The 109,609-nt window shown below is 37.6% G+C and overlaps 1 protein-coding gene across 2 annotated transcripts; it reads right to left on the bottom strand.

Annotated features, from left to right (window-relative positions):
• Positions 1 to 963: 963 nt before the first annotated feature.
• On the bottom strand, positions 964 to 97,046 carry KDM5A (lysine demethylase 5A). Of its 2 annotated transcripts, XM_045774505.2 has the most exons (28): positions 96,414 to 97,046; positions 93,812 to 93,889; positions 92,382 to 92,504; positions 84,308 to 84,478; positions 82,191 to 82,325; positions 76,726 to 76,831; positions 75,448 to 75,539; positions 74,680 to 74,838; positions 73,460 to 73,579; positions 72,607 to 72,765; positions 64,623 to 64,804; positions 62,982 to 63,144; positions 61,206 to 61,325; positions 57,218 to 57,412; positions 44,611 to 44,792; positions 44,118 to 44,242; positions 43,488 to 43,638; positions 42,080 to 42,194; positions 39,430 to 39,785; positions 35,499 to 35,637; positions 32,226 to 32,405; positions 31,483 to 31,644; positions 29,207 to 29,758; positions 28,690 to 28,833; positions 16,024 to 16,183; positions 14,707 to 14,927; positions 11,937 to 12,347; positions 964 to 5,501 (listed from the first exon to the last, which is right to left on the bottom strand). In XM_045774505.2, the coding sequence occupies exons 1-28, from the start codon at positions 96,576 to 96,578 to the stop codon at positions 5,295 to 5,297; spliced, it is 5,073 nt and encodes a 1,690-aa protein (XP_045630461.2). In that variant the 5' UTR covers positions 96,579 to 97,046; the 3' UTR covers positions 964 to 5,294. The 2 variants fall into 2 exon arrangements, with proteins under 2 accessions (XP_045630461.2, XP_087711657.1); XM_087855531.1 differs by lacking the exons at positions 964 to 5,501; positions 11,937 to 12,347; positions 14,707 to 14,927; positions 16,024 to 16,183 and adding an exon at positions 18,135 to 18,413.
• Between the last annotated feature and the right edge of the window lie 12,563 nt (positions 97,047 to 109,609).

Here is a 109,609-nt window from a genome sequence, read left to right as displayed (position 1 = left end):
CACAATGCCAAAGCCCCCTGAAATATTTGCTAAACTGGGAGGATCCCACATAATTTTTAAACAAAATTTATCACTGTATGGAATTTCAGTAGTCTTTTTTGGTTGGTAAGAAAAATATTTTCCAATTCAAGAGATAATCAGATTTTCTCTCTCCTCTTCCCACCAATTTTCCTCACCAACACACACACACACACACACACAGTCACATATTTCCTATTTGAGGCCAATTTCACTGAAAGCAGAAACTTAACATGTTCAGCAATGCCTGCATGACCTGGTAATGCTGGCAATGAGTAAAAAATGCTATCTCTGGGGGCGCCTGGGCAGCGCAGTCGTTAAGCGTCTGCCTTCGGCTCAGGGCGTGATCCCGGTGTTCCAGGATCGAGCCCCGCATCGGGCTCCTCCGCTGGGAGCCTGCTTCTTCCTCTCCCACTCCCCCTGCTTGTGTTCCCTCTCTCGCTGGCTGTCTCTCTGTCAAATAAATAAGATCTTTAAAAAATAAAATGCTATCTCTGAAGTAAGGTGCAGTTTGAACTAGTTTAGAGCATTAGGAGGCCAAAATAAAGTATTTCCTCGTTTTCCCTGCTATTACTGGTTTGCTGCAAGGAACAAATTGCTCAAGAATCAAAGGTGGGGAAATGTCTGTTGGTCATCGCTGGATTCTTGATGAAAAGAGAGGACAGGTGAAACCTTCGGGAATCACTTCTGCCACTTCACACTTTCTGAAAACACTATTCTCAGGAATAGGCTAAACATACCACTGATCAAATTATTTGAGGCCAGTATTTTATTTTATAGAGAGCAATTGCAATATTAGAAACTGCTTTGGCACAGGTTAAAAGTGGCTCTCATATACTTGCCAGTTTCCCCAGGATCATCAATACTCATTACCAAAATTGACCTTTACTTGGTTACCATTTAGAGTTGCCACCAATGTAAATGACAGAGTGGGGGGAACCTGAGCACACACACAAAACTTTTTTTATTTTTCAGATGTAATGCAAATAACCATATCTAATATTCTTTCAGAAAACAAAAGAAATGGAAAACATGCTCAAAAAACAAGAAAATCAAGTTATACTTTTCATAAGGCACCACCAAATACCCTGGTAAATTAGAGTCCATATTATATTTAAGTGTCTCACTAACAGGTAAATAAATATGTAAGAGAATAATCAATAGAGGGTCTTGAGGTTTACAAAAGACATTCCTGTTCAGACATCTTGGAGTATTGCAAAGGTAAGAGTAAAAGCAGGCTACGTCTGACCCCGGCACCTCCTCTCCCAGTGCACGTCGTTCGTTGCACAGCGGTGACTGGATATGATCCAGGCCAAGAGAAGACCGCAATTCCAAAATATACTCACACCCCGTTCTTTCCTTCTGTTGTGAATATCACTTGGCACATCCATATCCAAAGAAGTAATGATACGCTTTAATTTAAAAAGGGGGGGGCAGTTCAAAAGGTAAAAGACAAATCCGTTGCCTGCTTTTTAAAATTTATACTTAATAGACCTAATGCAAAAGCAACTTTCTACACACATATGAAGCTAGTTCCATATGTAAACCTTTATTGAACCTGGTTATATGTGGGACTTTAACAGCTTAATTCTTCCACAATTTACAATTTTAAAATCCCACTCCAAATTGTCACTTTCTCCTTTAAAAAGTAGATAGTCCCACCATTTGAAAGAAAGCATTTCTCAATTTCTCCTTTCATCCTCCTATTTTTAAGTACTGGCTGATACTCACACAAACGTACTACAGAATTAAAATATTGACAAGCAGGGAATTTCTTTTACGTGCACTGAACTGCATCCAGAATCTTAAAATTAAGAAAAACAAATAAACTGACATGTTTTGGACACCAAAGACAAAAGCAGAGAAGAACAGAAGTGAAGCACAGGTAAAATTATTCTCACAGGTCTGCTAGCCTTTGCTCAGAATTTGATTATTAAATAAGTACATGGTAGGCAACCACAGATTTAATGCTTGTCTTTTCAATTATTCCAAGTATGACATACAGTAATTTGTAATTTTACTGAGGCACAAATTTGAATCATGCAGTGCAAAGGTGGTTTGCAGCAACTCAGGAAGGGAGCCTTAGCATCTAAATCTCAACATGGCTTTGTTGCAATAACTATCAGTAAGTAAAATAAACATTTGTGGGAAGAAAATGTCCCCTCTTCTGCCAACAAGCAAGCAAACTACTAATGCTACAGCTGTACACTTGGGGGTTTGCATAGTTCCAATGACCTACGCCCTTTGAGAATATTAAAGACCTGCATAGCATTTTTTCGTTTTTCTTTCTGTAACCTTCCCCAACATAGTTATAATGAAGGTAGTAAGAAATACCTTTGATAGAATTAACATAGAAGTTAAAATACCAATGGTGAAAAATTTGCAACTTTGGAGAGAAGGGTAAAGGAACATTTTAAATTGGGTCTTACTATGAAATGTTACAACACAGAAGAACAGAGTAAGTTGTAAGTAATTTCCTCTAACTGAAAACAATGTTTTATATTACATTAGGACACCAGCATGTCTTAAAATAGATTCATTAATTCCAAAATTAGAGACTTGTGTATGTTCATTTTTCTTCCTCTCGCTCTCCCTTTTTTAATTTTTTTAAACTAATTTCTCTTATCTGTTCTTCTCAGCCTTGGTCTAAATCTATGGTCAAGTTAGACCAAATCCTCTGTGACTTTCAAATAAATACAGAAAAGCTCACAGTATCAACTAAGTGATATATTTACGTTTCAAAATACCAGAAGGTAAACAGGGACTACTCATGGCTGCAGACTGCCCTGCATCTCTCTCTCACGTCTCTAGTAGGTAAACACCATAGTAAGGACATCATTATTCCCTAAGCAGCCACCTATATCCATCCACCATACTCCAGGACGCAGAACACTTTAGCCACTTTCTCAGCATCTCCATGCCTTTCCACTGATGGCTGAGTAAAGTTAACAGGTGACTAGGAAGAATAATTAAATATTTTAAAATGTATTCCACCCAGGCAGCCATCACTTAAAATTGCATTCAATTTTACTCACAAGTATTTGAAGATCTTTACAGAGAAGATGAAAAGGCAAAAAAATATTGTGCTTTCTTTTATAACATCAACCAGATGAAATTTTTAAGTAATGTCTTTATATAGATTGGCAAAATGAAAACTTACGAAATTGGTTAACAGTTACCTTGCAACATCCACTGAAATCTTAAATTATATACACACTTAAGATGAGATCATGCACAGTGATGCTTAAGAACCTCTTAACAGGTCAAAACACTAGAAATGTTATATAATATTAAGGGAAGAATGACTAAAAATTAGGTAGTATGAACCATAGAGAATGCATTTACAGAAACTGGGTTTTACAGGAAAGCTTTTGCTTTTTGTAGTAAGATGCCTTTTGAGTTAAATCTCATACCCACTCAAACTGTAACTGGACAGTACATTTCACTTCTAGTTACTAGAAGACATTTCTTTAAAAGAGATTGGGGCCAAGAGGAAAAAGCTGTTCTCTAGGCCCATCCTGCTCCTCCCTTTTAAAAAGAAAACTGATGAATTAAGTCAAACCACAGATTTTTAACCAAAACAAAGGGACACAGGATAGTGTAGACCAAACACTACTTTTAGGGTTTTTTTGGTTGTTTTTTTGTTTTGTTTTGTTCTTTAAAAAAAAAAAAAAGAGTCCCCTTCTAATAAACGTTTCCATACAGCTTACCTAACATCTTAACAAGAACAGAGAACACAACAGGAGGAAAGAGGACACAGCACCATAGTTTCAAACAGTCACATACAAAAACAAAACAAAACAGCCACCACAGAAATAGTAAGACCAAGTTTCCCAACAGATAGGGACAAGTTCCAACACACAAAGGAAATGTAATTATCTATTTGAACAAAAACAACATGGAAAATCTGGTCAGGCTAGGATGGAGAAGGAAGTGCTAACTCCTTGTACTACAAGGAAGGAATGGGGTTTCTTTATTAAAAAGCAAAAAAGAGAAAGCAAGCCCCCAAATGGATTTTTGATGCTGAAACTCTGTCATATGCTGCTGGTAACAGTAAATATATATATTTATATATTCATATATGTATATTAAAAAAGGAAAAATAATCTATTTATAGAACAGTCAGTAGTCAGAGACATTTAGAAAAAAGTAAAAACAAGTCCTTTTTTCTTTTTTTAAAAATGGATTTACTAAAACAACTTTATCACCCAGAGGTGCTACAACCCCCCATTCTCTGATGAAGCCATGGTGTCATTCAACAGCATCTGCTGTGGGCCACAATCAGAAATTGCCAGTGTTGGAAACAGCAGACATTGGGGTCAGGGCTGCAAGGCAAAAAGCTGTTATTTGCTGGTCTTGCTCATGGCCATGCCTGAAGCCTGGTGGTATCTGGTATACTTGTGAATGAAGGTTTCCCCAAAAAGCATGCATCACTGTGTCTCAATAAAACATTCTGACTTGTCTTCTCTTCTTTTGCAGGAGCCTGGATCCATGTATCTGCTTGTCTCTAAAATGCAGACCCAAGACAGCAAGACTTCTTAAAGCCAAAAAAAAAAAAAAAAAAAAAGGCTCCTTGACTTGAAGTAAGAAAGGCTCTTCTTCCCAGAATCCAATCTAGTCAGACTTCTGAACTAGAGGACATACTCCTCTCCTTAGGAAGATAAGGTGATCTGCCTCTCACTTGGGGTTTTCTTCTTGGTACAAACACACACAAGTAGCTGGGATCTAGACTCTGGCTACTATCCCATGACTAACAGGCGTAACTTTGGCCCTGCTGCTCCCGTTGTTGTATCGGTAGGGCATTATATGCCAGGTAACAGTAGGAGGAGAGCGGTATTCTCACTCCTCTCCAACTGTCCTAAGGAGAGCCAAGTCATCAGCACCTCCAGATGGTGCTGCCCCTAGGCTGTACACCACTAACTAATATCAACTGGCCATAAGCCACATCCTACACGCCTTGCTAGCATACCAATGCATTAATGCCAACCAGCAATCTAGAGCTCAATCACATGTCTGGCCGTAAAGTAACAAACCATACTCAGAGGAGACATAAATTGAAATATTGGCTGCTATACCAAAGACACCCTCTGCATAGATGTGTTGAAGAGAATGTAGGTCACACAGTCCATGCAAAGAGGAAGTCAGCTAAGAGGACTTTCTCTCAAGGCCATTCGTCTTTGGAAGCAACATTCTGAGTGGATCTAAACCACTCTATTTGATGACTAGGTCTCAACGTGGTCCATTTCTCCCCATGTCCCACACTAACCCACCAACTGCTAACTGGTCTCCTTAAGATCCTCCATTGGTAGTTTGTAGCTCATTATGAAGGAAGGAGGCGGTGCTTGACCTGGGCTATCTGGCCCTTGCTTCTTTGCACAGTTTATACAGATGTAATCTTCATTTTCAGCCATTTCTGGAGATACACCCACACAAACTTGATGAAACCACTCATCACAGCCACCATCACATTGTACCCAGTCTACCTGTAGGAGACAAGATTGGGGAATGTTTAGGTTACATAAACATTAAGCCTAGGAAAAAAAAAACAAACCAAAGAGACTTCTTGGCTTAAATGATAGCAAATAACTGGGATGTCCAGAGATAGACAATGACTTCTTACGGGGCTACTTTTTAAAGACAGAAATTGGGAAGTTAATATCCCCAAATTCTATTTTTACCATAATATATCCACAAAATTGGGCCTCTTAGGTACTCCATTACCTCATAATTACCCAGGGCTCCTTTTGAGGCAGAAACATGTTTGAGAAAAACTTGACAAAAAAGGAACTTCTAATAGAGCAGCCAAGTAGTTTTAGCTAATATTAACAATTTCTAGGCTCTAAGACAATGCAATTATCGATCAAAAAAGGAAGAGTACAACAATGTGAAGGCAATCCTGTGTATTAGCTTTATTTCAAAGAGATAAGCCAAAGTACTAAGAGCATTAAATACCTTTTTAGAAAAGCAGTCACATAGGCCACTTTTAAAACTAATATTTTTTATTCTTCTCTTCTTCCGTTACAAATACAACTCCCTATAAAAAGTTAGCAAATATCAGAGGTCAAATCTTACAAATTAACCAATTAAAACAGTCAAAGTCACAGGTCAATAGATCACTCTGGGGTTTCAAACTGAAGTCTGTATAACTGACAGGTCAGTGGCAGATACTAGGCAAACTTTGACCCTCCAGAGAATACTGTGATTATAGGAGGCTAGAAAGTGACTGTAGTTTGGTGACTTTCAGCCTTGCTTGGGCCTAGAGTTAACAATAAGGTGATTTGGAGCTTTTGTATTTGCAGGGTGACTGTGGTAGTTTTTATAGCTGATGCCATGGCAGACGAGAACCCTTAAGATTAAAAGAGCTACTCTTCCTCTCCCCGGTACAAAGTGGATCATCTCACTGGCAACTTACAAAGCCACTTACAACACTGACTCCGCCAGTTTTCAGAGCCAAGAGCCATGAAAGGATCAAATAGGTACCTCAGTGCAGATTAGGAGAAAGAACAGAGGAAGGAGCTTTTGGCTAGGTAAATGAGTTTCAGGGAAAGGGAGCAGTTTCCAAAATTAGTTTCCAAATACTATAGGAATTATCAAAATGATGATATTCATGTCAGTGGTTTTATGGTTGTGATACAGTGTGGGAAAAATCATTTGTCAAAATCATCTTTCTGCTCCCACTGCTCCTATTCTAGAGTTCTAGAACTGAAGAGATAATGTGCAAAATGAAGACTACTGAATTCAGTCACAAGTTCTAAGTTCTGATATGTATCATTTGAGGCCAGTAATTTAATCTCATTAAGGCTCAATTTCTTCATCTGTAAAATGGAGATAACATCTTGTTTACAGGATTATTTAGAGGAACTCATGAAATAATGTATGGCAAAACAGCTAGTTCACTGCCTAGGATACTGGAGGCATTTTTTAAGATCAGTTTCATGGCTCTACTCATTATCCTACCTTACACAAAAATCATTTTGCACCTTGAAACAATGGCCTGCAGCAGTGTTTCTCAAAATGTGTAAACCACTTACACAGAATTACCTGTTGGGTTTGTTAAAAGTGTAGCTGAGACCCATCCCAAACCTACAGCCTCAGAATATCTTGGGGCTACAAACCAGAAGCCTACATTTTCAGTGAGATTCTAGGCAATTCTTATATATTCTAAATCTGATCATCCCTGACACTGTGTGATACTGCTTGCTAGTAAATTCAGAGCAATTCAACAATTCGTTCCTAAAACAAGTTCTGTTTTTGTTCTGTAATTGTTTATGTAATATTTAGCTCCTGCGTTCTGTGTAGTAAAGAATATTGATCAAAATGTTCCTATTGCAGCAAACTAGTACATGAAAGACAGACAGGGGAGATAAATGACTTCTGGGCAACAAACTAAAAATATAGGTACTGCAGCTATGAAGATTTACAAAGTGCCAATCTGATGGTAAGCGCTTGGGCTATTTGGAGCTGGTGAAGAGAACTGGGAAGATGATCTCTTTCTTTGAGCTGCCCAAATTTGAGATATTACCCTCTTTATGATGCCACCCTGGTTTGAACCAAGAGACAATTCTACTCCTACCTCCAACCCTCTTAATCCAGCCCAGTCCTCAGTCATGCTAATCCACAGGTTAAGAAAGTTCCTAATTTATTAGTATTTGCTGCCCAGAAAAGTAGTTTCATGTTTCTTAAAATCTAATTTTGCACTACACTCACTGGCCTCCAGGTTTCCTCAAATTACATCAATCAATCTCTCTCAAGTAAGGAAGACATGTTCTCTTTTGTGATTTTGGCTAGAGGTCCATTCCTAGGCCTAGCTCTCCCACCATTCCAAAAAAGTATAAACTTCTCTTGAGATATTCATCAGTATGCAGATTCTATCCCAGCCTACAGATTATATAACAATTCACCCCAATAATCTAGCAGGGGGAAAAAAAACAGTCCTTCCCTTACTAGTATCTTTTTACCACATTTACGTACTAACAATCCAGCTCAACTGCTGCTTTTGTTTGAAAAGGCCACTGGATCATAAAGCAAACTGAAGTTTGCAATGTCAACTGAAACCACTGATGATTCTGACAAAGGGGCAACAGACTATATTAGTGCCTGAAGACTCGAGAACACAGAATGTGGTTAACTGCATATTAAGTTCTAATAGTCACTCCCCCTTTCATTATTTTCAAGAGATCTACTTATCAAATCACAAAAACAATTATTAAAAAACCTCACAGGTATGAGCTGTTCAAATATCAATGGATAAGAGATTCAGAAGTATAGTACAAATAAGTTACCAATTAGATTTGGGGAAATTTTGAAAGAGAAATATGTTAAATACAAGAAATAATGTTAATTTGGTATTTCATGTTTTGCTATATGGTTTCATATTTACACTTAAAAATATCTGGCATAGTTCATCTTGTTCACTTCACAGAGCATATTACTGCACTAGGGAAAAAAAGAAAGCCTGGAGATTTAGTGATATTCTTAGCTTAGTTCCCCCCCTGAGCTTTTGTTATTTTGGCATTCAACCTCTACTGCACCAAGGTTCCTTGCAAAAACCAGATATGAAAAATTAAAACAATTTACACAATGAAGTACGATATAACAATGTTCAGAATCCTTATGTGTATTTTTTTGATGCTCTCAACATTAAGTGACCAATCTTCCTAGCCAGTCCAAGATTGGTATTTCCCAAGACACAGGAATTTCAGTGCTAAAATTAGGAAAGTCCAGGCAAATCGGAACAGTTGGTTAGCCTATCTCCACATCACCATAATTTGTGTGTGTGTGTTACACACTCATTCAGGGTAATCCAACCTTTGATTATCTGTGCTTTTAAAAAGAGATATGAACTAATAACACAAATACTGTGGCCAAGACATCACCATGAAAATCTTTTAAAATTAGAATGACTAACAATAGAAGTGAGAGATATTGGTTTATAAACTTAATCTCTATTTACCATCCCAAACTTCTTATGTAAATAGTAATGGGTAAGGAAAAGGCCCACAGGAAGAGGGTAAAGAAAAGGTGGGAAAAAGTCTATTTTCCTAAATAAGATGATTAGGTATTTATTCCAATACAGAAAAAAATTTTACTTAAATGTTAGCTTGAAAGAATTTGCTCCTTCAAGTTAACTTGTTTGACTCTTGGTAACAGTAAGATTGAAAGGGGCAGACCTCAGGGAGAAAAAGATTCTGAACCTTAAAACTCATTTTTTTGAAAATAGTTCTTATTATTTTTTCTTCATTATTGTTTTTTAAATTAATTTCACCTTGAAGTTAATTTGATAATGATGGAAGAGACAGTTTTGTTTTTTTTTAAACCCTTTATGACACTATTCTGATAATATTTTTCTTTCCTCTTTCTAAAACATCTTGAAACTGAGCCTCGGTATGTTTATGTAGCCCTTCAAAGTTTTCTCAATCTGCATGTTTTGGGGAAAAAGTAATAGTAATTACTGGTTAGAAAAATGGTAAATGTATATTTACCTAAATATGAATGAACCCTAGAAGTTATTTTTTGCTGCATGAGCAAAAAATATTATATTTAAACATAATAAAGTCTATATTTAAAGAACATAGACTTCTCTAAAACATTCTTTTATCATCATTTTGTTCTGAAGACGTGTGTCATGCATCAATTGGTTTTCTTAGAGAAATACTATACTTCAAATTGAGAAAGTTGTAAAATCCTTTTACAAAAGCAGTTAAAGAAATATACCTTTTATTTAGTAAAATTAGTGCTGAAAACAAACTTGGAGAACCATTAAATATTGTGAAACAGCAATGATGGGCAAAATGTTTACAATCTGGAATAATTTGTTTAAAATTAAATACATCACAGAAATACAACATTTACTAAGTTTCTTTTATGTAGGATGATGACAGGTTAAGGCATACTTTACTCACTTTTGTATGTGTTTTAACAGTTTGAAACATTTTCTCTGAATGTTCAGCTAAGTCTCCCTTTGTTCTATTAAAACAACTTTGCAAGTTTTAAAAAAATACTTTTAATGTTAGGAGCAAATCTTACGGCTCACTTAAAAATAACCATCACATTTTAACACTGAATTTTGTTAGCAAGTGCTTCCATATAGACTATCTCCTCTTATTCTCATAACCCCAGAGTAGGCAGGGCATGTGTTAATTTAACAATTTTATAGCAGATGAGAAAAAAAAACTGCCTGTAGTGTTTATATGCTCCAGGAAGATAACAGATGACCTGACCGATATTTAAAACGCTGAGTAGAGGAGAGGAGAAAGATAACTAAGTGAAAAAGTGAAAAAAGAAAAAGCAAAAGGTTCATGATGGATATAAACATTGTAGAAAGAATGACAGGAAAGCCTGAAAAAGAAATACCACTTCTTGCTGCCAGTCTGAAACCACCATAAAATCAGTTAAAAGAGAAACAAAGGGAGAAAGTTTTGCCAACACTAAGTTGCCAATATTTCAGTACCCAAAGAGAAACAGTTAACCTTTCATCAGCCTCTTTAATGAACAAATTATGATGAGAATAAATTCAAAATGAAAGAAACACACACACACATATAATGTAGCTACTAAAATACTTTAAAATGTTTATAAAATAGAAACATAGTTATGTAATCAATAAAGATACAAAAGTGAGTAGATAGTATGGCATGATATAAAATCAACTATATGGAAAAGGACTAGAAGGAAACACACTAAAATACGTATAGGTATTATCCTTGGAAGGTTAGACTATGGGGATACGTGTCTTACCAAAATATATTCATTTTTCAAAAATGAGTGGAAAACATTAAATAAGTATAATTTAAATATAAGTGTCATTTAGTTTTGGAATGTGTTTTTGTGCTTACATCTTAATTATCCATGGAGTGGGGATATTAGTGGAGAAAACCTGGTCTGGGAGCCAGGAAACCATGGTTTTACTTTTGGCTTTGCACGACTTAGCACTGTGACTTTGGTCACATCATTTATCTTCACTGAGTCCTGGTTTCATCATTTGTAAAATGAAGAGCCTGGACAAGGTGACTTCTTCAAGCTCTAACAAGTATTTGACTGAGGAGGGAAGTAAGGGAATAATGATGCAGTTATATTTATTCTGTTCATATATTCAAATTGAGGAGGTATTAAAATTTTAAATATCAAGTGGTATAGTGAGAATAAAATTAAAACTATGAATTTACTAATAATCTTGATGGGAACCATAACAGATGTCTCCAGTCACTGAATGAACTGGTATTTTTCATAAAGTCTATCCATCTGTTTCAGAAGTTCATAACATCAGTATTACCTAAAGAATGGCCATCATGTAATTACTATACTTAAAGTTAGGGCTGAAACTTTTAAAATAATATCTTTAAAGGTCTTAATTATTTTTTGCAAGTTATTTGATAAAAATCTTATTCCGTTTAGAAGAGTGCACATAGGCCTGAGTGTGGGTAAGACACAGACCAAAAGGGAAGATTTAACCCCTTAGTTTTAGGTCTTGAGAACAAAAATCATAATGCAATTTGCCAGAGCTCTTAAAATACTGGCTCAGAACATTTTGAGGCCACTGTGACTAACTGACAAGGTATTTAGTTCTCTGAGTCACCCTACAGAGAAGGCAAAAGGACTAAAAAGAACTACACTGAAGCCAGCTATGCCAACCGCATGTGAAATGCACGTCTACCCAAGGTTATCACATAGCTTCTCTCTGCTCTGGTCTCATTACGTTCACCAAGTACATGATTTTTAAAGCACAACATTTCTTCCATTAAGCACACTGAACTAAGAGCCTCATAATTCAAAACAGTTTATAGAAACTGCAGAAAACATATTCTGCTGGGACCCCAAATGCTGCAATCAAAACCAGATTCTCATTACATCAGGCTTCTGTCTCGAGACTTCTGCTCCTTGGCCTCTCTCACAGGGGGGTGTATACAGTTAGAGCTCACCTTGTCCTTGCAGGGCCGCTGGCAGTTCTGTGCTGCACACACAGCATTTTCATCATCGGACTCCTCCGCTCCGGACCAGTCATACTTTGAGGGGATGTCCAGCACCTTTTTCTCTCTCTTCTTTTCAGTAGTCTCTTTCACAAGGTCAACTTTGGCTGCAGCAGCCTTCTCTTTCTTTTTCTTTCTCTCTTCTTCTTTTGCCAGTTTCTTGGCCAGTTTATTCAGCTCCTTTGATTTTTCTGCACTTAGTTTTAATTTCTTCTTTTTAGGTTTATCCATTTTCTTTAACTCCTTGGACTTCTGTTTTCCTTCTCCAAAAAGCTGTTCTACTTTTTCTAGCTTCCGTTTCCGTTTCTTCTCTGAAGAGTCTTTTCCTTTTATTTTTAATGGTTTCTCTTCCATGCTGTCATCCTTCAACAATACAAAATTAGAATTTTAAAGCAAGACATTTAAGAAAGGTTTTATTCTCTTGTGGGAGGTACCCTGAATAGACAATGTCATAGAAACAGAAAGGAGAACAGAGTTTACCGGGGGCTCAGGGAAGGAGAAAATGGGACTCATTGTTAAGTGGGTACAGAGGTGCTGTTTGGGATGATTCAAAAGTTCTAGAAATGGACAGTGGCAATAGTTGTGTAACACTAGAAATGCCATTAATACAAGTGAATTGTATACTTAAAATGGATTAAAATGGTAAATTCTATGTTGGGTACATTATACCGCAATAAATGTTCTAAAGATATTTAAAAGACATTTTAAGAAAGCAAATATAATATTCAATGAAAACAAAAAATAATGGCAAGCCTGTAGAAAACATCTGACTTGAGGTTACTAAGGAAAAAACACCACTGTCAGCATATATTAATATAGTGTGTAGCACTTCTAACTGAGATAAAACATACATATAAAGCTAAAAGTACTAACTGTGCACGGAATTACATAACAGTTTTGGTCTTCATTTACCACTGCTACAGTTCTTGATTAACTCACAATTAATAAATTCCCGATGGCTAAGAAGTTATTAAAATTGTTGGCAAAACAAAAATTGTATCCATGATCTCATTACAAAAGACATGCAGTGACTTTGGCATGGGCTAGAGAATAGGTGATGTGGCAAAAAAAACCCTTACTTTTCAATTTTCTTTTCTTTTTTTTTTTTTTTAAAGATTTTATTTATTTATTTGACAGAGATAGAGACAGCCAGCGAGAGAGGGAACACAAGCAGGGGGAGTGGGAGAGGAAGAAGCAGGCTCATAGTGGAGGAGCCTGATGTGGGGCTCGATCCCGGAACGCCGGGATCACGCCCTGAGCCGAAGGCAGGCGCTTAACCGCTGTGACACCCAGGCGCCCCTTATTTTTCAATTTTCTAATGTTGTTCCAATTTCTACTATGTGACAATGTAATAAACATTAAAAATTTTTTTTAATTTTTAAAAAGACTTTATTTATTTGAGAGAGAGAGAGAGAGAGAGAGAGAGAGAGAGAGAGGGAGTGCATGCAAATGGGGAGAGGGGCAGAGGAAGTGAATCCCAAGCAGACTTCCTGCTGAGCACAGAGCCCAGCGCGATGCTCGACCCCACAGCCCTGAGATCACAACCTGAGCTGAAAACAACAGTCGGGCCACTTAACCGACTGAGCCACCCAGGTGACCCAGCATTAAAAATTTTTAAAGGTAAAAGTATGTTTAGCAACAGAAAGAACAAGGAGGAGGTAGAAAAAGAAATACTAAAAAACATAAGCTTGATAATTACTTAAGAAATACCACTTGAGAATTCATTTTGTGACATATTTGAGACTAAAAAATCTTTGACAGGAACCTAAGAAACTGCAGAACGCAGAACGCTGCATTGTAAACATCTTAAGTCTATCACATCTCGAACTATATATTTACCCTCTCAATAGTTTGTGTTTGCTTATGTGTAAAATAAAGAAGATCAGGTGAGATAATGGATGTGAAGAAAACCCTCTGTATTTTGGAAAACACTATCTAAATCAGCCTACCTTTGATCTGAATTTCAAACCAAAAGCTAACTGTCATCTGCCAAGTGTATCTGTATCAACTGTCGGTGACACTGTATCACTCCGTCAAAGTAAGTGATGGAAAAGAATAATGAAGAGAATACTAGGAGTCAAATGCCAGAGTTGGAATCCAGGTCTCACTGTTTTTACTAAATGTGTGACCTAGGCAAGTTTCCACCTCTCTGACGCTTAATTTCTTCATATGTAGAAATAGGTCTATCCTTTCCTCTCTCCCACATTCAGGATTATTTATGCTGAGGATCGAATGAGATCATGGATATAAAAATACACTGTATAAACTACAAACTGCTATTTAAGTAGTAACACACGAACACGTAGACTCTCCCACCCCACTCTGCTTTCTACTTAACCCTTCCCTCTTGTCCCCCCTCCATTTAATCCTTCCTTTGCTTCTTTTTTTTAACCACTGTATTTTATTCTGCCTTCTCTTTTGGGCCTTTCAACAGTGGGAGTATGCGCTAAGGAAGCTGTTCCTTCCTTAGGAGAAAAACTGGGAGTTTTCAGTACCCTCCTTTCTTTTTAGTAGAAATGGCGTTTGGTATTTTTCCCCAAAATACTACATAAAATCGCAAAAAGACCATAAAGCAGAACTACATTTGGCTTAACGGAAAAGGAGGGTAGCCACAGTACTACCCACTCAGCCATCCCAATCCTGGCATTTGTGGCACCTCCGAAGAACCAAGGCATTCTAAAAAATTTTAAAACCACTGTTTTAGTAAGCTTTAAATCCTTGCCTCCATGATATGCAGGAATCTGTCTTCAGAGGGTGGGTGTGTGGCCTGCAAAATCCGCCATATGTGCTGAGTCTCATCCAGAGATACTTCTAGGAGATCGCCAACCATCATAAGTTCTTCCAGCTGGGCTTTAGCTCCAGGTGACAACTCTAACACTGGCGGTTCCAAACTTCGGGGCACCAAAGGGCTCTTCCGAGGTTGTTTCCTTGGGGTGCTAGAACCTTTCCAATAAAATATAGGACAAAACAAAACAAAAACTATGGAAAAAATGTAATGTTTCCAAAGTAAATATTTAAGGGAATGGTCCCTCCTCCTCCAATACTTACTTTAGGTATCTGAATTCATTGTATCCATTTGAAAGTGAAAACGAAATCTTCAAAAAATATAAAACAAAAAGATCTAGAATTCTAATGCCCATTCTAAAAAACTGGTTAAGAGTAAAAAACTGGTTCCTTATTGATTATTTATTCTGACTGAACAGGGGAAGGAGAATGGGAAAGAATCTCTTAATCCATTCTCTATTTCAGAGGGGACCAAAAGATTAAGCACATGAGCTGCCCTATAAAAGTAAGTTGCTATCCTCCTAATAAACCAACAGTAACATGCTACTCCATAAGATCCCGAATTTTACTATGAAAAGAGAAACACCCTTTACTTGCCAGACGTGTGACCTAAAGCAGTGTGATGTATTTTCACTGGGGGAAAGCAAAGTAGACACATGAGGGCCATTATCTACCAAAGAAAGGAAGGACTTTGCTAACACTTAGAACTTTCCAAAACAAGAATGAATATTCTCAAAAAGCGGCAAGTTCCTCGACAACTGGTAATGAACAAAGAGAGGCCTATCAGAGATTTTATATAAAGAAAGATGGGACCAGAGGGTCTCTAAAGCTCTTCTTATTAGGATTCAATAATTCCACGTAAGTTTTTTTAGGTTACCACCTAGTAACATAAAATGCATATAAAGACTTAGCTTTTCAAAATTGTATTTTCAGGTTTTACTAGCATTTCATGGTCAGGATGTACATGTAAGAGGAATTCATAGTCTGGGGCGCCTGGGTGGCACAGCTGGTTAAGCATCTGACTCTTGGTTTTGGCTCAGGTCACGATCTCAGGGTCGTGAGATCGAGCCTCGAGTCAGGCTCTGCCCTCAGCATGAGCTCTCTCTCTGGCCCCTCCTGCTCTCTCTCTCATTTTAAAATAATCCTTAAAAAAAATAAAAATGAATTTTAAAAAGAGGGATTCAGAGCCTTGATTAATATGATGTTTTTTCTCACTGGCTTCAGGTGTATCTTCTTCTGTTTTAAAGGGTAATACCTTGAGAACAACTCTTAGAAGCAGAAGAGTAAGCATGTTCTGCACAGAATGAAGGCGCTGTCCACATGTGAGTGACCACCTCTTCAGACTTGATGGGAATTTCTTCATCACAAAAAAGATTGGGCTCCAGACTACTGGAGGACTTCACACTGGCTGTGTCCTGAAGAAGAAACCAAGAGGGGTATTCAGAATTAGAGCTTGTAATATACTAAAAATAGGACCTTAATGGAATACTACTCAGCTATCAAAAAAAATTGAAATCTTTCCATTTGCAAAGACATGGATAGAACTAGAGGGTATTATGCTAAGCGATATAAGGTCAATTAGAGAAAGATAATTATCATATGCTATCACTCATATGTGGAATTTAAGAAACAAAACAGAGGATCATAGGGGAAGAGAAGAAAAAATAAAACATGACAAAATCAGAGAGGGAGACAAACCATAAGAGACTCATAAGAGGGTAGCTGGAGGAGAGGGGGGTTGGGGAATGGGGTCAGTGGGTGATGGACATTAAGGAGGGCACGTGATGGAATGAGCACTGGGTATTATGTAAGACTGATGAATCACTGAACTCCACCTCTGAAACCAATAATACATTATATGTTAAGTAACTGAATTTAAATAATAAAATTTAAAAAAATAAATAAAAATACGACCTTAAAATTAAATGTACAGTATTAAATAAGACAGAAAATGCCCATGGTGATGGGGGGCGGGGAACACAGTAATGACTACAGTTTTAAGCCAAAAGGGAAAGAGTAAACCTCAAAGACAATCTACAGAGATAATAAACCTACAAGAAAATTACTATTAAATAATCTACCTTCTACAGTCTACAACTCATAAAAACTTCTACACCCACAAGAGAACCTTGACACTTAAAATGGACTTAGGAAGGGAAGAAAGGTTTAGATATGACATCTTAAGGACATCTTAATTATTAAAATCACCTAATCCTCTCCAAAGGTTTTCAAACCTAGAAGCTTATCAATTGCTCTTACTTACGGATTGTTCTTACTTAATACAATGAAATGCCTTAATACAATGAATACAATATTTAAATTATACACTTTTTTTTTTTAAGATTATTTATTTATTTATTCGACAGAGACAGCCAGCGAGAGAGGGAACACAAGCAGGGGGAGTAGGAGAGGAAGAAGCAGGCTCATAGCGGAGGAGCCTGATGTGGGGCTCGATCCCACAACGCCGGGATCACGCCCTGAGCCGAAGGCAATCGCTTAACTGCTGTGCCACCCAGGCGCCCCTAAATTATACACTTCTGACAGCTCTAATTAGTTCTCAGATGATTCTCCCCTGCAGGTAGTTTCCAGAAGCTCACATATACAGCTTTAATGGTACAGTGCAATCAGGAAGACAGAAATCACAGGTATTTCAACAAGGATAATTTAATAAAGTGAACTGGTTAGATGTATATTAAAGGCTTGAAAAGACAAAATGGAAACACCGAGCTAACACCAAGAAAGAGCTGTGAACCCTACAGTTTGAGGTTAACAAAAGGAAGAAGTGGGGTTATTAGAACCTGTAAGCTCAGAGGTGGGAGCCAGACGTCTGAGAAGGAAGTGCTGCTGGCCACTTAGTTCTGCTCTCTAACGGAACGTGAGGTGGCTGGTGTCAGAGATGTGAAAAAACAACTACAAACTGCACCCCGTCCCCACTGCCACAGTAAAAAAAAGAAAACAAACAAAAAAGCATGCAGTTCAGATAATGACACAAATGGAGAATGAAGCAAGGGAAAGATCATGTCCCTTCTCACCGTTCAGGCCTTTTAATATTTTCTAACGTCCTCTATTGGCAGAAGGCAGGCAGCAGGCAGAAAACAAATGTGAAGAGCAGGAGCTGGTTCGCATACTGCAACCCAGCTGGCAGCTCATTTTTTGTATGGAGTATGAGGTAACAATAATCTGCTTTTAAAGACTTGGGGGGGGGGGGAAGAATATGCACTAGGGACCATATGTGGCTTACAAAACCTAAAATATTTACTAAGCTTTGTGTGTTTGTGTGTGTGTGTGTGAATACACATGCACATACATATATACTATTAATATATATTATTGCATATTAATGTGTATTGCCATATATACATTACTTTACGGAAAAAGTTTACCAGCCCCTGGTGTAGAGCCCCGGTCCCAGCATCACAAAGCAGAGTACAAAAGCATGAGTAGGAGAGGAGCCAACAGCTTCATGACTCACGAGACACCTGATTCTCTTGCTGCGGTGCACGAGAAGATCTACTGTTATCATGAGCTGATCCTTAATTAAATAGGATACTTAGAAGGTTTTATAAGAGTATTCTGGAAGACAATGCCACTCACTGAGAATTTAGGAATAGCAGTTCATAGTCTTCCCTATTTAAGAATTTAGTCCTAAAAAGAAAGAGATGAAAGAGTACTTTAGTTCTCTCCTACTTTCGTTCCTGTATGCTTTTTCTCATGGACTAGAATTGTCTTTTCTAACTCTGACTCTACTCATTTTATTATTACTCATATAGGGAATTTTCTGTTAATTCCAAAACGGAAAGGACAGTGATCAGAAATAATAATGGAAAATAATGATAGCTAAAAAGCTATTTTGCAAAAAAAAAAAAAAAAATTACTTCCCCCATGGTGATGCATGAAAAGTGAACATGTAAAATACTGACTTTGGGAAGTTAAAGACACATTGTTAACCCAGGAGCAATCACTGAAAACACATAAACAAACAAAAAGAGGTATAAGGCAAGAAGGTAATAAAGGAAATGAAATCAAACATTAAAAAATTTTTTCAATTAACCCAAAGAAGGCAGGAAAAGAGCAACAAAGGAACAAAAAACAAGAGATTAATAATAAATAAATAGCAAGATGATCAACTTAAACACAACCATGTCAACAACTACATTAAATGAAAATGGACTGAACACCCACAATTAAAAGACAGAGATTATAATATTACTTAAAAAATAAAACACAAAAAACAAGACTCAATAGTATTTTATAAATATATACGAGATACAGATTTACAGTCCAGAAAGGACCCTACTATATATGCTATGTTCAAGAGACACATTTTAAATATAAAGAAATAGATAGGCTGAAAGTAAAAGAACTGACAAACAAGCTTAAACAAATTACTCTCCCTAAGGAGGAAAATTATAATTCAGTCCCATTAACGGCAAACATACAGGAAAGGCAGACTGTCCTCTTGGTGAGAAATGTGTTTTATATACAGATCTGTCACTCTATCTTATCTGATATTATGCTGGACTAAACTCTCAGATAAAACTGACTCTATTTCCACCAAAGCTCAAGCCATCTAAACCATTAAAAAGGGTGGAGAGGAAAACCTAAAAGAATCTAGGTGTTTTACTTGACTTTCTCATTTTTAAAATAAGCAATTACGGGGTTGCAAAAAAGAACTTCCCGGGAGGTAACAGCTACTACAGTTGTATATCCTCCTTTCTGATGTGCAATTCTGCACATATGTACATTTGCAAAATATAAACTGTGATATGGATGGGCAGTTTCAGTAAAAGGAAACAATATGCCTTAAAAGGAAATGATCATATGTGTATGTGAAAGGTTATGCCAGACACACATGCAAAAGAGCCATGACAAACTTTGCTTCATTAAACATACATTTTCCTAAGTAATGATTTTCCTGAATTGCTGCTCAATGATTCAGTGGTGATTACAAGATATTACATGCAAATGAACTAATCCAACTATGCAAAGCACAAATTAAATGCTATGATAACTAAGATCAAGTGATTGATTTTATTTTTCTATGTAATTACCTACTCTTCTTCCTAAAAAGTAAGGGGCTCTCTCTCAAGCCAAGATACTGAATTCAAACTATTTTAAAGATGAATTCATGGGCACAATCAGGGAACATCATATAAAGGGAAAAATCAATGAACTGATTGTAACTAAATCAGTAAATAAAATTTTAATTATGCAATAAGTGCTTGCTCTATGGGAAAATACTTAAGAGTTTAATTTTTTTTTTAATATTTTTAACCTACATCAAGGTAAATGTGACCTTGAATTACCCTTTTTCTCAATTTAAATTCAAATAGCCAACATATAGTACATCATCAGTTTCAGATGCAGAGTTCAATAATTCATCAGTTGCCTATAACACGGGGTGCTCATCACGTCACATGCCCTCCTCAATGCCCATCACTAAACTACCCCAATCCCAACCCTTTTCCCCTCCAGCAACCCTCAGTTTGTTTCCTACAGTTAACAGTCCCTCATGGTTTTTCTCCCTTTCTGATGACTTCTCAGTTTTCCCTCCCTTCCCCTATGATCTTCTGTGCTGTTTCTTATATTCCACTTATGAGTGAAACCACAGGATAATTGTCTTTCTCTGATTGACTTATTTCGCTCAGCATAATACCCTCCAGTTCCATCCACATAGATGTAAATGCTAAGTATTCACTTTGTCCGATGACCAAATAATATTCCATTGTATATACCACATCTTCTTTATCCATTCATCTGTCAATGGACATATCAGCTCTTTCCACAGTTTGGCTATTACGGACATTGCTGCTATAAACATTGGGGTGCAGGTGCCCCTTTGGGTCACTACATTTGTATCTCTGGGGTAAATACCTAGTAGTGCAATTGCTGGGTCGTAGAGTAGCTCTATTTTTAACTTCTTGAGGAACGTCCATACTGTTTTCCAGAGTGGCTGCACCAGCCTGCATTCCCACGAATAGTGTAAGAGGATCCCCCTTTCTCCAAATCCTCATCAACATTTGTTGTTTCCTGACTTGTCAAGAATTACCCTAAGTCTTGCACCTACCATTCTTCTATTCTTCTAAGGTGTCAAATATATCGCTAACACTATTCATATTATAATTCATATTATAAAGTCCCTCCTACCAAAGGAGAGCCCATAAGCTAACACTGCTATATAAGTTTTATAAAAAAAAAAAAAAAAAGACTACTCTATACAACCACATCAAACCACAGTTTTGATCCCTAGACCTAAAATCATGTAATACTTGTGATGTTTTGTTTTCATAGGTTTCCAAAATGCTTCCAAACAAACTCCATTCTGTTTAGCAATTCTAGAGTACTGGTTGATACTTAATGTGCTAGGAAGAGAACAACCCAGGTATCAAAGGCCTGTAAGCATAGTAAACTGGCAATTCTAGTATTAGCTAACTAACTTATATGTGGTATGGGCTGCATTCCCGTTCAGCTGCTCCTTTAGAACTTTACCTTAATAGGCTAATTCAGGTTTCAACTTTGCTCAACGCTTTAATTCATAAACTAAAAATTCCCTCATTAAAACATTCCCAAGATCCATTTTTACCTTGAGAAAAATACTTTACAGCAGATAATTTATAAGCATCTATGATGGATGGTTTTAATTTTATACCTGGCAAGTTTTAATGCTGATGATATATTCATGCTCTAAGGATGAGCTTACCTACCTGATTAGCACACTGAAAGTACGAAGAAAAGATAGTTAACGAGGAGGGGGAAAATGCACCCTCACTTTTTCACTCATCAGAGTATGAACTCCCTGGTTACAGACACAAATTCTAAACAGTTCAACAAAGACTAATATAAAACAGATCAATGCTATCGGAGTTAAGATGGTGGAGGAGTAGGGGTCCCCTTTTTCAGCTGGTCCCCTGAGTTGAGCTGGATAGGTACCAGACCATCCTGAACACCCACGAAATCAGCCTAAGATGCAGGAAGATAAATCTGGATCTCTACAAACGAACATCTCCAGCACTGAGTATTGAGGTACGAAGCAGGGAGCCGTGAATCCACGCACAGATATCGGAAGAGAAACGGAAGGTGGAGGGAGCATCTGCGCTCGGGTGCCAGGAAGCGGTAGCCACCTGCACTGGGGAGCGGGCTGACTCGAGGACCGGCACCACGAGAGAGCAGATTGAGACCGTGAGCCGGGGAACGCACGCGACCAGACTGAACACCAGAGCTCAGGAGTGGGTGGGAACCACACTGAAACGGAGCTCCAGAGTGCGCGGGGGTGGCTAGTGGCTGGCGGTGTTAGAAACACAAAGGACAGAGACCTGCCGGCCCGGGAAGTGAGGGCTGGGACGCCGGGTGTGGGGTGCACATCCCGGGATGCTGTAGGGTTTAGCAGCACCAACAGAAGCAGGGTTAGAATGGCCAGAGGAGCTCAGTGGAGAGCGGACTGCGATCCCTCTGTTCTATGACAGAGGCTGGGATTCGGCTACTGCTGCTCTCTCAGAAGAGGCACAGCAAACTGCCAGGGAAAGCCACCAGAGAACAAAAGCCTGGGAATAACGGCTCACAGTGTGCCCATCCCCATCTCCCCTCGCAGGGGACAGGGAGACTCTACCCAAACGGGGTTGCCTGAGTATCGGCGCGGCAGGCCCCTCCCCCAGAAGGCAGGCTGAAAAATCAAGAAGCCCACATCCCTAAGATCCCTATAAAACAAGTACACACTGCATGGGTCCTGGGCAATAATCTGGGCTCTGGACAACCCCGCAACCTCTCCTCATCAGAATGACGAGAAGGAGAAATCCCCCCAGCAAAGAAAAGACAATGAGTCTGTGGCCTCTGCCACAGAACTAATGGATATGGATATAACCAAATTATCAGAAATGGAGTTCAGAGTAACAATGGTCAAGATGATGTGTAGATTGAAAAAAGTATTAATGAAAATATTAACGAGAATATAGAATCTCTAAGGGCGGAAATGAGAGCGTATCTGGCAGAAATTAAAAATACTATGAATCAGGGGGCGCCTGGGTAGCACAGTCGTTAAGCGTCTGCCTTCGGCTCAGGGCGTGATCCTGGTGTTGTGGGATCGAGCCCCACATCAGGCTCCTCTGCTGGAAGCCTGCTTCTTCTTCTCCCACTCCCCCTGCTTGTGTTCCCTCTCTCCCTGGCTGTCTCTGTCAAATAAATAAAATCTTTAAAAAAAAAATACTATGAATCAAATGCAGTCAAAACTAGATGCTCTGACGGCCAGGGTAAATGAGGCAGAAGAACAAATCGGCGAATTGGAGGATGGCTTAGTAGAAGAGAAAGCTAAAACAGAAACTTGGCTCAAAAAATCCAATCTCAAGAATGTAGGTTATGGGAGATTACGGACTCCATGAAACATTCCAATGTCAGACTCATGGGAATCCCCGAGGGGGTGGAGAAAAACAGAGGTCTAGAAGAGATATTTGAACAAATTGTAGCTGAAAACTTCCCTAATCTAGCAAAGGACATAAGCATTCCTGTCCAAGAGGCAGAGAGGACCCCTCCCAAGCTCAACCACGACAAACCTACGCCATGTCACATCATAGTGAAATTCGCAAATATTAGATCCAAGGATACAGTATTGAAAGCAGCCAGGGCAAAGAAATTTCTCACGTACCAAGGCAAAGGTATCAGAATTACGTCAGAACTGTCTACACAGACCTGAAATGAGAGAAAGGGTTGGGGGGCATTTTTAAAGCTCTTTCCAAGAAAAACATGCAGCCAAGGATCCTTTATCCAGCAAGGCTGTCATTCAGAATTGATGGAGAGATAAAGACCTTCCAGAATCGCCAGTCACTGACCAATTTCGTAACCATGAAACCAGCCCTATAGGGGATATTAAGGGGGGTTCTATAAAAGTAAAAGGGCCCCAAGAGTGATACAGAACAGAAAGTCACAATCTATAGAAACAAAGACTTTACTGGCACCATGGCATCATTAAAATCATCTCTCTCAATAATCGGTCTCAATGTGAATGGCCTAAATGGTCCCATAAAACGCCACAGGGTTGCAGACTGGATAAAAAGACATGACCCATCCATTTACTGTCTACAAGAGGCCCATTTTGAACCTAAAGATACATCCAGACTGAAAGTAAAGGGATGGAATACTATCTTTCACGCCAATGGACTTCAAAAGAAAGCTGGGGTTGCAATTCTCATATCAGACAGATTGGATTTTAAACTAAAGACTATAGTTAGAGATACAGAAGGGCACTATATTATTCTTAAAGGATGTATCCAACAAGTGGATATGACAATTATAAATATGTATGCCCCCAACAGGGGAGCAGCAAGATACACAAGCCAACTCTTAACCAGAATAAAGAGACATATAGATAAAAATACGTTAATAGTAGGGGACCTCAACACTCCACTATCAGCAATAGATAGATCACCTAAGCAGAAAATCAACAAAGAAACAAGAGCTTTGAATGCCATACTAGACAAGTTGGACCTCATAGATATATATAGAACACTACACCCCAAAACAAAAGAATACTCATTCTATTCTAATGCACATGGAACATTCTCAAGAATAGACCATGCTCTGGGTCACAAAACAGGTCTCAACCGATACCAAAAGACTGAAATTATTCCCTGCATATTCTCAGACCACAACGCCTTGAAATGGGAACTCAACCACAAGGAAAAATTTGGAAGAAACTCAAACACTTGGTGACTAAGAACCATCCTGCTCAAGAATGATTCGATAAACCAGGAAATCAAAAATCAATTTAAACAATTTATGGAGACCAATGAGAATGAAAACTCAATGGTCCAAGACCTATGGGACACTGCAAAGGCAGTCCTAAGGGGAAAATACATAGCCATCCAAGCCTCACTCAAAAGAATAGAAAAATCTAAAATGCAGTTTTATATTTCTCACCTCAAGAAGCTGGAACAGCAACAGAACAGGCCTAATCCACGCACGAGAAAGCAATTGATCAAGATTAGAGCAGAGATCAATGAATTAGAAACCAGAAGCACAGTAGAGCAGATCAACAGAACTAGAAGCTGGTTCTTTGAAAGAATAAATAAAATAGACAAGCCACTGGCAAGACTTATCCAAAAGAATACAGAAAGGACCCAAATTAATAAAATTATGAATGAAAAGGGAGAGGTCACAACCAGCACCAATGAAATAGGAAGGATCATTAGAAACTTTTATCAACAGCTTTATGCCAATAAACTAAGCAACCTGGGAGAGATGGAGGCCTTCCTGGAAACCTATAAACTACCAAGACTGAAACAGGAAGAAATTGATTTTTTAAACAGACCAATTAATTATGAAGAGATTGAAACAGTGATTAAAAACCTTCCAAAAAACAAAACTCCAGGGCCTGATGGATTCCCCGGGGAATTCTACCAAACATTCAAAGAAGAAATAATACCTATTCTCCTAAGGCTATTTCAAAAAATAGAAACAGAAGGAAAACTACCAAACCCATTCTATGAGGCCAATATTACCTTGATCTCCAAACCAGGTAGAGACCCCATCAAAAAGGAGAATTACAGACCGATTTCCCTGATGAATATGGACGCCAAAATTCTCAACAAGATCCTAGCTAACAGGATCCAACAGTACATTAAAAGGATTATCCATCACGATCAAGTGGGATTCATCCCTGGGATGCAAGGGTGGTTCAACACTCGCAAATCTATCAGTGTGATAGATTGTATCAACAAGAAAAAAGCCAAGAATCATATGATCCTCTCAATAGATGCAGAAAAAGCATTTGACAAAATACAGCATCCTTTCCTCATTAAAGCCCTTCAGAGTGTAGGGATAGAGGGTACATTCCTCAATCTCATAAAAACCATCTATGAAAAGCCTACAGCAAATATCATTCTCAATGGGGAAAAGCTGGAAGCCTTTCCCTTAAGATCAGGAACACGACAAGGATGCCCACTCTCGCCATTATTATTCAACATAATACTAGAAGTCCTTGCAACAGCAATCAGACAACAAAAAGGGATAAAAGGTATCCAAATCGGCAAAGAAGTCAAACTGTCTCTCTTCGCAGATGACATGATACTCTATATGGAAAATCCAAAAGAATCCACCCCCAAACTACTAAAAGTTTTGGAGCAATTCAGTAATGTGGCAGGATACAAAATCAATGCTCAGAAATCAGTTGCATGTCTATACACGAACAATGAGACTGAAGAAAGAGAAATTATGGAATCCATCCCATTTACAATAGCATCAAAAATCATACGTTATCTCGGAATTAACTTAACCAGAGACGTAAAGGATCTATATTCTAGAAACTACAAATCACTCTTGAAAGACATTGAAGAAGACACAAAAAGATGGAAAAATATTCCATGCTCATGGACTGGAAGAATTAACATAGTTAAAATGTCCATGCTACCCAGAGCAATCTACACTTTCAATGCTATCCCGATCAAAATACCGAGGACATTTTTCAAAGAACTGGAACAAACAGCCCTTAAATTTGTGTGGAACCAGAAAAGGCCATGAATCGCCAAGGAAGTGTTGAAAAGGAAAAACAAAGCTAGGGGCATCACAATGCCGGATTTCAAGCTGCCCTACAAAGCTGTGATCACAAAGACAGCATGGTACTGGCACAAAAACAGACACATAGACCAATGGAACAGAATACAGAACCCAGAAATGGACCCTCGGCTCTTTGGGCAACTAATCTTTGATAAAGCAGGAAAAAGCATCCAGTGGGAAAAAGACAGTCTCTTCAATAAATGGTGCTGGGAAAATTGGACAGCTACATGCAAAAGAATGAAATTTGACCACTCTCTCACACCATACACAAAGATAAACTCCAAATGGATGAAAGACCTCAATGTGAGACAGGAATCCATCAAAATCCTAGAGGAGAGCATAGGCAGCAACCTCTACGACATCGGACACAGCAACCTTTTTCATGACACATATCCAAAGGCAAGAGAAACAAAAGATAAAATGAACTCATGGGACTTCATCAAGATAAAAAGCTTCTGCACAGCCAAGGAAACAGTCAAAAAAACTAAGAGGCAGCCCACGGAAAAGGAGAATATATTTGCAAATGACAGTAGATAAAAGACTGGTATCCAAGATCTACAAAGAACTTCTCAAACTCAATACACGAGAAACAAATAAACAAATCATAAAATGGGCAGAAGATATGAATAGACACTTGTATGTATGAAAACATACAAATGGCTAACAGACACATGAAAAAATGTTCAAAATCATTAGCCATCATTTGAAATTCAAATCAAAACCACACTAGATAGCACCTTACGTCAGTTAGAATGGCAAAAATTGACAAGGCAAGAAACAACAATTGTTGGAGAGGATGTGGAGAAAGGGGATCCCTCCTACATTGTTGGTGGGAATGCAAGCTGGTACAGCCACTCTGGAAAACAGTGTGGAGGTCCCTTACAAAGTTAAAAATTGAGCTACCCTATGATCTAGCAACTGCACTACTAGGTATTTACCCCAAAGACACAGACGTAGTGAAGAGAAGGGCCATATGCACCCCAATGTTCATAGCAACATTGTCCACAATAGCTAAATCGTGGAAGGAGCCGAGATGCCCTTCAAAAGATGACTGGATTAAGAAGATATGGTCCATATATACGATGGAATATTACTCAGCTATCAGAAAGAACGATTTCTCAACATTTGCTGCAACATGGACAGCACTGGAGGAGATAAGGCTAAGTGAAATAAGTCAAGCAGAGAAAGACAATTATCATATGGTTTCTCTCATCTATGGAACATAAGAACTAGGAAGATCGGTAGAAGAAAGGGATAAAGAAAGGGGGGGTAATCAGAAAGGGGAAAGAAGCATAAGAGACTACGGACTCTGAGAGACAAACTGAGGGCTTCAGAGGGGACGGGGGTGGGGGAATGGGATAGGCTGGTGATGGGTAGTACGGAGGGCACGTATTGCATGGTGCACTGGGTATTATACGCAACTAATGAATCATCGAACTTTACATCAAAAACCAGGGATGTACTGTATGGTGACTAACATAATATAATAAAAAAATATTATTACAATTAAAAAAAAAAAACAGATCAATGGATTAACTGTAACCTGGCAGAGTTTCTGCCTAGATCATGATGTTATAACTAGGTAAAAGACAAAGGGCTTGGGCCTGACACAAAATAATAAAAGGCCAATAGGATCCAACACAAAACAAACTTGCCAAAACCAGTGTGGTGTCATTATCAAAAGAATCACATTGAAGTTAAATAATTTGCTCTAGCTGCAGCTGTAGCTCTGCAAATTTGAACCATGGGCCCAAGTATAACTCATCTCTGAATAGAACGTTCTATCTAGCACCATCTAGATGAGAGATCAGAGCAAAAGACTCAAAGCACAGCTAGAATACGATTCTTAAAACATAACTATACAGAATGAACAACTCAAAGGAAACAAAATACTGAAGTCATGAAAGCTTTCAGTAAATACATAATTTTTCTAGTCCCTTTAGGCCATAAGGAGTCACAAGGTGAAGAAAATAAACACATTTTTTAAAAAATTCCATCCTTGGGGCGCCTGGGTGGCTCAGTCGTTAAGCGTCTGCCTTTGGCGCAGCGCGTGATCCCGGCGTTCTGGGATCAAGCCCCACATCAGGCTCCTCCGCTGGGAACCTGCTTCTTCCTCTCCCACTCCCCCTGCTTGTGTTCCCTCTCTCACCAGCTGTCCCTCTCTCCGTCAAATAAATAAATAAAATCTTAAAAAAAAAAAAATTCCATCCTTTAAAAAAAATTGTTTCATCAATCTCTATTTTGGGGGCTTAGAAAAAAATGCTATCACCATAAACCCAGGATAAATAGACTAGCTTTCTCTTCTACTTTCAGGGTTCAAATACCAGTGTTCAATAGTTTTAACAAGCCCAGTGATCAGGTATGCCTGTCCATTAATTACCTTCATGTCATAGCCATATGTCTCCCGGATATCTTCATCAGAATCTGTTTCTTCATCATCATAGTCCATTGTTTGTCGAGGGGAAGAAGACACACTGCTCACCACTCGGTTAAAAGCAGACTGCTGGAAACTAGGTAAGTGTCCCTAAACAACAAACAATTCCAAGATGAACAGAGGGACATACTAAATAAACAAGGATAATTAATGTGCGCTTAAGACCACCTAAATGTAATGAACTTCAAAGTGGCCAAAAGAATTCAACAGTTAGTACAGATCAAATTATTTGATTATGATGCCCAGGTCCATCTCAATGGTATTTCCAGGTAATGGTTCACTACAATGACCTCGGTATATACCCAAGGAAAATCCTATAGGTGTATACAGAAAGACGTTATGGATAACATAGCTGCTGGAAACTTACTGTTGTTTTTCCTTATCAGCTGGTAAGATAGATTTGATTTACTATTTACACATATAATCCCATGAAATAAAAAAAGAAAGAAAACCCTAAACTTGCCTGTAAGTCTGGATTAGCAGCTGCTTTTTGGAGTTCTGCACTGATGATCTTTTCAGTCTTTTCTCGAGCTGCCTGCTCCACCATGCGCTGGCTCAACACAGACAGTTTGGCCAGGGCAGAGGACAGTTCATCTGTGGCTAGGGCCTGCCGTGCTCTATCTTGCCAACTCATAGCTCGTTCTGTCAAACACTGCAGGGCCTCTCCTTCAGGCAAACGCACAGGCAACTTCTGAAGGGATACCAGGAGTGAGAGAATAGTCTCTAACCTTGGCCTTCGAGACCGCATACAAAGAGGGCAAAGGAATTTTACTTCTTTAGCTTGCCAGCTAGACCCTTTTTTTTGGGAACCCGATTTAGGAAGGGGAACACAGCTGTTATGGAACCAGTCTTTGCAGAGTTCACACTGTAGCATAAACCCACTGGCTGTCTTGCGGCAAATGCAAAATTTTACTTCTTCTATGCGGTCCACCATTGTCATCTTGGCTAGGTTGGCTGCTCTGAGGGAATGCATGGCTTCAATCTCTTTTTGCTCCCGTTCTTTGAAAACCGCCACCTATATACAACAAACATTTAATTAAAAAGAGTCACTGCAAAATATTCCAAAAATGCCGAATCCTCAGAGCTGAGGGATCATCTCCATGTTGTACCCTCATTGTGACAAGCACTGTCCTTGAAAAGCAAACAAACAAACATCTGTCAATCATTTCCTATAATGTGGGTGCAAACATTCTTCATCTGTGAAATGGGCAAAGTGCTACCATATTTGACAATTTGTATCAGTAGAGTACTTTGAACTCTTCTGTCGGGTGCAGTAGAAAGATAATATGCCTTGGAGTCAAGCAACCTGAGCACAAAGCCTGGCTCTTGTACTTATAGATGGCTAATCTGGGGCACAAGTTTTCTGAATTTTAGTTTTCTGAAAAATGAGGATACCAACCAACCTCATTTTGTTGTTCTGAGGATTTAGATAAGATAACACATGAAAGTGCCTAACTTGGTGTCTCACACAAGGTAAACACCCAATAAATATTACTTCCCTAATCCCCTTGTAATTCCTTCCCTGGGGGTGACTTCTATACAAATCGATTTTTATATTTTTCTAAAACAGCCTCTCCAACTCATGTAGAAGTAGAATAACAAAGTCTGATGGCCAATTATAACAAGGCTTTATATAACTCATTTCAAAAAATAAAAGTAAATAAACTTTAATTATCATTGCAGTGCATTTTCTTTTTTAAACTGTGGTAGCTTTGAAACAATTATGAAATAATTTCCAGTTCTATTAATTTGGCCTGACTGACTTGTTAGGAAGGCTTGCTAATAAATCATTTCCACTGGCCTCAAAACAGGATCATTTGTGGGTGCCTGGGTGGCTAAGTCAGTGCACCATCTGGCCTTGGTTTCAGCTCAGGCTGTGGTCTTGGGGTCATGGGATTGAACCCCGCATCAGGTTCCCTGCTATGTGGGGAGTCTGTTTCCCTCCACTCTCTCCCTCTGTCCCTCCCCCCACTCATGTGCTCGCTCTCTCTCTCAAATAAATACATCTTTAAAAAACAACAACAACCACAACCCAGGATCATTTGTAGGGAGAAACATCCATATCATGTGACTTAATGTATGTAATTCCCTACTGTTACATATAGCCCAAATTCCTTTTTTATTTCTCTTTACATACTCAGGCGCCTAGTCACCTTCACACATTCTTCCTCCTCTCCAGAAACACCTATCATTCCAAGTATTTTTTTGAGGACTCACTATACTGCGAATGAGACTAAGAGAAGGGAGGTATTTTAAATAGCAGCTGGTATCATTAAACAGATATAATTCCTTTTAAAAGCAGAGTATTAAATGTTACAAATGCTATTAAATTCTAACCCAGTAATCACATTCTTAAAAGTAAAGGAAAATAATTTGAAAAAAGAAAAAAATTTTATAAAGAAGTTCACTTTACATTATCCCTAATAGCAAACACTTAGTAATAATCAAAATATTTGATGTGTCAGAAAATGTTCAACAAATTATGGACAATTTGATGGAATATTAGACAACTATTAAAACAATAATAAAGAACATAGATTTGGAAAGACAAACAATTTTAGGGAGAGAGCATAATAAACTTTGATTACAAATATAAAAAAATGAAATATTCTACTATAAAGCCAAAGATTATACAAAAATAAAAAATAGTTAAGAACATAAAACCAGTGAATCTGCTAATATCGTCATAGAATTCTGTATTCAGAAAGCAGGCTCAAAATGCATTTCATAATTTCTTACCACCATAGCTGTATCTCTGGTTTCCTCCAATCCTTCCTCCAGATCACTCAAAGGCTCAAGGTCCAGATCTTTTTCTTTTTCTTTTTCTATTAGTTCTTTTACTTTTTTCCTTCTGTTTTTACCACTCCCGTATATACCAATGTCAGTCCGGGGACTTAGCACCTACAAAAATAAAGCCAAACACTGAATTCTAGTTTTTAAAAAAATCTTAAAACTAAAAATAATAAAAAGGAACCATTTACTGACCATTCATCTTGTCCTAGGCACTTTCTTACGTACCTTCTACAGACACCTAACTCAACCCTCATAACGACCCTCTGTAGTAGGTGTATCACCTGTATTTTACAAACGGGGGAAACTAAGGCTCAGAAAGGAAACAACTTGCCCAAGGACACAGGCTTAACAATTAGTGAGCCAGTGCTCGACCTGAAAGTACGTTACTCCAAAGCCTATGCTCTTTAACTACTAGGATGTTCAACTGCTCAAGATGAAAAGGGTAACGAGTATAAGATATTTCAAGAACAGAATCCATTAGTAACAGAGATAAGATCCAGGCTAATTGCTTTTTCTGGACAGAGTACGAGATGAACTGGAGATAAGTCAGCCTAAGACTCCAGATTTCCAGTAGACATCTGATATCACTTAATAGGAATCACTTATATAACCATGACCAGATAAACTGAAAACAACCCTCACCAATGAAACTCCTACCTACAGGTATTAAATTACCAACTGTTCTTTACCTGCAACAAGGTATGGCTAGAATTCTTCTTAAGAAAGGTCCGCCCAGTCCGTTCTCTCCATGCCCGTGCAGCTGCTACTTGTGATTCTACCTGGGGCAGCGCGTCCAGACGCACAGGGATAGGTCGCCCTTTGGCAGATAAGCTCTCCAGCTGCTCCAAATAAGCATAGTTGCTGCCACTCTGAAAAACAAAAGTGCATTCTCACCCAACTTGTACTTTCTTATGGAGTCTAGTAATATTGGTTGGAAGATCTTACAAAGAGTTAAGTGTTAAGTTTTTTGTTAAATGTTATTCTTTAAAGCTAATTTTATCTCTTGAACTAATAGAGCTTCCAATGTCCTTTTTATAATGTCTATAAATTCATGCTGTCAAGGATTTTTATTAATTAATGAGGGAACTAGTTAAGATGTAAAAATCAGTTCAAAAGGTAATCTAAAGGACAGACATATATGGGGCACCTGGGTGGCTGTCGGTCGAGCATCCAACCGATGCTCTTGATTTCAGCTCAGGTCATGATCTCCTGGTTAGGAAATCAAGCCCCGCGTGATTTCAGTGGGGAGTCTGCTTCCCCCCGCCTTCTCCCCTGCCCCTCCCCCGTTCACAAACACACTCTAAAATAAATAATCTTTAAAAAAAAAAAAAAGAACAGAATATATAAATACAATCAGGAATGAGACAAGAAATTTGCTAATAGATGGAAACAGATATTTAATATCATACGGGACAATTTAATCATCTTTTCTACCATGAGGGAATCAATTGTTCCATTATAGATAAATTTAGTTGTCTTTCTATGGACATAATTCATTTGTATTACTACCATTTTTTAATAATTGACAGAGTTGTAAATAGCCTGGTCAAAGAAAATCTACAGCACGCACTCTCAGAATGAGATAATCTTGGAGAGTTCACTAGACGACATCCAGTACTCCAGTAAAAGGACACCTGGGGGGAGTCTGGGTGGCGTAGTCGTTAAGCCTCTGCCTTCGGCTCAGGGCGTGATCCCAGCGTTCTGGGATCGAGCCCCACGTCAGGCTCCTCTGCTGGGAGCCTGCTTCTTCCTCTCCCACTCCCCCTGCTTGTGTTCCCTCTCTCTCGCTGGCTGTCTCTGTCTCTGTCAAATAAATAAATAAAATCTTTAAAAATAAAAAATAAAAAAAGTAAAAGAACACCCAGTAATTTCTTTTGCCTATTTTCAAAGTCTTTCAAACTTTTCCAACAACTACAGAGTAGTATTTTAGTTCTGATAACCACCTCCATTTTATGTTACATAAATACAGATGAGAACAGATATTTGCCATGGTCACAATGGTTCAGTATTTCCAATGTAATGAAGTCATTATTGTTTTTAGAACTGTTACTGCTGTAAATTTACTAACTAAATCATTATAAGAGGTGAGAGAGTTAACAAGTAATCCATTCCAGGAATTTATCAAGAACATCTGAAGTGGGCTGGGAGCCAACAGGCAGTAATTCAGAGCGATGCCTTAGATTGGCTGAATCTCCAGGCAGACAGAACACATAACCATTCCTATAAGAAAACTGTATATATGCCCTTAACAGTCATTGTTATTCAGAAGCCCTGAATGAGGGAAAGGCATAGTTACATGCTATAAATAGACATTTGAATAAAAGGTTATTTCCTATGTTAAATGACACATTTGCCTATAAATTCACTTTGAAAGTTACACTGAAATGTGGAAAAATAAAGAGGTAAAAAACTTAAGTGACTTTTTTTTTTTTAAAGTAGGCTCCACATCCAACGTGGGGCTTGAACTCACAGCCCCGAGATCAAGAGCCACACGCTCCACCGACTGAGCCATCCAGGTGCCCCAACTTAAGTAAATTTTTAATAATAATAATGGGAAGGTTTTAGCCCTAAGAGATATTATAATGGTATAATTAAATCACTGTGGTACTACGATTAAAGAATAGATAGCAAAATGGAAGAGAAAAGAAAGCTCAAGTACAGATACAGCTGAGAAATACTATGTTTACTGCTACTCCTTCTTGTACCCAACTATAGCTGTTTGACCACGGAAGACCTTCTGGCTAAGGCTTGACTTAGCCTGCTCCCAAGCTCTGTATCTTAAAGAAGAGTCTGCCTGTCAAGAGAAGTTGTCCACTTAGAACCTACGAGTCAGTCTCCCCACTGCAGGGAGGGCTAGGCGGAGGACAAGTCCTTCAAAATTACAAAGGAAACACAAGACAGCCATTTATACTTGCAAACTTGGTCCCGTAGTCATAAATTAACAGCCAACTAAGGGTCATCAAACATTCGAGGACAACCAAACTCCTGAAATAGGTTAAAGATGAAACAGAGGACCTGTCCTGATGAAAACAGATAATTTTTCTTCCAAGATTTTATTTAAATTCAAGTTAGTTAACATATAGTGTAGTACTGGTTTCAGGAACAGAATTTAGTGATTCATCCTCACACAGAACACCCAGTGTTCATCAACATGTGCCCTCCTTAATGCCCATCATCCATTCAGCCTATCCCCTCACCCAACCATCTCCCCTCCAGAAATCCTCAGTTTAGAAAACAGAGATAATTTTAAAAATAGCATAGAAAAAGTGCAGCTAAGAAGCTCCCAGAAAAAGTTAACTGAAAACAAACTAAAACAAAAGTCATTAGAACCTGACACCTAGGATATGTTTTCTTGGGATAGCAGTTTAGTACAAGAGAATTCGTTTCCTTTTCTTCGGATATAGTTCTACAATAAAGAGTATGTACATCCTCAATACTGAAAATGCTGCAAGGTTTTTATAATTCAGGAGGAATATTATATATTGTTTTAAATTAAAATATATAACACAGGTCTTTCCAACTAGAGAATATGCTATTTTGAGGGCCAGGGTACTATCTTTACACCCTTCCCTCACATTTCTACTCCCAAACAACTAGAATAATACTTACCATGAGCGTGACGGTGTTCAGTAAATATTAATTTCATCTTCTTTTTTCTCTTATTTTAAAATTTATTTGCACACATGGTGAAGATTCAAAGAATACAGCAGGGAATAAGCTCCCTATTGCTCAGAGTTAAATAAATAGCTAATTCCATCATCTTTCATAGCAGGGAGTCAACAGAAACAAGTAACATTTAAATAGGTAATATATATTTTGAATGACAGAATTAGATGGAACAACGAAATTTTAAGTACTAATATTTTATTATGGTTACTCTATTCTAAATAATTAAAGGCTTAAAGAATTCATCTGTGAGACAACATTACCCAAATGGTAGGATAATTCAAGAGGCTCCTTACCTGAATAGCTTCCACTTTAGCTGTCCATTCTCGAGCCTTTTGTAATGCTTCTTTCAGGGACAACACATTGGGCAGAAAGGCTGGAATGTTCTTGGCTTCATTCACTATGCTTTCTAAACTTGCCACACTGTGCCGTGGTCTAAAAAACCCACAAAGATAGGGTAGATGCATGAGGAAAAGTCAAACTGCTACTAACATTTAAATAACATTTTAGAATGTGCAGAGAAATTTCATATACATGATTTCATTTAGTTCTTACCACAACCCTATAAGGGAGGCAAAGCAGCTATTACCTTTATTTCCAATTTACAAATAAGAAAACCTTAACTCAAAAATCAATTATTTTCCCTAAAGTCATTTAATACAGTGAATGGCACAGCTAAAATACCAATTGAGAATGAGTCTCAGATCCCTTGCTCTTTTCACTACACTAAACTGCATCTATTTTAGTTCTCCACAATATCTGAAATTGTCAGAGATGCGTTATCAGATAGCAGTGTGGAAAGCAATAGTCTAGAAGTCCAGTAATGCTGACCGTGTACATTTAATTCAACTACATTCAATACCACCTAGTTAAAAGATGAATAAAATAGACCTTATCCTCAATGAATCAGAATACAAGATAAGAATTAAACGTGTACTGGGGACGAAGAGCAAATCACTATAGGCTCAACACTATGGGAAGCTGTGATTAATTCTGCTTAGAGGAGTTGAGACAGGCTTTGAGCTGAAGCTTAAAGAAGTAGTGTGATTTTCTCAAGGTTAAAGGAAAAAAAACCCAGGAATATAATGAACGAAGACATGAAGGAACATTTAAACGTAAGTTAAGAGGTCCAGGTGCACCTGGCTGGTTCAGTGGGTAGAGCGTGCAGCTCTTGATCTCAGGGTCATGAGTTCCAGCCCCATGTTGGGGGTAGAGATTATTTTTTTTTATTTAAAAACTAAAATCTTAAAAAAAAATAAGTTAGTAGTCTAGTTTAAGATGGGAGCTGGTGTGAGGATGACGGTGATGTAGGAGTAGAGTTAAGAGCAAATAGGGGAATCTGATAGAAAAGAAAGATGCAAACAGATTTAAGAGGTCTTAAGAGCCATGAACTTCGCCATGGAAGCAACAGGAAGCTACTGAGGATAGGAACAGTTTCTTTATCCATGAATCCTTCTATGTGCTAGGCACTGTGCTAGGTCCTGGAGATTATTAATACACAGGAGTGATAGAGCCTTTGCCTAATGAAACGTTTTAATCTTGTGGTGGTAGAGGGGGATTATTCATACCACTGTAAGATGCTATCAAAATATACAGCAGGAGGACCTAAACTGACCTGGTAGGTGACGGAAGGATTCCCAGAAATGACTTCTAAGCTTTCTTATCCTTTTTGAATAGGAGTGAGTCAGGAAAGCTGGAACCAGAGGCTGGGTAGGGGTATGCCACAGGGGATGGGCAGAAGGGAAGAGCGTTCCAGAGCAAAATAAAATGAGCACACGCAAAGGTCCAGAGACAAGAAAGAACATGGCATATCTGAGGAAAGCAGGGGGATCACTACGCTTGGAACATAAAATGCAAAGAAGAATGGCAAGGGATGAGGCTAGATCCTTAAGCAAGGGGCTAGATTACAGATGGCTTTATGAATCAGATGAAGGGACTCTAAATGTCATCCCCAGGGGAATAGGAAACAGTGAAGGGCTCTAAGCAAGAGAGTGAAAAAGCCACACCTGTATTTTAGGAAAATACTAGCTGCAGTGTAGAGAATGGGTGAGAGCAGGGTGAGGTCACAGAGTCTATGGCTATGATTTAGGCCAGCTATGACAGCACCGCAAAGAAGAATGAAAGTGAGAAATATCAAGGAAATATAATCAACATGACTTAGTAGTTATCTGAGGCTGAGGGTATGGAAATGGAAAGGAAAGGCCAAAGTTAATTTCCAAAGCTTGTTTAGAAGAGAAAAAAAATGGTATAACTCAAAGAAAAAAGGAGCAAAGGAAGAGATGATGGGGAAGACTTAATGAATTCAATTTTGGATATGGGGACTTTGAGGTATCAACAGGACATCCAATAGATTTACCTAATAGGCAGATGGTATCTATGAAAAATATCTACGTGATAGATGAGAATTTGAATCAGTATAAAGATGGCCAATGGAGCCACAAAATAAGACGAAATTTTCAGGAAGATGTACAGAGTGAAAAAAGAAGTGATCTAGGCCAGAATCTTGAGGAAAGGCATTATTTAAGAGGCAGGGAGAGAAGGCCAAAAGCAAAGAAGGAGGATATTGAGAAAATAGTGGTCAGGAGTTAACCAATGCTAAGGGGCCAAGAACACTGTAGATGTGTTTCAGAAAGCTAACTTTGACAGGAGTTAGAAAACAAAAGATTCTACTTCCCACTATCCCCAACAAACCCCATCACCCTCTATTTCCTTACGAATTTTATTTTCTTTGTGACACTAATTATCTGAAATTTATTCATCCATTCACTCACTTATTCACCTGTCTCTCCCTACTAGAATGTTGGCTCTATTTTAGAGCAGGGACTTTGTGGGTCTTTTCCCCTACTATCTCTATAGCACTTAGAAATAGAGCCTGGCATGAATGTAGTAGGTACCCCATAAATACTTACTGAATTGCAAAGATTAAGGGAAAATACAAGAGCACCATAACTAGGGTCAGTGACAATGGAGTTGAAGAAGACAGATATGAAAGACATTTTTGGAGGAAAACACATTAAAACCTAGTGACTGATTAAATGTGGAAAAATAAGAGAAAAAAAGTTTTCAAATATTACTACCAACAAAATCTCATTCTGTAGACTACAGTAAGTTGCATCAGGTATATCAAATCATGGTTTTGCATTCTAAAGTTATTTAGCTTTTCCCATTTAATATGCTCCTGGAACTGTCATGAATCTGAAGACACAGAGTAATTTGAAGGTTTCAAACAGAAAAAGGTACGGATACATTTTAGTATGTATTCTCCATGCCAACTAGAGAGCAAAATATCCAGGAAAAATATATGTGGACTTTTCTTGGTTAAACAGAACTGTGTTCACTGAATCACCTAAGGCTTTTCCTATCAACTGCAACCAAAGTAAGTGGCTGGCAAAATAGTTAAGTACACGAAGACTTTGGAATGAAGTGGAAAATGCTTTAAATCTGAGCTGGGTTATTTAATAACTATGGGCTCTAAGTATGCCAGGTTCCTCATCCTCACAAGAGAAATTACAGATCTTAATTTTAGCTGAAGAAATACTTTCCTAAAGAACATTACAGGCTAATTAGTCGATATACAGTCAAGTATGGTGAATGCGTTACTGAAATCTCACAAATCCAATGGGGGTGCCAATGCTAATGCAACTCCATAATGTTCTCCTATCTTTCTTGCTTCTTCTTTCCCACTACTTTCCTACATAAATCCTCCACTCCAGTAAAGCCCATTTGACTTTTGTCACCTAAACACACCCTATATATTCCTTAAACTTAGCTTGATCTTTCTTTTACTCCCCTTCTACTTCAATCCCACACACACTTCAAAACTCTACCTAAGTTCTTTCTTTTCTCTCAAGCTTCTTTTTTGATCACCAAAGCTAACAATGACCTCTCCTCCTCTGAAGTGCTACAGCATTTTTCTGTACCTCTCAGTTAACCATACCATATTGCAGTAAGCTTTACGTTTCTTAGCTCTGAACTACAGTATAGGTAAGGGGAAAGTTCTAAACAAAATAGTACTGTTGCATTTAAAGTACCTAGCAAAGTACTCTGTACTAGCACACACACAATCTTTGAAACTGTTTATATGCAGACCTATTTGATAATTTAGTGGTTGGTCAGGAAAGGCATAAAACATCTAATTAAATATTTAATGAAACAGAGCCTTATGTTCCTCCTTCGGTTCTACCCTTAATTATTAAAGAGGCAACAGTCACCAATATATGTGTTCACCTTGCCTGTAGGCAGACCTTAGCCTTTTCTTCCCATCGCTCAGAGACTGTAAGGAGCTCCTGTAGTTCAGCCATTGCCTTCTCCACAGCATGGTGGGGTGCCAACCCCACCCCAGAGTCTATCAGTTTCTTCATGACATCCAAAGTGACCTGTTGTGGATCTGACAGGGTCAGTCTTACTTCATCCAACCATCGAGCCTGCTGTAGCTCTTGCTTCAGTCGGGCTAATTCAGGTAGCTCCACATAGAGACTAGAGCCCATGTCTATCAACATCTGGAGTTTGGAAGAATCTGGGGTTTCATCCATCATGGCCTCTTGGGCACGTTCATGAAATTCTTCCACATCATCCAGGAGATTCTGAAAAAGTCAAAAGAATAAAAATAAAAAACAAATTTAAAAGATACAAAATAAGTATGGAATAGACATAGTTCAGGCAAACAATCAAATTCTAGACTAATAATCTCACCATTATAGCACCAGATATGATAGTTAAGAACCTATTTATGCTTCTCTGTAATTACCTACAGACTTACTTTTAAGACTCATTCAAACAATATTTAATGACTGTGGACTTCAACGCAGCCACTGTTCTAAGCACACAGCACTAAAACACACAAAGTCCTTGTCTTCAAGGAACGTATTTTAATATAAATAGTCAGACACTGGATATATGAATAAAATGTTTCAGTTAGTTTTAAGTGCTGTGAAAATAAAACAGGGCAACACAATAGAGAATGACCAGGGCACTTGGGTGGCTCAGTCAGTTAAGCGACTGCCTTCGGCTCAGGTCATGATCCCAGGGTCCTGGGATCAAGCCTACCACATCAGACTCCCTGCTTGGTGGGGAGCCTACTTCTCTTGCTCCCTCTGCCCCTTCCTGATGTTCTCTCACTCACTCTCTCTCAAATAAATAAATAAAATTGGAAAAAAAAAAGAGAGAGCGAGAAAGAATGACCAGAGGGGACAGGCATATTACTTTGCAATGGTGGACACAGAAAATAGATGAACTGAAACTAAAATGAGGAGCTAGAGGTAGGAACTATATGAAAATTTGGAGGAAGAGCAGTTCAGGCAGGGTGGATAATAACTGCAAAAGCTTTTATAGAGAAATGTCTTGCTCTAAAGTGGATGATGGAGAGCAAAGTGGAGAAATGTGGTTTAAAATAAGCAGAGCTCAGATTATGTAGTGCCATGTAGATTAGGAGCTTAGATTTCATTTTAATGGCTTTGGGGAAGCACTGGAGAATTTTAACCACAGAGAAGTGATATGATTTGATTTATATTTTACATGATTACACTGGCTACCGAATGAAAAATAAACTGTCAGGGACAAAAGAAGAAGGGAGACAAGTTAAGAGGCTACTACAGTAATCTCAGAGGCAGAATCTAGAGGTTCAGAGCACAGTTTAGCAATGGAGATGATGGCAAATGGTTCACTTTGCGAAACATTCTGAAGATAATAGTAGCCCTTGTTTAGAAACTGGATGTGGGGTAAAAGGGAAATAAAGGAATCAAGGATTCCGATTCATTAAAAGGCTTTTAAGATGCCTTTTAGTCTGCCATGGAATACGCAGAGTATGCAACTGGATGTATAAGCCTGTAGGAAAGAACAAAAGCATTGAGAGCTGGTAATCTGGGATCAACCAGATAGAGGTGATACTTACTGTCACTAAACAAATAAGATGTCAGGACCTAAAGAAAGAGCTGAGACTCCTAATACACTCCAACACTTAGAAGTTAAGCCAAGGAGAAAACAAACAGCAAAGAACACCAAAGAAAAGGAACTGTGAATGAGCAAAGAAAACCAGAGCATGTGATGTCACAGATGTTCAGAGAAGAAAGTCAGGAAGGAAAGAGTGGTCAACTTACCAAAATGCTCCTATGACACGGAATAACAGCAGAAACACAACTGATACTAGATTTCACAAGCTGATAACTTTTATTTTTTTAAAGATTTTATTTATTTGACAGAGAGAGAGAGTGTACAAGCAGGGGGAGTGGCAGGTGGAGACAGAGGGAGAAACAAGCTCCCCACTGAGCAAGGAGCCTGATGTAGGGCTTGATCCCAGAACTCTGAGATTACGACCTGAGCCAAAGGCAGACACTTAACCGACTGAGCCACCCAGGCTCCCCTCAAGCTGATGACCTCAATAATAACCATTTTAGATAACCTGCACATGGCCAAATCACAAAACACACCACAAACCTATCAGAGGATTACTAACTATGCTGATTAATATATTTGATATACACTTTTTGAGACTGTACATATTCAAGAAACCATCAGGGCCCTAAGAATTTCAGAGCTCACATATTTAAAAGCTCGTGAACTAATAACTTACTGATACATTCAGGTTCTTTTACCTATTTTCTTGCATTTCAATTACATCTATGCTAAATGGGGATTCTGATCTAAAATTAATGTAGAAAAAAATTCTAAACTAACTACCCTTCCATAATTTTAAAAGGAGAATTAAAAGCTATGAACGAAACCAGGGGATTCTTACCGCCCACCAAAAAACTTCAAACAGCAGTACTTATGTGACAAACAAAGAGAACAAAAAGCTAGTCTAGACACACTATTTTGTTTACCCGAAACAGAAACCCATACTACAAAGGATATTACCCAAGAAAAGAATGTAATACTCCACCTTTACTTGTCGAGCTTGGCTGATGACACATGGAAGACTAAAAAGTTGTTGGACAAAGGCCTTCAATTCTTCCACTGTCAGTTTGGTCCGAGTCCTCCCACTATCTGGGCTCTGCCTGATGTGAAATAATATCGAGATGTAAGTAAGAAAAATCCATAGTCATCTGGTATCAAAGGGGTTTCCAGTCTCTCTAGAATTCTAACCCAAGCAATCCCAGAAGATGAGAGGTTCCACTTTTTACCTCATTAGTTAAAGACTCAAAGATTCAACTCTCCAGGTTATAGTTCCTCCAATCTTATAAGTATTGAGCATTTTAAATAGTCAATAAATTCCTCAGAGTAAAATACTATGTTCATTAATAAAACTAAATCTTCTACCTCAAAAAGCTTAAAACGTGAACAAAGGGCCTTTAACTTGGCTAGGGGACAACAAACCCCTCTGAAACAAATTCAGAATTGTTATGTGAATGTGCATTTTTCTAAGAAAAGGGCCCCTACACTTTTGCCAGACTCTCCAAGGGGATTAAAGTGACCCAATGACAGGTGAAAATTCCCTGATCAATGCTTCAAAGAAAGGCTCTCTAATCAAATGGTAAACAAAAAATGTACAAAGTAATTTAAAACCCAATGTGAAGGGCCATAGCAAAAGCTGGTCAGATACCAGGAAAAGTGTTGGCATGAATATGAAATACCACAGAAAATTTAACACATATGAATTCCATTAAATCAAGAGTGCATACTTCTACATTTCTTAATAATATAGCCTCTCCAGCATCCATCAAGGTTACTCTTTGCTGCCATCTGCCTTCAGCGTGTAGTATCATTTATTTACTTACAAATATTTATTAAACATCCAGTATGCACCGGACATTGTTCTAAGCCCAAGAAAAAGAGCAATGAAAAAAGGATAAAAAATCTCCAACATTCTAGTCTAGCAGGTGTCTAGTGGGATTGGGAAAGGAAGGAGAAGATAATAAATAAATTAGTATGTCAAGAAGTGACAGGACTAGGAGAAAAACAGAGCAGGAAAGAAGAATAAAAAGGTTGCAATTTTATAAAGGGTTGTCACAGAAGGCCTCTTCAAGAACATGTCAGCTATCTGAAAGAAGTGAGGGAACAAGCCACCTGGAAGAGCGAAGAAGGGCAAAGGCCCTAAGCAGAAACGTGCCTGGTGTGTCTGAAAAAGCACGAAGGGGAAGAGGACTGCAGGGTGGAGCAAGAAAGAAGGGAGAGTAGTAGGAAAGAAGATCGGGACATGACTGGAGAGAGGGAGGGGAAGGGCCATGACAAGAGGTCAAAGATAATACAGGGAGGGGCCGGTTAAATTTTGGCTTTTACTCTGAAAGAAAAGCAAACAAACAAAACCAAAAACCCACAGGAAAGCACCGGAGAACTCTTCTCAGTCTTACCTGTGCTTCTGCTTTTTGCTCAGAAGCAGCTGAGCCACAGAAGCACAAGTCTCAGCCTCTTTCACAGCATCTCTGAGTTTTCTAAAGAGATCATTCTCTGGGTACTTCCGATCCTCAGCATCTTCCAGCATTACTCGTAATTCAATCAAATCTGTAAAAACAAAGCTATATACTATGACAGACATAAAAAGCCATTTAAAAATACTCACCAACCTCTCTCAAGTTAGTCATCAATCTATTAGTGGAAACACTGCAGCTGTGAAAATCTCACCAATGCAATAAAAGCTTAAGAGCAGGTGCTCATTCCTAATCCTTACGGACAATTTCTCTCCAGGAAGATAATTCCTCTTTCTTAATTAACCTGTAGTGGCAGTCCACTGGTAACAATGGCTCCCCAAAATACGTATCTAACTGCAAGTTAGCTATCGTCCCATTTTATAGTAACTTTTTATATAAAAGAAAATTCTCAAATAGAAAACAAAATCTACAGTCAACCAACCCATTAGTCACAAATCTCATTATGAAACCTATAATTTTTCCTTAATGGAGGAAAAGCACATAGAACAAAACAAGGCCTCTTTCAATGTGACAATAATTTCAGTGTATGCATAAAAAAGGAGGAAACTTAACCTTTCTTGTGGTTGAAGTTGGCAGATAATGCTTCTGTAACACGGCTGACCCAAGTGTCATAGGACTGTGCCCTGACCTTCACACCATATAGCAGAGAAGGGAGGTCCTCTAATGGGTAGCGGTATCTAAACACAAAGAAAAACAAAACAAATAAACAAAAAACACAGAAATTAAAAACTTTGCAGAAACCAACAACTTGAAAATAAATTTTAAGTACAATCAGCTTAATACAATGACCAAGGGAATGGGGTCTTAAATCAAAGCCACCCACAGAGTTTTAATGCAGGGAAAGACAAGGAAGACATGAAATCAACTGATAAAAAAACTAACATTAGTTGCCAAGTGTAGGGCCAACTTTAAAGTACTGGTCCTCAGCAGGGAAGCAGAGAGACAACGGAAAGTTACCAGTGCACACAGGGGAAAGGGGAACTACAAAGAACAGTGCACTTAGTTTTAAAAGAAGTAACAAGGTTTATAAGAAACTTGAGGATACCTAAGACATTTCTTCTGCATGGGGCAGGGGCACAGATCGGTTGGATGGTAGAGACACACAAGGCGCTCAGGATTACAGGAGCACGTGAGAGCAGAGAGAAAACACGTGGTTCTGCACGCTGAACACTGCCGCTCATCATCAGGAACAAGTTCAAACACTTCTTCTTCTGACATGAGGACACCCTGAAATACAATTCATGTCACCACATCAAGTCTTTCTAGGCTCTCTTACATCGAAAACCGGGGATGTACTGTATGGTGACTAACATAATATAATAAAAAATCATTATTAATAAAAAAAAAAAAAGTCTTTCTAGGCTCTCAAGCATTAAAGAACTTAGTTATTACGTTTTTTTCTACAGGTAAACCTGACTTAAGATATAAACACGGGAGGTACAATGGCACATCATCAAAATACTTTCTAAAATTAATCATTCTTAATTTTTTTTAAATGGGAAAGACTAAACCTTGATGTGTAAGAATACACATCTGACTGATACAATTATTTTTCAAATGCAAGGAACTTATGACTACAAAGGTCATAGCAGTCATTGTGAGGGGAGGGAGGGAAGTCGTAATTGGGAGGTACTTTAGGGGTGGCTAACAAAGTTCTATTTCTTGACCAGAACTGTGATGACAACAAAGTTTACTATGTAACAATTCATGAAGCTATATATTTTGTTTCATATGATTTTGTCTTCTCCTTAGAACAAGAAAAAAATTAATTAAAAAAATTTTTTTGCCCTGAATACAGATATATTAGTAATCAATGATCCAAAAATAACACTAATACAAGCATACACAAAGATAAAGCAGTAAAAATTACTTAAACTATGCAAATCAAAATATAATCTACTTCAGCAAGACATCAAAAAGAAAGTTAATTAAATTCAGTGTGCCAGCTTAAGAAAATAAGAACATCTGAAGTGCATTTTATAAAGACTTCCATTCAATACACAAGGGTTCTCTTTAGAGTTACTACTTGCTTGAGCAAGGTACTTAAAAACCTAATTCCACTACGAAAGCAAACTTTTCACTTACCGATGGTAAAAACCCAATAATTTATTCACTGGCAGACACAATTCAGCTCTTGCAACACGGATCTTGTTTTCGATATTAGTTTTAATCTGTATGTCTCTTAACTATACTCTCATATCGTCCCATTTCTCATATTAGCATTTAATATTTGCTTTAAAAATTATTTCATGTAAAAATGGTTCCAAAATGCACTGCAGGTATTTCTTAGTTTACAAGAATTCACACAGCTTCAGAACAACTGGCAAACAGGACATTAATACATCAAGAAATCTGGGGCACCTGGGTGGCTCAGTCGGTTAAGTCAGCTTGGGATTCTCCCTCTCTCTGACCCTCCCTCCATACAGTCGCTTTCCTTCTCTCTCTCTCACTCTCACTCTCTCTCTCTCCCTGTCTCAAATAAATTTTACACCATATCTTAAAGTATGCTCCAGGAACCCCTAGCCCTAGAAGATACTCTGCAAAAAAACTAAATAAATTGTCTACAGGGTAAATGCTATGTATTACTATATCCCTCCCAATTTAAGACATTAACAATGAACACCAGCATATCATAGAAGTTTTACAGTAAGGAATCATTTATTATTTCTTTATCGCCAATTAATTTTTTCTTAATCTACCACCTCCCAAGCTTTTCTATCACAGAACAATTTTTCCTTGTAATGCTCTCTAATATTATATAGTTCAGAAAATTATAAATTATTAGCAGGGAATAGAGAGAAGAAAAAAGAAATACAAACTAAAAGCTATTTGAAATAAGCAAGCTGTGGGACGCCTGGGTGGCTCAGTCGTTAAGCGTCTGCCTTCGGCTCAGGGAGTGATCCCGGCGTTCTGGGATCGAGCCCCACATCAGGCTCCTCTGCTGGGAGCCTGCTTCTTCCTCTCCCACTCCCCTTGCTTGTGTTCCCTCTCTCGCTGGCTGTCTCTATCTCTGTCAAATAAATAAATAAAATCTTAAAAAAATAAGCAAGGTGAGAAAATTAAGGAATGGAACTGAATGATAGCAGTAAAGGAAAAAAGGGGGGAGTAGAAGTGATGAGAAACATTGCCATAATAAACAAACAAATAAAAACTTCAAGCCAGAGAGCAGATGACTATGAAAGAGACAGACGAGTCAAGGATCACATTAAGTTTTTAAATAATGATCCTGATACTGGCAATAAGTAAAGTGGTTTGTGAAAGGGTAGATGGAGAGGAGATGATATTCTATCTCAGATGCTCAAAGTGAGATGAAAAAAGCTAAAGAGAAACATACGGCAATCCCAAGGAGACCTGGATTACAAACGGGTGACTGGACATGACACCTCTTTCAGAGTGACAATAATTCCTGTGTTTGCACAGACTAGGAGGAAACATCAAGACCTGAGAAATGAAACCACAAGGTAATAGCTGAAAGAGAGGTAAAATCCTAAGAAAGGCTAAGAATTCCTCGAAAGGTAGCACAAAAGGAAAAAAATAGAAAATAAAGGCTGCACCCTGCAAACACTAGCAATTGAAGAAGATGAGGAAAATAATTAAAAGTGACTGGCAAGGGGCGCCTGGGTGGCTCAGCTGGTTGAGAGGCTGACTCTTGGTTTCAACTCAGGTCACGATCTCAGGGTCCTGGGATGGAGCCCCAAGTCGGGCTCCATGCTCAGCAGGGAGTCTGCTTGTGGATTCTCTCTCTCCCTTTCCCTGTCCCTCCCCCAGCTCACTTTCTTTCTGTCTCTCTCTCTCTAACATCAATCAAACTTTTTTTAAAAAGTGACTGGGAAATGTTACCAGATGCTGAAGGAACAGTAGAGTGAGTGTTAGGGAAAGGAACAAAGAAACAAAATATAGTGCAACAAAGAGGTCATGGGGATAAAAGACAAAAAACAATTAGACTTGGCAATAAAGTCACTAGCAAATTCTGAGAGTTTCAAAATGACAGTGACAATGAAGGGATAAAAAGGAAATGAGGGCACTGTTCACAGAAAAACCACTCAAGAAGTTTTTTGGAAGGAAAAAAATGAAAACTTTCTTCAAGATAGGAAAGACAAGTGTACAATATGCAAAGAAAGGGTAGAGATTAGCGTCTCAAGGGCACAGGGAGAAGTTAATAGGAAAAGAGTCCTCGGAGAAATGTGATCAAAGGATAAATAAAATGATCAATAGATGTGATATTCAAATTATTGTAGAACAAGGAAAAGCAATGCCCCATTAATAACACAGGTTAAACCTGAAATGAGACCATACCACAAAAACTGACTTCATGAGTATCTACCAATGTACAGGCAGACCTTGGAGATATTGTGGGTTTGATTCCAGACCACAATAACAAAGAGTATCATAATTAAACAAGTCAAATGAACTTTCTGGTTTCTTAGCACATATAAAAGTTATATTTACCCTACACTGTAGACTATTAAATGTGCAATAGTATTATATCTAAAAAGCAATGTATATACCTTAATTAAAAAATACTTTATTGCTAAAAAATGCTCAACATCATCTAAGCTTTTCACTGCTGGAGGGTCTTGTTTTCATGTTGACCAGGCTGCTGACTGATCAGAGGGTGGCTGCTGAAGGTTGGGGTGGCTGGGGCAATTTCTTAAAATAAAACAATGGAGTCTGGGGCGTCTGGCTGGCTCAGTTGGTAGAGCACATGACTCTGGATTTCAGGGTCATGAGTTCAAGCCCCAAAGACGGTGTGGAGCCTACTTAAAACAACAATAACAACAACAACAACAACAATGGAGTCTGCCACATCAATTGTCTCTTTCTTTCACATGTGATTTCTCTGAAGCATACAATGCTTCTTTGATAGCATTTCACCCACAATTGGAACTTCTTTCAAATTTGGAGTCAATCCTCTCAAACCCTGCCACTGCTTTATTCACTAAGTTTATGTAATACTCTAAATTCTTTGTCTTCATTTCTGTAGTCTTCACAGCATCTTCACCAGCAGATCTCATCTCAAGAAACCACTTTCTCTGCTTATCCGTAAGAAGCAACTCCTCATCTGCTCAAGTTTTATCCTGAGTTTGTACCAATTTAGTCCCATCTTCAGGCTCCACTTCTAATTCGAGTTCTGCTATTTCGACCCCATCTGCAGTTACTTCCTCCACTGAAGTCCTGAACACCTCAAAGTCATCCATGCCATGATTGCAATCAACTTCTTCCAAACTCCTGTTCATGTTGATATTTAGACCTAGTTCCATCTATCACGGATGTTCTTAATGGCATCTAGAATAGTGAACCTTTTCCGGAAGGTTTTTCATTTACTCTCCCTAGATCCATCAGCAGAGTCACTATCCATGGCAGCTATGGCCTTACAAAATATATTTCTTAAATAGTAAGATTTGAAAGTCGAATGACTTCTTGATCCATGGGCTACAGAATGTTCACAGCATGAAAACAACATTCATTTTGTTGCACATCTCCATCAGAGCTCTTAGGTGACCAGGTGCATTGTTAATGAACAGTCATATTTTGAAAGGATCTTTTTCTCTGCAGAATGGGTCCAAACCATTTGTAAACAGATGTGCTGTCATCCAGGCTTTGTTGTTCCAGTTACAGAACACAGAGTATACTTCCATAATTCTTAAGGACAGTGATTTGCAGAATGATAAATGAGCACTGGCTTCAACTTAAAGTCATCAGCTGTATTAGTCCCTAACAAGAGAGTCAGCCCTTTGAAATTTTGAAGCCAGGCATTAACTTCTCTCTAGCTATCAAAGTCCTAGATGGCATCTTCTTCCAATAGAAGGCAGTTTCGTCAACACTGAAAATCTGTACTTAGTGTAGCCACCTTCACCGATGATTTTAACTAGTTCTTCTGGATAACCTGCTGCAGCTTCTATATCAACACCTGCTGTTTCATCTTGCATTTCTGTGGTACGGAGATGACTACTTTCCTTAAACTTCATGAACCAACCTCTGCTAGCTTCAAACTTCTGCAGCTTCCTTACCTCTCTCAGCCTACATAAAACTGGGGAGTTGGGGCCTTGCAATGGATTAGGCCTTGGCATAAAGAAATGTTGTGGATGGTTCCATCTTGTATCCAGATCACTAAAACTTGCAGCATATCAGCAATAAGGCTCTTTTAAGTTTCTTATTGTTCATGTGTTCACTAGAGTAGTATTTTTAAGTTCCTTCAAGAACTATTCCTTTGCATTCACACCATGGCCAACTCTCTGGCATAAGAAGCCTAGCTTTTGACCTATCTAGGCTTTCTGCATGCCTTCCTCACTAACCTTAATCATTTCTAGTTTCTGATCTGAAGTGAGAGATACATGACTCTTCCTTCTGCTTGAACACTTAACAGGCTATTGTAGGGTTAATTGGCCTAATTTCAATATCATTGTGTCTCAAAGAAGCCTGACAAACACACAAAGAGAAATGAGGAAACCGCCAGTTGGCAGAACAGGCAGAATATACTCAACATTTATGTATTAAGTTCACTGTCAGGTCGTGGAACCCAAAACAATGACAACAGTAACATCAAAGATCACTCATCAAAATGACCATAACAATTATAATAACAAAAAAGTCTGACCAATTAAAAAATGGGAAGGGGCGCCTGCGTGGCTCAGTTGGTTAAGCATCCGACTCCTGATCTCAGCTCAGGTCTTGATCTCAGGGTCGTGAGTTAAAGCCCCACGTTGGGCTCCACGCTGGATGTGGAGCCTATTTAAAAAAAAAAGAAAGGGCAGAAGACATGAACAGACATTTCTCCATAGACATCCAGATGACAAAGAGACACATGAAAAGATGCTCAACATCACCCATCAGAGAAACGCAAATCAATGAGGTTTTGTGCCTATTAGAATGATTAAAATAAAAAATACAAGAAACAAGTGTTGGCAAGGATGTGGAGAAAAAGGAACCCTTGTGCACTGCTAGTGGAAATGAAAACTGGTGCAGCCATTGTGGAAAACATATGGAGGTTCCTCAAAAAATTAAAGAATCACCATATGATTCAGGAATTGCACTACTGGGTAATTACCCAAAGAATATGAAAACACTAATTTGAAAAGATATATGCACCCTCATGTTTATTACAGCATTATTTACAATAGCCAAATTATGGAAGCAACTCGAGGGTTCACTGATAGATGAATGGATAAAGATGTGGTATAAATACAGTGGAATATTATTCATCCATAAAAAAGAATGAAAACTTGACATTTGCAACAAATGGATGGATCTAGAGGATATAATTCTAAGTAATACAAATCAGAGAAAGACAAATATCATCTGATTTCACTCATATGTGGAATTTAAGAAACAAAATGAAAAAGACAAACACAAAAAAACAAGACTCTATTAAGGGTATTCCACTTTCTTTTTTTAAGTAAGCTTTACACCCAACATGGGGCTCAAGCTCATGACCCTGAGATGAAGAGTCACCGACTGAGCCAGCCACGTGCCCCAGATTCTATTAAATACAGAGAATAAACTGGTGGTTACCAGAAGGGAGGTGGGTGGGGGGATAGGTGAAATAGGTAGAGGGGATTAAGAGTACACTTATTGTGATGAGCACTGAGTAATATACAGAATTGCTGAATCACTATATTGTACACCTGGAAACTTACAAAACACTGTATATTATATGACAATTAAAAATGAACAAAATAAATAAATGAAATAAAATAAAAAGTCTGAAATATTGTGAGAATTACTAAATGTGACACAGAGACACAAAGTGAGCAAATGCTGTTTGAAAAATGGGGCCAATAAACCTGCTCAATGCAAGGTTGCCACAAACCTTCAATTTGTAAAAAACACAATATATATGAAACACAATAAAGCAAAGGCACATTAAAATGAAATTAAATTTCAAGCTTCAAAAGACAGACACCAGGCAATGGAAAAGGAATTCCCTTTTTTTTTTTTTTTAAGACTTTATTTTTAAGTAATCTCTACACCCAACATGGGGCTCTAATTCACAACCCCCAAATCAAGAGTTGCATTCTACTGACTGAGCCAGCCAGGGACCCCAAGGAATTCCATTTTAAATAAACATATATAAAATGAATAACCTAAGTTTCCACTTTAGGAAACTAGACAAAGAAGATCAAATTAAATCCAAAGTAAGCAGAAGAGGGGCACGGTGCCTGGGTGGCTCAGTTGGTTAAGCATTCAACTCCTGATCTGAGCGCAGGTCGTGATCTCAGGGTCGTGAGATCAAGCCCTGCATTGGGCTCTGTGCTCAGCGTGTAGTCTGCTTGAGATTCTCTACCTCTTCCCCTCCCTCCACTTGCTCACTCTCTCTCTCTCTCTCTAAAATAAATAAATAAAATCTTTTAAAAAAAAAGAATTAAAGCAGAAATCAGTGAAATTAAAAACAGGAAATCAATAGAGAAAAATCAATAAAACCAAAAACTGGTCCTAAGAAAAGTTCAATGATACTGATAAGCCTCTAGCTGGGCTAACTAAAAAAAAACAAATAAAAAACAACAACAAAAAAACAGACACAAATTACTAAAATCAGAAGTGAAAAAGGGGACATCACTAAAGATCCCATGGACATTGAAAGGATAGCATTAAGAATACTATAAACAACTCTATACCCACAAATTTCATAACCAGATGAAATGGACCAACTCCTGGAAAGACAATCCATCAAAATTCACACACGCAAAATCCGAATAGCTCTATACATCTACTGAGAAAATCCAATCAATAATTAATAACCTTCCAAAACAAAAAGCACCAGACCCAAATGGGTTCATTGGTGAATTCTACCAAATATTTATGGAAGAAATTATACCAAGTCTCTATGACCTCTTTCCGAGGACAGAAGCAGAGAAAACACTTAACTCATTCTATGAGGCCACCATTACCCTGCTACCAAAACCACTACAGGCCAATATTTTTCATGAACATAGATGCAAAAATCTTCAACAAAACTAGCAAGTTGAATCCCACAATATATAAGAATTACATGACAAAATCAAGTGGATTTCACCCCAAGTATGCAACAATTAGAACTTCTTCCAAACTTGGAGTCAATCCTCCCAAACCCTGCCACATGATTATATCAATAGATGCAGAAAAAGCATTTGACACCCATTCTTGATAAATTTTTCTACTAAGATCAGGTTCAAGACAAGAATGTCCCCTCCCACCACTCCTTTTCAACAGGAAGGCCTAGCTAATACAATAAAACAAGAACAGGAAATAAAAAGGATACATATTGGGAAGGAAGAAAACAAACCATCTTTGTTTATGGATCATAAGATCGTCCACGCAGAAAATCTGAAAGAACTGACAAAAACACTCTTGGAACTAATAAGCAATAAGAGCAAGGTTACACAGGATTCAAGCTTGGTATATAATTCAATCTCTTTCCTATATACCAGTAACAAACAAGTGGAATTTGAAATTAAAAACAAATTACTATTTATATTAGCACTCTCCAAAAATGAAATACTTAGGTTTCTAACAAAACATGTGCAAGAAAGAAAACTACAGAACTCCTTGAACAAAATCAAAGAGCTAAATAAATGGAGAAGTGTTCCATGTTCATGGATGGAGGTATTCCATGTTCAGTGCTGTCAAGATGTCAGTTCTTCCCAACTTAATCTATAAATCTAGTACAATCAAAATAAAAATCCCTGCAAGTTATTTTATGGATATCAACAAAGTATTCTTAAGTTTATATGGTAAGATAAAACACTCATAATAGTCAGCTCAATACTGCAGAAGAACAAAGTCAAAAGACTAACACTAACTGACTTCAAGACTTACTATAAATTATACACCTGAAACTAAAGTAAGCTATGTGTCAACTGTACTCAAATAAAAAATAAATAAAATTTTTAAAACAGTATAAACCTACAGAAGTAATGAAGACTATGTGGTATTACAAAAGAATACAGAAATCAATCAATGGGACACAACAGAGGATGCAGAAACAAACTCACATAAATACAGTCAACTGATCTTTCACAAAGAAGGCAATACAATGGAGCAAAGACAGTCTTTTCAATAAATGGTGCTGGAACAACTGGACATTCACATGAAAAAAGTGAAAGGCAATCTGAAAAGACAACACACTGTGTGATTTCAACTATATGACATAAAGGCAAAACTATAGAAATAGTAAAAAGATCAGTATTTGCCAGTGGAAGTAGGGTAGCGATGAACAGGTGAAACACAGAGTAATTTTAGTGAAGTGGAAATACTCTGTATGATACTTAATGATGGATACATGTCATTATATATTCATCCAAACACACAAAATATACACCAAGAGTGAAGCATAACATAAACTACGGACTTTGGGTGATTATGATATGTCAATGCAGGTTTATCAATTATAACAAATGTACCACTCTAGCAGATGTTGATAATGTAGAAGGCATTACATGTGTGGGAATGGAAGATATATGGGAAATCTCTGTACCCTACCCTTTCCCTCGTTTTGCTGTGAACTTTCAACTACTCTGAAAAGACAGTCTTATTAAAAAAATAATAAAATAAGAAAGCTAATAAAAAATAAGCAAACAATCAAAGAAAACTTTTAAGAATACAGGTATAACACGTGAATATTAACTATATCAGGTCATACATTCACTTACCTGAAAGAAATTTTTTAAAAAAGCAAAAACAAGATTCACTTGTCTCTTGTTGTTCTTTTTTTTAAAAAAGATTTTTTTTATTTATTTAAGAGAGAGAGAGCATGAGCAGGGCGGAGGGACAGAGGGAGAAGCAGACTCCCTTCTGAGCAGGGAGCCCTCAGTGGGGCTTGATTCCAGAACCCTGAGAGATCATGACCTGAGCCAAAGGCAGACACTTAACTGACTCAACCACCCAGGTGTCCCTCTTGTTTCTGATCACAGGTAATTCAAACTAGAAAAAGAAATGTGACCATTAGTAAAAATTCTTATTTCCAAGTTAACATAAATTCTTAAAAATAATTAGCTTATAATAATATTTCATCATTTGTAATATGTATAGCTTTATACAGCTTTATATAGCCTTACATAGCTATACATAGTTTTGGTTTAAAGATTTTTTTTCCCCATTTATGCCCATAAAAAGAGTGATGAAATCGATTTTTCTTTTACTTTTCATATCCAAATCGCTATCCACTACAGTATTGTTCTTCAGCTAAAACCTATATTCATTTTCTTAAAACTCTTTAAATCTAACTTAATATATAAAGAACCCATTATTTGAAATTCTTTCAAAATAGACACAATGTACTTAATTTTGTGATTATATAAACTTTTCTAACTAAAAATGGTGCTTTCAAGAAAATTCTGATTTTACTGAGAGGAAACAAGGCTTCTGTTAAATTCTACCACTTGGGATATGTCAAAAAATAAAGTGTCTTCTCAACCTACCAACTGTTCTTGTTATTCTTGGTTACTTGGTTATTGAGTTAGCTAAACCAATTAAGCCAAAACAGGAAATCTCAAATTAGTATTCTCATAAGTGGGCTTGAAATCATAAGTGACATATGCAAGAAAATAAACTTTGACCCATACCTCATTCCACATACAAAAATTAACTTGAAATAGACCATACACATAAATGTATGCGCTAAAACTAAAACATTTCTGAAAAGCATAGGAGATAATCTTTGTTATCCTGAGTTAAGCAAAGATTTCTTAGATATAGCCAAAAGCACAGGCCATAAAAGAAAAAATTGATAAACCAAAGAAATTCCTGTTCTTCAAAAAAATACTATTACATAAAGGAAAAGACAAGCCACAGACTGGAAGAAAATATTTTCAAATCACCTATCTGGTAAAGAATTTGTATCTAAACTAACTAAAGAACTCTCAAAATTTCAGTAACAGCCCAAGTTTTAAAAGCTGGGCAAAAGATTTGAACAGAATCTTCCCTCAAAGATATATATACAGCAAATAAGCACCTAGAAGGTACCCAACATCATTAGTCATTAAAATTAAAGTCATGGTGAACTACCACAACAAACCTATTAGAATATCTAAAATTGGGACACCTGGGTGGCTCAGTTGGTTAAGTGTCTGCCTTCAACTCAGGTCATGATCCAGGGGTCCTGGGATCGAGTCCTGCATCGGGCTCCCTGCTCTTGGGGAGCCTGCTTCTCTCTCTCCTTCTGCCTCTCTCCTAGCTTGTGCACTCTCTCTCACTCACTCTCTCTCTCCAATAAGTGCATAAAATCTTAAAAAAATAAAAGAATATCTAAAGTTAAAATTCCAAATGTCAGTGAAACTGCAGGTCAAGTGGAACTCTCATATTCCTGGCAGAACTGTAAAAACTTTTAGAATACAGTTTGGCAGTTTTTAGAAAAAATTAAACATACATCATATAACCCAGCCATTCCAGTCCTAGTATTTATCCAAGAGAAATCAAAGTATACGTCAACATAGAAATTTGTTCAGAAATGTCCACAGCAGCTTAATTCATAACAGGCAAAAGTTAAAAACAATTAATATGTCCATTCATAAGTGAAGAGATAAACTGTGGTATATCCACACAATAGATACTTGGCAACTACTTGACAATTAAAAAGAATAAACAATTAATACATGGAAAAACATAAATGAATCTCTAAGTAATTATGTTCAGTAAAAGACACTAAGCAAAAAGTATAAACAGTATGACTCAATTTAAATAAGACATTTTTTTACAAAGGCACACTAAAGAAAGCCAATTGGTGTTTTCCTGGAAGGGGTGGAGTAGGAGTAGTGAAGAGGGGGAATGGGACAAGAAAGGAGGATCATAAAGGGGCACAAAAAAACTTCTGAAGGTGGTATGTTCATTATCTTGATTGTGACAAAGGTTTAGTTTATTCCAAGCATTCAAAATCCCAACACTTGTGGGGAGGGTATGGCCAACCCACTGCCCAGCCACCACCATTATAAAGAATTCCATCAGAAATTCAACTGGCTTCCAAACTGGGGAGGGGGGGGGAAGAAAAAAAAAAATCCCAACACTTGGTTATTCAGTACTTCCTACTCATTAAATTACTTAGAGGAAAAAAACAAAAACAAAAAAACCAGATCAATCCACTCTGACAGCTGGAATCACCAGAAACACAACTTTTATTTAATTTCAAAGCTCAGAGAAAAGGATTTGAACTTTCTTATTTAAAGAAATACTACATATAGAAGATTTAAAAAATAAATATATACCTAAGAAATTCTATATGACACAATTCCATTTTTTAAAATCTAGAGGTGACATAAAGATTCCTAAAACTTTTCAGTTTGTAGAACCCAAAATAGCAAGTATAAAAATATACTTTCTCCAGGGTGCCTGGTGGCACAGTCGGTTAAGCGCCCAACTCTTGACTCAGGTCTTGATCTCACGTCAGGTCTTGATCAGATCAAGACCCGTATCAGGCTCCACGCTCAGCAGCAGAGTGTACCTGAGATTCTCTAACCCTCTCCCTCTGCCCCTCCCCATCGTGTGCTCACTCTCTCTCTAAAATAAATAAATCTTTACACACACACACACACACACACACACACACACCCCTTCTCCAAACTTGTGATTTTTGTGTTCAACTTCTAAAGGAATCAAAGATGAAATGGATTCTTTCTACAGGTTCAGTTTTTGTATATTCCATGAGCAGTGTCAAATACAGAAAATGTGTTCCACAAACTCACCATTTGTACAACAGACTCCCTTAATCTTGTCTCTTCTTCAGTCATGAGAGTCAATTCTTTGCATACCATGGCAGCCAGTCCCACATCTAAGCATTCTGGATCTGCTGCCATCTTGAAAATGAGTTCTTCATGTGAAAAGACACAATGGCGCCTTAGCCGTCGGTAATGATTGACACACTGACGTCCAATGGGCAACTGTAAACAAGATTCTCAAATTAAATTACTTGCCTGTAACATATTCCAGAACAAAACCACTATTTAGCCTACAGATCCTCTGTTTTATTATAAAAAAAAAAAGGCAGAATAACAAATTCCATTTGAACATAAGAGGAACTGTAAATATTAAATCTTTATGACCCAGCAGGAATTTCAAAGGCCTTCCCACTGAAAATTTCCATAATTTGAGATGCTAAGCTTCTAGCCTAAGCTACTGATTTTCTACTCGTTATGTACAAGAAGTACAAGTTCCTTGATATTTAAATGAGGCAGCAAACTCTTTTAGATCACTTTGACATAAGCTGCCTTTAAAGAGAAAAGAAAAAACATTTAGGTAATAAAGGTTAAAAGGGCATATCCAGCAAGGAAGTTTCCACAGACCAAAAAGCAGAGATGTTATTAAAAGTTAAAAAAAAAAAAAAAAAGAAAAGAAAAGAAAAGAAAAGAAAAGAAAAGAAAGAAAGAAAGAAAGAAAGAAAGAAAGAAAGAAAGAAAGAAAGAAAGAAAGAAAAGGGGAGAAAAAAAGCACTACTTCAGCAATTCACATTAACTGACTTTTAAGAATCAAAGCAAAAGCTGATTTACATTTTAGCATCTAGAAATTCTTTTAAAAAATCAGTCTGACCTAAAGAAAATCCAAGTGAAATCATGAGATTATACACCTTATTCTCCCTAAATGAATAAACAAATCACCAGATGATCACTTTTCATAAATCATCAGATACACCCTTTAAGATAAAGTCTGAAAATTTCTTTAACCATCAAGATTTAAGCCAAATTATGATACTAGTCATATTATATAGGCATACCTTGGAGATACTGTGGGTTTGGTTCCAGACCACCATAAATAAAGTATCATAATAAAGTGAGCAAAATGACTGATTTTGTTTTCCAGTGCATATAAAAGTTATGTTTACATTATACTGTAGTCTATATAGTGTGCAAAAGCCTTATGTCTAAAAAAACAATGTACACAACTTAATTCAAAAATACTTTCTTGTTAAAAAATGCTAACCACTACCAGAGCTTTCAGCAAGTCATAATTACTAATCATAGATCACAATAACAAATAATAACAAAGAAGTTTGAAATATTGCCAGAATTCCCAAAATGTGACACAAAGACATGAAGTGAATAAATGCTATTGGAAAAATGGTGTCAACAGACTTGCTGTCTTGACAAAGGGTTGCCACAAGCCCTCAATTTGTAAAAGATGCAGTATGTGTGGAGTTCAATAAAGCAAAGTGCAATAAAACAAGGGAAGCCTATACATACAAACACACACACATACACACACACACACTTCTTCCATCCCTTCTCCCTCCTTTCTCTCTCTCTTTCCCCAACTTCTGTCCTCCTGTCCAGTGGGAAAACTTGGGTAGTTTAAATGGGAGTTTTAGTTTATATTTAAAAACTATGATATAAAAGAGAAAAAATAAGAAAATGGACCTTTAAGAGCCTTTAAGAATTCACCTCCATTTTGAGAAAGGCAGAAGACAATCACAGGACTCACATTTTGAGAATGTAAGACTATCTCTATATCAAGCAGTATTTCCATACCCCCCCCTTTTTTTTTAAAGATTTTATTTATTTGACAGAGACAGAGACAGCCAGCGAGAGAGGGAACACAAGCACGGGGAGTGGGAGAGGAAGAAGCAGGCTCATAGCAGAAGAGCCTGATGTGAGGCTCGATCCCAGATCGCCGGGATCACGCCCCGAGCCGAAGGCAGACGCCCAACCGCTGTGCCACCCAGGCGCCCCCCCATACCCTTTTTTTAAGTAGGCTCCATGCCCAGTGTGGAGACCAATGCAGGGCTTGAACTCATAACCCTGAGATCATGACCTGAGCCAAGAGCAAGAGTCGGATGCTTAACTGACTGAGCCACCCAGCACCCCTACATACTCTTTTAAAGAAACAAACTCTCCAAAGAAAATAATGATACTGAATTTACAATTAGCGATTATCTTGTCTATTAACAACTTTCATTTCCTACTTCATAAATATTTACTTGTTAAACATTTTTCACATAGTTTATTAACAATAGCAAGAAAATATACAGATCTTAATTATTATAATCTGTAAAGAACCCACATTAAATAGAACTAATAATCCATTGTGGCTTATAAAACTTAATACCATCACTATATTCCAAATCTAAAGCTGCTATAACTCTTCATTTCTATCACACTCTTCTTCTAAAGAGTTTCAACGACTTCTACATATATCATCTCACTTGTTTAAGGTTATTTAGCAAATCTTAGTATCTTCACATACAAGGTGAAAAACTTAGGCCCAGTGAAATTAAAAGAGCTCCCCAAGGCCACACATCAATAATAGTATCTCTAATTCATTTCTGAATTATCTCTATTTTCAACCCTACATCTAGCCAAGAATCAAGTAAATCATAAACATTTTGATAAATGTTAGTTGAATTTTAAAAAATAGACCTTCAAGGGAAAGTCCTAAGCTCAGTCCTGCTCATACTGCTTCCTAAGCCTAATAATGTTAAAAAAAGATTACTCATCACGTCATTTATTAACAAATCATGAAATCATGAATCATGAAATTTAATAAATTAATGTGCCTACAGGAAACATAAGACCCAGTATTACTAAAAATCTCCCCCTTGGGACACCTAGGTGGCTCAGTTGGTTGGCATCTGACTCTTGATTTTGCTCAGGTAGTGATCTCAGAGTTCTGACCTCAATGAGATCAAGCCACGCATCAAGCTCTGTGTTCAGCGCGGAGTCTGCTAAGATTCTCTCTCTCCTTCTGGGTGCTCTCTCTCTCTCTCTCTCTCAAAAAACAAAACAAACAAACAAAAAAAACCCTCCCCAAATGTTGAGAGGAGACCAAAAAAGAGAGAATCACTAAAGGAAAAATAAAGTAAAAGAGTGCATCATAAATTTGCAGTCTTTTCCCAACCAACATGACATAATCATAACTAGTTACTTTTTAATATCTTACTCATACAGAAAAGCAAAATAGCAATCACTATCATTTATTTTATTTTTTAAAAGATTTTATTTATTTGAGAGAGAACGAGAGAGAGCACAACCAGGGGGGAGGGGTACAGGGAAAAGCTCCCTGCTGAGGAGGGCGCCTGATGCAGGACTCGATCCCAGGACTCCAGGATCATGACCTGAGCCGAAGTCAGACGCTTAACTGATTGAGCCACCCAGGCACCCCTGGCATTATCATTTAAACAAAGGTATATGCCACAGCAACCTCAATATTATAGTTATTCTTTAAAATAAGTTTTTTAAAAGAAATACAAAAAAACATAAAATGGTAGGAAGAATAAAATCACCTGTCTATAAGAAGGAAAGTAACAAAGGGATATTTTAAAAATAAAAATCTGAGTTAGACATTTGAAAATACGGATAAAATTAATTCTTAAAAAGATCTGGTTATCAAAAAAAAAAAAAAAGATCTAGTTGTCATTATGAAATCCTTAAGTTGCTCAGAGAAAGCAAAGGCTAGAAGAACCATAGTCTCTCAGAAAGAAAGATTCAAAAATTATCAAGTGCTCATTTAAAATTCAAACAGAATAGGGAAAAGAATGAATGGATGAGAAGTAAAACTGTAAAATCTTCCAAACAAAAACTATAATGGAAACTCTAACTGAACTTTCTAAATTACAACAGCCATTCCAGTCTCTACTGAAATGTTCATGAATCCTCCCCTCCCCAACTAAGCAAATCTGGCCACTAAGATGCATTTTCCAGGGGTGTTAGTAGACGTACAACAGCTACTTGCTATAGAACAGACCCAGTCAGCAGTACAGAAGTTCACAGCTTCAGCAAAGTTGTAGCCCTGGTTAAATCCAGAATGATAGGCACGAGGAAATGTCACAACAAACTCGCCAGCACACTGATTGGTCCTGTACACCTAAACGCAAAGTGGGAACAGGAATACAAAACAAAATAAAAACAACAAAAAAGAGGAAGAGATTTTATCAGTCACTTTCAGAAGCATTTTCTAAAATTAAAAGCAGTAAAGCATTTACCTACACATATCAGAAAATAATATCAGAGTTTAAGAAGCAGCCCAACTCTACCTTCTTAAAATAGTCACTGATAACAAAATAATTCACAAGAAGCAGTAGACAAAGAAATTCTCAAAGAGAAAACGTTACTCTCACTGCGCTACTGGTTTCTGAAATTGGATAAAATTTTTACAATTAAGAGACTTTTTCTTTTATTCCTTTTATCCTTGTGTTGTCAATAACGTTAAAGAATGGAATTTCCTCCTACTCTTGGATAATTTTTTGGAAATTAACCAATTAATTAGCTCATATGTTATATGGAGATATCCCCAAAATCAGTTTTCCTGGGTCCCACTTACTTTTATGAAATATTATGTGTCTTTATTTATTTATTTTAGAAAGAGTGGGTCCATGCCACCCAGTCACCCCAATACTATGTGTCTTTAGAAGAATCCCAGATTCTAGTATAAATTCACTCTGCCTTCAGCTCAGGTGATGATCCCAGGGTCCTGGGATAGAGCCCTACGTCTGGCTTCCTGCTTCTGGGAGTGGGGGGTCTGCTTCTTACTCTGTCCCTCCCCCCAGCTCATGTGCACATGCTCTCTCCCTCTCTCTAATTAATAAATAAATAAAATCTTTAAACACAAACTAACACTGGGCGCCTGAGTGGCTCAGTCGGTTAAGCATCCGACTCTTGATTTCAGCTCAGGTCATGATCTCAGAGTCATGAGATCCAGCCCACATCAGGTTCCATGCTCAGCGCAGACTCGGCTAGAGATTCTCTCTCTCCCCCTCCCTCTGCCCCTCCCTCCGTTCATGCTTGCACGCTCTCTCACTCTCCCTCTAAAATAAATAAATAAAATATTTTTTTAAAAAGTAAAAAGGTATTCAAATTATTTCATTATCATATATTAATAAAAAAGCTGTGAAATCTTTATATGAAATCTGATCTCCAAATGAGAAGTATTAGTTATTATAACTATCACATGAAAACCTTACACTCTGGCTAAACAAAGACAATATAGATAATAAATAATACAGAGTATTATTATACATACTAGATAATAAGGAATATAAGATTTTTAACAAAACCAGGATTTAATGGTTTACTGAAACAGAACGCTATTTTAATATGTAGCTATAAATAAAGTACGATTAATATTTTAAAACACTTCTTTCTTAACCAGAGAAATGTTGTTCCCTTCAGAATATAAATTCTAATTTAGCTAGAAGATGAAATGATCTTTTGCTTCCAGTTATAAAACAAAAGATATGTTGCTATTCTAAGGTAAAGCTAACATAACCTTTTTTTTTCCTTTTTAATATTTTATTTATTTGACAGAGAGAGAGACAGCCAGCGAGAGAGGGAACACAAGTAGGGGGAGTGGGAGAGGAAGAAGCAGGCTCATAGCGGAAGAGCCTGATGTAGGGCTCGATCCCATAACGCCGGGATCATGCCCTGAGCTGAAGGCAGACGCTCAACCGCTGTGCCACCCAGGTGCCCCAAAGCTAACATAACCTTAAAATAAAAATACTAAAAGGAGACACAAAAGACTCACAGGCACACCATGCTCCATCAGTACATTGGGGTTCATGATGGTGACTAACTGATGCAGGAGATCAGGCTGGGATTCAAATAACTCAGGAGCCAGCTCCCTCATCACCTCCTCCAGTTGTTCTGCAGCATGAGATGGCACACCATACCATGTCTTTGGCTCCCCCCTAGCAAAGGGAAATAACTGTTTAGCTAGGTGAGCATGATACCAATGAGGCCAGGGTCTCTCATTCAAATCCGCTATAAACAATAATTAACTTTGTCTTGTTCCATTAATTTTGCCACAGATTATATACCCTGAATCCTGGCAAACCAATTCATAAATGTGCTCATAATAGGAGGTAAAGTAAAGTATATAAACAGATGGATACATACTTACCACTACTATTAGAATGAATTCAATTCAAAATCATATTAATGTAATTAATGAATTCAATTAATGCAATTCAAAGCACATGAACTCTTTAAGGTGGATCAATAAATTGTTTCTTTAAATAGGAAAGACACTATATGGAAAAAAACATTCCAAAGGATACTGACATACCACCTTGCTTCCCAAGTCCACTGGACATTCCAATTATCCCTACAATGATCAAAGTTGAAGTCAACAGTGTAGAATACCTTTACATAACTTCATTAAGTTGAATTTTACTATCCATCAAACTAAGGCAAGGGTGAAATTGTTGAACCCTGAAAAGAGTTCTATCTACAAATCTTAAAGACCAAAAACTTGGCATCATTAATGCACTAGACTTTAGTGGACTAGAGTTCATTTATGATATTAAGTTGTACTCCTAGGAAACGGATTTAGCGAGTCATGCTATTTATAAAATAGCTGCATTTCCTAATCCTAATACAATCCAGTGCTGTCTCCAACAGAATTTACTGCAATAACGAGAATATTCCATGTCTGTGCTGGACAATACAAATGGCCCTAGTCACCGATGACCATAAAGCACTTGAAATGTTCCTGTAACTGAGGAAGTACATTTTTAATTTTACTTAAGTAATTCAAATAGCCACATGCAGCTAAGAATTATATTACACAGCACAGTGATGAAGGAAAGAAATAAAATCACTATAGTTTTCCAGTATTGCATAGTGTGATTTGAGTAATATCTTCCAAATGGCGAAAAATATCATTTAATTGATATCATAATAATGGACAAGGAACTGGGCAAGTAAATAAAAGCTGTGGGGAGACACAAAAAAATTCAGCCAAAGAATTTAATAAATATGCATGTAACAGGCATTTATAGGACAAATGTTATTAAAAAGAAAAAAATCATTTAATAATTTCCAATCCTGAAGGTTTAGTCAGATCTTATACACTTTTTAAAATTATACATACTTTAAAATCCTACCTTGCATATCAAAAGATATACCAAAGTATATCAAAGTAATTTTCATGTATACCAAATTAATATCATTTGATGTAAAACTCCAGGCTCTGCTGCATGCTGCACGCACATATTTAAAAGGGAAGGTGTCTGAGATATATATACCCTTAGGACCTTCTACACATCTCAATATATTATCCTACTTTGGGTACGAAATACTTTTAAATTCAGTTCTTGCTAATATATCACCTAATATTATTATACCTTTACAAAGTTCCTAAGCATGTAACAAAGATCATACATACCAGTGTAAGTAGTTGATGGAATAACTCCAGTGATCTTCAATGTGCCAGCAGAAAGAAGAGAAACACATTCCTACATAGAGCCACGGCACTTTCATACCAGAGATGTCTACGTTAATATGTGCAAGAACAGACTGCTCTAGGACAGGCATATTATTCAAATTCCAACCAGAAAGCGCATATTCCTATCAAGAAAAAAAAAAGATGTAAATGTAAGATCAGAAATTACAAGTGCCCAATAGAAATTTCAAGGGAGTCTTAAAAAAAAAAAGTAAAAATTGTATATAATATTTACAATCGTCTAGTCCATCTGTGCTCTTTGCTCTCTGCAACATGTAACTCATATACCAATTTAATCCTATCTCCTGTCCAGTGATATGCAGATTTCCCTTTAATTATTTCAGATACCTCTGGTTTCTTCTGAAGCATATAAGCATTTTTACACTACTCCTCCCTAGCGTACTAGTAAAATAATGTGAGACTCATTTTAATAGGCCAGTACTGTATTTCTATTTTACCCCTAGTAGCGTAACTTCCCAAAATGTTTACCACTAAATTTATAGAATGCTGTCAGATACTATGAAAACAAAAAATAAGACACATAATCCTGAATTTTTGTCAACACCAAACACCAAGATGATGCAGAAAGTCACCACTACCACCCTCACTACAAACATAGCTAGAAATATTACATAAATTATAATAACAAAAACATTTGTTTCATAGATGAACTCAAAAGAAAAAAGAATTCCCAGTTTCCAGAAACAAAGAAAGGAAGGAAAGGCAGAATGAAAAAGGAAAGCTATCATCTGAGTTTTCATTGAGGTTTCTAACTGGTTATAAAGACCAAACACCAAGTTTCAAAAACCTATTGCTGAAGCCATATGAAGTAAAGCATTAAAGTGCTTATCAGGGGCGCCTGGGTGGCTCAGTCGTTAAGCGTCTGCCTTCGGCTCAGGTCATGATCCCAGCGTTCTGGGATGGAGCCCTGCATGGGGCTCCCCGCTCAGCGGGAAGCCTGCTTCTCCCTCTCCCACTCCCCCTGCTTGAGTTTCCTCTCATGCTGCCTCTCTGTCAAATAAATAAATAAAATCTTAAAAAAGAAAAAAAAAAGTGCTTATCATCCTTGTGGAGAGCAGTTCTCAAAGTGGGATCTAGGGAACCTAAGACTATTTCAGGGAACTTGCAAAGTCAAACTATTTTTATAATAACTGTAAGATGTTATTTGCCTTTTTTGCTCTCATTCTTGCAGGAACATAGTGTGAGTTTTCCAGAGGATACATGATATGCGACATCACAACAGACTGACAACAGACTGAATGCAGAAACAGATAAGAGAATCCAACTGCCTTCTATTAGGAGGTTGATAACTGCTGAACCTGGATGCCAGGTACTGAGGGAAGGACGGAAATTCCTAATTATGTATACTTTTATACATTTGAAACTTTCTATAATACAGAGTTGAAAAAATAAAACATGCAAAGTAAGGGGTTTAACAGCCAATGACAAAGCTGAAGAGAGAATGTGTCAATGAGAACTCGGATTTGAGAGTATCATCCATAATGTAGCACAAAAAAATGAAAACTATGTGTATGATTAAGAGTCGCAGAGGAGGGGCGCCTGGGTGGCACAGCGGTTAAGCGTCTGCCTGCAGCTCAGGGCATGATCCCAGCATTACGGGATCGAGCCCCACATCAGGCTCCTCTGCTATGAGCCTGCTTCTTCCTCTCCCACTCCTCCTGCTTGTGTTCCCTCTCTCGCTGGCTATCTCTATCTCTGTCGAATAAATAAATAAAATCTTTAAAAAAAAAAAAAAAAAAGAGTTGCAGAGAAATAGAGTAAGAAAGTCCAGCATAGGTTTAAGGAGGAATTCCGTTAAGAAATAGAGCATATTGGGGCGCCTGGGCGGCAAAGCGGTTAAGCGTCCGCCTTCGGCTCAGGGCGTGATCCCGGCGTTACGGGATCGAGTCCCACATCAGGCTCTTCTGCTATGAGCCTGCTTCTTCCTCTCCCACTGCTTGTGTTCCCTCTCTCGCTGGCTGTCTCTCTCTGTCGAATAAATAAATAAAAAATCTTTAAAAAAAAAAAAAAAAGAAATAGAGACATATGATTCATACCCTCAAAAGGCTTTTTTAAAAAGGCTTTCAGTTGTTTTATTTTTTAAGATTTTATTTATTTATTTGAGAGTGAGAGTGTGCATGCGTGAGTGGGGGAAGGGGCAGAAGGAGAAGCAGACTCCCCTCGGAGCGCAGAGCCTGACTCAGGGCTTGATTCCAGGACCCTGAGATCATGACCTGATCCAAAGTCAGACACTTAACCAACTGAGCCACTCAGGTAACCCCCAAAAGGCTTTCAAAAATTACTACTCAATATGTTTTTTAATTGATTGGTCAGCTGGTTGTCTGAAAACATAATGAACCAGTTGAAAAGATAAAGCCTACATACAAAAAGTTTCAAGACAAGGCTGTATATATTCAACACCAAATACAGATAAAAGAGCAATTTCTTTAGGTCTTCAGAGGACAACAGTAATCAGTAAGGGTTTGCATCATTAAGAAAACTTCACAGAAAAGGAAGAACCCCAATACAGCTTAGAGAAAATAGATAAGCTTTGACAGTAAATGACAGAGAGACCGAAAATAAACTGTTCTGTCTGGTGAAGGGGAAGAGTTGAATAATCACACTCAGAAATACAGGAAATAAGATTAGAAAAGAAGAATCTTGGACCTTTAATCTTATGTTTCAAACTAAGAAGCTTGGATTTTATCCTATATTCAGAAGGGAAATAAAACAGAATTTGAAAAATGAAACAATATAAACATAGTATCTTAAGTATTTTTAAACTTCTGATTATGGAAAATTTCAAACATAAAAGTAGACAGGTCTGCATACTGAACTCCCAAAGACCTTTCAACCTTAAAATTTTAAATAAAAGCAATATATAAAAAAGACTGCAGAGAGAAGCAGTAAGCAGAAAATGGTTAACATAACAGGCCTAAGACTGCTGTTCTTCAAAAAGCCTCTTAAAGTTCTGTCAGCTGGTATCTGCAAACTTATATGATCATCAGTTCCCTACACTAAGACAGAGTGATTCACAATGCCTAGGCTGTACAATATGATTTATGTACACTTGCTTTCCTTCTGGGAGTCTGGGATTTTAGTATGTGTTCAGTAGAGGATGCCTATGTCACCAGCCTCCAACAAAAACCTTGAGCACTAAGTCTCTAATGAGCTTCCCTGGTAAATAACAGTTCATACACAATACGATACTAGTGCATCCTGTGTAACTACACTGGGAGAGAACTCTTGGAAGCTTCTACCTCGTTTTCTCTGGACTTGGACCATGATCTTTTCCCTTTGCTGATTTTGCTTTGCATTATTTCACTATAATAAATCATGGCCATAGCCATGAGTTCTCCCAGAAAATCACTGAACGCTGGAGATGGTCTTAGGGACTTCCAACACAAGTGGTCATTATGTAAGACTACGGCAATCATCCCAACATGATGCGATAGGACCTAGACAAGGATGGTAGCAGTGGGTATGAAAAAGAAGGCAATCCTACAGAAAATAATGAAAAATGAATTAACAGGATTTAGTCAAGGATTTAATATGGAGGGGCGCCTGGGTGGCACAGCGGTTGGGCGTCTGCCTTCGGCTCAGGGCGTGATCCCGGCGTTACGGGATCGAGCCCCACATCAGGCTCCTCTGCTATGAGCCTGCTTCTTTCTCTCCCACTCCCCCTGCTTGTGTTTCCTCTCTCTCTGGCTGTCTCTATCTCTGTCAAATAAATAAATAAAATCTTTATAAAAAAAAAAGGATTTAATATGGAGCAAAGACAAGAAGGAAAAAAAAATGTTCCCAAGGTTTCGAGTTCTGTGCCTATAGTTTATTTCTCAGAAGCCCTGTTAGTAGAGCACACCATATTCATAAAACAAATGTATTAACTTCAGAAGTACTTTTCCAGTAAACTACAATACCAGAGAAATATGCTATCAGATATCAAGAGCTAACCCATACAGAAGTTCAACATAAATGTACAACTCCTGGCGAAAAGCTAGCAGTTATCTGGTATTCTAATACAGTAACTTTCAGAGAGGAGTAATGAACTGATATAAGTATTAAAAAGTCTAAAGGGTTTTTTGGGGGCGCCTGGGTGGCATAGCGGTTAAGCTTCTGCCTTCGGCTCAGGGCGTGATCCCGGCGTTACGGGATTGAGTCCCACATCAGGCTCTTCCGCTATGAGCCTGCTTCTTCCTCTCCCACTCCCCCTGCTTGTGTTCCTCTCTCGCTGGCTGTCTCTCTCTGTCGAATAAATAAATAAAATCTTTAAAAAACAAAAAAACAAAAAAAAAGTCAAAAGGTTTTTTTTTTTAAGATTTATTTATTTGAGAGAGAAAGAGAACACATGGGGGGGGGCAGAAGGAAAGAGAATCCTGAAGCAGACTCCCTGATGAGCGCGGAGCCCAACTCAGGACTTGATCTCACTACCCAGAGATCATGACACAAACTGAAACCAAGAGTTGGCCACTCAACTGAATGAGTCACCCAGGCACCCCTAAAAAGTCCAAAAGTTTTATACACATGTCTAATTAGTCCTTAAAATCCCTTTGTAATGAACAGGCTCTCTCATTCCATCTTACAACACAAAAACAATATCCTTAGAAAAACATTATTGCTTAGAAAATAAATAGCAAATCCATGACCCAGTCTACATTTGCCAGACTACGTCATGTCTCTGCATAGTATGGCTGATTACAAGCCAGCATTTCTCCACATTCTTACATGAAGGTGAACAGAGCAAAAGCAGAAATAGATAAATGAATATTCATTCAAACTCAAACATGGAGAAGGATTATTTATATTATTAACATTAATCACTTAGGTTTGACCCTGAAAATAATCTTTAAAAAACTCTATGACCTTGTCTCTAAGATTAGAAGATATAAATATTCATTCAAAAACTTAAAAATTCAAAGCAGAAATAAAATTCAGAAAAAGGCAAGAGCTATATAATGAAGTCTCTTCCCAATAATTCGATAATTGCCTACCATTTGGCAATGGAAAGGTATAAAGAAACTCAGACTGATGCATCTCTTTATACTTATACAAACCAGGTTTAATTCACTGAATAAACCATCCCCATATAATTTATGTTCTCCATCTATTGTAATTATTCTCTTTTTCCCTTGGTAAAATCCAATGTGTATTCGCTAATCTATATTATCCTAACCTGACTATCGTAACCTATACTCCACCTTCACAGAAAGAAAAAAAACAATTAACAAGGCTAAAATAATAAAAAAGTCAAAAGACACTCATAACTTTCGATCATAAAAACAAAACAAAAGGGGGGCACCTGGATGGCTCAGTCATTAAGCATCTGCCTTTGGCTCAGGGCGTGATCCCAGCGTTCTGGGATGGAGCCCCACATGGGGCTCCCTGCTCAGCGGGAAGCCTGCTTCTCCCTCTCCCACTTCCCCTGCTGTGTTCCCTCTCTCGCTGCCTCTCTCTCTGTCAAATAAATAAATAAAATCTAAAAAAAATAATAAAAAACAAAACAAAACGAAAATTTTACTCAGCACATATTAAGCGCTCAGATATTGGTTGGCATAATACACGATGAGATGGTACCGTGAATAAACTGGGTAGGTAATGCTATAAGTAATCAGGATGGACTGCATAGGGCCTGAAGAGACTCAAAATCAAAAAACAAAAAGGGTAAGTCAGATACAGACCACATAAGTAGTTTACTCCATTTCTGTTTAAACAGGTGTATGTAAGGGGTTCCTGGGTGGCTCAGTCAATTAAGTGTCCGACTCTTGATTTCAGCTCGGATCATTCAGGTCATGCTCTCAGGGTTGTGAGATGGAGCTCCCCTCCCCCCCCAGGGTCAGGCTCCATGCACAGCAGGGAGTCTGCTTGAGAGTCTCTTCCTTTTCCTCTGTCCCTTCCTCCACTGTGGGCTCTCTAAAATAAATAAATAAGTCTTAAAAAAAATAAAAAACAAGTAAATAAAAAGGAGTATGTAATTCTGTATGTGTGATGTATAAATGCTCATATAGATTATATCTGGAAGGATGCACTAAAAAATAAAATAGGGTCTTCCTCTGGGTAGGAGGGAGACTTTTTAAAGATTGTTTATTTAATTTGAGAGAAAGAGAGAGTACAGGCAGTGGGATTGGGAAAGGGCAGAGGGAAAGAGAGAAAGACTCCCCGCTGAGAAGGGAGCCTGATGCAAGGCTCGATCCCAGGACCCCAAGATCATGCCCTGAGCCAAAGGCAGACGTTTAACTGAGGCACCCAGGTGCCCCAGGAGGGAGACTTTTATTCATAAAGAATTTCCAGCAGTGGTAATATGAAGAGGTTGGGCAATTCCCCCCCACAGAAAACAAAGATAAATCTGGACAAAATTACCAAAACAACCGTTTCAAGTCACTAGAAATCAACTAAAGGAAAAAAAATATTGAGAGCATTGACTGTTGAAAGACTAAAAGAAGGCTGGATAAAAACATTCCCAAATAAGCAAAGACTGAAAGAATTCAATGCTTAGGAGACCCACACTACAGAAAAGAGCAGTCCTCCAGGCTGAAAGAAAATGAACCCAAAAGGTAATATGGATCCCACAGGAATAAATGAAGAGCATCAGAAATGGTAAATTTGTGAGTCAATGTGTAACAGAGTATAAGTGTATTTTTTTAAAAGTAAAAGTTTAAAGTAATAGTTATATTGCTGTGTTGTATTTATATAACATGTCAATACAATGTATAAAAATACACAAAAAAGACAGTAGGAAATGAAGAGACACTGTTTCAAAGTTACTATATTCACCAGAATTAAGTCAATATTAACATGAAGTAGGCTGCATAGAGACGTATTTTGTCAATAAAACTTAAAAAAAAAAAAGATGCATTATTATAATTCTTAGAACCACTAAATAACTAAAAAGTATACAGCCAAATGAAAAAACCTGGAGAAATTAAAATGGTATTATGAAAAATATCTGTTTAACACCAAACAAAGTCCACAAAGGAGAGATGGAGGAACAAAACATGAGACATATACAATCGCAAAATGGAAGACATAAATCAATGATATCAATAATTATATTAAATGTAAATGGACTAAATAACTCCAATCAAAAGGCAACCCTCAGACTAGATTTAAAAAAAGCAAATCCAATCATATGCTGCCTACATAAGACATTTTAGATTCTAAGATACAAACAGCTTCAAAGTAAAAGAATGGAAAAAGATATACCTCACAAACAGTAACCTTAAGAGAACTGGAGTGGCTGGCTATACTTTTAACTGTACATACTACTGCACTCTTTTCCTGGTTTTTAACCACGTGTAACTCTTTTAATAGGAAAGAAAACTCTTAAACACTGCCAAATATCAAGGGAAAGAAAAAGTAAAAAGGACTAAAATAATGAGAAAAAGAAATGAATGATCATCTTAATTTAGCTTTGTACATAAGGGTCATCTCCAATGTGACAGGACTTCACTGTATGTTACAGTTTAAACATATTTGAAAACCTACCTGCTCAGGTACTGAAGGCAACTTAATTTTGGACCTATCAATGAAATGCAATTTTTTTTTTAAATTCTTAAATCACTGTCTAGATTTTCAAACAGAAAGAGCTAGGCAAAATTCTTTTAACTGGAATCAGAGTTTTAAACTAATTAAATTGGTTTTAAAATGCAAAGTTAAATTTTCTTAAGTTTTCTTTTAAAGCAAAGTTTGAGTGATAGTACAAAGCTCCAAAAGAAGGGCGGGACCAAAGAGCGTTGCCCTGAAGTTAAATTTTTAAAGATACTTTGAACGTATTGTTTTTAAAACTGAAAATTATTTATAACATCCAAACCCTACATATTTAATAATTTAAATGAACATAAACCCTTTAGATTAGAGAAAGGAAGTTTTCTACTATGCAAAGGCTAAATCAACTTGGAGTAAGTTTGAATCACTACTATCTGCTCTGCACCTCTTCTTCTGGCAGCATCTTTCTCCGACCATCCTTTACAGGAAATCCACTTCCAAAGTCTTTTGAGGAGATATCAGCTCCATACTCTACAATAACATCTTCTTCAATACTGCTCACCAGCCGCCAGAATTCCTTTTCTACTAGTTCTGTAGGAACCATCTATACAGGGAAAAAGATTACAGATTACTAACTCATTATAACCATAACCTTCTAAAACATAATATGCAGGTCAAGCGAACACAAACCCATGATAAAAAGAAAAAATCTTATTTCCAGAGCTGAAAAGACCAGGGTCCTAGCTTTTCCCAGAGAATAGGGAAAAGCTAAAGACAAACTAGATGTTCAGAAAAACATAATAAACTGAACTGCCTTTTGGTGTAAGCTATTTACCATCTAAGAAATATAAAGATGACCCAGCAAGCACATTAGGGAGAATAAAGGAAATGCAAAATTCAAGGCTGAATTTTAATAGCTTTGGCAAAGTTTATGGATAGGGATTTAAAAAGCCCAAGATCCCCTAGGAAAAGAAGCAAACTTCGTTATTACAAATAACTAAACAAAAGGAGCAACTGCCACATACACTTCATGCTTTTCTATAAAAGATTACTCACGGAAGGCTAATAATTCAAAGATCAAAGCAGATTTCTCAACAGGAGAGTACTGTCACACTGCCACATTAGCGAGTGAAAGAAATAGAAACAGATGCCAGGCCCCTTAATCTTTAATATTTAATATTCTATCATCTTTGTCATGCTGTCCCTGCTTTCCACAAAATGATGAAAGCAAACCAAAAGCTTCAGACTCAGATAAATCTTCATACCTCCCCAAACTGACCTAAATGATAGATACTCACATGAACTGGCATATTGAAATAATCAGACTTAAAATTATCTGCCATCTCTCCAAAGCTCTGAAGTGTATACTCTCGTACAGCTTGTTCGAATCCAAAGGCCTCTCGAGGTTTATTACATTCCTAAGAAGAAATAGCTAAAATTAACTCACTGAAAATGAACTAATAAAATATTAAGGCTCTTGGTGTTACCTTCTTTGATCATTTCCCTAGGTGAAGCAAATCCAATCAACCTTAGACAGCAAAACAAGTATTAATTACTTGCAATACAGAATCAAGAAATAATGTTCTAGAACCTCAACTACATTTTCACAGCCTTCCATAAGTAAGGTGGTAATGAGACAGCTTCAGACTCTGGAGCTGACATTAAGTTCTGGCACCAAGACAAACACTGGGAGAACTACTGGCATGCAATCAAGCCCAGGGATGCCTATCATTCTCAGTTTCTCAATGTATCTAGCTAGAGAGAAAATACATGTTCATGGATGAAGGAAGATAATGGATAAAGGGATATCCACTGGACTGCAAGAACATCTAGCTATAGGAATGGTTGTTTCACACCATCAACCACCCTGACCAGTATCTTAACACAAATTCTCAGAACAGAACTACTTCTAAATCAACTCACCTTGAGAATTATAAGTAATAACTCAAAGCTTTCAATACACCTACACACAGCCCAGCCAAGTCCTTCCCTTCCATGTCCTATCACAATATTTTGTTAAAATAGGTAAACAGATTAGGTATTTCAGTACAATGTCTTTGTAATCTTTCAATAAGAATAATTCAGTATAATCAAGGAAAACTTAAACAAGCTAATAGATACCATCAATTTATCTGGTAACATGAAAAACTGGATGCATAAATCCTAAGTTCTAGAGCTTCATGACTTTTACTTTTTTTTAATTTAAAAAAAATAAACGACCTACAGTCTTTCTTCATTTCTATTATTTTCCAGGAATACGAACCTTCTGAATAAAAGTATCATTCATCTACAGCAATAAACCGAATTATCTAACCAACAGGGAGAAAAAGAACATTTGAAAGGTGAGCTGCCACAACACAATTACTATATTTTCATTCAATACTGCTCTTAAAAAATCCTAGAGATTTTAAACACTGAAGAAGAAAGCAAGAGCTTTTGACAATGGGTTTACTGTATGTGTGTATGTGCACATCATTATTGTTAATTAAAAAAGGATCTGTAAAGGTTAGGCTTGTACCTCAGCAACACATTTAGGACACCTCCAGTCTCCTTTGGGCACATCAGGTAGTGGGGGAATTAAACAAAATGTATGATAGCTGTCATCACATCCATCACACAAAAGCAATTTATCTTCATTATTTCCCCGACCACAAAACATACAAACATAGAGATCAACCTGTTAGAAAACAAACAAGATAAAATAAAAGTCTATTTTCTATAACAATAATATTAAATTTTTACCAGGAACTCCTTAACTGAAACAAACAAAATAATGTACACTAAAAGTACACATAACTTAAATCCTGGATATCTTTTAAATGATTATATTTAGACAACTTTTCATAAAACTTCCTCAATTACCTCAGTGCTTCTACAGGCAAGTTAATAAAAGTGTTATCAAGTTATCGGAATAAAGAAAGACCACAAATCCAGGTTACTTGAAAGTCAATTATATAAATAAAATACACCACGTCATCCTTCCTATACACAAACACTCTTTGGTAGAGAATGAATACTGAGCACTGTCTACAATACAGCTCAAGAATTTACAGATTCATATTCATTCTCTCACTCACAAGGTATATGTGAGTATAACTTGGGGAAGAGTCAATGTAAACAGACAAAGTGAGGTTCACATTACATAAATGAAAGCTGCGACTTTAGATTTACCATCTAGTCTTCTAACCAAACGAACTAACTAAACGGCATACCAATATATAGCGAGATAAAAAGTGCAAAACTAAAAATAAATCCTTTCCCTCCTGACACATCTCAGAACACTTACAAAGTTAACAGAGAGAGTTCCTTTCCGTTGTCTCATTTGCATGTTAAATGCGTCTGACCTGTTGGTAACTTTTCGTCTTCGGGAGACCTCATCTTGAAATAAAAATAGTTATATAATAATAGTAAAAACTAATGTTGAGAGCTTACTATGGACCAGACACTATTTAAAATAATTTAAATTAAATCTCAAAACACTATGAGGTAGATATACTATTATTCCCATTGAAGATAAAGAATCTAAAATATAGTGAAGTTAGATAACTTGCCCAAAATCACATAGCCAGTCAGTGGCAGATTTGGAAATCCAATCCACGCAATCAAGCTCCAGAGAGCTTATCTACTAATTCTATACTGCCTGTATGTAGTGCTTATCAGGGACTAATTTGAGACTAGTTTTAAGATCACTGCCAGCCAATGCAGTAAGTACAAGAATGAAAAAGATAATCAAAGTGCTTAATTCTTAGAAGGGTGATAATAAACATCACAATGTATTTAGTAGGTCCTATCACACTGAATGTTTTAGAGTGATGGGACAATATCATCTGACCCTCCAGAGTTCTCATCCACAATCTGAATTGTGACTTAATTTCTCATATATCATGAAAAGGGTAATAATATGACTTATGATTATAGCATTTCATTAAATACATATACATTAAAAACAAATCCAAAACAATCTTTGTAGAGTTCTAAAACTGACACATACATAAAGAGAATAGTGGGACTTGATCTTTGCATTAGCAATTTTACTCACAGAAAGTTTCAAACACACTAAGCTGAGAGTACAAGGCTTTCCTCAGATAAAGAGTTTATTTAAATGAAGTGTCATATATATCAAGGCAATTATGGAAAAATAACAGAATCAGAATTAGAATTTAAATCATAAGCTCTCCACAGTATATTCTGATACTAAAAATCAGAGAATCCAGTCTTTGAATTTTAAAGTTATAAGCTACAGATCACCAGGTGAGAACCATTCATTTCACCATCCTTTCCTAAACTAGCCTTCAGAAACTATAAATTTCTGTGTCACATATTAGACATGGAAAAGGACAATTTGTCTCTTCCAAATATTATAAAAATTCAATAAAATATGGTTCCTCAAGACTTAAATTTAAGATTATATGCCATAAAAGGTGATTCGTCTAGGAACCACGTTCCAAGTTTACACTCATAAGAAAAATCCCAAAGCAGACTGCAATTCAAATGTTATTTGAATCTTATTAGAACCATATGGCTATACCTTGTTTCTTTTCGTGACCGAATAAGAGATTTTTACCTTCTTTATCTTTTGCTCCCATTGCTAGGCCCACGACCTTAGGCCCAGCCCCAAAAATTCGAAGTTTCTTCAATTCCGTGTTTCTGTTCACTTCTCCAGATTCTGACTAAAAAAACAAAAAAAACAAAAAAAAACAAAAAAACCTCACATTATCTAATCACATCTAATCACATATTTATTTTCTTACCCGAGAAAAGTTTCAAGATCCTCTTCAATATGAAGAAAAACATATTTTACTACTTCTCTCTAAATCCACTCACTGCCTCATTACAACAGCTGAATAGTCATCCAAGCAGTATGCAACACCCAACTTCCTTTCCACAAAAGAAAATCTTTATTAAAAGCACAGTTGTCAATTAGGTTCTGTCCAGACACAAATGCCACTGGTTATAACCAGTATAATACTGATAATAAAAGAAATCCTCACTTCTACCTTGCTAATGGACACCCATCTTTGATCAGAAGGCAATATGCCCATCCTATTAGATGAATAATGATTATCCTAAGCCAATCATGCCATTTCTCTTTGTTAGTGATGGCCTAGCTGAGGGTAGAAATGTTATCCCGGTCCAGACCAATGAAACATACAGAACATCTACTAGAAGCCTCTGGGAAAGATTTCCATCTTCTAATAAAAGAGAAAGCTTCTCAAAGAGTAATAAGCCTTTTACCCCAACTTCCTTCCCTACTTTTAGGAGATTCAGCCTGGTGAAAGCATTGTGCTGGACTCAAGCAGCTGCACTGCAATTAGGAAGAGATACATTACCCACACACTGAAGCAAGCAAGGCAGAAAGATGGAAAGAGCCTGGGCCCTTCATGGCAATGTGCCATTGCTGCATCAATCCTAGAGCTACCTATTTCTGGAAATCTTATGTGAAAAATGTGTCCTTATGTGAAAACTGTGTTGTTAATGTTTAAGCTGATGTCATTTGGCACTCTAGTACTTGAAGATGAGAGCATCCTGATAGATGCCAAGTGTTACATCGTGAATTCAGATGGACCATACACTCTGAATATACACTAAGTAAATAACTAAAACTTACTTAAAATATAGTCAATAAAAATAAAAATAAATCAGGTTAAAATACAGACTTTATAAGTCTATGATTATATAAGAACCAAACCAACCAAAATGGCATTTAAATATATATATTTAAACTTCAGTAGACTGACTTAATTATACTAATCTATCTTTACAGTCCAATGATAAACATGACACTGTACATTCTTCATCACTATTAATGCACAGTATATAATAAGAAAACCTAACATACACTGAGTAGATACTATGTACCATATAAAAGTATTTTAATCAATTAATCCTCACAACAACCTTTTCAGACAGGCAATAAAGTTCCAAAAAGTAGAAATAATAAGACATTACCTGATCTTAATGGAATAAAAACTAGAAATAACAAAATAAAAAAATAAAAAGACCTGCTAGAAATCTTTAACTTCCTATTAAAAAATGATAACAAAAAAAGACTATAAATCAGAATCTCCAGAATAAATTAAAGCAGTGATCACAGGAAATTTTATAGTCTTAAACAGCCCAGTTAAAACAGATGAATAGAAATAAATTAAGTTTCCAAATCCGAGAGGTAGGAAAAGAGCCACAATGTGAATCAAAAGAACTTTGTGATGCTAGATTAGAACTGGAATTATCAGTCCATTTCTGAAAATGTTTTTAAATTTTATTTCCCAGACCTAACCACTAAAAGGACCTACAAAAGCAATGGCATCCCAGTAGGAACAAGCACACGTTGTACTCAGATCTTGGTCTCTATATATCATTTCACACTAAAATGAAGCAGAATTCCATGGAGAAACGGCTAATTCCAGGTCTAAGCAAGGCAAGAAGACAATGAGCCTTTCTGTGCTAAACAAGTGCTCAAACAAAGATGGAGACATGTCAAAAGAGTAACATGAACCAGCTTGAAGGGGTTCCCATTAGCCAAACTTGGAACAACAGGATTATAAAAAAGGAATAAGAGATGGTAATAAATTATAAGACATTATATTTTTTTTTATTTTTTTTTAAAGATTTTATTTATTTATTTGACAGAGACAGCCAGCGAGAAAGGGAACACAGGCAGGGGGAGTGGGAGAGGAAGAAACAGGCTCCCAGTGGAAGAGCCCGATGTGGGGCTCGATCCCAGAACGCTGGGATCACGCCCTGAGCCAAAGGCAGATGCTTAAGGACTGCGCCACCCAGGCGCCCCAGACATTATATTTTTCAAAAATCATGTCCTACAGTGATACTAAAAAGGAGCAGGGGTCAGTCTTGGTTCCATGGGTAAACACATTCATCAAAATTCACCAAACTATACACTTAAGATATAAACATTTTACTGTATGAAAAAAGTATCTCAAGAAAGTGTGGGAGAAGAGTTCTCCTTTAAAGAAAAATGCTAAAAGATGTAGAAAATGACAGAGCTAGAAAATCACCCAGCTTGCAACGACCAGCGTTACTACTAATTCACGTAAGGATCACCAATGAATGCGAAAACCACTGGGTAAAACATAACTGGGAGACAGGTTATTCACACTGTCTTACAGTTTACTCTGATTACTTTTATTACAAAGAGAATAAGTATAATGGAGAAACCTGGCTCTGAAAGCTGAATCCAGCTTTCAAAAAGCTCACTAGTGAGGTCACAGATGAAAAAACAATCATACCAGCGGTGCCTGGGTGGCTCAGCCAGTTAAGTGTCCGACTCTTGACTCTGGCTCAGGTCACGATCTCAGGGTTGTGAGATAGAGCCCTGCATCAGGCTCTGTTGCTCAACAGAGAGTCAGCTTGAGATTCCCTCTCCCTTTGCCCCTCCCCCCACTGGCATGCGCTTTCATTCCTCTCTGTCTCCCTCTCTTTCTCTAAAATCAATAAATCTAAAAAAAAAAAGAATAAAAATGACAGAACAGTAAAGCCAGTGATGTGATAGAGATAAGAAAGGGGAGTAGGATAACTTTCATAACTTCTGTTTCTTGTTTAAGAGACTATTGGATGGCTGTGCTTGTCATGGACACCAAGCTAGAAAATAACAAAGGAAAAATAGATTTAGAGAAGGTGATAATGTTTGAGATGTACTGAATTCAGCATACCTGCTGTGGCTACCAATGGCTACCAATATGCATACAGGGGTATACATATACTATATGCACACACACACATCCCTGGCAAACAGAAAAGAAACATGCGTGTCAAGACATATTTAGGAGTCTTAAGTGTACAGGTACTACTCGAAATCACAGGGTAGATAAGATAGCTAGGGAGAGCAAAGATAGGAAAAGACTTAAAATTCCATGTAAAGGGCAATGGAAAGAGAGAACAAAGATGACTGAGGAGAAGTCAGAGAGTGAAGAAGATAACCAGGAGAGAGGCATCACGAAGCCAAAGAAAAATCAAGTTAACTGAATTTCAAGGAGAGAAGTCAACAACTGTATTAAATGTATACATGACCAGAGATGAAGAAGGATAAGAAATAAAAAAAAGATCCTCAGCTTTCGACAATTATTAACTCAGTGGTAACTTGAGTGGTGCAGTTTCAATAAAATGATTTAGCTCAATGTCAGATTACAGAGTATGAAAGCTAAACAGATACTGAGGAACCTGAGACAACATCAACTGTTTTTCAAGAAACTTCATAAAAAGAGGCAAAGAGTAAGGCACTATCTAGGAAGGGAGTTTTTGTTTTAAGATGACAAAGACTTTAAACACGTTTACATTGGGGGTAGGAGGAGGTCCAGCAGACAGAAGAGGTAGGAGAGAGAAATTTTGTAAGTGATACATTAAAATCCCTAAAGAAGCCAGAACAGATGTGGGAAGATTATCCTTAGAGACAAAGGCTACCCTTTGCCCACAGAGACTGACAGAAATTAAGAATGAATACCAACAATTCTGTATATGGGGCAAGAAGTCGAAGGAGTTCTACCAGAAAGCCTCTTCTTTCTGGTAGAATGAGGAATGAGGCAGACTAGGCAATACAGTAATTAAGGACAAATTGTGAGCTGAACAAATTCTTCGTTGAAAAGCCTACAATGGTTCTAGTTTCTACCTGGTATCAACAATCTGACTACGCTGCCAATTATTACAATAGGTAAAAACAATCTATACTGTCCTTTTCTTATATATAGGCAATAAGCAGCAGGACTTTTCCATGGTTTCAGAAGGAACATCAAAAAGAAATTTCATCATAAGCTGTCAACTGATTAGAGGAGCAGGGCCAGCTGGGTCAACTCTTCAAAACTGAGTCACCAAGTCAGAGACTAATTTTCAAGTGTTTCGGGTCTTGAAACAGAATCATCACTATACACCCAAAGATGATTAGAACTTTTGAGATCAACCACAGTAATAAAAAATCACTTAACAACTAAACCAGAGTTCACTAATTTATAATGATTTATAACTAAGAATTCTCATCATGATAAATAAAAATTACAATTATTATATTATTATAATGCAACAAAATATTAATTTATGAATTACTGAACAATTTATATTACATACTGGTAATTTACTAATAAACATAAATTTAAAATTCACTTTTCAATGAATTCCCATTAAATTCACGTTCTCCATCCAAGACACCTACCTTTCTGTTATCAAAGTACCTAAGAAGCTAAATTATTATTCAGGAGACTATTCAAGGAGCATAAATTCAGAGCAAGGAAAGCAGCATCTAACTGTCCCAACCTACGGACCTGTCTTTATTTATTTTTTGTTTTTAAGATTTTATTTATTTATTTAACAGAGATAGAGACAGCCAGCGAGAGAGGGAACACAAGCAGGGGGAGTGGGAGAGGAAGAAGCAGGCTTCCAGTGGAGGAGCCCGATGTGGGACTCGATCCCACAACGCCAGGATCACGCCCTGAGCCAAAGGCAGACGCTTAATTACTGAGCCACGCAGGCGCCCCTACGGACCTGTCTTTACAACAACTTTAAAAACACACTTTGAGGACCACAAATGAGAATGGGGAAAGGAGGACAGATGCAGACAAGAAGAAATTAGTGCATTTTTCTTCTGATGAAATTATTTTAGGCTACAAGAACACTAAGAAGTTAACACTGGAAAGGTTCAAACACTAAAACTTACACTCTAGCTTTTAAAGGAATGAGTGAAAACTAAAACCACCCTTTCCTACTCCTCTCATTTCTGCTAACCACGAAAATAAAATATACTACAGTTCATCAGCATGTCGATAACACTGGCCCTACCGTACCCAGAGTCACCATCTGATTTGTCCTCCTCATCAAAACTGTTCAAAATTAACAAAAAGCTTTCTAAATCAAATCAGACTGAATTTTACAATTTCTTCCCTGTTCATCTTCATGGTAAATGAAAGACAGGTCTCTTCTTCACAGTCTAAACAACAATAGTATGTGAATGCCTCCAATAACCACATCACTGTTCTGCAGTTAATGCACTTAAAACTCCTGTTAAAAATGACCCATGGAAGTTGATACCTGAGACTTGACACGCCTTGTTCTCTTCGGTAGAATGTTCATTCTTGTGCCTGGCTCTGGGGAAGTTTGGACGTCAGTGCCAAGAACCTCAGGCTCTACTTTTTCCTTAAGATCTAAATTAGGCATCTGTACACCCTAAAGAATCAGAGCACAGAAAGACAGCAGGTTCACTGATAAGAAATCAGATTGGAGAATCAGGGGAGAAATAATAAATTTCCAATAAATCCCCAAAACTACATGAAACCAGATGACAATTCTACCTACCAAATTGATCTATAAATTCAAGACAATCCCTGTTGAAATCCCAGCAGGCTTTTGTTGTAGAAATTGAAAAGTCAATTTCTAAAATTTATGTGGAAATGAAAATCTTTGGAAATTAAAAAAAAAAGAACCAAGTTGGAAGACTAACACTATTGGATATCAAAACTTACTATAAAGCTACAGTACTCAAGACAGTATAGTATTGGTGTTAGGGTAAATACATGGACCAAAGCACAAAAGAGAGACCGGAAATAAACCCACATTTATAGTCAACTGATTTTCAACAAAGGTGCCAAAGTAAATCAACGGGAAAAGGGTAGTAGTCTTTTAAACATATGATACTGGTACAACTGAATATTCATATACATATACATTTCCCCTCTCCTCCAAAATGAACTTGTAGTTTTACCTCATACTATGCACATACAAAAAAAAAAAATGGATCTCAGACCTAAATATAAAAGCTAAAATATGAAACTTCTAGAGAAAAACAAAAAGTATCTTTGGGGCCTTGGGTTAAGAAAAGGTTTCTTAGATATGACAAGAGAAGCACAATCCATAGAAGGGGGGAAGGAAATTAATAAACTGCTCTTCAAACAGACACCATTATAAAAATGAAAAGATAAACCAGAGACTAGCAGAGAGTATTTATAAAATCATGTACCTGATAAAAGACTTATATCCAGATTATATAGCAAACAAGTGTAAGATGACAAACAATCCAATAAAAAAAAAGATCAGAACAGACACTTCATCAAGGAAGATATACAAATGGCTAATATGCACATGAAAAGATGCACAACACCACTGGTCATTAGGGAAATGAAAATTAAAACCACAATGAGATACCACTACACACCCACTAGAATGGCTATAAGCAAAACAACTGACAATACCAAGTGCTGGCAAAGACGTGAAGAAACTGGAAGCCTCTACATTACTGGTGGGAATGTAAAATGGTTCAGCCACTTTGGAAAACAGTTTGGCAGTTTCTTAAAAAGTTAAACATAAACTTACCATATAACCCAGCAATTCCACTCCTAGGTATCTACCCAAGAGAAATGAAAACATATGTCCACACAAAGACTTATACATGAATATTCATAGCATTTATTCATAATAGCCATAAACTGGAAACAATCCAACTGTCCACCAACTGGTAAATGGATAAACAAATATGGTATGTCCATACAATGGACTATTACTCAGCCATAAAAAAGAATGAAGTACTAATACAGGCTAAAACATAGATGAACCTTGAAAACATTAGGCTAAGTGAAAGAAGCCAGACACAAAATTATATTGTATGATTCCATCTATGTGAAATTTCTACAAAGGCAAAAAACTACAGAGCCAGAAAGCAAATCAGGTGTTTATCTGGGTTCGGGGATACGAACAGGAACCAACTACAACCAAACACAAAGGAACTTTCTGGGCTGATGGAAATATTCTAAAACTGAGCTTTGGCAATTACTGCATAAACGTGTAATTTATTAAAGCTTACTGTGTATTTACAATGACTGAATTCTACAGTATGTAAATTGTAACCTCAATAAAGCTGTTAATACACGAAACCAAGAGGAGGAATTTTTCAGAAAGCTTAAGTTATGAGAATTTATTTTAAATAAATAAGAACACACCCTTCATTCCCATTAGCCTTTATCTTGTAAACCACCAAAAACAGCTGCAATTTTTAAACCACATCTTGCTACCCCAAATTTTGGTACCCGGAGAAATCTTTTTAACTGGCTATGCTTAGCGAACTGCTAACTGCTAACAAATAACATTCATATTTGGCAGACTGGATTTATCCACCCCTAAAAAAAAGAAAAAAAAAAAAAAAAGATGCATCTCACCATAAGGCTGACACCAGACTGGAAAAGTTCATATGGGTAGAGAATTCTTTCATAATGTGACTTCAAAAGAGACCCAGTTCCTTTTCCCGGCAGATATCCCAAGCGACTACCCACTTTAGACCATTTTTTCTCTTTTGTGACCATTTCAAAACCTCCTTTGCTGGCAACAATCTGAAAAGAAAGTAAAAATTATTTAGAGAAAGCAAGCAGATTCATGTATTCTGACTCTATATCTTCCCTGCTAAACAGAAAAATTATTCTGAGCTTAGAATTCTAATTTCCTTTCCACAAATATCTGACAAAATTCAAACGTGTCAACATTTAAAGTTTGAAATAAAGAATGATTTTCAGAGGGGCGCCTGGGTGGCTCAGTCATTAAGCATCTGCCTTTAGCTCAGGGCAAGATCCCAGAGTCCTGGGATCAAGCCCCACATCGGGCTCCTCCACTGGGAGCCTGCTTCTTCCTCTCCCACTCCCCCCACTTGTGTTCCCTCTCTGGCTGTCTCTCTCTCTGTCAAAAAAAAAAAAAAAAAAAGAATGATTTTCGGAAGTTTTAAACTCCACTATTTAATGTTAATGTGCCTATTTTCAATGAACTAAGCATTCAAAAACATTTAATGAATTTACACTTTGTACATATACACCTTGAGAAAACTAAACAGATTTATATACTCAATATCCCAAGGAACTCAAAATATAAGAATTAAAAACAACAAAAATAAACATAAGCATAAATATAAGTTATATAGTATAAAATGAACATAAATCCTGAAATTGGGAAATGTACCAAATACCTTATAGAATTTTAACAAAAATGTCAAGGAAACAATGGATTCAGAGGCCATTTTGGAAAAGGCTATAATTTTTCAAAAGGAGTTTTACATGGAAGGTTATGAAGGAATGATGGGAAGAGATCAGATTACGGCGGAAGACTTACTAGAAAATATAGTACAGAATGTATTAATGTACATTCAGTTAAGATAAATTGGACAATTTGGTTGAATGCTCACATCAAACCAGGCGCTATATAGAATATACATATATCAAGGTTCCCTATCTTCTAGAAATTGATACTGTACATCTCTCACACTTTAAAATATAGGCAGTCGGGGCGCCTGGGTGGCACAGCGGTTAAGCGTCTGCCTTCGGCTCAGGGCGTGATCCCGGCGTTCTGGGATCGAGCCCCACATCAGGCTCTTCCGCTATGAGCCTGCTTCTTCCTCTCCCACTCCCCCTGCTTGTGTTCCCTCTCTCGCTGGCTGTCTCCATCTCTGTCGAATAAAATAAAATCTTTAAAAAAAATAAAATAAAATAAAATAAAATAAAATAAAATAAAATAAAATATAGGCAGTCTTCCGCTGACTGATGATAAAATAAAAAGGACTGTGACATAGCTATTTGAAGTCAAAAAATTTTTCTTGAGTGTACACTACTGTTATTTCTCTGTATCAAAAAAAGTAAGAGACTGGTGCCTGGCTGGCTCAGTCGGCGGAGCATGTAACTTGAACTCAGGGCTGCGAGTTCAAGTCCCACACTGGGCATAAAGCTTACTTTAAAAAAAAAAAGGTTAAAAGAAAAATTAGGGGCGCCTGGGTGGCACAGTCGTTAAGCGTCTACCTTCAGCTCAGGGCGTGATCCCGGCGTTATGGGATCAAGCCCCACATCAGGCTCCTCAGCTATGAGCCTGCTTCTTCCTCTCCCACTCCCCCTGCTTGTGTTCCCTCTCTCGCTGGCTGTCTCTATCTCTGTTAATTAAATAAATAAAATCTTTAAAAAAAAAAAAAAAGAAAAAAATTAAACATAGAATTACATGACTCAACAATTCCACCCAAAAGAACTGAAAACAGGGATTTAAACAGATACTTGCAAACCAATGTTCACAGCAGCATTACTCACAATAGTCAGTCAAATGGTGGAAACAACTCAAAGCCCATCAAGAGATGAATGAATAAACAAAATCTGATATATGCATGTAATGGAATATTAACCAGCCTTAAAAAGGAATGAAACTGACGCATGCAACAACATGGATCCTTGAAAACATTATGCTCAAACGCAAAAAGATGAATATTACATGATTCCACTTCTATGAAATACCTAGAATAAACAAATTTATAGAGAGAGGAAGTAGAATAGAGGATTTACCAGGGGCCTGAAGGGAGAGGGAAAGTTCTGGAAATGAAAAGTAGTGATGGTTGTACAATATTCTGAATGTACTTAATGCCATTAAACTGTACACTTAAAAAAATGGTTCACTGTTATAGTATGCATATTTTAACAATTTTTTATAAAAAGGTTAAGAATATGGACTGTGGAGCCAGATTTCCAGAGTTCGAATCTCAGGTCCACTACTTAACTGTGTGACCTTGGGCAAGTTACGTCATAATTTGCACTTCGGAGCCCTCACTATTATTAAAATATTAATAATTTAACAGCACTTACACTTCATTATGAGGCAGTTGTGAAGATAAATGAGATAAAACATGAAAAGCACCAGGACAAAATAAGCACTGCGTCAACACTAGCAGTATTATAATGTCTGTGTGTGTGGGCAAGTGGAAGTGCATGCTACAAATAAATGAACGTTTTCAGCTCTTGTACTCTACGATGCTCTTATAGGCAAAGATGAACCTATACCAAAACAAAATTTCCCTCTGCTGAAATATGTGAAAGCTTGGGGGGAACACATAAGTTCACGTGCACAAAAGCTAAACATATCTCTAATTCTTTAGCTTCTTTCAGCACGTCTTCAGACAAGCCATCTCTGTTTAAAAAGGTTAGCCAGGGGAAAATTATGAAGAGAAAAAAGTTGATTTTTCCAATGTTGTAGTGTAGAGGAAAACACAATGAGGGTGTTTTAAGGGCTGTCTGGAAGCAAGTGCGTGAATCAGGATGCCTTTCATTCACATCTTTCCAGTGCTTCTGTACTGTCAGGTACTGTTCTGGGTGCTTGAGATACATCGGTGAATAAAACAAAGACCTTTGCCCTCATGGTGCTTACATTCCAGCAGGAAAAACAGGCAGTAAACAAAGTATGTAAAATTTAAAGTGATAAATCCGATAGAAGAAACTTTAAAAAACAGTTAAAAGACCTCACAAGTAGCAGAGTGAGGGTTTAACCGAAGTATTAAACGGTTACAAAAAATTGCATTATAAAGGTGAAATTTCAGCAAAAACTCCTTCAAGGTGAAGCAGTTACCCAAGCAGATATACAGGGCATAGTCAGAGCCAGAGCCCCATGTTAGAAGCATACTTCAAATGTTTGAGGAACAATAAGGAAGCCAATGTGGTTGAAGCAAGTGGGGAGGAGTCCGAAAGGAAACAGAAGCTCTCTTAGTAATCTTCATTATACAATACATTTTTCACCATTATATACTACTCTGGATTGTATGCAAAGCACTTTAAGCTAAATTTCCATTAGAAATGATATATCTGCATGGATCCAGTCATGCTGCCCTACCCAGTCAAGATGCTTAATGACATGCAGCTGTGAAAATGACAGCCAGCACAGGGTATGGCTAAGAAGTAAGATAAAACTGTCTCACAAAGAAATCAACATTGTGACTCTGGCTTCGTACATACAACACTTTAACGATCTAACAGGGCCTGAAACTATAAAAACATACGAAACTTAACACTTGTTTTTCTTCAGCTGACAGATTCAAGAATTATCATGTTATAATTTCAAAATATAAAACCATTTACTCCAAACATTTTGCCATGAAATATATCACACCATTATCACTAGAAAAATATCACTTATAAGCCATGCCCTATAAAAAGATACATGGCATGCAAAGATAAACTGAACAAAATAAAATGGAAACAAGCCACTAATCAAAACTTGACCAAAGAATAATGTCAATCAAGGCCAAATTTCCATCCAGTGTAAAACTAAGTCTGGCCAGTAGGAGACAAACTTAACAGACATAAAGTAGTAGTAGTCTTCTACTTAAAAGCTCCTTCTCAAGCCCCGGCTGAAAAACAGTAAAGGAACAAAAAGGAATAGGACCAAGAGAAAGCAGATACAGAAGTGATTCTAGCAGGCAGTAACTAAAACCAACCAAGCACCTTCAATAGAAGAAAGGCAAGGAGAAGATTTTCCAGTAGAGCCTGGAAAGGCCTAAGAAATGAAAGCAGCAGTCCCTTTAAAATCAGGGATGGCGGGGCGCCTGGGTGGCTCAGTCGGTTAAGAATCTGCCTTTGGCTCAGGTCATGATCCCAGGGTCCTGGGAGAGAGCCCCAAGTTGGGCTCCTTGCTCAGTTGGGGAGCCTGTTTTTCTTTCTCCCTCTGCCTGCCGCTCCCCCTGCTTAGGCTCTCTCTTTTGCTCTCTGTCAAATACATAAATAAAATCTTAAAAAAATAAAATAAAATAAAATCAGAGATGGCAATAAACAGAGAACAGGACTGGCTGAAAATCTGTATGAAGGCAATTAGAAGTCCTCCAGTCAGCACAGCCAGGCAACTACTGCTCTCCAACCACAGGACAAGACTAGAGATTTACTCTCAGGAGAATCTGAAAAGAAAAGACTCTAACTTAAGAGAAATAGGTAAACAAACTATAGGATCAGTCTAATACTCTAATAGTCTTACATCAAGTTATTGGTCTAACATCCAACTGATAAAAGTTCAGAAAGAAAAGATAAGTGGAAGACATTATCAAAGAATACAAAAAATACTAGAAATGTTGTAAGACCTCAGAGACATGAGTTCAGGTAAGAAAAGTTATCAAGTGGGGAGGAGGGTGGAGGGATGGGGTGGCTGGGTGATGGACACTGGGGAGGGTATGTATTGTGTGGAGCACTGGGTGTTGTGTAAGACGGATGAATCACAAACCTATACCCCTGAAACAAATAATGCATTATATGTTACTTAAAAAAAAAAATAAATAAACATACATGCCTGAGTGCCTATACCAAGTGAAAAAAAAAGAAGAAAAAGAAGAAGAAGTTAGCAAGTGCAATAAAAGTATTAAATGAGATAGCGGACATTCTCTCCTCAGAAGTGGTTTCATAGAGAAGGGTATCAGGAAGGCTATGAAGAAGGCAGTAGTTTGGGTATAAATGGAGGAAGACAAAATGGCACATTACATGGAGCTAAGCTTGGATCTGAGATCAAGGGCTACCAAAATTTTGCTTTTGCCTGGAGAGGTCTCCTACACAGTTGTGCCACTGAGAAAGACAGCAAAAAGACGAAAGTCTTAGAATCATTGACTAGAACAATTCACAAATTCCCCTATGATCACCCTGCTTACAATAAACTTCATGAAGACTTAGACAAAAACAAAAGGTAAATTTAAACAGCTTTGTTCATTATTAAATGTTCAGTTGGACTTTAAAATTAGTGAAGGTTCCAGACTTTCATTTCAAGGATAAGAGGTGAGCAAAGATGAAACATCAAGGAACAGATGTCCATCTGTTAAGTGCTTAAAAATGTGATAAAAAGCAAAACAATAAGTAAATAAACATGTATGTATACAATGAAAATAAACACATACCAATGCATATACAACTGAAATCTCAAGGCACTGGGAATAAAGATTAGATTCTACATCTTCAAGAAAAAGAAAAGCCACATAGGAAGGAACAAGAATTAGTATAGCATCGTTCTTCTCAACAGCAACAGTGAAGGCTGAAAGATTACGGAGTAAAGCTTTCAAAATACTAAAGAAAATCGATTTACAATTTAGGCTTCTAAACCCCACCAAACTACCACTAAAGTGTAAGAGTAGAACACTTAGATAAGCAAAATATTTACATTCTATTTATCTTCTTGTTCATGAAACTAATAGGAAAAAAATGCTTCACCAAAGTAGAAGGAAACCAAGTAATATGAAGACTTGAAATAAGGGGAGAGGCGAAGGGAATTCCCAGAATGAAAACAGCAAAAGGAGATTCCAAGCTGACAGCTGACCTTAAAAAACAAGATCTGGATTGGAGCAGAAAAAAGAACTCCAGAGAAATGGCTCCAAGAAGAAAATGGAACTGATAAATTACCTGACAGGTAAAGCATAGGGACAGATTTATACTGCTGTTGGAAAATCTGAAAATAAATTTTTGATGGTTACGACGAAAACTCAGAAAATGAAAACAGGGAGAGAGATTATTAACTCCAAGGAAAATAAAAATTGGTAAAAGGAAAACAATCATAGCACACTATAAGGCTCAGGTACAAATAATATTGGTATTTACAGTCACAGCAATAATTTTTGATTAATTAAAAATTGATCTGGGACACTTGGCTGGCTCAGTTCATGGAGCAAGCAACTCTTGATTTGGGGGTTGTAAGTTGGAACCCCATGTTGGGGGTAGAGATTACTTAAAAATAAAATCTTTAAAAAACATTTTTGATCTAACTACACTAGAATGGAACAGGTAGTATGTAAGGATTTGGGTTTCTTACACCCACTCTCCACATCTAATAGTAGAAAATCAGTGTATAATATTTAAAACTGAAAAGTGAAGAACTAGCATGAGCATATTATTTGGAAATACAAACATCTATGTCAGAAACAGCTAAAACAATTGAAAGTAATTAGTTCTGAGGACTGGGAAGGGGAGTAGAGAGGTGGAGAGGAAGAATGTTGGTTTTCATTTTAAGCCTTATATTTTAAAAGGTATTACACTGACCAAAAAAAAGTTTTTAAGGGCTAGAATGAATGTTCCTTGCTGCACTGATCATAAACCAGTAATTGTTAATGTAAAACTTCATTAAATTATAGACATCTCAAGTAACACTTATTATTAAAAATAATAAGACCATGTGATAATTTAATCAACACAGGAAACCATCAAAATGAGTACTGAATGACTGAGACTGAGAACTGAAAATTTGCTTCCCATTATAAAGTAGTGGAAAACAAAGTGTTTCAAAATCATGTCTATAATAACACCAACTCCAGACATGCTCACCAGCCGTCAGCTAAATACAATCTTTTTTTAAATTTTAGTATAAAATTCAATATAAAATTTTTAGAGCATTCTGACCTGACACTAAATTTAGAATGTATTACAGAAAGTAACTTAATATGTTTGTCTTGTCTTTCCTTGAAAGTGAAATCTCCAAAATTAACTCTATATAAGTTGAATAACATTTTATTCCAAAACAGTAACTATCAATCAGAGGATACCACACAGAAAAAGATACTTTGCAAAATTCCTCAGATAATCAAGCTATCTTCACTCACAAGTCAGAAGGTTCATAAATTTTTATTATTTTATTAACAAAACATGTTTTCAAGGTATGCTGTTGCAGGTCAGTTAGTTCCTTTCACATTAGGAAATACAATGTTACAAAGTTAACACAAGTTTAGGCAAAAATTAGTCTAAACTCTTCACCCTTAAGTTTTCAAGCCCTTATTCATTCTGGATAATGCTGGTTTCAGTTAACCATTAACACTCCTTACAGATTAATACAACTGATACATATTACACATGAGAATGGTGAGTAACATGAATCACTTTTAATATAACAAATTTTCAATTAAGAAGTAGAAAAAAGATGACAAAGTCAACATAAAACATTATACACTCAACACAAGGTAATATGAATAGATTGGTATCATTCCTTTTGCATATTGTTTATCACAGAGCCTACTAATCTGTGTCATTAAATACATTAAATCTTATAATAAATTATAAAATAATTTTAAAGATAACTTTGAAATCTGTCATTTACATTTATTCATGCTTGCATTTCATTGTCAAACAAATCCTGCACAGGAAACAATGTTTTTCATCAAGTTTATTGTAAATTCCTAATGTCACAGATTCACTAGCCTCTGTTCCAATTTCTAAACCAATACAATGGGTGCCTGGGTGGCTCGGCTGGTTAAGCATCTGCCTTCGGCTCAGGTCATGATCCGGGGATCCTGGAATGGAGCCCCACGTCGGGCTCCCTGCTCAGTGGGAGCCTGCTTCTCCCTCTCCTCCCTGCTTCTGCTCTCTCTCACTATCTCTGTCACTATCTGTCTCTCTCTCAAATAAATAAATAAAATCTTAAAAAAAAAAAAGACTACCAAAGTCTTTTTAAAAAAATAAACAAATAAAAAAATAAACCAAGTGCAAGCCTCACCTTGCTCAAAGCATACAGATCCAGGATTTTTCTCTCCACCACTGGAATCTTCAAAGTAGATCCTTGGAGTTCCCAAAATTTTGCTAACTGATCCAAGAAGTCCAGTCTCACTCTGGTCATTGCCTAAGATTATTAAAAAACAGAAATCAGAAATAGGAATTAAGTTATGATTGAAAATAAATGAGTTTTACTTAACAAAGGTACTCATTTCTCTAAAGAAATCCAAAGACTTCATTATTACTTAGTCCAACCCTGTAAAATAAGGCAATAATAAAGAAACACAATACTTCTTAATAAACTTTATTCACTAAGGCAAAAAAGTCACTCTAATATATTAGAAATGTTCTATTTTATCAACCAAAGCAATTTTTTTGTAAAAGTTGGCTTAACTTTAAGCTAACCAGAAAATTTAGTAAATTGGATTATTCTGTCTCTAAGCATTCTATCATTTCATCCGTAGAAAAATATGCCTACCTCAGGTACACCAATTCTCCACCCCACTGATATTAAGATCCTTCATGTATCTAATTACAAGAAACTAAAGGAAAAAAAGGATTAAAATCTCAGAAAATAAATGTTTCAGAAGCATCAAGGGAAAAAAGAAACTTCACTATGATATATTAAGCCTCAGCTAGCTAAGATTTCTCTATTGTACTCTGAAACACTTTTCTACCACACTGAAGTATCTTCCCATAACTCGGCAGAGAGGAAAAACAGCAATATTTAAACAGACTTCAATCTAGAAAATTTAGAAGCAACTAGTAATATTTAAAGAGAGATGTTAATAAATCGGATTAACAGTCCTGGAAAAGTTCTGTTAAAGCTAAAAATAATCTTTGAAAACCTTTGCTAAACTATTAAACCTACTTTTCAAAGACCCCAAGAGACAGAATCTTCCAACATTAACATAAAATTTTAGTAGAATAGTTAAGTGCTGAAGAAAGTAGAACTTAGAATTTCAGGTCTCAAAATTAAAAAAAAAAGAATTTCAGGTCTCTGCAAGTATGCATTGGGTATTTCCACTATGAAAAACATAGCTAGAGATAGTTTCCCATAGTCCCAGTTAAGTGGAAAAACTGTTAACAACTACTTTTTACAATTTTTTTTAATCAGAAACTTCCTTCCATTCAGGAGCACCTGGGTGGCTCAGTCAGTTAAGCGACCAACTCTTGATCTCAGCCCAGGTCTTGATTTCAAGGTTGTGGGTTCAAGCCCCGTGTAGGGCTCCACCCCCAAAGCGGATCCTACTTAATTTAAAAAAAGAAAGAAAGACAGACAAAGGAAAAAAAAGAAAAGAAAAAGAACTTCCTCCCATTCAATCCCAACTAACATTAATTCTAAGCCCTGGTACATGAGTTGCTCAACGTTCTCTACTAGAACCCTTACATTAAGAATGAATCAGGAGGCAGAAATCCCGATATAGCACTCACCTCAAGTTCATTCAGGCGCTGGACTCTGGGAGTGAAACGAAAACTTTTTACTTCACATGCAAATGGAGGTTGCCAATCCTAAATAGAAATATATATATATATATATATATATATATATATATAAACACACTGATGTATAATCAAAGAATGCATTATTCATTCCCTTAATTTAAGACATAAATAGCCATAAATCATAATGAAGACAAGTTAACTTTGAGTGTTTTTCATTGTAGAAACAGAAAGAGTAATATTTTTAGGTGAGATATTTTTAATATTACTTATCTCCAGAACTCCTCTCTCATGTTCTACTATTAAAATTATTTTATCTATAAATCCTCCTCAAATTTCACCAGTCCCATTATTTGTAAGCCACAATTATGCTTTCCCCAATTACTCAAGTGGAATGCAGTGAACTCATGTATCACAACACAGTGTCTAATAAACATCTAAGTTTACCAAATTAAAAACAAAACAGAATTTGAAAGAAACTAAAAAGGGTAAAATTGAAGATTAAAAAGTAATTTTTTAAAGTACTCATATAATTGGTTAATATCTTTTTTATTCATGTGTAATGTGACACAGCACTTTACAGTCTATGTTACATAAATGTTTTGTTCAATGCCTGGTTTCTCAGCACCCAAATATTTGGGGGGAAAAAAAAAAGGGAAGCAAATCCACAGAACAAGGGCAATTTCCATATTGGAGTTGTGGTACTACTGACATGAGATAGCACAATTCAAGCAGGGTTCTAGAAAACATATTTTGATTTGGCCTAATAGTAAATCTACTTAAAAATGTGAGAAGTAGTCAAAAAAAATGTTTATCTTGGAAACTAAAGCACCTCACCAATACTGAAATTAAATTCTGCTTATAAATAAGATTTATTTTTAATAATAATATAACATACAAAGAGAAGGCATATTATTTCCATCTCTTTTTAGTAATAAAAGGCACATATATACACTTTTTTTTACCTAAAGGAACCCTGATTACAATTTCTTATTCATAAAGGCAACAGAGTAGATGAAAATACGGTTTAGGAAAAACTTCAGTGCTTAAAAGTTTTGCCAGTATTAGGCAATTTTGATAGCTAAACAGTTAAATGAAGCTTTAAGAGGATGGCAATGCATATACCATCACTCATCATAGCAATCAGCTTTTAATCTTTTGCCTGTGATTAATAGTTTATAAATCTTAATCAAATTCATTAAGCACAAACAGGTTTACCTGCATGTCTGGGTTTCAGAATCAAAGAGACTGATCTAAGTTCAAAATCTACCTAGCCACACACCCAAGATCATACATTTGATAAGTTATATAACTTATTCAGACTTGTCTCATCTGTAAAATGAGATGCTGTTTACCCACTAGGACTTCAAAGAATATTAAGTGAAATAATCTATGGGTGCTAAATTAGCTCCTCCTCTTCCCTCCTATCTTAAGCTCTTTCTACGCTCTATGGTGCACACCACTGTAGTTGTCAGTGGTGAGAGCAGACACTTTTTCAAATGCAACACGGAAAACAGTACTTGATCTTTTATTCTTATAACTAGTAGACAAAACTAGTTTTGCAAGGTGTCCCTTTAAGAAGCACCAAAGGCAATAGTTCACAAACTTTAATGTGCATTAAGCATCATCAAGAGTGAGTGAGAGAGTACGTGCTAGAAAAGCACATTCTAGAACTTCAACATCCAGAAATGTATTCTAAGTCTGAAAAGGGGCCTAGAGATCTGCATTTTTAACAAGCATCTGGTTGAGCCTTGTGCAAGAGGACCAGGAACAGCATTTGGAAAACGATGGTCTTACAGGTAAAGAAAAAAAAACCCTTTTGACCTTGAGCAAATCACTCAACCTCTTGGGGCACTAATTCCCACAAAAGGGTAGTATCTTCTTTCCTTGCCTTAAAGATTGAGGATTATAAAAAACACACAGGCAAACACTTATCTGCAATAATTGCAATTCATAAATATTTGAACCTTGGTTCCTTATGTCAAAAGATTTAACGTTTTCTTCCACCTCTATTGTTGACTAATTCCTCTTAAACCACCAAATTCTAAAATGAATGCTGCTCCTTCTCTTCCCCTGGGAAGACTTTTTCATTGCGGCAAGAGTCTACGGTTCTTGTTTGGTAATACCATCCTAGGGGACAACTAGATCTCAGATTACCGTTTAAGAAACCTTATCCTTGAGATGAGGCCTGCAAATATTTAATAAATTAGGCATCAGTAGAACTTGGATTAAAAAAAATAGTTACTATAGCACCATAATGAGAGAGCACAGTACACGAGGGTAACATGTCATGTCCTAACACTTCAAACACCTTCTCGGCCGAAGAAAGGCCTGAAGTCTTTTGTTACCCTTGCCTACAATCAAAGGAGAAAAAAGTACCAGCTCCCAAGTTCTAGGCGGAAAGGCCCCTGGGACACCACTCTCGCGTTCAGTCGAGCCTACCACAGAAGCCTGCAAGAGAAACCAAGGCAAGAACATCCAGAAACTTAGCTACTAGTTGTTGAGAAACGAGAGAGTAAATATGAAAGGGCAGAAGGACCGGAAAAGTAAAGCTAAAGCACTCTCCCTTCCCTCTCTCCTCGGTCTCCGGTACCTTGGGCGGTCGGATTTTGCAGATGCCGGTTTTCTCCGCCAGAGGCCGGATGCGGCCGATAAAGCTGAGCGGGTCCGTGAACTCCTCCCAGCTGGGCTCAAAGACTGGGCACTCGGGAGGTGGCACAAACTCCGCCGCATAGCCCCCCGGCCCCGCGCCTGCCATGGCAATACCCGGGGCCCCTCGGGGGGGGGGGGCGGGAAGAACAGGTGGAGAAAGGCTGGCTGAAGCCCACCGAACCCTCTCACGTCTCCTGACACGGGCCGAAGCTCATCTTCTCGGACAAGAACCGCTCAACACAGGAACCCCACAATCGCTTCCTCTTCTCGTTTGTTATTGTTTCCTTCGGGGTTTTTCCTCTCTGGGTCAGGACTTTTCCGGAAGTTAACGTACTGTCAAATCCCTCCGCCACCACAGAAACAGAATTCCTCCGCAGCAACGCGACTCCTCGTCGTAGGGCCTTCCTTCTTTCTCTCTTTGCCGGCAGCCGGGTGTGGTTTCTAGTCTCCTCGTCTGCGAAAGTTCCGCGCTGTCCGACGACTTCAAGTGGCACACCCCGGAGGTCCCACGAGCTCTCCTTTAGGAAAGAGAGCGCTGAGAGGAAAGCAGCCGGGGCTAAGGGGGACGCACTCTTCCGGCGCGGAGGAATGTGTAATGCCTCAGAGGGCAGAGGTTCTGCTTCCGGTGAGGAGGGTTCTGTTCCCCTTTGTGTATAAATGACACGAAAACAAACCCGGCCAGTTCTAGGAGGTACTATCTCGCTAGCTGGGTACCGACGCTTCTTTTGACCTACCTGTCTTTTTCCATGTAACTAACTTTAACGGCATCTGCCTCTTCTTTCTTTAGTCTGTTAGTATCCCCTCTGAATACTCTCGCTCGGCCACTTTATAGCCGCCTCATCTCCATGACAACAGGTTCGGGTCGGATCTAACCCTCAAATCCTGCCAGACAGCCTTAGCCACCATCTAGAAATTGCTTTTCGTGCACATGGAAGCAACTGCTCTTGACCTTGCTTTTCCAGCAATTGACTCCAAGTCATCTCAACAGCAAGCTCTTTACTCTTCTACCACACGCTCCGTAAACCTTTCTCAATATGCTGTAAAAGGTATTGCAACCTTCTGATCCTGCTTGTCAAAAATTTCTGTGCCACTGTACATCTCCACTTACTCCAAATTGTGGGCGATAACGTAGAGAGAACTAAAGAAGAAACCATGAAAATGTAGTTCCAGTATTAAATATTTATTGGAAGGAAGACTTCCTTTCCAGGGCTTTTCCTCATACTCCCTTTGCAACCTCAGCTACCCCAGGAACTGAATTGCCAACTATGGTTAATGATTCCCAAAACTGTATTTCCAGACAAGATTTTTCTTTCGACTTACAAACCGGTACATCTAGATACCTACTAGATAAGACCACTTGGTTAATTCAAGTACCCACTGTTTTTTCAGCGTTTCCAGTTTCCACGAATGACTTCATCCACCTACTCTGTTTTTTTGAGCCAGAAATCCTTGACTCCTCCCTTACTCTATATAATCAGATGTCAAGTCTAGAGATTGTGTCACCTAAAAATCTTAAACTCACCCATGTCTCTTCATTCTCATTATCACTAACCTAATTTAAGTTCTCTCCCACCTGAACTATGATAGCTCAGTTCTTACCCCCTCTCAAATTCCGTTCTGCTCCGTTGTCAGATTGCCTTGTCGAAAATCCATCTTACTCCCAAGCTTCATCTGTTATGCTTCTCCATATACCACACAGAGAGTTTTGTGATGGCTTTAATGCACCATGCTTTTTTTCATGTCTGAGCCTTCACAGATACTGTTTCCTCTGTCTGGAACATGTTTTACTCTCCTGATCCCACCCACAGTTTCATATATCCCCTTTCTGACCTACTTCTCTTTCTTTTTTGTTAAGATTTTATTAATTTAGGGACCACTGGGTGGCTCAGTTGGTTAAGCGTCTGCGTTCAGCTCAGGTCATGGTCCCAGGTCCTGGGATGCAGTCCTGCATCAAGCTCCTTGCTCAGCAGGGAGCCTGCTTCTCCCTCTGCCTGCTGCCCCCACTGCTTGTACTTTCTCTCTTTCTGACAAATAAATAAAATCTTTTCTTAAAAAAAAAACTTATTTATTTATTTATCGAGCAGGGGGAGGTAGAGAGAGAGAGAGGGACAAGCAGACTCCCCGCTGAGGGGGGAGCCTGATGCAGGGCTCGATCTCAGGATCCCGAGATCATGACTCAAGTGGAAGGCAAATGCTTAACTGACTGAGCCACCAGGTGCCCCTGACCTACTTCTCTTTCATTTATCAGATTAAATATCACTTCCTCTGGAAAGCCTTCCCTAACTCTTCAAAGTTATTTACTCAGCAGCAACCTGTATTTCCTCATCAAACTTTTTTGGAATTGCTTAATTGCCTTTATTCCTCAGACTTTAAGCTATACAAAGGCAGGTGCAGGGTCTGTTTTATTGACCATTGTAGCCCCAATTCCTAAAATAGTGCTTGGTGTATAGAAGGCATGCAATAAATGTCTGCTAAATAAATATCTGTTGAATGAGTGGATGGATTCACCCAATAAATGGATCTTGTGTTTCACTGCCTCATCCTACATTTATATATAACAAATTTTGAGGCTCTACCAGGGTATGGCATATATGATATCCCTTCATTTGATTATAACATCCATAAAAATTAACCCCCAATTACTCGCACCCACCAGCCTAAACCCCACACAAACTTTTTTTTTAAAGATTTTATTTATTTATTTGACAGAAAGAGAGCACAAGCAGGGAGAAGGGCAGGGGGAGAGGGAGAAGCAGATGCCCTGCTAAACAGGGAGCCCAATGTGGGGCTCGATCTCAGGACCCCGGGATCATGACGTGAGCCAAAGGCAGACACTTAACTGACTGAGCCACCCAGGCACCCCACAAAAATATTTGTTTCAGTTAGTCTTTGTTACGTAACAAACCACTTCAAAACTTCGTGGCTAAAAAAAACTCAGTGGCTAAAAAATGAAAACTATTACTGCAATTCTGTGGGTTGGTCATCTGATGTTCTCATGGTTTCCCCTGAGATCACTCATGCAGCTACAGACATCTGAGAGCTTAACTGGAGTTGGAGGATCCAATGTGGCCTCATCACAAGTCTGGCAGTTGGTGCTGGCTGTTGGCTGGGAAACCTCAGTTCTCCACATGACTTCTCATCCTTAGTAGGATAGACTGTGCTTTTTCATAGGATGGTCTTAACATTGTAAGTGTATGAGAGTAGAAGCCTAGGACTAAGTCCTAGGCTCCAAAATATACAAGATCACTTCTGTCACATTCTGTTGGTCAAAGCAAGTCATAAGGCTAGCCCAGATTCAATTGGGTGGTGACTCAGACTACATATCTTGATGGGAAGAACAATAACATCACATTGCAAAGGGGTGGAGAGAAAGAAAAGTGCAATTCATTGCATACAATCAATGATTCACAACAAAGTCACATTTTGTACTTTTTAAATCTGAAAATCCATATTATTTACAAAAAAATAATGAAATTCTAAGTAAAGCAACTAACATTGAAATAATCATTAAATAATGTAAAGTATAATGGTTTTGCTTTTATGTTATTAATAGAGCAGCAAAGCTCTGACTGACCCTCAGAATAAGCACAAACTCCTAAAAGCTTTGTTTCTGTTTATTTCCTTTTAGTCTTTCGAGTTATATTTACCAACTACTTTAAACTGTCTCACTAGTAGGGGCGCCTGGGTGGCTCAGTCGTTAAGCGGCTGCCTTTGGCTCAGGGCGTGATCCCAGAGTCCTGGGATCTCTGTCTGTCAAATAAATAAATAAAATCTTTATTTAAAAAACGTCTCCCTAGTAGAATATAAAATCACAGAATAATTATCCTCAATCATGTCTTTGCCTTGAGATGCCTGAGAAATCTGTACTGGTCACTTAAGCAGTGAGTCTGTAATAGAAGGGCATGAATATCTCCGCTGGGATGGAAAAACCTTCTCCAGTTTCACCCCCATGAGATTCTGATGCTCACCTCAGGGAGGGTGGGGAAGCCACTCTCACCCCTCATGCCCATCCCTTTGAGAATCACTATTGTAAAGATCCAAAACTTGCGTTTAATCAGCTCCTATGAGGGCTTTCTGCATACAGGCTGTTAAACTAACTTTCAATAGTATTTGAGTCTCTAGGCAGAACAGTTAGGTTTAGCTGAAGTTTAAAAGTGCTGTTTGCAATATTCAGCAGTTTCTAAAAACTTTTGAGAAAAAGTTAAATAATATTAAAGTATTAGGTTTTATTCAAAATTTGCTGTCCTTAGTGCTAGAATAGGATAAAAATGAATACCCAACTCTGGTAATCATTTAGCTAGGCTGTGATCTCTGAATTTTTTTATAAACACAACAAAACTTCATAAATTCAGACTAATTGAGGGAAGGCTAGTTTCAGAGAGCCAACAGTCAAAATTACTGAATTTTTAAGGAAAAGCTATTTTGTTTCAAATATAGTTTTTACCAGTGGTTCTCAAATGTTTTGGTCCAACTTTTGGTCTCAAGACCACTTTTATTAAGAATTATTGAGAACCCCCCAAAATTCCTATTTATATGGATTATATACGGATATTTACTGCATTAGAAATTAAAACTAAGAAATGTTTAAAATATTTACTCATTTAAAAATAAAAATAACAAACTCATTACATGTCATATTGGTCAGCTTTCTCCAGAGAAACAGGACTTATATAGGATGTGTCTATATGGAGAGAAAGTTAATATGAGGAATTAGCTCACACGATTATGGAGGCTAGCAAGTCCAAAATCTGCCATGTGGGCTAGCAGGCTGGAGTCCCAGGGAAGCTGATGATCGTACAGATGAATTCTGAAGACACTCTGCAGAAGAATTCCATCTTGCTGGGGGAGCCTGGATTTTTGTCCTATTCAGGCCTTCAGCTGATTAGATGAGGTCCACCCACATTATGAAGAGCAATCTGTTTTACTTTAAACATTAATCTCATCCAAAACCATCACACATGTTAATATAAATATATTTTTTATATAATGACAACATTTTCCCAAAGGAATTTAGTGATAGTGGCTTTGGTTTACATTTTTTGAAAAACCTTTTAATGTTTGGCTTGTGGGATCAAGCTGGATTCTCCTATCTGCTTCTGCATTCAATCTTTTCTGATATGTTGTTTGGGTTGAAATACATGAAAAAATCCAGCATCACACAGATATGTAATTGGAAAAAGAATAGTATTTTTTCAATATTCAGCCTTTTCAGATAATTGTAATTTTTTAAAAATATTTTATTTATTTTTTTGACAGAAAGAGACAGCCAGTGAGAGAGGGAACACAAGTAGAGGGAGTGGGAGAGGAAGATGCAGGCTCCTAGTGGAGGAGCCTGATGTGGGGCTCAATCCCAGAACACCGGGATCACGCCCTGAGCCAAAGGCAGACGCTTAATGACTGCGCCACCCAGGTGCCCCAGATAATTGTAATTTCTTAAAGGCTAGCAATGTGGAATCTAAAACTTTTTCAATGAACTCTTTGAACTCTGTTACATTAAAACGGCAGTCAACATTGTCCTTGAATAGATTTTTTTACTAAGTTATGATTTTGTGACATCATGCATTGATCGTTTCAAAAATACTAGTTCAATACTATAACTGAGTTATACAGGTCTTCCCAACATTGATGCCCATAATTATATAATATTTAGAACATCATAACAATATCACTATTGATGTTCTCAGAAAATTGGGAGGCTGTCGAACTCAGAGTAACAGAAACAAGTTTTCCAAAAAATAATTTTCACTTAAAGCTCAAATTTTCATTGTCAACAAATACCATCAGTAGTTTCCCTTGAATAAATGGGCTCACGTTGTTCGTTTTCCAAAAAAATGTCTGTCAAATATCTAGATCTAAATAGTCGTAGTTTATCTGTTAGACCCTCTGGCATTCCATGAAAAAACTGGCAGCTTTAGCTTGTAAGTCCTTCTCCTTGAGGAAACGCTCCTGCCTCTCTCTACAGTAGAACTGCTTTATTTGTACTTCCTATCTCAGCACACAGACTATTACAAAGTCACGGTTTATTAAAACAAATCATTTTTACTGCTTCATCATGCGTATTCTTAAATGAAACTGGCATTTTTTTTAAACCTTCAGTGTGTGTAATGAAGACAATGGTCGCAAGTACAGTTTGGTGTCACTGCCACGATTCATGCTAAAGAACCAGTAGTTTTACCCACCATTGATTTTGCACCGTCAGTACAAATGTTGCTGGTAAAAGAAAAAGCAAATAGCATCTTAGTATTAATATGAAAATAATTTTGACTTCAAGACCTTCAGAAAGGTCTTTGGGGACTGCTGGTTTTTCCTATCATTTGAATTAACATAAACAATGAAAGAGCTGAAAGACAGCTGCTTTAAAAAGAGAAAAAAGTAAATAACCTGGGCCACCTGGGTGGCTCAGTCAATTAAGCATGCGACTCTTGACTTCAGCTCAGGTCTCGATCTCAGGGTTGTGAGTTTGAGCCCCATGTCGAGCCCCACGTTGAGCTCCACGTTGGTTGTGAAGCCTACTTAAAAAAAAAAAAAAAAGGAAATAACCTGTTAGAACTATAGTCTCAGCAACAGGTCTTTTCTTATTAAATATTTAAACATTTAAATTTTGACGTTGTATATGTTACTAGATTCTTTTAAAATGCCATAAAATAGGTTCTCTTACACACTTTAACATTACAAGAAAGCAAGTGCAGTTAACAAACCCTTAAATTCATTTGGCTCAAAGTAATGACAGTTTATTCTGTATCTGGTGATTTGTGATTGAATTCAATCAAGTTCAACAATTCAATTCTTCCAAATGAGCCAGCCAGGTGCCCCTAAAGACACATTTTTAAGTGGGGTTTGGGAAAACAGACTCTAAGTCGGTCATAGGAACAAATCAGATTAGGAGGAAGAGATTCAGTTTTTACGAACCCTGAAGGCTGAAAAGCTATGATTTAAAATATTTCTTCTTCCTTTATCATAATATTAGTAAGGACATAATCATTCAAAATATTGCATTTAAAAATCTTTTAGATCAATTTACCTATCAGAGCCATCGGAAGTGATATAGGCTAGAGACTTGTATGTTATCACCAAATTCTTATAAAAAACAAAAACAAAAAAAACCCACCAAAGAACAAAATAGGGGTGGCTGGCTGGCTCAGTGAATAGAGCACGCAACTCTTGATCTCAGGGTCATGAGTTCAAGCTCCATGCTGGGTGTGGAGCCTACTTAGAAAACAAGAACAAATTCATATGAAATGCTGCCATGTGTTGTTGAATTAATCCTTTCCTGTATAACTTTCTCTTATATAACTTAATGTTTAAATGAAAGATCTATCAGTCTCTATGTTCAAAATTCTGGTATAAATGTAGCCTTTTAACCAAAGCTCTTCTATATGTGCTTTCTTTTTCTTCTCCTAAAATACAATTTCTTCTCCTAGAATACATACTAATTAAATTTTATTATTGGTTTCACCATTGCCTTAAAATTCCACAATTTTTGAAAAAAAATTTTTTTAAAGATTTTATTTATTTATTTGACAGAGACAGCCAGCGAGAGAGGGAACACAAGCAGGGGGAGTGGGAGAGGAAGAAGCAGGCTCTTAGCAGAGGAGCCTGATGTGGGGCTCGACCCCAGAACGCTGGGATCACGCCCTGAGCCTAAGGCAGACGCTTAACAACTGCGCCACCCAGGTGCCCCTTGAAAAAATTTAAAACTTTTATTCTTCATATGTAATTGGTAATTTTTATTTTCTCTCTTCTCCAAGGTAATTAATGAAAACATTTGCCCCTAAAATTGAGGTCTACAAAAACTACTTATAAATTATCACTCTCTATTATCCTCCCTTAATTAAAGTATCAACAACTACTTTCCCAATCAGACTATTCGAACACTCCTATTTAGTCTATGTCTAATTCCCTCAAACTACCAACAGCTTGTTTTGCCCAAGATATTTGTATTATTTATTTGAATATGACTTATATGACCTTTAATGGATTCTTAATCATCTATTCTTTTGTACTTAGCAGATAAAAGATTGTTGTAAGGCAAGGTACAAGATTATCAATAAATTTAGAGGCATTGTAAATTGTTGTGTTCAATGTAAAACCATGAATATCTTTCTAAGAACATCTTGTAATCACTTCTAAAATAATATCATGGGGGGTGCTGGCTGGCTCAGTTGGAAGAGGGTTCAACTCTTGATCTTGGGCTTGTGAGTTTGAGCCCCACGTTGGGGGTAGAGGTTAAATTTTAAAAAATTAATAATATAATGTATTTTTCAGTTTATAAGTTCCTTTGCTGTCTTTTCGGGGTTGTAATTTAATTCTGGAATTTAATTTTACATCCTCTTTTCCAAATGGGAGTAAGTGAAAAATTACATTTATTCCCTAGAATAATTAGTGGAACTTTCAAAATGTACTTAAAAAATAATTTAGTCAGGCCGGCCCTGGCTGAGGTGTGAGCTGGGAGGAGCAAGCTGTGCGCCGCCGGCTGGCTCCGCAGTTTGAGGCGCGGGTGGGGTGGAGTCCTATGGACCACAGACTCGATTTGCAGTTTTGGAAGTTCCACCAAGATGCCCAATGGATTCACCTGACAGAGCCAGAGAAAAGATGGCGCCTGCAGAGGAAGAGTGCGAAGATGGTGCCCGCCAGCCAGCAGGCCTCTAGAGGTGTGAGAAATGAGAGGCCTGCCCCTCAGGCTGCGCTTGAAGATTAGCGAACGAACCTCATTCACACAGAGTCCCGGCATTTCTGGATCGGCTAAGCCTTGGTTGCTGGGCCCCCGGGCAGGGGTCAGAGGGGAGCTCTGCCGGAGAGCCGGATCCTGCCTTTGCGCTGAGGAGGCCTCATTCCCGAGATAACGCCTGACCCGGAAAAGCCCCAGTCAAGTGCCTGCTCGCTCTGGAGGCCTGGCGACAGCACCGGCTGCTTGAACTTCTGGAAGACCGCCTTCTAGCCACCAAAGAGTTGTAAGAAGTTGGACGTAGCAGTGCTTCCATGATTGACTTCCTGTATAAATCTGTAGTTTCCTGATTCTGCTTCATATCCTATAATCATGGACTTGTTTATATGACCTTCCAAGCCCATAACAAATCAAGTGGCCAATTTTCTCAATAAATAAATAAATAAAATCTTTAAAGAAGAAGCCCACATCCCTAAATCCCTATAAAACAAGGGGCACGGCCTGGGACCCAGTCAATAATTTGGGCTCTGGACAACCCCGCAACCTCGCCTCATCAGAATGACAAGAAGGAGAAGCCCCCCCCAGCAAAGAATAGACAGTGAGTCTGTGGCCTCTGCCACAGAAATAATGGATATGGATGTAACCAAATTATCAGAAATGGAATTCAGAGTAACGATGGTCAAAATGATGAGTAGAATTGAAAAAACTATTAACGAAAAGGTTACTGAGAATATAGAATCCCTAAGGACAGAAATGAGAGCGAATCTGACAGAAATTAAAAATTCTATGAGCCAAATGCAGGCAAAACTAGAGGCTCTGACGGCCAGGGTCACCGAAGCAGAGGAAAGGGTTAGTGAATTGGAGGATGGATTAATAGAGGAAAAAATGAAGATAGAAGCTGGTCTTAAAAAAATCCACGCCCACGAATGTAGGTTACGGGAGATTACTGACTCAATGAAACGATCCAATGGTAGAATCATTGGCATCCCCGAGGGGGTGGAGAAAAACAGAGGTCTAGAAGAGATATTTGAACAAATGGTAGCTGAAAACTTCCCTAATCTAGCGAGGGAAACAAACATTCATGTCCAAGAGGCAGAGAGGACCCCTCCCAAGCTCAACCACAACAAACCTACGCCACGTCACGTCATAGTGAAATTCGCAAATATTAGATCCAAGGATACAGTATTGAAAGCGGCCAGGGCAAAGAAATTTCTCACGTACCAAGGCAAAGGCATCAGAATTACGTCAGACCTGTCTACACAGACCTGGAATGAGAGAAAGGGTTGGGGGAGCATTTTTAAAGCTCTTTCAGAGAAAAACATGCAGCCAAGGATCCTTTATCCAGCAAGGCTGTCATTCAGAATTGATGGAGAAATAAAGACATTTCAGAATCTCCAGTCATTAACCAATTTTGTAACCACGAAACCAGCCCTACAGGAGATATTAAGGGGGGTTCTATAAAGGTAAAAAGGCCCCAAGAGTGATACACAAAAGAAAGTCACAACCAATACAAACAAAGACTTTACTGGCAACATGGCATCATTAAAATCATATCTCTCAGTTCTTAGCGCTAATGTGAATGGTTTGAACGCTCCCATTTTATGCCACAGGGTTGCAGATTGGATAAAAAGAAATGACCCATCCATTTGCTGTCTACAAGAGACTCATTTCGAACCCAAAGATGCATTCAGACTGAGAGTAAGGGGATGGAGTACCATCTTTCACGCAAATGGACCTCAAAAGAAAGCTGGGGTAGCAATTCTCATATCAGAAAAATTGGATTATAAACTACAGACTATAGTTAGAGATGCAGAAGGGCACTATATTATTCTTAAAGGAAGTATTCAACAAGTGAATATGATAATTATAAATATATATGCCCCCAACAGGGGAGCAGCAAGATACACAAGCCAACTCTTAACCAGAATAAAGAGACATATAGATAAAAATACATTAATAGTAGGGGACCTCAACACTCCACTATCAGAAATAGACAGAACACCCTGGCAAAAACTAAGCAAAGAATCAAAGGCTTTGAATGCCATACTTGACGAGTTGGACCTCTTAGATATATATAGAACACTACATCCCAGAACCAAAGAATACTCATCCTATTCTAATGCCCATGGAACATTCTCAAGAATAGACCATGTTCTGGGACACAAAACAGGTCTCAACCGATACCAAAAGATTGAAATTATCCCCTGCATATTCTCAGACCACAACGCTCTGAAATTGGAACTCAACCACAAGGAAAAATTTGGAAGAAACTCAAACACTTGGAGACTAAGAACCATCCTGCTCAGGAATGACTCGATAAACCAGGAAATCAAAAATCAAATTAAACAACTTATGGAGACCAATGAGAATGAAAATACAACAGTCCAAAACCTATGGGATACTGCAAAGGCAGTCCTAAGGGGGAAATACATAGCCATCCAAGCCTCACTCAAAAGAATAGAAAAATCTAAAATGCAGTTTTTATATTCTCACCTCAAGAAGCTGGAACAGCAACAGAGGGACAGGCCTAATCCACACATGAGGAAGCAGTTGACCAAAATTAGAGCAGAAATCTATCAATCAGAAACCAGAAGTACAGTAGAGCAGATCAACAGGACTAGAAGCTGGTTCTTTGAGAAAATCAATAAAATTGACAGACCACTGGCAAGACTTATCCAAAAGAAAAGAGAAAGGACCCAGATTATTAAAATTATGAATGAAAAAGGAGAGGTCACGACGAACACCATTGAAATTGGAAGGATTATTAGAAATTTTTATCAACAGCTATATGCCAATAAACTAAGCAATCTGGAAGAGATGGAATCCTTCCTGGAAACCTATAAACTACCAAGATTGAAACAGGAAGAAATTGATTTCTTAAACAGACCAATTAATTATGAAGAAATTGAGTCAGTGATAAACAACCTTCCAAATAACAAAACTCCAGGCCCGGACGGTTTTCCTGGGGAATTCTACCAAACATTCAAAGAAGAAATAATACCTATTCTTCTAAAGCTATTTCAAAAAATAGAAACAGAAGGAAAGCTACCAAACTCATTCTATGAGGCCAATATTACCTTGATCCCCAAACCAGGCAAAGACCCCCTCAAAAAGGAGAATTACAGACCGATTTCCCTAATGAATATGGACGCCAAAATCCTCAACAAGATCCTTGCTAATAGAATCCAACAGTACATTAAAAGGATTATCCATCATGATCAAGTGGGATTCATACCTGGGATGCAAGCGTGGTTCAATATTCGCAAATCAATCAGCGTGATACATCATATCAACAAGAAAAGACTCAGGAACCATATGATCCTCTCAATTGCCAAAAAAGCATTTGACAAAATACAGCATCCTTTTCTGATTAAAACCCTTCAGAGTGTAGGAATAGAAGGTACATTTCTCAATCTCATAAAAGCCATATATGAAAAGCCTACTGCAAATATTATTCTCAATGGGGAAAAGCTGGAAGCCTTTCCCTTAAGATCAGGAACTAGACAAGGATGCCCACTCTCGCCACTATTATTCAACATAGTACTAGAAGTCCTTGCAACAGCAATCAGATGACAAAAAGGGATCAAAGGTATTCAAATCGGCAAAGAAGAAGTCAAAATGTCTCTCTTCGCAGATGACATGATACTCTATATGGAAAACCCAAAAGAAGTCACTCCCAAACTATTAGAAGTTATAGAGCAATTCAGTAACATGGCGGGATACAAAATAAATGCTCAGAAATCAGTTGCATTTCTATACACGAATAACGAGACCGAAGAAAGAGAAATTAAGGAATCCATCCCATTTACAATAGCACCAAAAACCATACGTTACCTTGGAATTAACTTAACCAGAGACGTAAAGGACCTATATTCTAGATACTATAAATCACTCTTGAAAGACGTTGAGGAAGACATAAAAAGATGGAAAGGTATTCCATGCTCATGGATCGGAAGAATTAACATAGTAAAAATGTCCATGCTACCCAGAGCAATCTACACTTTCAATGCTATCCCGATCAAAATACCGAGGACATTTTTCAAAGAACTGGAACAAATAGTCCTTAAATTTGTATGGAAACAGAAAAGGCCCCGAATCTCTAAGGAACTGTTGAAAAGGAAAAACAAAGCTGGGGGCATCACAATGCCGGATTTCGAGCTGTACTACAAAGCTGTGATCACAAAGACAGCATGGTACTGGCACAAAAACAGACACATAGACCAATGGAACAGAATAGAGAGCCCAGAAATGGACCCTCGGCTCTTTGGGCAACTAATATTTGATAAGGCAGGAAAAAACATCTGGTGGGAAAAAGACAGTCTCTTCAATAAATGGTGCTGGGAAAATTGGACAGCTACATGCAAAAGAATGAAACTTGACCACTATCTCACACCATACACAAAAATAAACTCCAAATGGATGAAAGATGTGAGACAGGAATCCATCAAAATTCTAGAGGAGAACACAGGCAG

Source organism: Ursus americanus, chromosome 25 (genome assembly GCF_024610735.1).
Source record: "Ursus americanus isolate L20-20 chromosome 25, mUrsAme1.1.p, whole genome shotgun sequence".
NCBI lineage: Eukaryota > Metazoa > Chordata > Mammalia > Carnivora > Ursidae > Ursus > Ursus americanus.
The sequence above is the reverse complement of the archived record's forward strand: the minus strand, read 5'-3'. Positions and strand labels throughout refer to the sequence as shown.

Bases quoted from the DNA above. Each gene is read 5' to 3' on its own strand.
- KDM5A (XM_045774505.2), bottom strand. From the start codon at position 96,578: ATGGCAGGCGCGGGGCCGGGGGGCTATGCGGCGGAGTTTGTGCCACCT. The intron at 75,540-76,725 runs GTAAAAATCTCT...TTTTATTTCAAG, and splicing joins GGGAGCAAAAGATAAAGAAG to ATGAGGTCTCCCGAAGACGA. The intron at 35,638-39,429 runs GTGAACACATAT...TGGGTTTTTTAG, and splicing joins AAGGTCTGCCTACAGGCAAG to ACCACGGCACAGTGTGGCAA.